The 144,179-nt window shown below is 36.9% G+C and overlaps 12 protein-coding genes across 13 annotated transcripts in view; 6 read left to right on the top strand and 6 right to left on the bottom strand.

Moving 5' to 3' along the window:
- Window positions 1–6,252, bottom strand: part of LOC135690841 (uncharacterized) — a 7,902-nt gene extending 1,650 nt beyond the window's left edge. Inside the window, exons 1-2 of the mRNA XM_065208519.2 lie at window positions 6,124–6,252; window positions 1–52 (exon numbers count right to left, since the gene is read on the bottom strand). The exon at window positions 1–52 is cut by the window's left edge and continues 1,650 nt beyond it. Of these exons, the coding sequence (XP_065064591.2) occupies window positions 1–44 (44 nt within the window). The 5' untranslated portion in view covers window positions 45–52; window positions 6,124–6,252. The remainder of the gene's footprint in view (window positions 53–6,123) is intronic.
- Window positions 6,253–27,630: 21,378 nt separating this feature from the next.
- LOC135690648 (transmembrane protein 170A) lies at window positions 27,631–39,819 on the top strand. The gene is made up of 3 exons (XM_065208256.2): window positions 27,631–27,777; window positions 34,339–34,509; window positions 39,678–39,819. The coding sequence occupies exons 1-3, from the start codon at window positions 27,723–27,725 to the stop codon at window positions 39,806–39,808; spliced, it is 357 nt and encodes a 118-aa protein (XP_065064328.1). The 5' UTR covers window positions 27,631–27,722; the 3' UTR covers window positions 39,809–39,819.
- Window positions 39,820–39,837: 18 nt separating this feature from the next.
- Window positions 39,838–43,448, top strand: LOC135690647 (uncharacterized). Its single transcript, XM_065208254.2, has 3 exons — window positions 39,838–41,054; window positions 42,814–42,853; window positions 43,108–43,448. Exons 1-3 carry the CDS (start codon window positions 40,130–40,132, stop codon window positions 43,394–43,396), a joined length of 1,254 nt encoding a protein of 417 aa, XP_065064326.2. The 5' UTR covers window positions 39,838–40,129; the 3' UTR covers window positions 43,397–43,448.
- A 163-nt stretch (window positions 43,449–43,611) lies between these two features.
- LOC135690646 (NEDD8-activating enzyme E1 catalytic subunit) lies at window positions 43,612–55,616 on the bottom strand. The gene is made up of 18 exons (XM_065208251.2): window positions 55,525–55,616; window positions 53,584–53,704; window positions 51,962–52,042; window positions 51,271–51,353; window positions 50,704–50,784; window positions 50,269–50,312; window positions 49,751–49,815; window positions 49,557–49,632; window positions 49,194–49,273; window positions 48,430–48,532; window positions 47,910–48,020; window positions 47,690–47,743; window positions 47,222–47,258; window positions 46,945–47,026; window positions 45,992–46,092; window positions 45,666–45,729; window positions 45,482–45,536; window positions 43,612–45,121 (listed from the first exon to the last, which is right to left on the bottom strand). The coding sequence occupies exons 1-18, from the start codon at window positions 55,536–55,538 to the stop codon at window positions 45,033–45,035; spliced, it is 1,341 nt and encodes a 446-aa protein (XP_065064323.2). The 5' UTR covers window positions 55,539–55,616; the 3' UTR covers window positions 43,612–45,032.
- Window positions 55,617–63,795: 8,179 nt separating this feature from the next.
- On the bottom strand, window positions 63,796–67,567 carry LOC148960462 (uncharacterized). Its single transcript, XM_089114770.1, has 2 exons — window positions 67,455–67,567; window positions 63,796–66,591 (listed from the first exon to the last, which is right to left on the bottom strand). Exons 1-2 carry the CDS (start codon window positions 67,472–67,474, stop codon window positions 64,758–64,760), a joined length of 1,854 nt encoding a protein of 617 aa, XP_088970896.1. The 5' UTR covers window positions 67,475–67,567; the 3' UTR covers window positions 63,796–64,757.
- A 1,442-nt stretch (window positions 67,568–69,009) lies between these two features.
- On the bottom strand, window positions 69,010–84,614 carry LOC135690838 (short transient receptor potential channel 4-associated protein). 2 transcript variants are annotated; one of them, XM_089114757.1, is made up of 25 exons: window positions 84,108–84,614; window positions 81,548–81,682; window positions 80,952–81,077; window positions 79,095–79,176; window positions 76,813–76,874; window positions 76,447–76,532; window positions 76,264–76,331; window positions 75,409–75,519; window positions 75,114–75,179; window positions 74,792–74,854; window positions 74,441–74,557; window positions 74,251–74,330; window positions 73,928–73,993; window positions 73,682–73,761; window positions 73,471–73,525; window positions 73,300–73,358; window positions 72,772–72,827; window positions 72,169–72,214; window positions 71,827–71,907; window positions 71,381–71,471; window positions 71,071–71,211; window positions 70,507–70,722; window positions 70,251–70,331; window positions 69,701–69,759; window positions 69,010–69,384 (listed from the first exon to the last, which is right to left on the bottom strand). In XM_089114757.1, exons 1-25 carry the CDS (start codon window positions 84,228–84,230, stop codon window positions 69,162–69,164), a joined length of 2,373 nt encoding a protein of 790 aa, XP_088970883.1. In that variant the 5' UTR covers window positions 84,231–84,614; the 3' UTR covers window positions 69,010–69,161. The 2 variants fall into 2 exon arrangements, with proteins under 2 accessions (XP_088970883.1, XP_088970885.1); XM_089114759.1 differs by having other exon boundaries at window positions 74,441–74,554.
- Window positions 84,615–96,824: 12,210 nt separating this feature from the next.
- LOC148960461 (uncharacterized) lies at window positions 96,825–97,976 on the top strand. Its single transcript, XM_089115940.1, has one exon. The coding sequence runs from the start codon at window positions 96,825–96,827 to the stop codon at window positions 97,974–97,976; it is 1,152 nt and encodes a 383-aa protein (XP_088972066.1).
- A 4,594-nt stretch (window positions 97,977–102,570) lies between these two features.
- LOC148960460 (uncharacterized) lies at window positions 102,571–103,722 on the top strand. Its single transcript, XM_089115939.1, has one exon. It carries the CDS (start codon window positions 102,571–102,573, stop codon window positions 103,720–103,722), a length of 1,152 nt encoding a protein of 383 aa, XP_088972065.1.
- A 4,594-nt stretch (window positions 103,723–108,316) lies between these two features.
- LOC148960459 (uncharacterized) lies at window positions 108,317–109,468 on the top strand. The gene has a single exon (XM_089115938.1). The coding sequence runs from the start codon at window positions 108,317–108,319 to the stop codon at window positions 109,466–109,468; it is 1,152 nt and encodes a 383-aa protein (XP_088972064.1).
- A 4,594-nt stretch (window positions 109,469–114,062) lies between these two features.
- Window positions 114,063–115,214, top strand: LOC148960458 (uncharacterized). Its single transcript, XM_089115937.1, has one exon. The coding sequence runs from the start codon at window positions 114,063–114,065 to the stop codon at window positions 115,212–115,214; it is 1,152 nt and encodes a 383-aa protein (XP_088972063.1).
- A 4,205-nt stretch (window positions 115,215–119,419) lies between these two features.
- LOC148960457 (uncharacterized) lies at window positions 119,420–121,016 on the bottom strand. The gene has a single exon (XM_089114673.1). It carries the CDS (start codon window positions 120,879–120,881, stop codon window positions 119,802–119,804), a length of 1,080 nt encoding a protein of 359 aa, XP_088970799.1. The 5' UTR covers window positions 120,882–121,016; the 3' UTR covers window positions 119,420–119,801.
- A 17,377-nt stretch (window positions 121,017–138,393) lies between these two features.
- Window positions 138,394–142,570, bottom strand: LOC148960456 (uncharacterized). The gene is made up of 2 exons (XM_089114047.1): window positions 142,348–142,570; window positions 138,394–139,634 (listed from the first exon to the last, which is right to left on the bottom strand). Exons 1-2 carry the CDS (start codon window positions 142,534–142,536, stop codon window positions 139,203–139,205), a joined length of 621 nt encoding a protein of 206 aa, XP_088970173.1. The 5' UTR covers window positions 142,537–142,570; the 3' UTR covers window positions 138,394–139,202.
- Between the last annotated feature and the right edge of the window lie 1,609 nt (window positions 142,571–144,179).

Here is a 144,179-nt window from a genome sequence, read left to right as displayed (position 1 = left end):
GTTTTGTTGTTGTTGTTGTTGCTGCTGATACTGTTATTGAACATGTCGTTACCTGTTGAAATAAAAATAAATAAAATGTTATGACAAATGTTTGGCATAAAAACCCTGTCTAACAGAGTAAAGGGGTTATGTTCTGGAATTACACTGCTTGTGTCAATCGTCGTTCACTGAAGTATGAAAAAACGGTGCTTTCAGAAAAATTGGTCACAATTTGCTCATTCCCTAAAACTGGTGGTATTTTTTGAATTTCGGTCTTGTAAAGAACGGTACTGATCAACGACCAATACGTTTTGTTAGGGGTTCCTTAGCTCACGCTGTTGCTTAAGAAGGTGCTTCTGTTTTGCACCCTCGATCATTCTTGAACCTTCCTGATATCATATTTTCTACCCCCTCGACCTTGTCGTCTGGTTGCCCATTCTTATAATTGCCCATTCTTATAATTGCCCATTCTTATAATTGCCCATTCTTATAATTGCCCATTCTTATAATTGCCCATTCTTATAAAAACTTTTATAAGCATGACTCTTTTTCCTTAGAAATTTTTCAGCGGTTGGCGTTATCAGCGGTTGGTGCTTGAGAAGCAGGGGCAGATTTAAGCAACAATGATTAGGGGGTGTAGGGGTGCTAGACACCAATTTTGATGCCACACTCTTAAGGTCACTAGAAAATGATGGAAACGTCCGTTTTTAAAATTGGGCTTTAAACTTTACAGTAAAGACGATAAGAAACAGTGACCTAGCCAGGGTTGGAAGATGGGTTGGGCAAAGAGGAGAAAATTTTTCCTGACAGGACCCCTAAGAATTTGGGAAAACACTCATTTTATATGCGTTAGGAAAAGCTATGGTATTTTTACGTTGCAATTTCCCTTTATACAACGTCATATGTAGCGTTTTGTGGCTGACCCTATTCTACAATTGTCAAGTTCCTTCACAATTCCTCTAACCTTTATATCCTGAATTCTGTAAGGCGAGGAAGCACTACTTGTAAAAAGTGGTTTTCCAAAGTTGTAATCAAATATCTAAAAATAATAAATAGTATTCAAAAGTTTTAAACCGAGTCCATTCTCCTTGGAGCAAAACCCACGACAAGCATTTCAGATTCCAGCTTTCTTTAAAGATTGGACTGCTGTAGAATTTTGGATTCTATTTAATCAGGAATGTCTCAAGAACGTGAACCAAAAAACGTTTGCAAACCAAAAAACCAGGGAAGTTCTTGAACAGACATATAGAGGAGGGTCTTCTGCGAGCGAAGCAAGCGAAAAATTTTGCGACGATGCCCTTGAGATTAGCTTAAAATACATTTCAGATAAATTTCTCCCCCTACACCACTACGCTACTGATAAGAAGATAAATACTGATAAGAAAATAAATAAAGTAAAGTCTTGGCGTTACTTTGTTACTGCTGACTATCAACAAATGAATTTTACCGAATGAGACAAAATTTACCGAAGGACACGGAAATATTGGGGGTGTCACACCCCCTACCCCCCTACCCCGCCGCTACTAGATCCGTTCCTGTTGACAAGGTTAAATATCAAGCAAGCAATAGGCACATGAGACACAGTGGCTGAGGGGGCTGCAGCCTTTCAAACCAAATAGCTCTGCATAGATTTGTGGTGGCTTGCATTTTTGGTAAGAAATTGCGTTGGCGCTGCCGCTATCAAGAGACATTGTGGGCTACGAACCTATATACATCCCCATAAACATTTAAACACAAATAGATAAATCAATAACATAAATCCGGCGAAGGTTAAGACCATTTAGAATATTATCCCTGCTTAGGTTCAATATCAGGCCTAGGTGGGGAAATTCTTTTGGTATTTCCACCTAGGGTAGCAGAGTTAGATTAGGTACGAAAAATTGTTATAAGAGGACTGTATATAAATATCGAATAAGGAACAAATGAGTATATAAATATGTATATATATGACAAAAATGTAATACGATAAATGTTACTTGTCTGTCTGTTCACTTTGTCTTTGTCTTTGGTAGAATAGAGAGTTTCAACGTTCAAGAGTGATCTTCTGCAATTTCGTGAGAGTTCCTTCGGTTTTACGTACTTCGTATTCTTGCATACATTCGAGCAATACTGAGAGTTCAAACTCATAAAATCATAAAAAATATAAAGCTATACAAACGGGTTTGACCCCAGCCTTAAGCCCCAGGACATGTCTCGAGAGCAGCAAAGCGCCACCGCAATTTCTTACATTTTTTTATTGTGTCTCACAACTGAATAAATACGGAATCTCTGCATCATTTAACACTGTTCCTGTTTATTGCTTAATGATGATTTCAATGAAGCTTTGATCTGCTCTGTTCTTTAAAAAGTCCTTTATACTTTTAGATTCTCTACTCAAAATTTTTTCTGATTCTCTAACACCTCCCTGATATGAGGTGTTTGGAGTATGTGCCAAGCAAATCTTGCCAAAGAGCAATTTAGTCCTACTAAAATGTTATTTTGCTTTAGTTATCAACAAATTGATTCCTTTTGTTTGTGATATACGAAATAATGTGAAATATATGAAGGAAATTTGGGAACATCTACCTACATGTTGACTTTTGAAATGTTTTAATGAAACACATGTCATATGTCTGTCAGCACTCTTGTTGTGTCATATGGTACAATCAATATGTCCTTTAATAATTAGTAAAAAAAAGTGTTTTGTTTCAAACAGAAAGTAGTTTATTGTTTACGAATGACAATAATCGGTTTTAAGCATTTAAATTTATCAGTTACACAATAAAAACTTTTAATCTGTAAACAAAAACACAAAAATAAGAAAGCATTTTTCAGAGCAGAATCTTTTGAAAACACATCTTTTCTGTGTAGTTTCTGTCTTCAATACAATTCAATTCAATACAATGAAAACTTGCTGATTTGAACATTTGTTGTGAATAAGGTTAAAAAAAATTTCTGAGTTTGGGTCAGCTGATATCTGGATTCTTATGATAATTTGTTCTCAACTTTACCAGCCTTGCATTGGTGCTGTATTTGTTACTATATCTCTAGAAATGAACTGACATATTTGCTACCCAACAAAGTGATTCTAAATTTTATTTAGGTTTCTATAGTCATATAATCTCTTAAGAGAGGGCTTAGTTCTTTCCTTTTTCACAGCCACAACTGTATAAGCTAATTTGTGTAAGAATATATACTGATAATGTCTGGGTTCAAAGGTTCATGACTTAAAAACCAGGAGCCTGGTGCTGGCATAATTTAACTTGTGCCAGCAATGGCTCCAGGTAAAGGAAATCAATAAATGAATTGCCATCTAAAAATGAATAAATATGCTGTCTGAAGGTGCTCTCCTAATAAATAATTTCAGACTTTAAATTTCTTTTTGCATCCATTAACGGGCATTTCCTAAGAAATAGCTCAAGCAAATAAGCCAGGGCACTCATAATGAACAGATCAAAAGCTGTTTGCAAAATCTGTGCAAATCTTGTTGGAACTGCTATGACATAATTGAACAAAATTTTGGTTCAAAACTGTCATTAAATTAAGAATTGTGTTTGTTCTGCAGAAAATTACATGGGAATAGGGGTCTCTAAGCAAAATGATGTTTTTGGTAAAATCAAAATCGCTATAGAATATTGTCAAGCTTGATATAAATCATATCTTCTCAACTTTGATAACATGTATAAACTTGAAGTTGCTAAATTCATGTTTGATATTTATCATGAAAACGGTAATGACCTATTCAACAACCTGTTCATTAAAACAAATATACGTCATCAGCATGAAACAAGACAGTCTTCAAATGACAACTTCTCTTTCCCTTTTGTCTTGACAAATTACAAACAAAAGTCAATTGTATATGAAGGAGTCAAAATTTGGAATTCCCTGCCATTGCAAATTAAAAAGTTACCGAATAAGTCATCCTTCATCAAAAACCTGAAAAGTTATTTCTTAAAGTCGAATTGATATACTTATTTGAACCCAATTATGAACATTATCATTAAACATATATTACCACCATGCATCTCACTATTGTGTTTTTAGTATAACCAATTAACATATCTCATTATACTAACCCTATATTATCTTGATATTCCTCCTTTTTATTTTTCATTCACATTCTTCTTTTGAAATCGATCACCTACACCTATAAACGTCCAATCGGGCATATGACCTAGATAGCTCCTTGTGAGTTCTTTTCATATGTCCGACAGCAAACATACCAAACTTTGAACTATCTACTGTTTGTAGTTTTTCTTTTTTGTAAAAAATAATTGTTATTTGTGGTTCAAGTATTAAATAGAAATGTAGTAGTTAATTATTGCTGTGAATGAAATGTTTTGAATGTTTTGAGTTTTGATATCATCCAGGTATCAATGCAGTAGGATAGTCTTGAGGTTAAACGAAAGATTACATCAACATTGTGGTCTGCATGACGTAAATTTCTCTTGTTGAGCCATGATAGAAGAATGGGTGAACAGCAGTAAGGTATTATTTTTTCATTTCTAATACTATGAGGGCCACTGTCAGTGGAAGGGACGGTGGACAGAACCCCAGCTCTATTCTAAGGCCTCAGCTTATAGAAAAAATATTTCTGGAAATTAACTTTATGAATTTACAAAATGTAGCTGTACTTTTGCTAGCAATGCCTTTGGATGGGTAATTTGATTGACAAAATTTAGACACTGAATATAAAGAGCAACAGTCATGAAATGATTTGTTCAAGCTAAATTGATTCTATATGACCGTAGAGTCACAGGCAACATTCTCACATTATTTCTCCCGGTTTCTCAAATCAAATGATACATCTTACATTTTTGTGCTGCATTACTCTAAAGTAAATCGCTCGCTTTATCATATTAGAATCTCATTCACGGGCCAAAAGCCTCATGGTATTAGAATTAATGGGCTATACCTTGGGGCTCCATAACTGGGCAGCAAACCGCTGTATCAAAACATGATTTCGCTCGAGTAATCTGCCCCAGCCATAATTCATTTGTATTTCATAGGACCGATCCTTCACCCAAAACTAGTAGGATGAACTACATTACCACAGGGTCATCAGTGTCTGGGGGAGACAACGGGGGCCAGTGCCTTCAAATAATTTTGTAAGATATGGTATTGCCAAAAGCTATTTTAAACCATCATTTCGAAAAGGTAATTTTGCCCACCTTCTTAAATAAAAACATATAAGCTCCACCCCTGTTAAATAGTTTCAGGACCTTGCGGGTGGACCTTCTTATGTCTTAATTTCTGAGGCTAATACCAATACTTTTCTAATCCCAGCCGCCCCTGATTCTCGTCTTTCTATTATTAAGACTAACCCACTTACCACTATGGGGACTTACCACTACTTACCACTACTAACCTCTCTTAAGAGATTGTATGACTATAGAAACCTGAATAAAATTTAGAATCACTTTGTTGGGTAACAAATATGTCAGTTCATTTCTAGAGATATAGTTACAAATTCAGCACCAATGCAAGGCTGGTAAAGTTGAGAACAACTTATCATAAGAATCCAGATATTAGCTGACCTCACAAATATTCCTTAAAACGATTAGATTAGATTAGAATATTAAGCAAGGATTTTCCCAGTTTTCATCCCTATGTCCAAAAGAATGTCGCTCACACTGGTCCAACTGATGTTTGAGGGTTCAAAAATATCAAGTTTAGCTGAGTTTCCTAGCATGGCTGGTGATAATTACAATGGACAAATAACATATGGTCACCTCATGGGGACAATCCGTTGTAGCCATACCAAACCAGATTGCTTTTATGAACACTTGAAACCAATCCCTTACCTGACTGTGCAAATCAAAATTCTCCCTGAAAACATTTTTTGGGAGAAAAAGACAGCTTTGCCGTTCAGTGTAGAGCATTCCTAACAGAAAACGTGTTTAATCGGGCTTCCTCGAATTAATATGCTGCTATGAATGTAATCCCGTTAAAGGTTTTAGCGGACCTGCCCTTCTATGCAATTCGGACAAAAGATTCCTGTGCGCTACGCTTAGGCCGTAAACTTAAAGTCAGTGTGGATTAGTTGGAACGTTTTGTAAATGATGAGTTTCCTATCAATTTGAAGATCGCGATGATGAATAGTAATAGAGTATTCTCTGATGTAAAACACGAAGAGCTGATGAAATTGACAATATAGAAACTTGCCTTTCTTGCGAGGGTGAACGAAGATCAACTGTCAAACAGTGTAAACAGTGTTTTGTTTCAAACTCTATAGGACGTTGTTAGCTACGTTAGTATGTCCGAAACATGTTTTTGTTATGCAGGTGTAGAAACGTATTCAATTCAACTCTTTCGCCTGCAACAAACAACCATAGTTTGGTGTATGCTGTGTTGAGAGTAGAATATTCGTTCAGCAGAAGTCAACAGAAGGGCCGTCCTTAAATTAATTTCAAATTTAAAGAACTTCAGTTAATTTGTAAGAAAGTTTAAAACTTGCTTTGTTATTACGCAAGTGGTTTGTTTTAAATTCCGGCCTCCCAACCCGTCCTTAATTCCTAAAATTTAGCCATTTTTGTCGAAAACCTACAAATATACTTAAAATTTGACAAAGAATCCTAAATTTTCCAAAATTTATCAATAATTGGAGTTACCATTGGCAGTTTTAAATTTTTTATCATTGCGTTATCATTGGCTATTTCCACAGTACTGTGGAAATAGACAAGAAAGATGTCATTTTTCAAAATCTTATCGAGATCAATGATACAAAACATCCTACGGTCTTCAATTTCCTTCTTTCATCCTCTAATTGTCCTATTCTCTAATCAAGGTCGCTCTTCCTTTTCAAACCTATCCGTGAAGCTGTTCAATGCCTACCTGTTTCTAGAATATTTGAATTCTATTTCTCTTTCTATCTTTTCAAGATTTCTTTTCTTTCCTCCGTCTCCAGCTTCCTTCGTGGTTTCCTTCAGCCGTGTCTGTTCTGCAAGCTTTGCTACTCTCTTTGCATCCAAATCGTCAAAATATTTGATATGTGAGTTCTTGGCTGAATGCTTTTATGCGTTTCTATATTTCAAAATTCAATCCTCAATGCCATACTTTAAAAATTAAACTGCCACAGACATGTTAATACTTAACAGTTTTTGCAAAATTGTTGCGAACAAAATTCTTCTTTTTCCCCACAAAAGTTCTTTATGTGATGATGGATAAAAGGTTGGTGGGTACAGCCCCCCCTAGGAACTTTATAGCTGAAACATTGTATATTTGTGTTCTTTTCGTTCCACGCTTTTCAGAGTTTCTGCTATGCAATGTTTCCAGCTATTTCGTGATGTCTTCAAATTTTAACGTACCAAAAAGTTTTTTGGTTAAATAAGAAATCCTAAATAGTCCTGGATATTTATTGCTGAGTCCTAGAAAATCCTAAAATTTGGCTTTGAAAAGTCCTAAATTGCTAAAAAAATCACAAACAGATGCTGGGAGGCCTGTAAACTAAAACAAACTTCAACCTTGTATAATCAAGGCTATTTATCGCCCCGAAAAGAAATACTTTAACAACTGTGTATGCATTGTTTTAAAAACTTTATTTTATTTAACTATATTTTATAATTGTTTTTAAAACATGCCAACATATCTTTCCAAAGGATTTTTACCACAATATGATGAAAGCAAGAATGAAATCATAATGTAGCCCCTGGTGGAACGTGCTATTTGGTCAGGGGAAGCATCGTTAAGCTTTTGCAAATGATTTGTTAGCATGATAAGTTGGCATGTTGGATTTTTTAAAACAGTGACAGCCGAAAATTGTTTTGAGGGTGAGCAACGGGTTAGATGCAAAATTGGCTCAAACTGGGATTGGATGTTTGCAACAAAACAATAATTAAAGAAGTTGATGCACAACAGATGCCGCTTGCAAAGTATTGCAAATGCGATCCATGTTGAGTAGAGTTAAAACTTAGGAAGACAGAAGAATTCATTTTGAAAAGCCTCAAATGTCATTTCTAAAGGTTTCGAAAAATTAAAGAAAACATTTTCTATAAGTTTCGATCAACTACTTAGTTTTTCTTTCTGTAATACCTAAATATCACATAGTATTGAAATTTATTTTTCTTGTTTTGTAGAAAATTTTTACTTAATTGTGACTGCCGTTTTTATGGATGGATCTATTCAGCTACGATTATTTCTTAGCAGAAAAACACATCAAGCATGTTCAAATAGTTTGAATTTAGAAAAGTTTTGGTCAGATCTGGAGTGATTTGAAATTGATCAGGAGTTAAATGTTTTGTTCGTAGACTTTTAAAAAGCTTTCGATCCGGTCAACTGGTAAAAACTCATGAAAATTCTCAAAAGTGTTGGTGCGGATTGGAGAGCATTAGAAAACTGATCAATGAAGAATTATACATGCAACAATTAGCAACAATAAGGACAAAAGATGGAGAATCCGAACCTGCAGTGATTGGTAGAAGGGGTGCATCAAGGTTGCCTGATGTCACCCTCTCTTTTCAATATATTTGCGGAAGCAATGATAAAAACCTCATTAGATAATTGTGAAGAGAGAGTGAAGGTCGGCGGTCAACTGGTAAATGCAGTGATATTTGCGGATGACCAGGCCATGGTAGCAGATTCAGAGAAGGGGTTACAGGAAATAATGAACAATCTGAATGCAGTTGTTGAAGAGTTTGGAATGAAAATAACATAAAGAAAACGAAAGTGACGAGGATTAACAAAAGCGGCAAAGATGATGTAACAATCAAGCTAAACGGTAAAGATCTGGATCAGGTTGAAAGCTTCAGTTACCTTGGAAGCATTTTGACAAGCAACGGCTATAGCAGATCAGAGATAAGATCACAGATTGCTCTAGCATAGGTTGCCTTTAATTCGAGAAGAGAACTGTTAACGAAGAAGCTCAATGCATGGTTGAAAAAGAGAATGGTTAAGACTTGTGGAGTGTGTTATTGTACGGGTCAGAGTCATGGACACTGAAAAAGGAGGATATCAGGAGGTTGGAAAGTGCAGAGATGTGGTTTTTGAGGAGAATGCTAAAGATCAGTTGGACAGAAAGAGTGAAAAATGAGGAAGTATTGCAAAGGATTGGAGAGAGCAGAACATTAACATCAACCATATAAAACCAGCAAAAGAAGTGGATGGGTCACATTATGAGACACCAGGGACTGATATAAGGGATTTCATCGAAGGGAAGATAAACGGCAAAAGAAGCAGAGGAAGGAGGAGATGAATGACATTGTTCGATCATTGGCGTAAGAAAGAAAATGGCAGAAATGAAACATATGGAGAAATCAAGCGTAGAGCTGAAAATCGTGATGGTTGGCGCGTGTGACGCTGAACCTGCCTCGTGGCAGACAACCAAGAAGACGAAGAAGAACCTTTGGTTTAACACTGTTAATGAAAAATAACATTCGGATGCAAGTTGATAACATAAGAGGTTTTTACTATTTTGACCCACATTGACGTTATTTTTGCCTATATGGGCTGATTTGGCCTGGCCCGGATAAAGCAAATTCTTTTAAATTGGCCTGGCCCAGGTAGAGCAAAAACTTTTAAATTGCTTGTTTTTTATGTTTGAGTTATCAACATATACAATAAAGTTGGTATATGGCAGTTTATTGCCTCTCATGTTGATTCATGTAAGAATAGACTGGTTACGGGGCTGTTGCTGAACCCTTATGTTGCAGAATCACATTTTGAGGTCCCTACAAACCAAACATGCATTTTTTCAAAAACTTTTCTCGTAAATGTCTACATACATCAAATGGAATAGATTAAAGATGATGCAAACTGTTTCAAAAGAAACATCCTAGCTACTGCGGCCCCTAATGAATAATAAACAATTACGACAGAATTTTGAAAAAAGCAGTCGCGAGGTGTCATAAAAGCAGTTTTGACGAAGATTTTGAAGAGAGCATTTTCTGATCCTTCATATTTTGCTGGAGATAAGCCTTTTACTATGAATCAACCCACCAGTTTAGTAAATAACAACAGAAGTTTCAGTCCTTATGAAAGAAGATCATAGCAAGGTCTACATTAGCTCACTTTTGCCAAGGTGACATCACGGAAGTTTGGAATCCCCCTCCCCTCACCCTTTCATAGAACCACCCTCCATCACCAAACTGGGTGGGATCAGCTTTTTTCAGCAAATCTCGTATATTTTTCTTGCTTTCTATATCTGTATTTAACAGTTCTAGTACATAGAAAATTCTTTTTGGCAGACTCGATAATATTTTGTGAAATCTTTACAGAATCTTTTTTTGAAACATTGTCTGGGCCGAATTGAACATGATCTTGAAGATCAAACTTGCATGCGTTCAAGCCTATCCTCTCCCCATCAAGACATGTGATAGATAGTTATCGGTAACCAATCTGTCTCAGGCAATATAAAAATGGTTAATTGATTCTTGCCATCTCACGGCTTAGTGTAGCAGGAAGCTAAAACAATTTATCTTTGGGACTGTCCAATTATAGCTGTTTAGACCGCAGAAAGTATTGAAACGTATTTGCTCTCCAACAAAAGCCAACATACAGTATCCATGGCGCTAGTGACCTAGCTTCTCTTACGCAACTAGGACCTAGTGAGCAAAATTAAGACCATTTTGAGCACAAATATGCTGGCATTCTGGTGCTCACTAAATGTTAGTGGTAATTTGTTCTCAGGGTTTGGCATCAACAGGACCTCTCAAATCTCGAGAAGCTTCATTGGAATCCTGGCAGAATGCACTTAGGGCATTTCACTGAGTAAATTAGCGTACAAGATTTTGGGATTTTAAAATCCCTGAAATTTTTATGGGGATTTTTGGATTTTTTTACCAGAATTGGCAGAGATTTCCGGATTTTGGGGGATTTTCTAAAAATTTTCATAAATTTTGAACATGCTCAAATACCAATAAACATTTGCAAGTGTTTTGTAAACTTCTCCCTTTATATTTTTAATTAGATAACATCGATGCTGTGATGGCGCATTACTAAATTACAACATAACAACAACTTTCGCAAAGGGCCTTTTGCACCGTGCTACTGTAAAAAAATGATCGAAAGTTTACAATTTAATCGAGGATAAATACAGCTCAAAAATAGTAAGCATGCTTAACATTTAAGATTACGACAAATCAAATGCAAATGGAAGGACATTTTCTTACAGAGCAGTTGGGATTGCAAATGAAAAATCGATGTTGAAAACTAAGATTGTGTCATTTAAACTGCATGCATAATTTTCCATAGAATAATGTCCACGAGTGAATACCAAGTCAAGTGGCTTAAATGTTACCGTGTCTTCGCTTTCCTTATATTGTGTTCCTTCATATTCATCATAAAAGCATTTCTATCAGGTAAACCATCCATGATTGGCAAGCAAAATCCAATAAAACGATCAGTACCTCGGTCATATTCAATACGCTGCAAAATTCTTGTGTCATCTAGCGGAATATGAACACCTGGTGGTGCACCAAAACGAAATTCTCCTTCGATCTTTTTCTGTGCTCCAATGTTCCTATTAATAGTGAAGATGCAAATTTCCGAACAGTATCATCATATCTGAAGCCCAGGGGTGGATCCCGAGCAAATTTGAAGGAGGGGCAGTTGGTAATGGGGGCGCTGGAAAATTTTCAAAGATTGGTTGCGAGAGTACGCTGTATACAACAATTTCAGATACCTTTTCAGAATAAACAACATTTGTAGACTTTTATATTTCCAAGTGGTAATATATAATGACACCATTAAACGAGACTTGACCTCTTGTAATCACAAGAATGTACTCACCAGACACGGTAATTGACTTTCCTGGCTTTCGGTCATTAAAGCTGGTTTCTTAAAGTACATGTCAAGACACATTGGTTTCTGCATTTGTTACAGCATGGGTTGCTGGATAGCTTTCTCTTTGGAAAGGCCAGAGTGTCTCTGCAAAGGGTTTGAGAGTTGGGGAGTTGATTAGGGTAGTCATTTACAGCTTATTCACAGGCTGCACACCAGTTTTTGGACAAAATCCCCTATATCTCGGAAAAGCCCCCTCTCCCGCCCGATCAACATCCAGATTTGAATTCTACACCAAAAACTGAGCTAGAAAAAGTTAATCTGGTAAAGTCCCTCGTCGGGTGGTAATGGACCCCCTTGTCCCTCTGGACTAGCAGGACCTTGACTTTTGGAGCCGTATGTTTCGGTATAATTTGTTGATTTTCCGTGTCATGCGTGGTCACAAAGAATATTCACTCAGGCCATAGTCAGGTTTTCCTTAGGACTAATAACTATTTTGATATCATGGATCAAACAAACTGTAACAAAGACATCATCATTCTGCTGCTGAAGAAGTTTTTGTTGCTAGAAGCTTCGGGCAGGAAAGGCCTACACGAGTGGTACGTATGGAAATCAAATTGTTTAGAGTCGTTCTGTTTATCCTGCTTACTGTACAAGTAAGAAATATCATAGACATCGCGAGAAACCTGACATTCATTTCATGGATCCTTCTTAAGTAATGCAAAACAATTCTGCTCAGTTAATGGACAACAGTCGGGGGCTAGATTGGTAACATGTGGTATGCCTCAAGGATCATGCTTGGGACCACTCTCCTCTTTATCATCTACCTAAATGACTTTGAAAAGTGCTTAGAATGATACATTAACATGTTACATTAACATCTAGTAACATTGAGGATCTATTAACAAATGCCCACAAAGAAATAAGAAACATCTCTGAATGGATGCGGATAAACAAACTAAGCGCAAACCCGAAAAAACTGAAAACATGATCATTGGCCATCCACGGAGAACAAATAAAGTTGAAATCTCAAAACCACTGCACCTTAATAATTTAGAAATAAAGCGAGTTGTGAAGACCAAATCATTAGGGGTTATGGTGGACGAAGGGCTAAACTGGGATGACCAATTCAGCAAAGTGAAAGGAAAGATTAATGGCGGTCTGAAGTCGCTAAAAAAACTGAAAAATCTTATTTCACAATCCCAGCTCGACCATGTGTACCATCTGAGATACGCTAATGTTATTTGGGGAAGTCTTCCTAAATCAAAATTGAATACACTCCGACGTCTGCAGGACAGAGCACGCTCGATTATCGATAAGGCCAGACTAAAAGACAACTGGTCTCATAACTGGCTGACCGTTGAGCAACTAACAAAGTTCGATCGATCAGTTATGACATACAAAATAATCAGCAGACAATGTCCCGAAAGCCTTTGGGATAAATATCATCATAGTACCCAGCAAATTCCAAAAAAAATTATCGTTCGATCTCTTTGCTTCCAACATTTGGGAAAATGGTCGTGAAGTTAATATTCAACGCTCTTTAAGTCCACCTGACAGCAAATAATATACCTGACAGCCTGACAGCAAATAATATACCTGACAGCCTGACAGCAAATAATATACCTGACAGCCTGACAGCAAATAATATACCTGACAGCCTGACAGCAAATAATATACCTGACAGCCTGACAGCAAATAATATACTAAATCCTCACAAATCGGGTTTCCGTCCTGGTTACTATAAACCAGTTACTATCGATAACGCATATAATAACTAAAGCATTTGACTGTAACCCTCCCCCTGATGTATTTAGATATATTAAAAGCATTTGATCGAATTTGGTACGATGGCCTTCTTTTCAAGCTTTGCTGTTATGAGATATCGGGGAAACTGCTTCTGTTGATCAAGAGTTTACTTAGTAATCGCAAACGTACAGTTTTAATTTGCACAATATCCGAAAGAGAAAAGGTTACTGCGGGTGTTCCATAAGGTTCAGTTCTAGAACCCCTGTTTTTCTTGGGATACATAAACGACCTCACCAAAGATATGAGGTGCAATGTGAAGGTTTTCACAGACGATACGTCACTTTTCATAGTTGTTCAAGACCCCCACAAAACTGATCTTGATATGCACCATGATCTAGATATTATTAAACGCTGGGCGCACGACTAGCAGATGACGTTTAATCCCGACCCAACAAAACAGGCAGTTGAAATTACCTTCTCGAGAAAAAGATACTAAATAGACCACCCATTTATCTTGGTTAATGATACACCAGTAATATTGTTCGGGAGATGAATCATGCCCCTCTTCCAGTCATGCACTAGCACCCGTTTCAGGTTCATTGCACATGCGCATCATCAATTGAAGCCCTGGCGGGAAGTTGTGTGGTCCCAGACATAACAGCTTGCGAATACTGTTATTAATGCGCATGTGCCATGACCGTGCAACACTGATTGGTTTAAGACAGTATTGTTTCGAAACAAAGGTCTGGAGGTTTCCTCTCCCGAACAAAATATAAGTGAGTGAACATAAACATCTGGGGATGGTTCTTTACTCCAGGTTATCCTTTTCGAGTCGCATCCAGGCAGTTATTGCCAAACCAGATAGGCAATAGTGATGTTAAGTTTTCTATCCAAATACCTACCTAGGCAGACACTAATTGAGCTTTATAAATAACATGTTCGACCACATCTCGATTACGATATGTTATTTATCACATTCCGCATAAAATCAGCGAATTCAATCGAGACATAAGATTAAACCATCTTATGGAACAGTGGAGTCTGTTCAATATTCAGCTGATTTAGCATAACTGAGGCATGGAGAAATCTTTACTGAGGCATGGAGAAATCATCGCGTGAAAAGCTTTACAAGGAACTGGGATGGGAAGCGTTATACCTCCGGAGATGGAGCAGGCGACTTGTTCTCTTCTATAAAATTGTTAACAGCCTGACTCCTGATTACACAAGAGAGCCAGTTCCATTATTGTATATCAATATATTCCCTTCGCATCAATAATTTGTCCTATCCCCTTCGTGAATCATTATAAGCTGTTTGTAATTTTGGAATCCATAAATTTTATGTGTGTCTGAAGTCTGTCTCAAAATCGAAACAGGTGATGCATAACAGTAAGAGCGGATCTGGAGGGTGCTATGGGAGCTTGAGCAACCTTCAAATTCTTCAGGATGTGATAATTTAAAATTTCAGGATAAGCGAACACTAAATTAGAGGCTTGAATTTGCATTCCTCCGAGAAAATTATTTTTCCTCCCGTCTGAGCACTTCTAGCCCGTTCTTTGTATTTTTAAAGCGAGTTAATTTACTGACCAGATTGTGCAGCTTTTCGTTATAAAATTCCCACCAATCAATGAATGAGCTTCAGCAGCCAATCGGCTTCTGATATCACAGGTGCTCCCTTTTGGCGGGAGCTCCGCCTGAGCGTAGCTCAAATTTTCCTTTAGGCAGGCGAAAGAAGGGTGTTGTAGTCGTTTTGTTGTGAAGAAATGGCGATCGGCACTCACAACAGATTGAAACGATTCTTTTGAAATTTCAACAGAACTAAAGCGTTTGTAATGGTGTCAAGCCTTTGGTTTACTCTGTATTTGATGTATTAAATTAGATGCAAGAGATCAAATGATAAACCTCTGCATTTGTAATGGAAGCGCAGTCTATAGAGCATGGCAACTTTCGACAAGATCTCGTTTTTTCGAGAGCAAAAAAGATGTGTATAAGTTTGTAGGAAAATGTGCAATCTTTTGTGTGCACATGTCACACTGTGCAGACTCAATGACAGCAAGGTATACTTTGATTCAGGTGCTGCATATTTAGATTTGCCATTTTAATGTTTGGGTATTTGAGAGGACATCAGAATGTTTAATTGAAAGGTGATTTTAGATGTACAAAATCTATTAACAATTGAACTTAGGATTTTTTGACAAAATCCAAGTTTTCTAGTATGTTCTGGCCTACACCTTACATTATCTTGATTTTTAATTATATAACTTTAATATTTGGTATTATTTTGAATTCCTGAATAAATGTTTCCAAAGTTGATGGTAGCAGTAAAAAGTGGGAATTCGGGACTGGTAGAACCAATAAAAGAAAGTTTGGAAACATGTATCTTGTGATCGTTCTGTTTATTTTACCTTTTTTGATGCCAGGCATGGTAAATGATATCAATCTTAGATGCATTAGAACAATTTTTATATTAAAAAATGGTTTTAGAACTCTCCATAGCAACTTTATCTCAAATGCCACAGAGAATGTCCCTTGACCTCTCCAATGCATATCCCAACTTTGTTTCCATAAATGATTTGGAATACACTTCTGATTGGTATAAACCACAAAATTTCTTAGTCTTTATGAATCTTCTATGTTTCTTAACTAAGTAGCCAAGAACTCAGCCTTAGAATACTGCTATTTTCCTAAAATCATAAACCATATTTTAGCACATGAACTGACAAAAACACTAATGATATTTGTTTCATCTATTGGAAGAGCCTGTATTTTATAAAGGTTGATACAGTTGTCAGAATGATGAAAGAAGAAATAAAAATCAACCTTTCATTAACACCAATCATACCGAAAGTAGAAAATGATCCGTTTTTCGCCATTATGTCTTTAACAATTCGTCTCCAGTTCCCTCTGTTTGCTGTTATCTCTTGCAGGACTTTTTGTCACGCCCTCGAGGGTAGTCGTGACTCTTTTTTAGCGAGCAGATAACAGGGGCGTTGCGACCGGGGGGTGTGGGCGGGTGTCACACCCCCCCCCCAAAATCTCGATAGGAAATTTCAGGTAAAATCCGCCCAGTGGAAGAAACGCTTTAGGTATTTCAGCGACCTTCATGTATTAACATCAATAAAGGATCAAGCAAAGATAGTTGCTTCTTTGGCTAAATACGATACTTCTTGATATGAAGGAAGATAAAAAAACTAATGACTTGAAGATTTGAAGATTTCTTGTTGGCACAAAAGCTAAAAATCCAGGCACTCTTTAGGTAAAATCGTGTCTTGTGTCCATTTCCCCTAAAAAGGCATGCTAAAATGAAAAGAGGGATCTAAATTGGCAACCAGTGCTGCTTGTTACCTAGCTTTAGAAGTAACTGACAACATGGAATTTTTCAAGACCACGGCGAAATTGTATCAGTTGTTTTTATCTGCTGTTCAATTTGTTTGCAAAAATAAAAGAATTTTCGGTAGGATTAGAAGGATTGCTTTAGTAAAATTTACTTAAAAGAGTTTATTTTCCAGAGAACTGGAATCATCAAAATTCGAAAATTTTCTCCTCCTTCCGCGGCAACCATGGTGCCGCCTCAGGTAGTTGCCCGTCACGGTATACAGATTTGGCAAAACCATTAGGAAAATTCATTATTATCATTTTAAACTGAATGTTGTGAATTATATGCCACACAGTTAGATTGGCAAAATGTATTGCAGAGGTTTGTGACAGCAACTTAAGAATTTCAGGTAGTTATTTTTTAGTCAGGTAAATTTGTAGTCCACCCCCAACAAGGCTTGCCTCGCGACGGCCCTGGCAGATAACCACAGTAAGCACTATAAACTGAGTGTCGCGTCTTGACTAATTCTTCTTTGGATACAGGTTTCGTATACAAAACTATACAGCGACAAAGGATAATGCTAACATACGGTATGAATGGTGAAAACGGTGTTTGCAAACGAGTAAAGCTATAGTAAAGTAGTATAGTTCAATATGTGTCCGATTTTAAAATAATTCATTAATTACTTACAAAATCCGTGCACATAATAACTGCAATTGTTCGCAAACAAAACGAAGTAAATAGTTAGGAAGATCTAGGCTAGTGTATTTCAATGCGTATTTCCATAACCGCAGTTGACATTTCTGATGTCTCAAATTTCAACAGCACGAAAGGGGTTCGTCACACTTTTAATGTTTCTTTTTCGGCAGGATTTGACTCAATGTTGAGTTGTATGTTGATCAGTGATAAGTCTTTTTTTAACAAATTTATCCACGTAGTTGGCAGTCCTCCGACTTTCTTTTTTGTTTTTCCAGGCTTTCATCAAAAGCTATCTTTGCTGGAGTATCATTTTTAGGAGCATAAGGTGGCCTAGCCAATTGAACCGTCTTCTCCAGATTGTTGTACTCCATGGCTTTGATTTTGTTTTTTTCGTATAGTTCATCATTTCGGATTTTTTTTGGCCATCTGATATTTATTACCTGTCTTAATAGTCACCTTTGGAAAGAGTTAGTTTGAACTTCTAGAGTTTTTGTGATTGTCCATAACTCGGAATTTTATAGGAAATTCGACGCGCAAAATGCTTTGAATGTTCGAAGCTTCAATTGAATTGATATCTTTTTGGATTTGAATATCGAGTTATACATGGCTAGGCTGGTGATGGTCCATTCCTTATTTTCTACTTTTGATGGTTTATATTTTGTAACCCGAACAAGTTCTGACCAGCATATGGTGTCTTCCTATAGTTTCTTTAGTGTTTCTGCAGTTGGTAGGGGCATCTCAGGTCTTGGTATTTCATATCGCTCCGTTTTTGATGTATTCATTTCTAGATTATATTTTCTTAATTGAACTGGTATTTTAGCATCAATTTCAACAATTTGTACTTTTGATGTGCCTATAAAAGTCAAATCATCAGCATATTTGGGCTTGATACACAAACCTTTCATTTTCGTTTTGGTAGGCAGTCGTAAACTTTGTGCTTAGAATAGTATGAAGAGCACTGCACTCAGGCAATCCTCTTGCATAATTCCAGTGTTTGTTGTGAAAGTTTCCCCAACTTTGTTGCGTACCTTTACTTTTAGTTCTGGTTGGTTTGTAATTTTGCTCAAGAGTTCATCATCATCTAAGATGTCTTCCGATTCTTCAAAAAGTTTTTTACGATCAACAACGTCGAAGGCTTTGGAAATGTCTAATAGTAGAAGATATAACTTATAATCGTTTGATACAATGGCTTTTTCTGCTAAAGTTTTCATGGCAAACACTTGTTCGGTGGAGCTCCTTCCGGGTTGGTATGCAGATTGTTCTAGTGGGTATGTTTTTCTAACCTGTTCCATGTTCTTATGATGAAGCATGTTGTATGGACTTTTTGTAAGATAGACAGTAAATTGATGGGTCGGGTTAACAACAGGACCTCTTTGCTTTCTAGGTTTCTGTAATGGTTTTAAGAATCCCAATGTAAGTTCAGTGATATTTCCCCCTGTTTCAGCCACTTTGATAAAGATTTTAGCTATCTCTCTATGCATGTATATCGTCTGGTCCAGCGCTTTTCCCATCCTTTAGCGAGGCTGCAGCTTGTGTTACCTCTGTTTCAGTAAATGGTTCGCTCATCTTTTGTGGTGCATATTCTTTGAAATTCCCTTCTTGACTTTTAGGTGCTAGCATTTTGATGAAATAATCTGATATCATCTTAATTTGTTCTTCTTCTGAGCTTGCTATTTCTCCTTTATGGTTTTTTATGATAAGCGGTTTTTGTTTCTTGTTGTTATTCTTTTGTTTTGTTGCCTCAAAACACCTGGCAGAGTCATTTTTCATATCCTCTTTTCTTTGGAGCCTATTTTCTAGTTGCTGTTCTACTATCTGCTTAATTTTCCTCTTGATACTATTTTGTAAATCTTCATACATGATATTATTAGACTAAGAAAAAGGTAATTTCAATTTTATCTCATTATTGCAGCTATTTTATGGATTGGTTCCATTTCAAATGGCACATTTCCAAAAGTTGAAAAAAATCAATTGTTTTGATGCAAATCAATTATTCAAAATTGGGTATTTCATTAATTTCTGAACGTCCAAAAGAAGTAGTCACCATAAATTGTAAAGGACGTGGCACTAGCCCCACCCAAAAATGAGCACCCCTTAAACTTGATTCGCCCTGTAACAAACAAGACCGAATCTGGATCCGTCCCTGTAATATACATGACCGAGATCAACTGTTTATTTGGGGAGGGGTGGCCAGTCCTGATAAATAAGTGTAAAAACGGCCATATTTGACAAAATAAAAGTATTTTCTCGCTATACAAGTTAAATTTTTTGGGGGCAAAGCTAAGTTTTTTCGGTGGGACAGTTAATGGCTACAGAATTGTGATGCACTTCCATGCTCCCTGTGGTATCGTTGTGTGTATATTGTTGTATATTGTGTTCATTGTCAATTGTTATACGTATAAATAAAACCGCCGACTGTTTGAAGTGTCTATATGCATAAAAAAGCCGACTGACACCTCACACACCCGACTGTTTGAGGGGTCAATGGTTTTCTTTTCTTCACCCTTAAACTGGAACTCTGTGGGATGGCATATAGTCCGCCAAAATATCAGCACTGCTTTGCGGTGCGGTTCTTGGTGAAATTGTCTAAAGAGACTGTCGAGTCGCTAAAAGTCATGCGTACTTCTTTTCCTTATAAAAAAGGGCAGACGATAATCAAAAACCAACTCATCAGCCAGAAACCTACGAGAGACATTTAGGGGTTTTAATTCTGTAGCTTAAATGCTTTGATGCAGAATTCAATGCAAAATGCTGTAGCTAAATTCTCCGGCATTTCGCAACCAATTTTTACTTTTATGCTCTTTTATACATATACAAAGAAAGGAATCAGACAGAAATTTCTAAATTTTGAGAAATAAATATGATCACAAAGAAAAAATAGGAAAATCTCGGTTTTGAAAAGTGATAGACTGTACAATATCTGCAAACAAATTTGGGAAGACCAGGCAGGTTCACGGTTGATAATGCAAAATGTCTTGAAGATTTTAACACTGTTGTAATTTGCGAAGCTAGCGATAACTGTGAACTCTACGCGACGCGCAATAAGCAAATCTATTTCAGCGATCGTTATAACTTTCTAGAAGCTTCTAAACGATCCTTAATTAGCTAAAAATAGAACAGCAAGCAATCCACTCGAACCATGCTTCCTAAAACTGGCTACAATTACGAAGGTTATTAGCTTACCTACATAATCAGCAATTACGAAACTGTTGAGTTCATTTCAGTTCATTTCATTTGTAAAATCCATACATACAAATCTTTTGAATTACAGTAACAGATTACAAAAGATGAAATAAATTACATACAATGAGAGAAATAGAGAACAAGAAAAAAATAAAGATGATTTTAAAAAAACTAAGGAGATTTGCATGCAGGAATTTCTTAAAGGAGAAGCTCTCCCCCTGTGGTAACAATCTATTAATTTAGTATTAACGCCACAGGCTGTCCAGGAGGGAGCTATAGGACCAACGAGAACAACTGCCACATAACCTCCGCTCCCTCCGAAAAGAAAATAGCAAAGACTGCCCGACAGCTATCCCCATCATCCCACACCCCCACACAGAGCAGCCTTTAGTGACATCTTCATAGTCCTGAGAAGAAGTTAAAAAAGATTCTATTGTGCAAATTCCCAACAATTACAAAACTTTGCGATTTACTGAAACCTTCTAGATATAGGCCTATTGACAGCAAAGCTTTTAATTTCAAAACCAGCAGTTTTGATGGCCTTCAACTAAGTGATGAGCAGGCCAGAAAAAAGCAGGACTGACGAGAGGGTGCAAGGGGGCAAATTGGTCTAGGGGGAAAGCTCGGAAACATCTCGGCCGCTCTGGGAAAGAGTCCTATTATTAGATTCTCAATTGTGCAAACTGTACTTTCTGCAATTTTCAAATTTTCCTTGTAATTCTGTGGCTAAATGGATTAGAATTTGAGCGCAAGTTAAAGTGTCTATGCAGCGAAATTTTATGTCCTGCTTTCTTCTGAAAGTTATATTTTCCTATTTTTTCCGATAAGTTTGACACCAAAATTGTTATAATTTGACCAGCAAAAGTGTGTTTAATCAGAGTTTGAAATTAAGTAGTGCTTGCGAAAATCAAGTCCAGTTTGTGACGTCACAGTGATGAGTCTGGTCGACAGCAATCAGGAAACTGCGGTTGTACAGAATAGGTTCTAGTGAGGGAGATATGAAGAAGAATTGTGCAAATTGTGATACAAGTGCCAAAATTTCAGAAAACAGGTATCAAAAGTTTGATACGCTGAGAAAGATGTGATATAGACCCAAATCATATCTTGCCCATAAGATCTATTTTTAGATTGGGGTACTCCGGTCAAGACCCCTAATTCTACCATTGGCCATAAACGGAGAATGGAAATTCTCAATATTAAGGCAGTTTGATACGCTGAGAAAGATGTGATATAGTTCCTATTCATATCTTGCACTCTAAAAATAGAACAAGGGGAGCAATTTTCAGGGGGGGTCCATATCCTATTTTTTAAGCGTATCAAACTGCCCCTCATTGCAAAGTTTCATGCTATTCTACTAAAGTGAGACTGAGATACGATAATACCGTCAATAAAGGTCTAGGACAAAGTACCCCAGTCTAAAAATAGAACAATGGGGCATTTTTCAGTCGGGTCCATATCTTATCTTTCTAAGCGCATTAAACTGTCCATTATTGCAAAGTTTAATGCTAGTATCACAATTTGCACAATTCGACCTAATGAGTGATTTATCAGGCCTGACTAAATGGTTTCGCCTCGACTCATCACTGTGACGTCACAGCGGGAAATAAAATTTCGCAACGCAACTGCAAAATCTGCATACTTTGACACTCAATGAAAAAAAGAACCATTTAACTTATCGGAATTCTGTTTTTTTGTATAAGAACAAGGGCAAAGGATTCTAAAGATTTCTTTTAAAATATTGGAATGGTAAATTCCGCTGCATAGGCACTTAAAGTGCATATGACACGAAAATTGTTATTCGCCCCCAAGACGTAATCGAGTATGCTGATCACGAAAATGACCATAAAATTTTCGAAAAACAAACACTTTCGTTATTACAGCTGTTTCAAGGTCGACTTTTTGCTTCAAATTTTGTCACAAGGGATTGGGTCGAGTTTGTGACGTAAAGTGGTTGTGTTAGTGAAAATTTAGATTGCTAACTAACAAGAAATTATACGGCGGAGTTTTATTTGCGAGTTTCTGTACATGTCTCACGGCAAATATTCAAGCTCGAGGGCGTCAGCTTTTGATGAAAGTGAAGGGGAATAGTTTTTAGGTGCTGCTGACGGGCTATTTTTGCCTTTAAAGAACGAACCAGTCTTTTTTCTGCGGATAATTCAGACGCGGAACCAGGCGAAGCTGGTATGGCTCGAAGCTTTCATGACGGGGCGAGGACGAAGATGGAATACAACAATACTTTGAGTCAATGGTGAGTGAAGTAAATTGTCATTATGTTTTTTAGTGTTATAAATTCAGTATTCCCTGTACATCTCTGCTGTTTTTAGGCCACCATTCCCTGATCATAGCGGCCTAACCTATTGCGTTGTATGGGCGAATGAAGAAGAAGTTAATCTGTCTAGAAATGCAAATTCTGTTTGGCACCTTCAATTCTTGGAATTAGTAAATTTAATATTTTATTTTCATTAAAAATGGCAAAAAAGAGTATACCAAATACATATAATATATATATGCAATGTTATGATCCTGCCGATTCTGAAGAATCTAAGAGAAACTCAAGTCAATCATTATATTAAATCATACAATGTTTTTGTTCAATAGGTATCTCTGTGCAATGGCATACAGTCTTGGTGTCTGTCAGAGACAAACGTAGATACTTCAATTCCAAAACTTCTGAGAGATTCAAAACCTTGTTGATGCCAAAGCAACTCTATCTGTGCAGAGCTTCCGTTTACGCTGCTTGCCTGTGAAGAACGAGGAACACAAATTTCAATATTTACATTTAACAACAAACATGATCCAAGATTAACTTTTTGGTCTTTGACCAAGGCTGACCAGGTCAAAGACCACTATTTCTGTTATACAGAAACAGATTTTTTAAAAGTTTGAGTCCGTGATTTAATTGATCACTTTATTTCCACCGAATATCATTTCCCTGCTTGTTAATATTTCTTGAGTTTCCAACCCCCTGCTTTTTGAGTTTCTAAAACCTTTTGCGCTTTTGTATAAAATATTGAAGTAGTTTACATTTGTTTAAATGGTTTAAAAAAATAACTGCAAAATTGAATATTTGGGATATTTTTATGTATTAAAAACGGTGACATGGACCCCACACAGAGGGACAAGGGCAGGGGCGTAACTTGGCCAATAGTTTTGGGGGGGGGGTGAAAAGGGTTTCTGCCCTGCAAAACTGAGTGGTGCCCTGCAGACCTAGTAGCAACGGTTTGTCTATAGGTTACTAGTGAAAGCTTTTACCAGTGTACACTGGTCTTTACCAAGGACAAACTTCTAAGCAATAAAAACAAACTTGAAACTTCATTGCCTATGAAATTTCTTTTTCTCTACGTGAGCGTAAATTGTTTTTTTATATTCACTTTATTTAATGTTGGTTTGCAAAATTGAGCTAATAAACAGCTTATTGGGGGGGGTACATGATGTAGACAGCGCAACGAAATTTAGCCTAGTGGGGCTAAGAATCAAGTTTAGTGAGGTAGGAGGACCCACCATGGTTGGGTCCGACGTGAAGAAAATTTTTGAAATTATACCTTGTAAAAGGGCTAAAAAGCATCTTTCAGACAAAAATTTAGCAAAATACTATTGTGCTAAAAGAACTGATTGTTTATTGAAAATATTATTGTTTATTGGGAAAAATAGGGAGGGGGATGTCATGCTAGAACTCTACTATTAGACGTTGGGGAAGGAAAGAAACGACAACCTTTCGTTTCAGATTGCACGTAGTTGTGAATGACAGAGGAAGATGCTGTTTTGATTGGGGGAATTTTATTTCCTGAACAGAAATGTGCAGTTTCTTGCATCGAGAAGGCCATGTTTACACATCCAAAATTAAAACATTGCAATGATACAGAAAGTGATTTACTGAATTAATGCAAATAAAAGAAAAATAATAAAAATATACGTGAAAAAGTTAGCAATTAGATGAAACAAAATCGGTATCTTAACGATTTATTATGTTTTTTAGTTCATGCACTGTTAAAAAGTAATAGAAAAAATGATAAAAAAATTCTTATCTTGACCAAAGTGAGGGCCTTCAGCCTCTTATTCACCTCCAGTGACGCCGTGCTTGTCATGAAAATAATTTACAACTTAAATTAACTTGTATGGACTCAACCTTGCTCACATAAACATATGCATCAATCATTGCATCCATTGGCTATGACTTTCGGTAAGAAATGCTTTCGCTTTGCAAATAACGGAGCTTTTTCTTACATACCTGTTCCGTTCTCTAAAATGCAATGTCAGGAAGGGAGGTTCATAACAAATACGATATTTCCATTTCAAAATTCCTAAAAGGCCCTTTACGAACTTCAGAAGTGGCATTTCTGCGTGGCAATAAAGCTCTTCTTGGCGCCCTGCGAAATCTTCGATTGCCCTGCGAAATCGACTATTTTTTGGATTGGGGGTGTTACACCCCCCACACCCCCCCGGTAGTTTCGCCCCTGGACAAGGGGTCCCATTTTCCATAAAGCGAGTGCCCCCGGTGTTGTCGAGTCATTACCATATCTCAGCTGTTACAAAATAGAACGTTGTTAGGCAGTTATAAAAAATAATAGGAATCATATTACTCACCATGCTTTTTTCATTCTTGCTTAGTTCTTTGTCTTGTTTTGGTTTGCGAACTGAAGGTAGAGCATCACGTCGAAAAAATGTTTTGGTGTTTTCGGTGTGAAAAAACAGTCGGAAAAGGTGCTCTTGAATAAGATGATGGCTCGATATCTTTACGCTGCATTTTTAATAAGTAATACCAAGCGGCGAACTTCTGTTGGGGCAGGTTTTCCAGGATGGCAGTCAAGCAAAACGGTATCTTCCTCAAGGGGGTATTCGTTCCCTAAAGTCATGCACAATGGTTTATTACCGTAATGCACTTACCTGTTTTATAGTAAAAGTTTTCTAATTTTGTTCTTGAACATCATGTTTATTTTTGAATAAGCTTTTCTTAACTAACTTGGGTTGGCCATATGATAACATTGTGAGTTGCGAAATTATGACCATAGCCGGCTCACTTTATTTCAATTTTTATCAATTTTATAATGAACCAAAAAAATTTTCTAATTACTTTCCGGCCTTTGATGGCATTGCTTAAGTTATCTAAATAAAACTTATTACAATATGGAGGAAAAAAATCTTTAGGGGGACAACAGTAGTGCCCGCACATAGTGAAACCATACAGAAGCCTTGCTCTATTCAACGGATACACAACCACTTTACGTCACAGGGCTCACGTGACCACAGGTTCGACCGCGTTTTTGTTGTGACACATTTTAGCTCGAGTGGGTGTTGGAAACAGGGGCGAAACTTCATTAGGGGGGTATGAAGCTTAGATGTCCGACAAAAGGGCGTGGCATGCTTGATGAAAGGGCGTGTCATACATGAACTTCATCTTAAGAGCACATCGCTTCAAGGGCTGAAATCGTCGGGAAGCCCGAGAGAGAGTCTCACTCAAACTAGACTCAGGCTGTTTGTTTTAAGTCAAAAAATATGCCTCTAGTTTTTCTGGTGTTGGCTATAAACATTTGTTTCCGAAAAGCAAGCATTTGTAAGGCCTGTCTTTTCTATAAAAAAAAAGTCTTCACTTTCTATATCACCTAGCTATTAAGAGAGCAATTCAAAAAAGAGATGGAAGTAGGGTCTCAATTTTATCAAAGTGGAACACCAAAACACAGCTTGGAAATTTCGGAATTTAGAAACAGCTACGCAGATTACAATGTTCCAACAAAAAAGAGCTTCAGTTGCATTTTCTGAGTTTCATTTTCAATTTTCGGTTGCTCCGAAAGCAATTTCATAATTTTTAGACACCCAAGCACAAAGTACGTATCTCTAAATTCACTATAACAAAATCCCTCAAGCAAAGAAAAGTTTTTATTGGAGGTGTTTTACAGGTACGCCTATCATGAAAGCTCAATTTTCGTGTTTTCGCAATCATGGATATTGTTCAGAAATAGAATAAACTCGAAAGTTTTTTGCAACTCATATCTTAACTACAATTTCTTGATAAATTTTATATTATTTCCCGCTTGAACTGATTAAAACTTTCTGTTACTTGTTACGGTTATTCGAATTTTTTTAGCTTAAAAACTTTGGCGTCTGTATGACCATTTTCTAGCGAAGGGTGCAATACTTTTGAACCGTAAATGTAAAACCTTAAGAGAATTTTGGGGCATAACTCCTTATGAATGGATGATGAAAGTTTCATACATTTGAAAAAGAAGTATTGATTGATTTTTCTTAACAACGTATGCCGAGATGGAATATCCTTCATGCTTTGATTTATGATGCTTCTAAAACTGTCAGTGTTCCATGGGCTCCGAGGTAGGATGGAAAGTTGGGGGGGGGGGGTCTTGTCAGGGGTAAATTTAGAGATCGCAACAATAGAATTTGAAAAAAGCTCGCTTCTTTTGCAAAAAGTAGGGGGGATGGGTTTGCACAGTGTTCATTTCCTTCTCACATCAAACACACTTTTTTTCCGTCTATACTTTCGCTGTCGATCAATACTTCAGACTTCATCTCGAAGCGAAGATAAACATGTGCGCGTCGAGCTCGAGACGAAAGCGCTGATCGGTGGACGAAAGACAGAAATGTATATGTGTTGCTGTTCCTTGCTTCGTTTCTGTTTTGTTTTCCCAACTGGGAGGAGATTGAAAAAAAGATGGGGAAAAGACAATGAATTAAAAAACCAAGCTAGGGCAAAAAGTAGCAATAAAAGTGCGATCTAAAGAAAATTTCCAGATTTGCCCGACAGATACACTGGCAGCCATAAATTTGCCCGATAAAATCTGCCTTTTTGCAGATTGTGGGGGTGCAGCACCCCCCCCCCCAGTAGTTTTGCCCCTGGTTGGAAAACCCCGTTTTTTGGAAAAAGTAAGTCGCAAATGAAAAAACTAAGTTCACCATCGTTTTCAGCGATGTTTCTTTGATGATTTAAGCGAATAAAGCTTTTCGTGTCATATGCACTTTAAAGGCGTCAACATCAAACTATTCAGTTCAATTTTGCCCGAGCAATTTTCAACATTATTTTGACCTATGTTTACTATAAGATCGATTGTCGGAATTGCAGTGCCAAAACAGGCTGCATTGTAAGCGTTGTGCAGAGATGAGCTCAAAATTGAAGCTTCAAGACCCACTTGGTGTTCTTGTATCGTTCAAAGGTATTTATGTATTTAAGCTTTATCTATGTCAGTTTCAAGACATCTTTTCTTTCATAATCACCCCATCACGACCCATTGCAATATGAATTTTAGGCCTTATCATACGAAGAAACTTTCAAATTCAGATTTATATAATTCATCAACATGTTTACAATTTATCGAATGCAAGTTAACCAAAGATATATCAATGAAAGAAACAAAAGTTAAAGATCGACGGATACAGTATGCTCTATCTGATACCATTCGTAGTAAGTTGCCAAGAGCTTAGATAAAACTAATGCCATTATTGCTTCAAAAATAATTTGTACGGAACTTTATTATGTTTGTAAATTTCGCAATTTTTTAAGGGAACTGCAGGTTTTGTGACTATTTGTGTTGCTTCTGGTGGCTTTTCAAATAAGTAATTGCTTCAACAAAGTAGGTAGTATGACCTTGGTTGGGGCTATTCATCCAGCAGAGCATTTAGTATTTGTGCACAAACAAAGGTAGAAGGCCAAAACATCAACTGTTTGAGTAACTCAAGCTTTTGTTTCATTTAAATACTCCACGAAACTCCTTCAATGAAACAATCTAACAGTAAACTATGATCTAACATTTAGGTTGTTCGGAATGATTTTAATATGGCCCATTTGTGAGAATTTCCCAGACTACCAAGAAGTGTACATGGAGCAAGCTCCACCATAAACTTAATTGGCAGCCCAACACAATTGTTGTGACCACCCCCCTTTTTGGCAAAAAAGTTCATAGCTATTGGGTTTATTAATCAACTAGGGGTGCTTTGTCGGCAAGTAAAGGATGGTTCAACAACTTTGTCGGCAAATTGGACTGGCAATATTAATATACACATATCGTATTATTAAGGGTCAATGGCTGAGTCCCTAGCATGACTAAGCATGGAGTGTGACCAGTTCTCTGCATTTCCAAGTGTAAGAATCACAAGGTGTGGTCATACCAGGACACTACTAGATAGGCTCAGCTTCTCAGTGCCCTAGAAACTACCTTTCGATGCTAAATAGAAACAAATACAAATGCAAATCAAATACAAATACAAATACAGACATGTAGGCTTGTTCTCTACACTTCAACTCAACCCCTAAAAATAGTAAAATCACATTAGTTATGCATTCAAATTGTTATTAAAATACCAAGATGATGTATGTGAATGTTTATGTAAGTTTACATTGAAAATAATTTGTATCAGATCAAAAACTTTATATTTGTCAAAAATCTGCATCCTCTGGCCCATTTCAACCTCAATTGCAATTTGCAAATCACATGTTCTTTTGTTTGAAATTACCATGCGATATAGTGGAATTGCACGTGAACATCTAATATGCAACTTTGACCTTTTTGTAATGTTTCTGAATGTGTGATTGTCTGAATGTCAAGGAAAGTTATGGATAAAGACTAGCCAATCAAAACACACTTATTATTGTATCATTTCACCTGGATTCTAAGGCCACTCTTTATCTTTTTGTTGGTGCTAGTAGGGACCAGCAAAAATGCCAAGGTTAAATTGACTTCTGATGTGTAGAAAATGTTGCTTAAGAATTGTTTATTGATTCATTCAATCAAAGTTGTTTGGGATACTAGCAGTGTTAGTTATAAGAGCAGAAATACAAAGGTGTCATAACGGATACAAATAGCAATGACCCAAGCTGCATTTCAAGGATTCGATTTACATGCTCTCCTTGTCAGGGCTCATCAATAATATTTTGTACCTGCGAGCGCAAAGCCAAGTAAAAATGTGCCTGTAAGGTTACAATTTAAAGTCATAATATTGATAAATCAAGAACCTCCATATTACGCTCAGAACTGCTACACCAACTTACTTTTGTCAAAAGCAGATACCAAATTAATATCATCATGAACTACATGTAACTACATGTAAATCTGAACAAATGCTACTAGCATTACATTTTGTACATGAAAAAAGGGAATGATCCAGTTTTTATCAAAGGCTCGTCTTGGGTTTTCAATAAGCACTGTCGCTAGTACCAATTTCATCACATAACGACATCCTCAGTAATGACGCTTTCCGATATCTAAAACGCTCTACTTTAAATGGAGCAGTTTTGTTTACAACGTCTTCTTTCAAAGTTTCTGAATTTTAGGATTTTGCGTACAGTTGCAAGAATTTCAACATTACACTGGGTGTTTCTCATTTCAAAGATATGTAAAATAGCCATGAAAGATTCTTTTTCCAGTTACTTTCATTGAAATGTCTTATGATAAAAAGTATCTTATAAGGATGCTATTTATAATAGGACGTTTATAATGCTTACAAGATTTTGATTATTTTAATATGAAAACACTATCACTCCAAAAATTGTTGAAACAGAGGCTTTTTTGTGTTGTCACAAATTGTCAAAAATTTTGAAATTATGAAAATGGAAGACGCCTTTAGAGTAAGGACCTTCTGTCATTTTGCTAATGAAGACTTTCTACTACTACCTTTTATATTTTATTTGACTGTTCAATTTGAATACCAAGAAAGCTGTTTAAAGAAAGCATGACCATCACACAATAAAAGGTAAATAAAAATTGATTCAGAAATGTGCCTGCAGAAAGTCCTGAAGATGAAGTTCTGTGTCTGTGAGTGCTGCTCACGCACTCGCACAGATAAATGAGGTCTGCCCCTCGTTGCCTTTTTTTCTTCAAAGGCTAAGCTGAAAATATTTTCTACATTTCATCTTTCTTCTGTGCTACCTCCTTCATATTTGACAGCAACAATCATCTTCTTCTGCCAAAAACTACAATCTTGTTCTGAAATTGTTCGATAGATGGTGCCAATTTATGCACTATTTTGCCCCATAAAAAAATGAATTTCATTAGCTGATCTAACAATAGCAATTTGTGAAATAGCTTTGAGTGCAGAGGCAGATCCAGAGTGAGTTCCTTGGTGCACATACTGCTAAAAATAGTGTTGCCTGAAACAAGTAATATTTAAATTAAAAAATTGAAACCTAAAAATTCTAAGTTTTATCACAGTCTCTTCAAAATTATAAAATTGCCAGTTTCTTCTCTGGCGTGATTTGGAAACGATTTTCCAGACACTGGAGGACAACAGCAGTCAATCCTAGAACTTAGAAATAAACGTTTTGTGCCTCCGAAGTAAATGAATTGAAACAATAAACTTTTTGTTTGGAACACGGATGGAACTCAGTCAAAACAGCATCTGGAACTCGGAAATGATACCATATTTGTAAGAGAGCTGTACAATGGCCGGTAGTTGATTGGCTACCTATTGTTTCTGTTCTATTGTGGAACTGCAAAACATTAATTCGAAATGGCAACTGCAGACGTCTTATACTCACAACCATCGCAGCATTCTAGCAGATTATTAAGCGTTTGAGATAAAACCAGGAGATATCGTTAATTTTCCAGGAGTGTTAACTACCTTTGCTTTGAATTGCAGTCTTTGGCACTGGAACGGAAAACCTTACCCTGGGTACCAGACTCTATTTTATTTTATATATAGTGAGTCTGGTACCCAGTGTAGGAAAAACCTTTTGCTCAGACGGGACACCATATTTTGATGAATAGGCTGGTGTCTACGGAGGCAAAACAGCAAATTGTGAGCAAAACAAAAAAGAAAAACTTTGCTGTGGCATCCAAAACAAACAAAGGGTATTGAGAAAGGGAGGGGGTTGAAACATTTTTCACAGAGGCACTTTTTTTTGTCGGAAAGAAATTTAGAATCTAGATTTAGTGAGTAGATAGTACCTACCCCTACCCCCCACCCCTCAATGGTACCAAAATGCATAAATATGAATAATAATGTTGTCTTATGTACAATGATCAATGCATTATCTGAAAGTCCCTAGCCTTGGCCTGGAACTCAGTCAAGTTTTTTGCTGGATCCGCCCCTGGAGTGTGTATTGAATTCACATGCTTTAACAAATCACAGATGGCATGCAAATTGCGAATGAAGTGAATGACTACATATTGTAAAGATGTAGACATCTTTTAGAGAAAAAGCAAGATTGGCCACTATAATACAAGATATCAAGACACCATTTCAATATTTCCTTTTTGGATAGGGGTTGATTTATGGAGGGGAGCTTAACTAAGGGTGGAGTTATGAAATTGATCAGAAAGTCACCATAGATCCCACCATGAAAGTGAAACTATTTAACAAGTCCAAGTAGTGACTCTGCTTAGGTCTGTTTGAATTATTTGCTCCTTCTCATTCATTACATAATATTCTCACATCACAGCACAGGCATCATTTATGTCACTCTTAACTTCATTTCACTAATCACCTTAACTCACATTTAGGATCATTTTTTCCCCATAATTTGTGTTAATTTTAGATATACATTTTTTCTCTGTAAGTATGTTAATTTGTATACCATATTTCCCCTAATGAACGCCGCCCTCTGATAAACGCCGCCCTCTACTAAACGCCGCATCTTCAGCCAACCACTTGGAAAAAGGCATTCTTTAGAGGAAATAGGGTAATTAGTTTGGTTCAGATTAGAGTTTTTCAGGGAATGTACCACATCTCTCTCTCTCTCTCTCTCTCTCTCTCTCTCTCTCTCTCTCTCTCTCTCTCTCTCTCTCTCTCTCTCTCTCTCTCTCTCTCTCTCTCTAACACCATGATTATGATTTCTGCATATAAAATAAGATTAACAATGCCAAAGAGAAGGATAGTCCATAGAAGCTGAAAAAGGTAGCTAATTAAAATGGTACATAATTATACATTTATTGTTATGTATTGTAAATAGAGGATGCATATGTTTGCCAAATGAGCACTACATTCTTTTGATCTGATCAAAAGTATCTTGAATGCAAACTTGCAAAAACATTGGCAAAAATCATCTTTGTACATTTTAGTGTAATTTTTCTTTTTTTGGGTTTTCAGTTGTATTTTAGAGGCATGCCAAGCTTATGCCAAATTTATGTGGTATGCCTTTGTATGCCAAATGTACATCATTACTACGCCAACAGGTAGGCCAACACTATGCCAAGAAGAATGCCAACGGCATAGGCCACGTTTTGTTGGAACCCAATGATGTTAATGGTGTTAGTTTTTCATATGCAACCAACAACTGCAACAAATGTACCACCAAGTATGAACAGTAGTGGTACAATGTTTCCAAGTCTACCTTAAAATATTGATTTTGTTTACACCATACAAGAAAAAGTTCTTAAGTGTGCTGAAAATAGTATCTCTCTTGTGAACAGTTAAGAGTAAGAAAGGAAGCACTCCAGGAAGTGTGACAAGTTTTTTATTGCATGTGTGCATAAGGCAAGATGTATGGGTGCAAAATTTCCACATAATGAGAATTTCTAGTGAGTGGAAGATGGATGTGAAAAAATTGGAGAATTGTATGTATTTGGTGCAGTGTAGCACTTAATTAAAGCCATGGATTAATGTAAGGCTGAAAAAGGCCTCTCAGCTTGAGGCAAGTGATCACAAGCCTGCCCCTCATCCATTTGCATTTTGTAAAGATTCCTTTTCAATCAGAATCTTTGTAGTTTTTCTCCAGAAATAATTTTTAAGTTACAGCATTCACCATTTAGAGAATTACGTGATGCCATTTGCATATTCAAAAGTGGAAAACTGTAAAAAAATCACTGGCTGGTGTGCCTGTGGAGTCTAATGAAAAAACATCATCATCATGGTCATCCGATGATGCTGAAAAGAATTTGTTCGACAATTGATTCATTAGATGTTCAAGCAAAACTGTATGCCAAAAATTCAATTTTAGAAGATTATTCTTCCCAATAGCATTGTTGTTTTGAAATTATATTGGGATCAAAATAATAGAAGATTATTTTGTGGGTTCTATGACACTTTGTTGTCTAATCCTTTTGTATCAAAAATAGAGCAAAACAAGTAAGGACCAATGCCTGGCATGTCGGCTTTCATTCAGAGGTCCGGAAAATATCTGATAAAGAGGGTGGTTTTTTACCCAAATCTAGGACAGTTAAACCTAGAAAAAGGAGTACCTTTTGGAATTGGAAAGAATTTAGTGTATTTAAGAGTGTATCAATCGAGGCCAAGATTCCTCTTTGCTGACAACTATGCTGACAGCATCTGATACATAAAACCAGAAGTCTGTATGTAATTTGCCCATTAACATAATTATGATACCCAAAGAGCATCACCTCAATGTGACTCAATATAACATTTAGAAGAAAATGGCACTCTGGTAAGTGAAGTAAATTGCAACTAAAAATAGAAATGCTGGCAGTTTTGTTTCACACTGTGTTTCTTTTTTTGTTTACTACCATTCTTTGACCACCACCCCTCCCTAATAAGCTAAACCATGTTTGACATTTTCCATCTTTGTCAGAATATTATGAGGCTCAAGTCTAGAACCCTGAACATATAGCTATCACAGCAGTCGAATGAAGTAAGTCCGGTATGGTTACCATTGCCGCTGACCATTGTTAATGTAGAAATGGTACAAGGAATTTATAAGTAAAATTTGTTTTCGTTTTATAATCATGTTTATTGTTGACATGGCATATAGCGACTAATGTTTTTTATCTTTGTCTATGAGATATATAAGCAAATGTTTGCAGAAACATACTGCTTGTGCTTTTCAGATATGTGGTATCAAATATTTCTCTACTGCCTTGCAACAACTGTATTGATGCACGGACTTGCATCTTTGATCGCACTAAGAGCTCTTCGGAAACATAAACTCGGAAGATACATTCCAATAGTCATAGCAGTAGCTGGATTTTTGTATCCACTCACCGGAGGAATCATCACCAGTAAGACATTTCTACTTTTAAAACTTACCTTGATAGATTTATCCTTAATTGTTTATTCATTTTACCTTTGGTATTTGAGGTGTTTGCTCAAGCGTAGCGAGGTAATGCCTTGAGAGGGGGGGGGCGTTGGCAATTCTGCAATGAAGTGAGGAACTCCGGGGAGTGGTATTTCAATACCAAAATTGGAATTGAAAAATAATGAAATTAAGACGATGTTAGGCATACAGTTTTGAATACGCAATCTCCACTGCCAACTATCGCTTACATTCGCTACCGCAAACTTACTTCCTTTACGCTCCCCCTGTTTTAAAACATAGGTCCATCTAGAAAAGTCATTTGCTGTTTCGAACCCCTTTTTATTCAACCCATTACACACAACTTAATGTTATTAATTTTTAAGACCCCTCCATACCCTAATTACAGGGAAGTAGAAGCTCCAAAAGGAAATTTTCCCAAACCAGCGCAAATGCCAACGTCACTACCCTTGAAAGATCTCTTTTGTTCCTATCAGTACCTCCATGGGTTTATTGACTGCTTTCTTGCACTGAGTGGCAGATCGGAGTGTGTTTGAGATCCAAACTCCTAGATCTTTCTCTGTTTCAATACTTCTAACATAGATCTGTTGTCTCCTTCCCCTATAAAGTAGCTTACTTCTACATTCTACCTTCCATTAACTTTCTTTAAATTTTTATAACCATCTTCTTAACCACTTTTCCAAGGAGTCTAGATTTTATTGTAGTTTGTCGGAATTAATCTTCTGTCTTTAACACTCTCCAAAATTTGCGACGTCTGCAAAAAGCTTTCAATACTGCTGACCATCTCTGGTATATCATTGACGTACACAAGAAACATGATTGGTCCTAATACTGAGCCCTTAGGGACACCACTAGTGACCTCTGACCATTCTGAAACCCTCTCACATGCTATTGGCCTCTTTCTTCTATTGATAATGTAGTTCTTTATCCAGTAACACTGTTAGCGTTAGAAGCAAAACTCTCCACAAAAGAGAACAGCCTCCTCGGTCTTTCCAATCAAAACCGACAGCCAAAACATGCGATTCCGCTATCGGGCAGCATTTACGAGAAAATCAAGTTGTGAAAAAAAACGTCAATGGCGACATTTACCGGATTATTGGCAGAGACCAATCGTCGTTCCATCGAGCAGTTTTGGAGTCTATCTACATAAGCAAAAAAAACCACTACTGCCTATGCAAAAGGAGTTCGTTTTTACCTAAGGACTCCATTGGTAACATTTTCAGTAGGCAAGTGGCACTGATTGGTCAACCTCAAAAGTCATGTGCACGCGTTTCTGATTGGCCTATTTAGATCCAAAACTGGTTATATATATTTCTTAGCGAAGTATTTCGATTTATATTCCGACGTTTTAAAGAGTAAGACGAAAAGCTTAATAGTCAGGGCTGTTAGTCAAACAATTGTGCAAATTGTGATACCAGCATGAAATTTCACAAAAAGGGGCAGTTCGGTACGCTAAAAAAGAAAGGATATAGACCCCAACTGAAATTTGCCCCCTTCGGCTTTTTTAGACTGCGGTACTTTGACCCAAGCCCTTAACAGCGTCATTACAATATATCTTCTGTAAGTAGCTACAATAGCACGAAACTTTGCAACAGGGGACAGTTTGATACGGTCGAAAGATGGGATAATTACCCCCTTTTTTCTATTTTTAGACTGGGGTAGTTTGCACCAGACCTGTTTAGACGGTATTATCGTATCTCAGTCGTATTTTGGTACAACAGCATGAAACTTTGCAAAGAAAGACAGTTTGATGCGCTAAAGAATATAGGATATGGACCCCAACTTAAAATTGCCCCCTTCGGCTATTTCTTAGACTGGGTTACTTTGCCCAAAGACTCCTGAAGCGACGTTGTTTCGATATCTCTGCTGAAAGTAGGTACAATACCAGGAAACTTTGCAATAAGTAGCAATCTGATACGCAGAAAACGATAGGATATAGACCCTAACTTTAAAGAGGCCCCTTGTTCTATTTTAGACTGGGATACTTTGCCCCAGACCTTAATATACAGTAATATCGTATTTCAATCGTACTTTGGTACAACAGTGTGAAATTTCGAGACAAAAAACAGTTTTGTATGGAATCTTGTTGTGCTATATTTAGAGACAAGTTTTGCAATGCTACAAAGTAAACAGAATGAATGTTTTTTTGGTATTAACACACATATATCATCATACCAAAACTAGACATCAAAACACTGGCAAATTTGCCATTCAACCACTGGAGCATTGGCAAATTTCAGTACACTGCAGAATAACTGCTTGCATTTGAACCTTCTCTTGTTATTTTTCCTACAGTTGCGATTAACTAACTTCTTAAAAGCTTTCAGTGGTTCAGGTAAGGTTATCCACGATGGATACAAAGCTCTGTTATCTTGAACCCGTTCGAGTTCATTTATACCGAGTATATTCTGCCATGCCACTAGCATCTGTCCCCGTATCATTCTACAGAGCAGAGCGTGAAAATTCAACAGATCACAAAGAAAACTAACCATACCCTATAAGATGCAAGCTGGAAGGCATGTCCTGTCGTTTGACTGTGACGTTGACATTAGCAGGCCGCTTTGACGCAATTTCATGAACAGGAATCCAACGTTAATTGTTTCTTGCTCCAAGCTCTATCCACAACTTTCGAACATTTAACCTTTGAAACAAAGATACTTTATTTTAAGTCATTGCACAGTTCATCAATGTCTTTTGCAGAGCATGTTATGCTAGTGTCGTCTACATACATATTTGTTGAGTTTTTTTCTAAGCATCGCTCAAAATCATTTACGTATAGGATGAAAAGGAGGGGCCCAAGGCACGAACCCTGGGGAATACCGCACTGAACCTTCTTTTGTTGTGAACTGGATCCATATGGGCGGAAGAAGGCCATTGTTTCTTCTTGTTAACCCTCTCAAAAACGATGAAAAAATACTTTTTTAGCTCCTCATTGCTGCTATTTGATAAGCTTTTTTACATACCAACCAATTTCTGTTTAGACTCTTAATTTTTGAGTTAAACTTTCAGAGACCTCGGTTTGGCTGCATCTGTTGGTCGAGGCTCAATCCAGACTGATTTCACAACTCTGAACCCTGGTAGTTCTGTCAAACCCTAACTTTATACAAATTCCCTACACTGAATTTGAATCATGCTTCTTTCGTATTATTACATCACCCATTGAGATTTCCATGAACTTAAATATAATAACGTTCTTCTTTCTTATTTCCCTTTCATTTATTTTTTGCTATTATTTTCACATTGAATATGATGTCATGTATGACGCAGCTTCATTGTAATCTTTAACCAGTAATGAACATGATCCACTTTCTAGATCTTCCTCTTTACTTCAGCCATTCTTGATACTAAGCCTATACTGATCTGTTCATGGGCCTATGTCAGCTTTCTCAACTGTTCTTTTTTTTAAGCCTTTGCCTCTATTTCTACTGGCCATATTTCCGTTGCTCTTTTGCTTGATTCTGATAAGAAACTGCCCCTTAACGAGATTTCAAAAGGTCTTAAAACGGAATTTCTATAAAAAATTCTTGAAATTACAAAGAATGTGCCTCACTCAGTCACTTCAATCCTTGCCCTTGTGTTTTTATAGCCCAGTCTCAATACGATTTTACTATTTTGTTTGCTCTTGAAATTTAAACGTATTTTACAAGAAACGTGCCGTTCGGGTACAGGCTTGCTAGTTTCTTAATTCTTCGGTCATTTCAGCCTTAAGCAGTGGCGTAACCACGGGAAAGAAGGGGGGACTATCCCCCCACTTTTTTAGAAAATTGGTTATTGAGATTCTTGCAAATCCGATGAGAAAACGTCGGGGGGGGGGGGTGTACGTTATCCAGATCAGAAGCTCATTTTGGTGTAAAGCCATGGACTGAGGCAAAAGATCAAACTTTATTTGTCTACAATGCTAGAAAGTCCTCTTTTAATAAGCAGCAAGAAAGATTTTTCCAACAGAATTGACTTATCAACCCTTCGAAAACAATTTCCAATCAAATCTTATTGGGATTGTGTTTATCGATTAGAACTTAGTATCCCCGCAAGAATTTTGTGAACTTGAAGAGCTCGTTGTATTATATTTCATGAAAGTGTAGCTTATGAAAATTTTTACTCTTAGCACTTTATTCTAGGTCTTTTCGTGATTTTTACACATGTAAGATTTCTAATTTCAAAACTCTGAAATTAAGTTTAGGCAAAAACGTTCATTGCCAAAGGTAAATTGAATGACATCTCTTGGGAGGCAAGGGGTATTTTCTCCGAGAGAAAATGTTTCCCACGGGAAAAGGGGCTTGGTTCAAAAGGGGCGAGGTCCAAGGGGGCGTGTCCCAAAAGGGGCGTGGTGCTGCTTTCCTTTTGTCCCCCCTCCACCCCCACCCTTCACTTATCCCAGGCTGGAGCCGCCACTGGCCTCAAGTGTTCCTGAACTTTCCAAGTTATTTTTATTAAAAAAATAAAGCTGACACAAACAATGGTGAGGATAGATTTTTCTGTCAATTCGCAGCTTGATAATGTTTCTTTAAATTTTGTCACTTTTGCTGCCATTTCTAGGATGTTGAATTGTATCCGAGGTAAAATGTTCTTCGGATAGTTAAAAATGGTAGATCTCCGACAGCAGCAACCCCCTTTCTCAAATGAATATTCAAGCAGAAAAAACATTTATTATATTTTAGATTGGTGCCGTTGCTAGCCAAAGTTATCACGGCCAGTTTTAGGAGCAGGGCCATGCTTTAAGGAAGTATTGGTTTTTGACATCAACGGAATTCAAGCTACGTAAGGGATTGCAATGCCCCTTTTTCTACGTAAGGGACCGTAATGCCCCTTTTTTCTACCTAAGGGATCGCAATGCCCCTTTTTTTACGTAAGGGATCACAATGCCCCTTTGCTATTTACCGTAGCTAACATGAATCGAATAATGGGAAAGAATTTAGCAAAAAAGAGCGTTCCCCCGCATTTGCGATTGTTTGAAGGGCGTGGTCCCCAAAAAAATTTCTGGGGCCTGTGCCTTAGGAACCACCCCCCACTGCTGCAGCCCTGGGTACGCCACTGATCCAGATTAATCATCATTGATGACATTTCTATTTATACTTCTGGATTTAGGCCTTTAATCCTGAAAATATTCTAAACTTTTGTTTTTTGCCCCTCCAGGTGCCTTGATCTCTTGGATATACCATGCAGCCAAAATAGGGATGCCGAACTATTTCGCGTTCCTTTGGGGTGGTGGACAAGCACTTCTTTTGCTGATCGTTTCGTTTACTCGCATTATTGCAACGTTGTAGTCTCTGTTAGTGTTTATTTTCGCCATTCCGCCCCGTGCCACAGAATAGATTCTGTGCCAGTGCGCAAGGACGAGCACAGGGGGTCGGAGTAACTGGTTTTGATTTGTTGTGGTTACAATTCGTGGAGGCTGCCATCATGAAGCCAAACGGAAAACCGAGAAGGACAAATTTCACTGGTTAAGTTTCTTAATATCCTGGAGAATTTTCCCATGACTACAATTTAGGACGCTTACAAAACTACAAAAAATTTACAGTCTTGCAGGGACTTGGAAGTTTCACTAACTCAATAGAGACTAGCTGGATTTAAACGAAGGAGGGGTAATGGCAAGGAAAGGTAAAATTCACGGAGTTGCGTCCGGAGGATGTGATATATTCATTTATTTACCGTTAACTAAGGAAACGTTTAAGTTGCCTGACGTTCAGCTAAGCACAAAAGTATTTGACTTGAAGAAAAGTCTAGAACTTATGATGGGAATTCCTGTAAATTTGCAACGCCTGTTCTACTTAGATAAGGAAGATCTGGAAGATTCCTGCGACCTCAGGAGCAGTGATATTGTAACTTCAGCTACACTGAGCATGCATATTTGGAGAAGCTGGGAAAAGGTAGTCTTCAATGTATTTATTGGGAATGAGCTCGAACTTGCTAAACTAAAACACAGCGAAGCCTCTTGTATTTCAAATGATCAGTGGAAGGACCGTTACCAGCATCAAATCAATGTTGCACTTTATGTTGCTGCCAATAAAGGAAAGAAAGAGCTATTAGATTATTTACTAACAGAGGGGGCTGATGTAAATTGGCAGACTGGCCTTGGACGTACCCCACTGCATGCAGCAGCAGCACGAGGGAGACTAGAATGTATCAAATTGCTACTGGAAAGAGGGGCAATTGCAGATCAACTTGATAAATTGGGAAAGACTGCTTCAAGAGTAGCCAGTGAGCATTGCTTTAAAGAAAGTGAAAAACAGCTATTTTTATTTCAATGGCAGGAGAGAGCAAAAACAATTAAGCTAAAGGAGCCTTGCTCTAGTTTAATGATGCATCAACAGTTTGATTCAGGATATTCAACTTGGTTACATGGAAAATGTCAACAGATTTACATGTGCAGTACTTTACCCTCGAATGGGCAAACAAACATAAAGTCAGATGGCTCAGTGTCTATAACTGCAGCAAAGCATGATGTCCAAGAGGAGCTTGATGAGAAAGAACGAATTCAGCAGGAAGTTTTAGAAAATGAATCATCTTCTGGTAAGACAACCCCTTTCTTATATTTTAGCAGGAAAAGATTTTTGGTCTGTTTCTGCTTGTCCTATGAGGTATTGTAAGTAAAAAGACGCTTGAATTTTAAATCTTGACTTGAATGAATATCATATATCACAATCTGTGATTCTTTTACCTTGTTCGTATATGTAGAGCTGAGGATATTTATTATAAATGCAATATTGCCAGGTGCAAATTATGGCTAGAGAGCAAGGGGGCTAGAAGCACATGTGCCATTTATTTTTCAGGGATACATGGCCCTTTTTAAATAAGAAGAGCACCACTCAAGTTTAACTGTCTAGGGGTTAGAAACCTGAAATATGTCTCCAATATGTAGCATTTTTAATCAAGCATAAAATATTACCTTTTCTAGCATATAATTTTCTAATTCTTTTTCACAAGCTTCATCAAGCTTCATCAAGCCTTTTTTGTATCTAATGTATCAAGACTGTACTTTCCCAAAGGAATCCTATTACCAATGTAGGTCAAAAGCACCAAAAAATCAATGAACCAACAAAATTTTATTATGTGAAATTTCTATTATGTGGTTTGAGTAGAGGTTTGAATAGTCAAAGAAGTGACAGGCACATGACTGGAAAGCTGTTTAATTGTACTTATTGTTCTATTTCATATAAACGAATTTAAACAAGTTTAAAATTTAGAAATTAATGTCTGATTACAATACTTGGCCTTGTGAAAAAACATATTACAATATAAATTTATTTAAACTGAATAAATAATTACAATCTTTTTGAAAGAGAAAAGTAAAAAAAGCAAAGATAAGACAGCTTTGGCATTAGAGATTTCTAGCTGCCCTGTTCTGCAATTTTGTAATTTATTCAACCTAGTGGTCCCACAGAAGCCCCATACCAAGCAACAAAGGTTCTACAACACCCTTTTATTTTAGTGGTACATAGAATATATCATTTGACGTATTACAGCAGGCCAAGAGCCTGCAAAATTTTAGTCTGGATGTTATTGATTTGGCTTTTCATTTCCCATAAGTTTTTTTGTTTTATTCACAAGTATTTGGTGTTAAACAGAAATTTTATTTTGTAAAGTAGCATTGGGCTTTTTTAGTGCAAACTTCTGAGCATTGATAAATAATAAAAATGGAGTGATCCAAGACACAAGCCCTAAGGTCCTTCAATTTCTATGGCCTGTTTTGAGAGAGGCGCCATTGACATTTAAAAACTGCTTACAATTATAAGAGCAGAACCAATGGTTTTCAATGCCATTTATGCGGTAATGATGAATTTTGGCTTGTTTGTTTCAGAGTGTTTCACGATAAACAGTTTCAAACGCTTTTTAAGATCAATTAATATAACAGGGTTGAAATTACTATTATCAATGCAAACATACTAATCATTGTGTGAATAAAGAAAAGGTCACAATAAAAGGCTGCTCGACTAACTCTGAAGGAATTATTGTGGCGAAAAATCGATAAAAATGTAGAAACATGGCAATGTGCTATGAAGGAACAAGAACAAATACACGTAAATCAGTGAAGGCTAATATTTCACCTCTGCATACAGGGCTTCGTCAGAGTGAAGTGGATTTTAATCATTAGTGGATTTGAGCAAGCATGTCACAACTTAGTACAGAACTCGGAAACTTGACTCATCCATGTATAGATGTTTGTTTTTTTCAAGGTGATTAAAAAGCTAATTGTGTTGCATTTGTCAAGGCCTTGTGACAAGCAGTTGCTTAAAAGATTAAATTGCAAATTAGTTCTATTTCTTTTCAGATCTTTCATTTTTGCCAAAAATTGAAGATTCTCCTGCAAGGTATGTTTATCATCATCTTCAAATATTGTTATCATTAAAAGTAAAGTGTAGCTGGGTACTAGAATATTCATGGTAATTTGTATCACTTTTGGTAGTAAACATACCCAAATTTGCCAATGATCTTAAAGCATTTCATCTTCTGAAAACAAAAAGATTCACTAAATAATGTCTCCTTACTTGTATTCATTTTGCATGTGCATGTAAACTATTTGTAAAATCTCCTTGTCAGCAATAACTCCAAATAATTTTTTCAGCCACATCCATTCAAAAAATAAAGTTTTGAAGGAAGCAAAGGCATTTGATAACTGGCTAATGCAGAAAAACCTGATGGCAGCAAAGAACACTGGGAATAATTTACCAACAGCAAGACAAACAAATGTAAATGACATAACCAGCAAGGTTAAGAGGAAAAAAGAACAAGGAAAGTCAACTGTGAGGCATTTGGTCAGTGAAGAAAAACCAAGAAGAAGAATAGATATTTATGACACTCAAGAACACAATGGGAGATTTGAAAAGGAGTTTCTTAATATTTTAAGTCATTAGGCATTTTTTTATAGCATTCAGACAATTTTACAAATTATCTGCTGAAAATTGACACACTGCCTAATCTCATAATATACAGATTCTGAACATTTTTAAATTGAACTCAGAAACCTAATACAGTGTCAAATTGATTTGATTAACATACTTCATCCTATGCAATAAAAAGGACCAAACAACAAAATCCTAGAAAAAAGGTAGAATGCCAAAAAGCGCCATCAGCCATGAGTTTTTTAAAATGGGAATATTTTCCTTATATTTATAATTATATGCAAAATAGAAATACATTGAAATAACTTTAGTAAAATTACATAAAACAATGATATACAGCAGTTGTTTATGTCACTAAATGTTGATATTAACTAGGAAACACAAGTGTAAATAAGGTAACAGCAATTTTTGAGATAAATGCTGAGCAAGTACCATGCTGTATCCTAATGAGTTGCACAACTACCTCTACCTTACTATAATATTTATTCACTCAGTGTTGACGTTATAGAAAACTTCTTTGGCTCAAAAATTATCACCAGATTTTGCTTTATAGCAGATTTTGCTTCAGATTTTGCAAAGGTGATTTATGTGTCAATAAGAATAAGACTTCAAAAAGATTTTATTTAATTTGATAAAAGGATAAGATTTCTCAATTGGATCAACCAAAAACCACTGGATCATTTTTAACCCTTTTTGTTGTTACCTGAGCTAGTTGAAATGCTGCCTAACTCAGCTTAAAAATATGTTTTCCCATTCATTTTAATTTGAGCGAAAAATTTCAATAAGACCACATGAACTTATGTATGGTACTTTGAGGAGCCAAAGTATTAAACTAAGCAACATCAGCAAGATGACCTAGTAGCTTGATAGTTCTTGGAATGCACCTCATTCTGTGTGATCGGCTGCTTGTGAAAATGCAAGTACTTGTGACCACAAAAAGTACAACAGATTTATGCCAAACAACAAATTTTTGACTAGAAGGTTAAATTCAACAAGATTGGTAGTAAAAAATATATGCAATCTTAGCTAAAGTGGAAAGTTGGCTTACATTTACGCTGTTTGTATCACTCTAGACTTTCCTGTCCGTTGCAGGACAGACGTTTAGATTAGACATGAAATGTTTTACCTCTGTTTTTCAAGAGGTCTCTGCCACTTGAACTGCATGAAAACTGCTGAAAACGTATTGCCTTAGAAGTATTGATAAAATATTTGAAATACTTGCAGGTGCATTTTTTCCAACTCAAGAAAACTTTTGGATATCAATTGAATCAAGAGCGAATGTGTTCTTTTTAATTTATTTTTGCATTCACAGAATTATCTGAATATCACATACTATATCTTACAAAAAGGCTGCATGCTGATGGCTGATTTGTATATTTACAGCTAGTGAAATAATAACTGAACAGCTAGAACAACGATATTGAGCCATAATTCTTAAAAGTGCCGAAATGCCTTTCTTGTCTTTTGTCTGATACTCGTTCAACCTCAGCCAGTTCATGCTAAGGACACAATCTATCTCTGAATGACATTGGTTCCTAGGTCGGTGACACTACCGCGTTATTGCAACACACAGATGCTGTCGAATCTCTTTGCTCTTTTCCAAAACAATCATGACTATGGTGTAGAGTGGCTGTCACATTAAAGTATCCTAACCAGTTAAATCTAATCTACAAATGGTAGGCTTCGGCGAGGTCACGTCTGACACAACCAGTTCTTGTCCACATTGTAAACCGAGTTCTGAAAACAAAGGACAGAAGTAGAATAAAGCATTAAAACTAAACAAAGGAACTGTCTAGCGCTTTATAGATTAAAAACTCTGCAGGTTATCATTATTATTATTATCAACAAACTGACGCAACACTCCCAAATCACCAAGGCATCACTATTATAAATAACTTTTAATCGCAAAACATTTTTGTACAGACCACGTTGAGATGGTCATTGGAGTTCCTTACAGAAAACGAAATAAATCATTTCGGTCTGAGAAATTCTCGCGCGCTTTGTTCTTTTAATTCTTACCAGTTGACATTGTAACTGATTGTACATGGTTCATACAAATAAAGGAAAGAAAGGGTGTTAAATTGATATATAAATTACCTTTAAGCGATTTTTGAAGATTTGCTCGAGTTGCTTGCTCTATTGACGGGATATTCTATAGTCAAAAGGAGACGCTGGTCAGCACTCGTAGAAATAAAAACACTGATAAAAGAGCAACAACAAAACATATATGGCAGCCTCGTGCACACGCTGAGTTGTTCTAAGGGATAAATATGGCAAATACCTGCAGGTACAGGGTCTTGTTTTTTCCATTTAACATCGTAGTGATTCCAGGTGCTTTCATTTGCCTGTCAAAGGGAACAGCGGATTACAGCAGAGTCCTTTCTCTTTTATTGTTTTTGAAGAGACCCCTTTCTATCCAAAAAGCATCACAAAATCCCTATTAACATTTAGAATACATGGTATGATTTCCAATGTAACTTTGTGACGAAAATAAAAGCCGTCGTAGCCGAGTGCTTTTGCCAGTATGGGCCAAACAAAGTGAGAAGAGGCAACGCTCAACTGATACAAATTCAAACACGCCTCATTGCATGAAAATAACATACTTACGTCCTTTCGTCATTTGACAGGTAATCTACAAGTTCTTGGAGCAATGCACTCTCTTTCATTCTTATAAACAACGGTGCTTGGCTGCAAGCAGCGCAATCTTCCTGAAAGCAACCATTAGTACAATTTGTATCAACTTTTTCATCTCACGAAAAACACTATTCAGGCATGTAATTTATTGCTCCCAACTAAATGCAGAATTTCACCCTGACCGGCCCTGAGTCCGTTTCTGTTTCGTTACTATAGAGGAAATAGCTCTATCTTTCCTTACCTTTATATTTATTATCAACAAACGAGAAAATGCTCTATTCAAATTGAAACTTTATCTAACAGGAGACATTTCCAAACCAAGTCTTTGTACATAAGTCTAAGTCGAGATGGGCACCTGATAGGGTTAAAGACCCTTTTCTGGTTTGATACTCGCCACGCATTTAATGATGACACATTTAATGATGACACATTTAATGATGACGCATTTAATGATGACGCATTTAATGATAACGCATTTAATGATGACACATTTAATGATGACACATTTAATGATAACGCATTTAATGATGACACATTTAATGATAACGCATTTAATGATGACACATTTAATGATAACGCATTTAATGATGACACATTTAATGATAACGCATTTAATGATGACACATTTAATGATGACACATTTAATGATGACACATTTAATGATGACGCATTTAATGATGACGCATTTAATGATGACGCATTTAATGATAACGCATTTAATGATGACACATTTAATGATGACACATTTAATGATGACACATTTAATGATAACGCTTTTTTGCAAATTGAAGTAAAATTTGAAATGATTGCTATCAGTAACTATTATATTTTGCCAATCAAAAGGACCATCAAATAAACAAAATTTGCAAAGGTTATGTTCAAAGGTTTTGTTCAAATTATAGAAATCTGAGATGTAAAATACAGACCTTACGCTCTGTCTCAAAAGTGTAGCTATAGATGCCTTGAGTGTCGTTGAAAATCATGTAGTTTTTCATCAGAGAATAGCAGCTGAAAGAGACAAGACATTAGCCTACCCAAATAAACCGTCAAAATTTTGAATGCAGTTTGATACTCTTGAATGATCTATTTGAGTAAAAATTATTTCCTTTAATCTAGACTACCAAAAATCAAGAAATCAGTCATAGTCAAGAAATCAAAGATTCAGTCATAAAGAAAATTTAGTAAATGAAGAAATTTGCATACCTCGTAGCTAGTTTGAATACCTCATTTGCACATACAGCTAGACAGCAACGAGAACAAATAGACAAAGTTAGAGAAAGAAAACAATTTACCGTTCTTTGAAATTGAAAATGAATGAACGATGTGGGGATAAGTATCACACATGCCGATGAAAGAATGAAAACAAACTGTGCAAGGATAAGTGAAAAGTAAAAGAGGTAAGAACGACTAAATACGTCGAGCGGCGGAGCTAAGAAAACTTGGAGGAAGCAATTTATTGAACTTCACTAGTAGGTTAAAAGCTTTGAAAAGAGTTGAACGGAAATGATGCAAAAATGAAACTTTTTGCGATATATGCATATTAATATGGCGCAGAGACCTCAAGCAGAGACTTGAATAAATGGCACAGGCTGGCGTTGGATCGGTGCAGCCAGATAAACTAACTTCATATTCTATACCTTAATGATCAAAAGTCTTTTAAATAAAAAATACCTGCGATAACTGCATTTGTTGATGCCACGGCTGGAATTATATTTTTAATGACCCCTACGACAGAAATACACAGCTCAGGGGAATACACAACCAACTCTGAGCAAAGAAAACTGAGTGACATAGAAATAACGTACTAAGAAAAGATTGCCATTCACAAAACCCCAGATGAATTGAACACCACACAATCCCGAATACTCTTATGAGAGACTGAGAACTGTACCTTGCGTAAGACGGTATGTTACACCATTGATGTTATACTGTCTTGCTCGTTCAAGAGCCTGGTTGTAGATCCATTCAACGTGGACTGGATCATCACCATCAATGGCAACATCTAAATAAAATGGTCAAATCACATTCAGTCATTTGCATCAATGGTCAAATCACGTGTAAACATTCAACCCTCAAACAAAATCAACATTCAAACAGAAAAAAAATGGTGTTTATTTGATTGATACACAGGAAGATATGAATTTTGGCCCTTTTTACGAACCCGAAGCTAATAAAGACAAGTCACCAAGTATGCATGTCAGCCTTCCGTACTCTAAGAAAGTGGGTAAGAGAGGCCACGAAACGCCAGATCTGTTTAGCTTTCCAAGCTATTTAAAAACCTAGTCAGAAAGATAATCTTCCTATTTAAAGTAAATGTAAGCAAATCACGCCAGTAGGTAATGCAATTCAAACCAGTGATGATTAAGTCGGTTCCCGTATTATAGATGCCAATATGTGAAATGAGACGATACCTCCAAAAGGATGCTCCTGCGGCCATAAAATGACCTTCACGTATTCAATACAATGTGCAGGCAGCCTTGGTGTGTGCGCTATCGTACACATTGGAAATGTTACCTGAAAATTGGTTACATAACACCATAAAAATAAATCACACATATAGATTCACAAAAAGAGGCTTAATCACAGCTTTAAATCACTGAAGAGTTTCGAAACGAGCTTTAAAAGGCTCGACAACATCACTCCACATCAATAAGTGAAATCTTCGCTGATGTTTAATGGGGCTAAAGGATATGCAGCCGCGGCAAAAGTTATCAACCTGAAACAAGAAATAAAGTTCATTTCTAGAATAAAGGGCGCTTTCTTGAATAAAAAGGCACTTTCTAGAATAAAAGGACTTTTTCTAGAATAAAAGGACGCCTTCTAGAATAAAAGGACGCTTTTTTGAATGAAAGATTAGAAGGACGTCTGTAAATTTGAGGATTTTATCAAGATTTCTGTCAGAATTTCTCTAAACTTCTAAGGAGTGATTCAGCCCTGTCACAGATAAAAACACTAAATTTACGATTTGGTTGAAAACTTTCAGAGTCGCAGGAAAGTCGTTGAAAAAGCTTCAACTCGTTGTGAAAGAGCTTTCGATCTGTTGCTATCACATAAAAGGAACATTAAAAATCTCTAGTAATGGAGTTTTCCATTTAAAGTCCTTAAAGTGCCCACGGAAACAGCATGCAGATAATCATAAACAGCTTGTCACAAGAGCCAAAACAATGGATTTTACCTGCGGTGGAAATAGGTCCAAATTGCATTCAATGCAGGCAGTCATTCCGGGGATTATTACTCTTGCATTGCCCTTGAAACCTTCAGACAAATGAAAACAAATTACAATTTGACTGGATTTGCTGTTTTAACATTTTGTCAGTTGCATACACGAAGATTGCAAATATTGTTAAACGTTTGTATTTTAAACATATAACAGGATATTTTTCAACTTGAGCACACATGGAGTTTCTGCAAGGTAGCACACATGGAGCTGTTGCAGGGTAGCATTTGATACCCTGAAGAATCCTTTCTAACCAGCTTACGTTAAAACGTTGTTGAATAGAATACGCTTGAGCTTTAAGCTGATAAATGAGCTGTTTACCTTCGGTTCCACCATCGATTAGGGGAATTACCCCACCAACGATATTTCCATCCTCGTCATATTGCAGCAAGCTGTGCTAAAAAGCATACATCAAACCAGTTAGCAACTCGGATTAAGCAGTAGCAATTCCTCTAGTCATCCAATGTCATGTTTTAAATCTTTTAAAAAATATAATGGTCGGTGGGTAGACCTACCAACATCCCGTTTATCCATCTTCTGGCAACAATTGAATCTAAGCCACAGACAACGATGTTGAAGCCTTTTTAAAAAAGAAAAAACACAGTGAGCTTTGCTTAGATTGTTATACTTATCAAGCAGATTTCCACAAATTTAAGCTGCAGTATTTCAGCGAGCCTCTGTTTTCAAGATAAATAGTTTTTCTAAATTTGTTCAACTAAAACCTACTTATTCATTTTGCTTTCCAGAAGAGAAATAAACATCTCAATCAAGCGTCTACTTACGGAACAAAAGATTCTTAAAGTATAAAGTATAGTATGTTGAATCATAAGTTACCAGTGATTATGAACTAACAATTCTTCAGCAATATCATCATGAAAAGTCGTTGTATATCACTGTTAAAAAACAATGATACCTAAATGTAGTAAAAGTGTGCCCAAAACAAAAATATCGTAATATTCCATTAATCGCGATTTGCGGTCGTTTCGTAAGCTTAAAGATACTCCGAAAAAATTAACTCTAAAATATCACTTACTTGAATAGAAATGCTCATCTTTATCTTGTATCTTGCAAACATGCCTGAAAATCTGTCAGGAAGAGCAGCATAGTGCATATTGGGAAGATTGACGTAGAGTCTTAAACTGAGTTATAAAATGTCTCTGTCTTGACTTTCAAATCACATTTAAACACAAAACAAAAAAAGTTTTGGCATTGTCAAAGGGCAAGCTGACTGTTTTGTCGGATTTCTCAAAGAGCATATTGACAGTGCTACATCGGTTGGTCATTGACATACTCCCTGTTCTTGTCTCAAACAGAACAGTATTAGAGCCTCTATTAAACATAAACGTTTTTCAACCAGACAGCTGAAACCATGTCAGCTGCTGGCAAATAAATCAAAGGAGAATTTTCTGTAAACTGTTACATACAAAAAATTTATTAGAATTCATTTGTAGATGAGAGAGAAGGATACGGCACAACCATGCACCCGTGAACGCGTTTATTGACAAACTCAGCAGCAACGACCGCTTTCGGTCTGGTGACGTCTTTAGGCCTAAGAAAGATTCGTGACAGGAAATTACTTTATAATGACCGTCAAAAAATTGACTTGGAATGTAAAGTTGTTTTTGACATTATGCAAAAAACATTCGTAGGATCTTTGATACAAGCTTTTGGACGAGTACTGTGATCTGTTTTTTTTTACATTCGGGGTCAAGCTCTTTTCTCTTTCACAATTCGTTCATTTTATATCTAAATTACTGTACGAAAGAATTTGAAGCTGAACTCGTCCTTTAGAAAAACCCTAGTACGAGAAAAGAAGATTCCGTCGTTGTTGGCACTTCGCACCCTGGAAAGTCTCGTCATTTGACGTAAACGGCCTCTTACGCTACAAAGCTTTTTGTGAAAGTCTGCCGACGAGCTCCAATCATTCGTAGTTGACCGATCAAGACACTTGTAACATAATATTGATAAAATAAGATAACATAATATAACATAACATAATATAAGATAAAATAATATTGCTATAGACTCATCTTACCTGAACAGAAACTGTCTATTCAAATTAGAGAGATCAATGGTATCCATATCGATAACCTCGATGTGGATAAAGCCCATCAAGGCCTGAAAACGAGACAAAATAAAGTCATTCAGCTAGAAATATAAAACCTTAAAGGCACCATGTCCCGTCAGACAACTGTTCGGAGTTAACAATAGGCCTTGCAGGGCGTTTATGATCGAATAAAAATTGTGAATTAGCCTTACATTGCCGATTGGTTATGTAGCAATAGCTCTATTGTGTGGTCAAACCGATGGAAAATTTAAATGGCCAGCGAAATGCGTCAGAGTGCCTCATGAAGCGAGAGCGAGGGGCAATCAGTTTTTTGTAGGTAATACTGTAGGTATCTAAAATGAAGTTTAGAATCTACTGTCACATGTCAATTTCTTACTCTGAGCCATCAAAGGCAAATGTCTGGGACTCAAGTATCAGGCTAATCAAGTATACGTTCAGCAATACTGTAGCTTTATGAAAACAAACTTTGGTTTGACCGTCACATAAGAGGGGGACTTCCTTGAATTAGCATATGATGGACATGAACCAGTGCCAGAAAAGGAAGATCATTGACATCTAGAGTAAATAATAGACAAGTTGCTGCACATAGTGATGTAAAAAAGGATAAACGCAGATACAGGTGTTATGTGGACAGTGACTAAAATATGAATATAATTACCAAATCTTTTAGCAGCTCGCAACCTAAGCCACCAGCTCCGATTACCAGCACCTTTGCGTTCTCTCTAAAAAACTGAAAATTCTAGGAAAAATGGACGAATTTATTACATATAAATAATAATTCAAGAAACGGGAAAAACAAATTAGTCATGACATTTACTTATTGGTGTTAAAAGATGATGCCGAAGCGTTTTTTTCTTTCTTTAAAGTTGTTACAATCTATAATCTCTAGCTAACCTCAAGCTAAAAAAAACAACTAATTCAAATTACTGATCCTATTTATATGGGCATTCATTTAAGGAAAATATATCATCCATAAAAGATGGGTTCAAACCGTTAAATATTTATAAATTTCTATCGCAAGATATTATAAATTTTTCTTATGAGAAGTAATTGCTTTATATTTTATTACAAATTGTTCAAAATTTGATTCATAATCATCATGAGCTATTCTCATTGCTCTTTCATAAATCCGGTTTATCCTGTTGTAAAACATCCAAATAAGAGGAAAATAATTGAAAAATGATAATATAAACCTTTTACATTTCAAGAATTCGCTTAGATTCGTCCATATACTGAGCAATCCTGGCTAGAGAATTTACCTTTTTCCCGGCTTCTGTACAAAAACTTAAATATGTTCTTCTAATCTAAGTTGATGGTCCAGTGTTACTCCCAAAAGTTTAATATTCTTACTTTCTATTATAGTAGAACCATTTATTTGAATTTTAGATTCCTCGAAATTGGATCCGCTTGGATTAAAAGTTATAGGCTTGCTTCTGTTGCCATTGAGAACCAAAAAAGTTTCATAAAACCATTTATTAAGAATAGCTGCTTCCGATTCTAAGTCGTCAGTTAGCTCATTCATATCAGTACTTGACAGCCGAACTATATTGTCATCTGCATAATTGCATCAGTTGATTTTGTTCAAATGAAGAAAACTATTGTTTATGTAGATATTGAAAAGCAACAGGCCTAAGAGTGATCCTTGAGGAACCCCTTGCTTTGCATCCATCACTAAAATTTGAGTTTGTTTTTATTTGTTGTACCTTCTATCTAGATAACTGTACATAAATTCCATTGTGTTGTCGCTGAAGCCATAAGATTCCAATTTGTATAGGGTAAACAATCAAATGCCTTTGATATATCCATAAGCACTGCACCAGCCACAGCATTTTTCTAGGCACTTTTTCAGGCTTTCAATAAGTCATAATAAAGCATGTTGTGTGCTATCGCCTTTTATGCATCCACAAAGCAAAGAGTTTCACACTGATGTAATTGTAGATTTGATTAAACAGTATTCTTTCAAATATCTTTGAAGCTGAGCACACTTATTCGTCTATATTTTTCTCCATAGTTAAATCTCTTTTTTTGAAAATAGGGCACACATAAGCCATTTTCATAAACATTTTATCAAAAGAATTCAAGTAAGGCAAGAATTCATAATAAGGATAAAATGATATACCATAGCTTGCCTAACATATGATCAGGGAGCAATGAAAGTTAAAATAAATGGCCTTATGGATATTACATTCTTAATTTACCTTTGAAGGAAAAACTCAGGTAAAACTTTCTGAAAGGAAATCTCAACTCTGCTTCATAATTTCTTAATAAGATTAGACATACATTATCATTGGCTTCAAAATCAGAATCTGCCATTGGACCACTCCGCTCTGCAATCCTTTTCACATACTTCCATCTTTTGTTCAAACCATCACCACAAGAGAATTGCTCATCAATTTCCATACTATATCAGCATCAAAAATTCATTCAATAAATATTTGCTAAATTTAAAGCTTCTATCTAAACAAATATTCAGGCAACCAAAAGGGGCCTTTACAAAGACTTAAGCCTTTTAATGTTTAATTTTTATCAAAATTAACTGCTCAATTCACTGAAATAGTTTTTATTTACTTTTATTGGGAAGTATTTACAGTAATGAATTTTCTAAGCTCGCCTCATCCCTTTGTAGTTTATTGCAAATTTAGACCTTGTGAATTTAGCCTGTGCTCTGGAGGAACCCACAATTTTTTTATCAATGTTTGAAAAAAAATTAGCAAAATAAACTAGGCATTCACAAAATATTGTGCAAAGAATGATGCCTTAGAAAATGTTTACAGGAAATGTTTGGAGCCAACCTAATTGTTTGTTTGCATAATAAAGAGTCCAACCAAAGAAAAAACATTTAATAGAATGCAACAGAGACTTTTCTTTTTTTCTGCAACAATGTCAAGACAAACAACTGTTACAACAAGTTTACAGTAAAAAAAATAAGCGCTTTACACATTTTTAGAAAGCTTTACATGTAAAGTGCTTTTGATAATTTTAGATAGAAGAGGAATACAGTTTTTAGCAAATAAACATTTGTTTGTAATGTGATATTTCAATTGCAATATCATCAAATATCAATAAATTTTAATATAGAATATGAACATAGTTAAAATCATAACAGAGCTATCAAGCTAAAACCCCCCACAGTTTACAGAGATTTACATTCAACTTGAATTAGATTGAAAAAAAGCTTTAAGAAAACAAATCTAGGTAACAACTAGACGAAACACAAGAAAATAAATTAAAGGGTTGAAAAAGTAAAGAAAAAAAGAAGAACAAAACAAAAATTAAAGAAAATAGAAAAGAAATATATCTGCCCAAACTCAAACTCGAATTCTTTCATTCAGCAACAAACATACAAGATTTAAAGGTATACAATTTCTAAGATTACAATAGATATACAACAAATTAGATAACAATGCTAGGATAGCCAATTAAACATTGCCAAGAACACTGAGGTAAACCCGAAAAGTTTTTGTGCCCAGCACCCTTCCTGGGTTGATTACAATTACAAAGTAACTTGGTTTATAAAATGTAATACACTTGTACATGAACAATATTAACATTTAAATTTTTACGTGATTTGAATTTTTAAGTATAAGAAACAGTAACAGAGCAAATAAGAAAAGGGGGTAAAAATAGAAATGAAAAAGAAAAAAAAATGGAAACTAACACTCTCTCACGCAATGTACCACTTCAATCAAGCAAGTGATATGCCCAACTGCATAACAAGGTCATAAATCTTATCAAATTGTGAGTTAATTTAAGACTGGGTCTTTAACATGCTTAAAAGCAATGAGCCATGATGAAATGAGAGGAAATTCCCAAATATGCTAAGTCATCTTTTTTGCACAACAGTATTTTCAATAGAGCTGAGACTCGTCATGATCAAATGATTTTACTCAATAGCCACCGAAGATCTGACCTCTGAAAACGTTGCCTTTTAAAATAACTTAGGTTTTTAATGAATTTATAGCTGCTCTAAAAATAGAGCCAAACAAAGCATGAAGAATACAAAATACTGCCACCGAACGGATTCCTGGATAGGGATAGGGACAATGTGTAAATATCTCAGCAGCTGAAAATCTCGCTAAACCAGAGCAATTCTTTCATTTAAAATCTAAACCATTGACACAAAAGCACGTATTTTAAAACAAGTTAAAATTGCTGTTGAAGCAAACAAACATAAAGTCATGAGTTTGACATTTACTGCATTGACTTTCAAAACTTAATTACCTGCAATCCGCCATCTTCTATGAATCGAGGTCCGGGGCCCTGTAACCTCGGTTCGGTGGCGCTTCTATATCATTGGTATTTTTTTACATAATATATATCAAGCTTTTACATTTAATCAACATAGAGCAAAAATGTTTGCAGCCGCTGTGCAAAGAGCTTTTGCGCCTGCAAGCTGCGGCCAAATGGCGACGCGCAAAATTTTTCCCGCCAACCGACCATGTGACACTTTGATTCCGATCCAGGCCTCCTGGGAGGTGCAATGTTATAGGGTTTTGTGTCACCACAACCACAAAAGACCTGAGCATGGCGGAGTGAACTTAAAGCCTGATCGGCTCATTTTATATACAAAATTTTACCATGTGAGTATGCCTCAAATATTGTCAGTTCCACGGAGAAAAAGTTCAAAATTCAAATTTATTTTATCTCAAAAACGGCACCATGCCGCACGCTGATTTTTTTATTGATTCATCTTCATGCCCCGAAAAATAAGATTATATTGGTTGGCATATTTGGAAAATTGGGTCACGTTCATAATTTCACCGCAAAGATACCTAACTTTAGGATTGTCAATTTATGGGTGCGATTGAATGATGATTTAAAACCGCCATACTTTTTGGGATATGCGGTATATTCATGGAAGTTTTTCATTAAAATAGATTGGTCACAAATGTAAGTAGCTGTTTTTAACGCGATTTTGAAATCGCTTCGGTATTTTTCTATAAGAGTAGGAAACCAAACAAAAGCGAAATTTTGAAAGGTCAACATGGGAAGTTTTGTTCGATATTTGAATTAACGATCGTGAAAAATTTCCACCATGCCGCATCCTGAATTTTTGTATACTTGTAGTCAAAAGTTCAATTTTTTTGTATATTGTCTCCTTCAGAGGCGGAAAATTGGGTAACGCTTGAAAATTTACTTTTTAAATTGTTCATATTTCCCTTCTTGCCTAATAGTAGGCCTAGGCATATGATACTTTAGTTTGGCAGTAAAGCATAGGCCACGAAGAGATTAATAAGGTTTTAAAGCCATAATGTATCTTAAGTAGATAATTTATCTATTTGACTCCATAAAAATAAAGCAGAGGTAAGGTTAAAATTCAAAGTTTGTTTTCTCATATATTTTTATATCAATCGCATCCGGGACAGAACGACACAATTTTCGCGGGCAGGTAAATCACGTCAGCATGCGCGCGCATAAAAAACATTTTTGCACTATGTTCATTTAATCAGCTTCTTGATTCATCAGCTTGAAATAGGTAAAAGTTCAGGGGCGTACTGGCCGGTCGGGCTACTGGGCGATCACCCGGTGGGCCCTCCCAAAATTATTACAATTTCTTCTTAATTTTGCTATTAAATGGAAACTCGTAATGTTTGGTAGAAGCCCTCTCCTGCTGTCATAACACCGAGACTCTCTCAAGATGAGTGGATACAGAATGGATAAAAAGACCACTTTGCGGTATTCAAGTACTGAAAAAGCATTTTCCAAAATTTGGGGCCCCAAGTAAGCAAGGAGAATCATGGGCCAGGGCTCACTGTCCCTAATGCAATGATACGATACTTAACTTGAAGTTGTAAAATCTGTTAAAGTTTCTCTCCAGGCCCTCACTTTAAATGTTTTCTTTTAATCATAGGTTAAGGTGGTAAAGACATGAAAATTTTTGTGACTAAAATTCTAGGAAGATACATTATTTTAATGGTAACCAAATAGATTTGAGAGCATAGATCTAAACAGCAGAAGGGCTCAACACCCTCAGCTCTGACAAAATTTTTGCTCCAGTACATCCATAACTTGCTCCAGTATAAAACATGAATGATCCACCAAAGATATGTTCATGTTTATAGAGGTACTTACGTCAAATTTTGGTGTATTTCTTCAGCAAAATTTTGGCATAATTCCATTTGCGTGGTCTGATTGTGCTAGTTTTTAATTCGAAAATTTACTGACGTGGCAAAAACCATGCGAGATTTTCCCTGACGAACTTTGCAAAATAACAGGCCCGTAAGACAGGTATAGAAAAAGCTATATTTCTATCCATGCCCCAAAATCCAGTTTAGCAGTCTACGCGCAAAAATGAATAAGTTCAAATGTCTCCCATTGTAAACTAAGCAACAAAAAGAAACGAGATACAGCTGGAAGACTGAGATGCATTTCAAGGTTTATGCTCATAGAAATGTAGACATGAATTGACATCTAACCATAGAAAGAAAGACTCGTTACTCTTGAAGTTACTAACTGAGAACATTTATTTACTGTCTTCAATAGACAAGACAGGATTTTTTATAATTGCATTTAGAAATTTGTTCAAAGTTATGTGTGTCAGAAATGCTTGGCTTGTCGCTAAAAGTTGAGAATAAGATCTTGGCTTTTTGGTAATTGGAAACTATTTGGGGATGAGGAATTATTGTAAATGAAAGTTTACATGTATTCCCCAGTATCGTCCTTTCGACAAACTTGATGTGGCAAATATTCTAGATGCATTTCTGGTCATTTCGATAATGTCGTATTTCGAAAACTTTTTTTGAATTCGGTCAGAATTCCTAACCATGGTGGTGGCCTTTATTTAACCTCTGAACAATCTAAACATATCACCCCTTCCCCCACTTTATTAACGTTTTGCCAGCCCTGCCTATGTTACTGATATTACCATCTTAGTTGCGGCGCAAATAATCAATTAACCTGGCTGCTCAACCAATTATCGGAAAAACATCAACCTCTATTCTGTTTTGACTGAAAAACTACATATCAAGATTTGTTTGAATAATTTAGATATTTCATGAATAACTTAGATTTTTCATTAAGTTCTACCTGGGGTATCAGAGCCTCTGTGATTGAAAAAGGTGGCCCCTCTAAATACCATTCCCCGCTTTTGATCATTGAGGCCCCCTTTAAAAGTCCTTCAGCTAGAGAACAATAATTTTCCCCCACAATATCATGATTTTCTCTCATCTCTTATCCTACGTCAAATTTAAATTTCCAGTGATAGTGATACTGACCTGGACTAAGAATTGTAGATCTTTTACACCTACGTCTACATCCCTGGTGCTTACTGATTAGAATTAATAGCAATATTCCAATAACGTTTTAAGCCAGTATAAAAAAAGTGATGCAACAAAAAACTTTGGGGATACGCGTAAACTTTATTTTTTATTTTCGGTGCCCTTTCCCGACGAATTGACCCAGGCCCTAAATTTGGAGCCAGTCCGCCCCTGCTTAAACTCCATGATTTTGATTTTGAAATAATTTTTAGCGCTTCTTGTATATGCAATATATAGTTCCTTGTAAACAGGACAGACTTTAGAACAATGTAGCCAGTAACATTACATAACATAACCTAACATAACATAACATAACATAACATAGCATAACATAACATAACATAACATAACATAACATAACATAACATAACATAACATAACATAACATAACATAACATAACATAACATAACATAACATAACATAACATAACATAACATAACATAACATAACATAACATAACATAACATAACATAACATAACATATACTACAGTATTGGCCCTCAAAATTGTTAATCACATAATTTGTGATTTTGAAATGCCCCCAGAGCGTTTTAACACCCCATACAGCAATGTTTAGTCGCAATGTTGATACTTGGATTTTGTGCGCCAAAGAAAGAAATAGGCTTCAACGTGTCAAGAGCTCAGACAAGACCAAGAGGTTGGGAGAAGTTAAATTTTATATATCGTAATGGCAAAACATGACGAATCCTTGGGAACAGTTGACAGTGAAAGCGAATCGGATGAGATATCAATTCAAAGAAAGTTGCAAGACCAAAATCCTGACCTTAGGATATCATCAGGCAGCTACTGTTCAACATCACTAAACATCACTAAGCATCACTGTACAAATGTCGAGCGATGTTCAGTGCAATGTTCGAGCTCAACAACCGTGTTGCAGGCAAACGCTTGCAGGCAAGATCATTATGCCATATAAGGTATTAGCGGAAACACGAGACGGCCACTACCTGGCGTAGGCCAGTGGACTGGTTGAGAGTAAAACACGCGGATGTGTCAAATAATAAGCAACAGGTTAGTCGAGATAAAAGCCTGAAGTAGATAGCGTAAATTTATAAATGTATAACATCATCACAGGTGTCTTCATTATCTTTACCCTGAGAATCGAGAGAGAAAAACAACTTTTGACAATCCAATGAAAACGGCAAAAAGACCCATCAAATAAATCCAGGGACAAAATTCTTGCGGTGGCAAACTGCTGGCATTGCCACCCAATGCCACCCCTTGGCTATGTGGCCAACAGGACGGTCCTAAGTTGCTAATCCAAGTTTCACGCTTATTGTGATCATCAAGTATGATCACATGTATGATATGTATCTGTAAGGACATGACATTTTAACCTCTTGTATAAACAATAAACGATGTTTAATGCCTATTGTGCACAAAGTAAATAAACAGTCGTTGACAAGTTGTTGACATACGTAGTCAAGTTTCGTTGTTAAGATAACACACGTTCGTTCAAGTTTTATGTTTCAAGTGAAGTAAAGATGAGTTTTGCACATTTCGAGGGTTTTCTATGATTGTGTACTGAACCTGCGCATGGGGATATGATACCCATAGATACCAAGAGTTACATATAAACCTTGAATAAAAGTTGTTGCCATTATTTGTTCGGAATTTTGCAGTGCCAGAAGATTCGTGCACAGTGAGTGATTGAATTGCTTTGTGTAGGAGTAGAACCATCCCAGCCATAACAGCCTTGTTGGGTAAAATGGCGGTGCAAAATGAAGAAGCTCATAGTTATCTACATTCTAACTTCTATGCAGTGGTTTGTAGCTTCTGCAGCTGTCCTTTCTCAAAATGTCTGTTGGTTTTGGAAAGATAACATGTGGCAGTAAGGAAGACAGAAGCCTTGATTTTTATTTGCGCTCTGTTTTTGTCAGAACAACAACGCTAAGCAAACTGCATTCAGAGGCGGCGCCATGAGGTGGATTGGGGACATGTCCACCCCACTTTTTTAAGATCAACTTTCTAATCTTTCCAAAACTGGATCAAAAACATAAGGGGGGATGTTAATTTTCTTTTGTGAGATCGGAACTTGTTTCTTTTAATGGTCAATAACGGGTTTTTTCAGATCTTAGCTTACATAGAATATCGTGTGTTGGATCACCAGTTCCGTAAAGCCTGGTTTCCATATAGCCGTAAGGCTGCCTGCGACTGCCTGCGACTGCTTTCTGCCATCTTCCATCTTCCACCCTTACAGCAGCGCCGGCAAATGGAAACGTTCTGTTTTCAATTGCCTGAGGTATCGGTAACTATGCCGGTAACTAGGTAAAATTTGAGCGGGAAAAACTGGCGGGCAAAATTCAACAACAAAGCCCTGTTTCAATTGGTTCTTGCACATCACATGATCCGTTTGAACAAAAGAATGCCGCAGACAGCCGCAGGCAAGGCGTTTCCATTTGTAATTTGTCTGCCGGCGGTACCGGGAGGCTGCCGTAAGAGCCGGGAAAAGTTGAACTCGTTCAACTTTCTCCCGGCTCTCCCGGCAGTCTTACGGCACTTCAAACAGCTGCCTGCGGTACCGTTAGAAAGCGTTTCCATAAAGAATTGTCTGCCGGCGATACCGTAGGGATGGAAGATGGAAGATGGCAGAAAGCAGTCGCAGGCAGGCGCAGGCAGCCTTACGGCTATATGGAAACCAGGCTTAAATAGTGAGAAACTGCAAAGGAAACGATCTATAAAACATAGCTTTATCGTGCTAACCAGTTGTTCCGTAGAGTGTAGTCATTGCCTTCCTTCCTTGTTAAAGGATTTTTGGCAACAATTTACTTTAAAACTTGCACCCAAACTTTTTAAGCTGTAAGGATAGTATAGTTGCAGCCTTGCCTGTTACAGCTGCATCACCATCACCATCACCACCAATGAGGAGAGTGGTCTGTGCAACGGAGGCCAATTTCGTGTTCTGCGATTTTTCCAAGATCTTAGGAAAATTAGCATATTGCATAAATTAATTCGCATAATTATAATTCAGCGTGTTATTTTGCTAATGGCGGCCTTGTCTGCTGCGATCGGCAGTTGTCTTTCGTCGCCCAGCAACATTAATTTTGAATGGATTTATGCTCTTTGCTTCAAAGAGTTGCAAGAGCAAGATGACAGAAATCTCATTGAAGGAAAAAGTTCATTTAATGTTGTTGACGAACTGAATGATTTGCCGTTTAAAGTGGTCTTAAATTATAAGTACATTTGCAAGCGTTGTTTAAATGCTCTGAAGAAAAGAAAAGGTTACAAGACAAAGCTTGCTGAGACAGATAAACAGTTGTTTATTGATTATATGAACAAATGCAACAGCGAATTGAAGGTACATCGGTCTACCGGTGAAGATGACGACGGACAGCCACCGTTCAAGAAAAGTAGCGGAAACCAGATGGTTGGAAACAAAGAGTTGGCATATCAAAAAGTTTTGAAGTCCATCGGTGTCCAAACAACTAAATGTTTCCAACGGGATACGCCTCTTGAAAGGCCAGTTCATGGGGCACAAGAGTTCTTGTCAGAGCAGAATGGAAATCTGTGACGCAGGCTACTGTCAAAAGAAAGGTTGGAAAACCTAGTTCAAATTACCATCGATCGAGATATGGCAGATAAAATAGACGAAGGAAGCCTTGTTAACAAGTTTAAAACCGTTGCTAGCTAGAAAATACCACTCTGGAATTAGCTTTTTTTTATTAGCTTTTAGGTGTTAAACCTTTGCCTTTAAAATTCAACTCTTCTATTGAGGGTTTCAACATATGTCAAACTTGGTTATCAATGACGAGCGCGGTTTCTCGTACAGTGTTGCACCGGTTTCTCACCCAGAACCCTTTATCAGCTCCATCCCTTCATTGTCCACCCCCACTGTTCTGGGGCTGGCACCGTCCCTGACTGCATTTATAGGTTTTGTGCATTCGAAGACGATCAAATGACGAGGCGACCCTGCCGCTAGCCCGGTCATTTTTGAAAATTTCGTCTGAAAAACTGGAGGACCTCAAATGTATTCTGACCTGTTTCCTAATGAAGTTTTGTTGATGTTTTTGACTATGATAACTTGCTATTCCTTTTCCGGGACTGTTTCTTGTCGTTTCTTGCAGAAAGGTATTGCGCCGCTAGCAACTTATCTCAGCCGTTTTACATACCGAGCTTCACACTGGCGTGCAAATTCGTAAGCAGCTTGGCAACTGTTGTTGACAGGAGGCAATATCTTTGAATAGATAAAAATGAGCCCTTATTGTTTTAGAAAACACGAGGCTTCAAGGCATAAGAAAAATCACCTTCATAATGTTTTATTTGATTTTGATGAAACAAATACACCTTACCTTAATTCTTTTGGCTTTATGTAACGTATAATTCAATGTTAAAAATAGATGTTTACCGATCTGTACTATAGTGCTATTTGCCGTATAGGTAGAGCTTTGCGGGTTTATTTGAAACAGAATAGGGATATGATAAAAAAAAATTATAAAATGGTTCCAAATGCTTTTTCAATCCTTTCATGTGGCCTATTGATCAGAGGTACAAAGAAAAACTAACACAATAGTAGCCTCTTCTTCAGAACAAAAATGCTTCTAAAGATTTTCATAATGATTAAGATTAAGTCATATAATTAGATCTAATATGGTTTTTTCACTTCGTTAGGTCCAAATCACTAGTATGAGTTCATTAAGTTGAAAACTTTCCAGTCCTTAAAGTTATTCCGTCACCCCTTAAAAATCAGTTTCTCGCATCTTGCAGACTGACTAGACAAAGATGTTTTATCTTGATGATCTTCGCTCACAGTTAAGCTACCAGCTTTCACCTGCCTCCTTCTTCGTCTCTTGATCCTCTGCTCTGTCAATTCGTTTTTGAGACTTCCCTTGTGTTGCATTTTAAACAAGTCCCTCTTTGAGATTTGATTAGCTGGGACTCTTTTTTGGACCACGTTGTTGACACACCTGTATAAGCTTCTTTCAATGACCAATTTCCCACAAACCTCATTTTTGACTCTGTCGAAAAGGCAGTCCATAAAACAGAACTTCGCTTTAATGTAATACAATCCGCTTCCGCACATTTGGTAGAATCCAGTTAAGTAGGTGGTACAGTTAAAGCAGAAGTGCGAGTATCTGTCGTACAACTTATTGCAACAAATTGCAAGCCTACCTTGCTTATCATACACTTTTCCAGAGAAACAAAACTGTTCTTTCAGGCTATAGATTGTCATATTACATATAGCAAAGTGACTGGAATTATATATTGTATTATTCCAACAGAATTGACTTGAGACGTTGAAAATGGATTGCCTGCAAGTAAAGGTGCGATTCTAATATTATTATGTACAAAGGATTTCATAACGATTTCAACTAAGCCAGCGCAGATAAAGCTGCGAAGCTTAAAGCCCTATACCAGCTTAATATGGTTAAGCAATAATCAATTTTTAAGCAGCAAGAACATGCAGAATCTTATTTCTTTCTCCCGGCATTTTCATTGTTTTGAGCTTTATGATATGCAACAGATTGAGCAAGTTCATTGAATCATTTTATACATAGAATTATCATAATCTAGCTCTCTAATTTTAGCTTGAGAAGCAATGCACTGATTTTTTAAAGAAGCAAATCATTTCGAGCAATTTGGCTTCCGATCATTAACAGTACTGGAATTAATAAAGCAATGCTGGAAAAAACTGCCTGTTTGATGACTAACGATTATTTTAAATTTCATGGAATTTGCTTACTATAGCAAGTTAAATGCCTTGCAACAAGAAAATCTATCAGTTAAAGCAGAAGTGCGAGTATCTGTCGTACAACTGATTGCAACAAATTGCAAGCCTACCTTGCTTATTGTGCACTTTTCCAGAGAAACAAAACTGTTTTTTCAGGTTATAGACTGTCATATTACTTAAAGCAAAGTGACTGGAATTATATATTGTATTATTCCAACAGAATGGATACAATTGAGACGTTTCACACTAGAGAATTTTAAGATACAGTTAAAAACAAAACGATTCCATACCCGCAACATTCTCCTGCCTCTCGTCTCCGAAACAAATTCCCATTACAGCAATGATCATTTATTTTGTGGAAGTACGATTTATTGCCACCTGAAAGATATCAATATCAATATCAGTCAATACCAGTGTCAGTCATATGGGAATCGTGTTAGTTGCAATCAAAGCCAAACTTTGTATAAGATATATATGTACAATAAATAAATAGTAGATTAACAGTGAGTTTCTAATTACATTCTAAAGGTAAATCGTAGTTTGACTCACATTTGGACAACGATCCATGTTCAGGATTCATCAATCTCATCATTTTTACTGCAGCTCCAAGATGTCTTAGCCAAACGGAATATTGACCTTGTGCTTTTAGTTTGCTTCCACGCCACAAACTTGTTGTGCATAGATATTTCAGGACCTCTCGATTCAATTCAGTTATGATGTTTTTAATCTTCTTTTTGCAAATACACCGAAGGACCCTGTTTTTATTCTTAATCTTGTTTTCATTTGACGTTGGGACGCCTTTATGCGAAACCTTTCCACAAAGTAAGTATCTTAGCATTAAAAGACTTTTAATGATATTGCGCTTACACCGAAGAACATTTAATTCACATAGTTGATTACCATATCTTCTTTGATGGAAATTTTTTGCTATCGAGCCCCTGTTTTTACTTAAACAATTCAGGTGCTTTAAATGACCCTTGATTTTGTAATTGTAATACAATTTTGTTGACTGTCCTTTCCTCTTTAATGTTTTTTCGCTTTTGCCTTTCTTTCTTGATAAAGGTACCCTAGTCCCTAATCTTCTGTGCTTTCTTGCAAGAAACTGTCTTCTTTTTGAACTCTTGTTTCTGCTTAATCCAGGAGGTCGCTTAGAAGAAAACTGAGCTTTGTTTTTGTAATATGCTGCTGTTGACTGTCCTTTTCTCTTAAGGCTTTTGCTTTTTCTTCTAGATACATATACCTTAGTCCCTAATCTTCTGTGTTTTTTTGCAAGAAACTGTCTTCTCTTTGAACTCTTGTTTCTATTGAATCCAGGAGGTCGCTTAGAAAAATACTGAGCTTTGTTTTTGTAATATGCTACTGTTGACTGTCCTTTTCTCTTAAGGCTTTTGCTTTTTCTTCTAGATACATCTACCTTAGTCCCTAATCTTCTGTGCTTTCTTGCAAGAAACTGTCTTCTCTTTGAACTCTTGTTTCTTTTTGATCCAGAAGGACGTGTGGAAGAATACTGAGCTTTGTTTTTGTAATATGCTGCTGTTGACTGTCCTTTTCTCTTAAGGCTTTTGCTTTTTCTTCTAGATACATATGCCTTAGTCCCTAATCTTCTGTATTTTCTTGCAAGAAACTGTCTTCTTTTTGAACTATTGTTTCTGCTCAATCCAGGAGGTCGCTTAGAAGAAAACTGAGCTTTGTTTTTGTAATATGCTGCTGTTGACTGTCCTTTTCTCTTAAGGCTTTTGCTTTTTCTTCTAGATACATATACCTTACTCCCTAATCTTCTGTGCTTTCTTGCAAGAAACTGTCTTCTCTTTGAACTCTTGTTTCTATTCAATCCAGGAGGTCGTTTGAAAGAATACTGAGCTTTGTTTTTGTAATGTTTCATTGCGAGGTACCCTTTTCCCGTCCGATGTTTTTCTGTCGATTTTGAAAGCCCTGTCTTGGTCTTTCTTTTGGTCATATTTCTTAGGTAAAACCCTTTCATATTTCGTTGTGCTACATTCTGGAAACCGTTAATAATCTCTGTCTTCGCTCTCCCACGATTTCTGTTGCGTTTTCCTTGAGTGTCTATGCCTTTCCCTTTACTTTGGGCTTGTTTTGTTTGGCATTTCTTATTTCCATACCTGCAAATGCCTATGCTATCTCTCTGAAAGTTATTATCTGCGTCATCTGATCCTAAATATTCGTTGCCACTGTCATTGCCTATGGTATCAAGACCCAACGACGCATCATTGTGTAGACGGATGTCATTATCCAGCTTTTCGATGTCAGAGAGGGCGTTTGTTGGGCTACATCTGAGGCCAATCTGGAAACATGCAGCAGCAGCTATCCATACTGGTAAAAGCATCCTCGTCGAAAAGAAGATTAAGTGTTAATCTATTATAATTTATAATTCATAAACAAAAGAAATATAAATTTACCGGAAAGTGTTCGTTTTCAAGACTTTTGATAGATCTGTACTCTTAAAAGTCACTCTTTTCTGTATTTGACGTTTGCGTCGCACAGAGCTAGCTTCGTAAACATAGCTAAGGTTAGTCAGTCTCAACTGAAGATCATTGAAAAACATGCTTTAGTCAAAAAGTTGTTTTCTAAGAGCAAATTCAACATTCGGTTCAAATTGTGCGGGAAAGTAATGCTTTGGTATTTCGGACAAGCAGGAAAATGAAAATGCATTCATCTACGGAAATTACCTCTTTTGTGTAGAAAAAAGTTTTCTAGCTGTCTGAAAAAGATTCAAAAGGATCCCTGATCAAAGAAAATGTAAGAAATTGAAATGTTTAACACAGCAAAGTAATTTTTTGTAAATGATGCATATTTCATTTTCTGCCCTTTTCATCGTTGACGAATTGCGTCAGTTTTTATACGGCTGAAGCAGTGGACGTGAGCTTCTCATCGATCTTCAAGCCTTCAAAATGTGTATATAAAGTACCTGAGCGCAGAAGAAATTGTACCATTATAGTTCTCTTAAAAGAGAAAGATGGGCTACATTTTCTCCCAGTGGAATTTAGCGATTTTTTCCGTCAGTAACACAAGCATCAATGCCGACCAGAAAAGCTTTAACGCAAGAAAAGAGTATCACATGGATGCAAAAAGCTAAACTTTTGGCAACATTAAAGACACTTAATAGCTGTGAAATCATGTGAAAAGCAGTTAACAGTAGAAAAAAGCAGAAAAATTACTCAAAACCATTTCATAAAAGAAGTTTACTCACTTGACTGCCGGCAGTATCATGCAGTGATGTCACTGCAAAGATCATACCATCCAACCTGCCCTCTGTTTAAAATCTTTCCTTTTTATAAGCAGCGAATGTGAAAATAAACGACCTATTCACACCTTCTCAGTTTCAATATAAGTAACAAGTTAGCGCAATAGATAATCAATTAATGATGCAATTAAAAACAGGTATTATGGCAATTTTGACAATCTAAGGCAATACATCAAAAATATCTAGGCAAATTGACTCCTCATTCATGCACAATGTGAAGGTTTAGTGTTGGACCAGTTGCTAAACTATACAGCAACAACTAAAAGTGGACAAGAAACAACAAATATAAATACACAGTGAAGTGTTAATTTACCTATCTTAAAAATTAATTAAAGCAAAACCAGCTGCTCTGCTAATGGAAGCAAGTCTATTGTTTCTAATCAGGACGTGGATACTATTTACCTTTTTGTCAAGTTATTTCAAAAACTGGCATTGCCTCTTGATGCATCAAGCAAGGTTTCCTGCACTTTGTCTATAACTTAACTTACATATACGTGAAAAAAGACGAAATATTTACACTAAATCCTCCAAAACATATCAGTTTTAATATCAAGATTTCATACATTTATTAATTTTTCTTGCAGCTTTCATAATATAGACGCTATACCATAAAAGTTTATCATTAACAATCTGCGATATTTCTTGCTAGAATGCTAAAAAAGTAAAAGACCTAGAGGCTGGATAGAACTGATAGAACTGCTTGGTGCAGTTTTGAAAGCTGCGTGGATCGTAGAAAGATCATTGTTTAACGAAACAAAAGCGACTTTTTCTCAGCATCTGACATACTAAATCGCAACCATGACAAAACAGAAAAAGCTTTAAAGGCAATAGGCCCAGAGACTAGGTTCTTGCTCTGGAATAGAAGTAACTCATGATCAAACAACTCTCGATTACATCCTAGGAGGGGGGGGGGGGGGTATGTCTCGGTATGAGACTTAGTCAGAGCGGATCTAAATATATGGTTTAAGATTATGAATCAAAATATAAGCTTTTAAATTCATTTTGTACAACAGTACTTACTGATGCACTGACAGAAAGTGTTACTGTGAAATGAAGCTATCTAACGACATAAACACAGTTCAAGAATCCTACAGGCAATACCCAAGCAAATTAGTCTTCAACACTTGACACAAAATCTAACTAAACCAAAATACGAGTACATTAACATAACACAAGGAAAGCTGTCCCCATGTAAAAAAAGCTTTCAGCGTATGCTTTGAAATAAGAAATCATATTAGATGCCACTTAAATATTTGCTTTAAAATTGCAATACCCTACTGCTTTAGTGCAAAATATAACATTTTAGATCTACTTCTTTAGAATCTGCCCACTGGTATTAACATGACCTTCAAATCATCAAAAAAAATTTTAACGCCAGAGCCAAATTTAAAAGCATATAACAGCTATGATACTTGATACAGCTGTTCAGTTCAAATTCATAGACAATGCATAACATTGAGTAATGTGCAAAGGAGGTTTCACGGAACCTTTTTATTTCACAAAGTCATACTTCAAAAAAATAAACTATGTTGATTATTAAAAGCCCATTTGATTTTGTTTGTAAACATTCAGTTAATTTCAGAATTGTGAAGCTTCTTTACCGATCTTTGCAGCATCAACGATGGAAGATGACAGATAATGCATCAACGGCCGCTAAGCATCCCTTTGCAATAAACTACTCCTAATTCGGGAGGGAGTCTGTTGTTGCCATGGCAGCAGATAGTGTACGATTGCTGTGAGTCGTGCAGCGTCCTTGTGAAGCAAAATATCAACGAGGCCTTGCCAGTGATCGAACTCGATACAAGAGCTCTGTTCGAGCTGTATTCGATCTTTGCCACGTTGCAAGTAGTGCATTCGCCAGAACTCTAGTAGGTCCCTTGAAAAGAGAGCAAATGCTGATCTACTTACGTCACAAAAAATTACAGCAAACGGATAAAGATATAAACCAGTCCTACCAGAACTTAGACATCAAAAAAGCGCAACCATAACTGCTGATAACCATTTCAACGACTTCAAAAATGTACAAAATATTAAGAAATCATATTTTCTAAAAAAAATATTGGGTTTATTTCTTGATTGAAGTGATCACAGTATGGTAGGAAATTATACTGAAATGTGAGGGTTAGCCTGGTACTGTCAGGGAGATTTTAAATAATTTTTCCTCTGACGGTTTATGTAGCTATTAAGCTTACCTTAAGTTTAGAAGAATGAGTCCAGGGTGGTGTTGAGCTTGCTCTTCAGAAAAAAAGGCCTTGAAAATAAAATCACATACCGATATAAGAAGAAATGTATCGCAAGACGACGAAAGAGCTTTCACAAAACAAATGGTCATCCGAGAAAGGAGTTTAAAATGGCATAACAATAACGAGAAGACCATTGTGATACTCTCAGGTTTGCAATAGGTAGGGTGGCTGGAAGAATTCCTTAGAGGAAAAGCAAGTGTGGTTGGAAGAATTCTTTATGAAAATCAATAGAATTTGGTTGTTTTTGGTTCAAATTTATAACGAGAGAGGACTTCTCCAAATCTGAGATTCTCCTCCTTGTGAGGATTTATTTTGCATGACAGTATTAGGACTAGAAACAAAAAAGAGCTAAAGAACAAGTTTAAAAACAATGAAACTACGAAAAAGTAAAAAATGTTTAAAAATAAAAGAAACAAGGAGTTTTTATCAATTTATTTTTGACTCACAAATAACATAAAATAAAATTTGGGTATTTTTAGGCAACAGGAGGCTAACATACCTGCAAATATTGTCCCAGCTGGCCATGATTATGAGCAAACATCAAGAATATCAAAGTGGTGTTTAAGCAACTGACATTTTCCTACAAAAGAAGACATCTGTACTTAATAAGAATGGTTAAAGATAGATATGATAAGCAAGAAATATGACTGAAAACATTGAAGGAGTTGAGACACATTTTGAATGGAGGAAAAAGCATAAATTTATTTGCGTGGCCATTTTTCTTTGAAAAATGTAAAGAAGCATGAAATAATCACCTGTGTTAAATTATCCACTGAAATCGAAGTGATTAACTTGTACATAAGATACATTTTGTGCTCCCATTTTTTGATGAGATCACTCAGCCTACAGGAATTTTGGCGAAGAAAGGCGCAACTTGACGAAGAGAACCGTTCCAGTGAGAGAACAATGCATCGAATGAACATATTAGAGTCGATTACATTTGACGTCATCGTTGAAATAAAGCGGTCGAACTAGAAGATAAACATAATTACTTTCATTTATCAATTCAATTGTCTACGTCAAACATCGTTGTAAATACATCAAGATGAAATAACGCAAGGAGGAAACATTTTTGACGAATCAGCAAAGTTCGTAATAATATGTCAGTAAAATTTCACCTTACCATATACCATGAGCGGTTCAAAATACCAAAAGGTCCGAAAGCGAGAGAAATAACAATTAAGAAACTTTCCAAGTAATAAATAAAACTAAAATTCCGGCAGCAAGTGATTTCGTCATGAACATTTTTTTCAAAAACTTGCAAGGCCTAACAGCTTTAGGATTTTATCATAAGGTCTACAGTTGCAAAAACACAGTACCTGAGCATCTGCATTGAAGTAGGTATTAAACCTTTTGAAGGCTTCTTCGTTAAATTTCATTAATTCACCCAGAAGATCGAAACTGCTCTGGAGAATTTCTTTAGATTTGGTTTCTGGGTTGTTAATGTGCTCTAGCAAATGCTAAGAAAAAAAAACAATATTCTTCAGCGTAGAATTATAGATATTTATGCAATTTTCAACATTTAGCAGAAGGAAAACACCATTACAAAATGCTGGAAATGAGAACTTGCCAATTGATAAAGTATAACAATCAAATTGGAATTGTGCAGTAAAGAGGATAAATTGAGACCTCAATGACATCACGATTGATGAGGAAATGCTGATCGGGTGGCGAGACACGACCTCTTAAGAACCCTTCGATTGCCCGTGACAACCAGAACCTATTTGAAAAAAAACGATTTTTAAAATCACGAAAATGACCATCAGCATCTTTTCATTCTTGACGTTTTGGCTACAAAAATTAAATATAAACAAAACACTACAGGTTTGATGAAGAAAAAGCAAAGACATTAGCAATAATGTTACAATGTTAGCTTCATCTTTAAAATTGGATCATCATGTCTTAGGGCAAACATATGCGAACAATTTTTTTGCGGTACAGAATTTGAAAATGGCTTTGAAAAAAGCAAACATTTTACAACATACTAACATAGTATGTTGTAAAATGTTTGCTTTTTTCAAAGCCATTTGCAAACATATGCAAAAAAGGTGAGATGAAACTATAATTTGTTCTACCTTAAAGCGTTGTTGGGAGTTGTCCGTTTCAATACATCTAAGATTTTTGTGAGCAATCCTTTTTCCCCACGACATCTCAGTCTAAGTGAGGCAATCAAATTTTAGCTCAAAGCTTAATATGATCAATTTTCTACAAAAATATACACTTTTTCAATGAATCACGGTTACCGTGAAATTTATCCAATCTAAACCCGACAGTAATGTTTGAAAAGATTTCTAATTTATGAGTCTGTAGACTGAATGTATCCAATGCACAAATTTCTTGCTCCAAAACTAAAAAGCTTATTAAATTAAATAGAACCAAGGAATAAGCCACTGCTCGCCTATTCAAGTTGACAATACCTTTTAGATTTATCCAGCCCTTCTGGTACATCAAGCTGGTGATGCTCTAGAATACAAGAGACATACAAATTCTAAATTCTCAATTAACAAATGAAAAAAATTAATCAAAATCGTTATGCCTACCTGCTCTTTTCATTTTCATTTCACAGACACTGTTAACAAGTACGATTGAATTGCAAGCAAATAAAGTTTAGATTTAAAAACACAGCTGTTGAACTTTGAAGCAATGGCTAAGTTTTAAACCAATTTTTCCCTTACGCTAATTCTCAATTGCACTAAACAGTTTCAATGGAAACAGTACCTCTTTAGGTAACAAGGTCTTTGTATTTGTATTTTGATCTACCTAGCACCCGAAGGTAGTTTTTTAGGACACTGAGAAGCTTATGCTTATTGAGCAGTATCCGGGTCCTTCCTCTTGATGTGACCAAACCTAGTGATTCCTTTCCTTGGAATTACAGAGAGCTGGCGAGTCTCCTCACTCTGGGTGAAAGTTTGGTCATGCCAGGGACTCGAACCACGGACCCTTGGGTCTGTAGTCAGCGCCTCTAACAACTGAGCTATCCTCGCATCCTGAAAGGTCTTGATACAATAAAATAAACTTACTGCATATTTTGTACATTTCCTCCACTTCACGTGTTGATAACAGCAGATGCTTCTTCCTACAGAAATATTATATAGCAAAACTTAACAGATGAACATATTAGAAACGTTTATTTCAAAGAAATCATTCGAACTTTCATTTTATTGTTTGAAATTGAATTAAAGAAGAAAGTGTCCCAGCTGATCAGTGTTTAGCGATCAGTTTTTTAACACGATCAGTCTTTAAACAAGCGGTCAGTTTTTTAACACGATCAGTCTTTAAACAAGCGGTCAGTTTTTTAACACGATCAGTCTTTAAACAAGCGGTCAGTTTTTTAACACGATCAGTCTTTAAACAAGCGGTCAGTTTTTTTAGCATCAGTGTTTTCGTGACTTGTATGCCACACTCTTTGATTGGTTTGATAACTTAAAAACTGACTGCAGCTAACAAAAGAAGGAAAATTTTGAAATCAGGAATTGAAGAGAGAAAGTCCAAAAATTAGCTCCAAGAATAAAGCGGTAAAAATCACAAAGACAGAAACAAAAACTTACTCGCTGTGATCGCAAAAACTATGCACAAATCGCAGAAACTGTATTTTCAATGCACTTTCCTGCAAATAAAATAAACAAAACAACACGTCAAAATAAAAATACGCAAGAAAATTTGACTTATCGAAAGAAAATTTGAGAAATACTTTACGGAAGAACCAAGAAAAAGCTTACTGGAGTACAATCACAGTCCTCAGCCTCGGAATGATTGTGAGTGGGGAATCTTTCACTAAAATAAATTCAAAATTTTTCTGAGTTGTGTCTGAAAAATTTGTAGAAATGTGACAAAAATGTGATATGCTGACCTTTAACATAGCAATAGATGATAAGCAGGCTTCAATAACTGGAGACCAAAATGAATTGACTGTTTATCCGATTTACGAACCTTGAATAATTCCAGCCAAGTCGATCAAAAATGTCACTCAGAATTGGAATTAACTTCAAATCACCAAGCTTCGACTGAACCTGAAACGCAAAATCAAATTTTAAAAGAAAAGCAACACACAAGGAAATCGCGAAAGAGGTATGGAAAGAAGAAAAATGGCCAATAAAAAAACGATAAGAAATCAAGGGCACATAGCAAAAGATGGACATAAAAAACTTTATTAATCCAATAACAAGACGGAGTTACCTCGACCTTGCCCTTGCCATTTAAAAATAAGGTGAGAATATATAGAATTTCGACTTTGTACATGACCTGCGAAAGAATGTTTTGCCATTAACAGTGAATTTTTCGTTGCAAAAAAATAAAAACAATGAAAATACTGTCCTATCCTTCCTTAGGAAACGGACTCGACATCAGCTAACGTAAAAGTCGTAGTTCCCGTTGATTTAATTCGAAAATTTAATGAAACTAGTAAGTTTCCTTTTAGAAACAGTCTTAAAATAATTCTACATTGAAAGAAATTGATGTTAGGATCACATGGAAGGATAGTGATTCGTATGTGGAATTACCTCGTGCACGTATCTGAGTCTCCGAGGAATTACAGACGCCAAATCATCGTCAGCAAGGAGATCGTCGCTAGTTTGAGCACCTTGAATGAACAAAAAATGTCAGTTGTCATGTCAGTATGTCAGTATATGCAAACTGGAATCATGCTTTGTGAAGACATATCATTGTGAAATTTTAATGGAAACTGCCTACCTTGGTTAAAATTCAATGTCGCAAGCTCATCGAGAAACGTTGCCACGTTGGCCGATGTGCCATGTATAATCACATTTTCGAGTCTTCGTCCAGCCGATTCGGAGACTGGTGTGCCTGCTACAAAAACGTTTGCTCTTTTAAACTTAAAATACGAAGAGGTATCTGCTGCTAATGGAGGGTTTTGGATAAAGGCCCACCTCTACTCACCTGTCGCGTACAATGCAGGCATTGCTGGGCTTATCCAACCTTGCGCCTTTGATAGATAGCACATGTTTTTTCCTTTTTTGGTTGTGCAGCTTCTCGTATATAAACCAGATAAAAAATAGAAATGGCAACAAAAATAGCACTTACGAAGATTTTTTCCTGCAACTTTCACCATCCGAACCAAAAATTCTGGAAATGACAGCAGCATGGCTACAAAAAACAGTTTTTGTAGAGCAACCAAAATTCTACAGGCAGTCGTCGCTTGAAGCTCGCTAATGCTTAGCAGCAATTAATCTTATTCGATTGAAAGAAATCAGATTTTTTACACTTGTATTCTGTTCTTTTTAAATTACTAGTGTTGTGCTAGTTCCTAAAAGTGATAAAAAGCAAAGATGGTGATGAATTTAATCCTAGAATGTTATTTAAAAATAGCTTGTCTTTGGATAATTTCAGGTGAAAAAGCTCGCACCTTGGTTGGCATCTGCCACTGACTTCTCTACTGCACGGCGCTTCTCCTCCTCATCTTGCGCTAAAACTAAAAACATTGCTCCTTAGGCAAGAGTTGCGCGGTCTGGGTGACATGCAGCCTATCTAACATTTGACATATCAAAAATATTTTTAGGCTTTTCCTAGTGTCAATCATTCTAAATAGTAACGAAATTGCATTTTCAAGAGAGTAAAAGCAGAAGGCAAAGTCACAGTTTACATAGAGATCCCCTCAGAAAACTGCAAAGAAACGAATTCTGTCAAAAGTGATTACATACGCGTGTTGCGATCCTCTGAAAAGTCAATGTCAGCGATAACAATAGAAAGAATTCTGCAAAAACTAGCGAAATTGTCGTCCCTCAATGAAATGATCAGATTGTGAACATTTGCTAAAAGAAAAATTTCACGGACATGCAGACAAAATGTAGACAAAATCAATACAAAATCAAATTAGTACACTCCATTTAAAAGGGAAACAACTGCTTTCCATGCAACAAAAACTTATGATGCAATGACCTTGGTGCTAAACTCTAATCATTCAAAACCTCTAAGAAAGATACTACAAGATGTAGTACAAAGCCCCATTGGACATTACATCATTAAACAATCGTATCATGTAATCACAGAAAGCCAACAACGATAATCGTACGTGAGAGTCAGAAATTTTTGCAAAGTCGCGAATTTATTTGAAAATGGACTGTAAGAAAGTAGTTAATGGAAATGGAAATTTAATCTTGGTTTTCTTGAAAGATGTGATTCAAACATTTGGCAACGAAAACAACATGCCCTATAGCAGATCAGGTATTTGAAAATAGCACGACAGTGGATGCATACAACACTCGTAAGATATGTTTGTGCATTTCAATGCCATTTTTAAATATTGAGGTGCCAAATTATACAAGTGCTGAGCAATACTCAGGTCTCAGATAAACTGAACGAGTCCATAGACAAGCTTATTAAGAACTTCGACTAATGTGCAACAAACATAGATCATCAAAGTTTCAAATGTTGTTTTACAAATGTAATACTTATGAGACATTTTCAAACTGATTCTTTTCCGGAATTAAAAGGACACTTATATTCAAAAATAATTCCGATTTCCTTTGTATATTCAGATGCAAACAATTACATACCAATTTTGGAAAGTTTCACGATCTTTCGATTCGAAGCTAAAAGGTCTTCTAGTACTACGGAGGCACAGCTGTTGAAAGAAAATCTTTACCATAAAACTGCACAACAGCAAGAAAAATTTTCGACAAGGAAAATTAAAAATAAAAATGAGTTTGTAATGAAATAAAATTCAAAATTGCACTCACGAGAAGGTTTTTCTTTCTTCCATCATTATAAAAAGATATTCTATCAGCTCGTCTTTCTTGCTCGCCTCACTAGTCGCACCATCAACCTAAAAAACCATAAAACAGAAAGCTTGCAATTCTATTGAATTTTCTTCTCATTCAGAATGGCACAAAAAAAGAAGTAAATGTCGGAAAATAGTCAAGATATGGTTAGACAAAGAAAATAGTACAAGCAGTTTTAATGCCCTGAATAACAGTCATATAATGTGTCATTAACAGAAGTACAGATTACTGCTGCACAGTAAACCGAATCAATCTTTACTGAGATGAATACGTAGAAAAAAGATTCATTTACAAATATAATAGATATCAACGCTTGATACATACATTGAGAAAAATGTCGTGCAAGATATCTAAGCACATTGATCTTATCTCCAATTGCAAGGCAGCTGGAAAGAAAACTATTAGTTGTGAATAGCAGTGTGTAGATAATTAATCAACATTGAGCAAAATAGTTACCTACAAAACAGCCTCGCGTGGAAAACTATATAATTCCTGGTCTTCAGCTAATGTGTGTGGACCTTATTATGATTTCTTACTTTTGGGTTTGTTAATAGGCTATTATGGAATATTACTCTATTGAAGATGGGAATGAATTTCAATGCTGAAGAGCGAATGTTGCAGAAGGACGAAGGTCAGTCCACTATGGCTTCATTAGGTCAGTCAATACCGCAACTCTTGATGGGCAAAACTATTTTTTAGAGAACCGGCAATAGCGTTTGCAAATATAATGCCGCCATAAATTGTAATTAAAAATGGCTATATGTAAAAACAAGGTGAACTCGTCAATCAGTAGAAACATGAACAATTAGGTGTTTTATTGCTGGAATATTTCATTTTTTATCACTTGTGTTTTGTTTTAGGCCAAAATGGACATTGGTTAAGGCACACCTTGGTGAAAGCATAACTTGGTGAAGGCACATTTTGGCAAAGGCAATATTATCTGGATGTAATTTACAAGAATATTGTAAGCCTACAGCATTGTATATCATAAACTCGTGACAGCTATTAAGTCTCTGAGCAGGAGCATAGAATTCTCTTTGTGACATCAAATGATAACTTCCCCAATAACAGCAATTAATAAAACAGACCAAATTTGGCATACATAACAATTAATACTAGGAAGTAAACTTTTAGAGTACACGAGGCGATTAAATCAAAGCATAAAGGATACATTCTATCGGTATATATAGAGCCCACTGACAGAGAAATTTCAATGAAACAAAGTTTGGTCCATAAATTGCCCAGTTTATCTAAAACTTACTACCATGGCTCAGTAACAATTCCTTGAGATTTGGAATTCAGTTAAACAGACCTTTACAAATGTTTCTTTGCTGTCAAACTTCCTTTTTTTACAGAGCATGGAGAGTCCTTCCGGAGGCACCGGAAACTAGATGATGCTGCGGGGAAAGGAATTGCAGAAAGGGCATCTTGGGGGTGTCAAAGTTCAGGAATCGTCGTTTAGCCAATGATGAAGCCTGGTTGCAGGTGAAGGCCCTGTCTAGGAAGAGAAGGTCTGAGGTCTGGTGGCGTAGCCTCTAGGGAAGATTCGCGTTTCTACGCCCTAAAGACTTTCGAAAATGAGAGAACGTCCATACAAAAACATTTGAATCAAGACTACAGTCAAAGATCATTCTCGTAAATTCTTTCAATTCAATATCAACCATCAAGGGAGACTAAAGCCTGAATACAATGATATAGATATCATTATCTGTTTCTAGATGAGTGTGTAGTTACGCCGAGAGGTTTCGGAAGCCTTGCGGCAGAATCGAAAGAGAAAGCCTTTTGCGAGCGTAGCAAGTAGAAAATTTTTGGCAACCATGCCCTATAGATTACCTAAAAAATTATTTCAGAATGTTTTTTGCAGTCACCTTCTTACAATGGTTTAAAAAGTTGTACAATTTTTTAAAGCAGATCGAATAGAAACATTTTAGATTATGGCCTTAAAATGTCACCCCTTTGCTCACTTTGTATTGCATCTAAGCAATTCAAGGGCACTTTTTGGCTATGCAGTTGGCAAAAAGAGCAGCTCGGTTAGCTGCAAAGGGGCAGGTAGACTGAATTTTTGGAGTACATGCCCACTGTGCCCCTTGGTTCCTATGCCTTTGCTTGACTTTAACATATCATTGATGCCTTGACTGATATATCGGACATGGGAGCAAACGTAGGTAGCAATCTGAAATTTGTTCAGCATGATCAGCTCCTCTTTAGAGAACTACCTCTTTGGTTTTCGATTTTGGATCTAAAACATCAACCAAAACTTGTGATTCTACCATAGGGAACATTTTCTAGAAAACCAAGATTTAGCAAAAAACTAAAATGGCTACATGTTTTGGATAATTGGCATCATTTCTGATCAACGCTCTGGCATTATACACTCTGAAAAGTGTCAGAAAAAAGCTTTAATATGTCAAAATGTTTGCTTTTTCAATTTTCAAAAAGTCATTTTCAATTCTGTACAACCAAACAATTGTTTCAAAGTCACCAATTAAATACCTCTTGCATATAAAGAGAATAACTTTGAACTTTTTGTGGTTAATTTTTCAAAAGAATCATATAGTTAATTTCAAACACAATGTTTGCAAGAAGGTAATGATATGTTAACATACATGAGTGTCTGGGTGTTGCAAACATGTTATTCAGATCTCTTGATGGCCTCACATGTGGATCAAATAAAATTCCTATGATGATCTACAAACAAAAGAAGAGAGGATAAAATCAGGTAGTAAATTGCAAGAGCATAAATTATGCTACTATGATACAAAATGTTACAAAGCTACATTAAATAAGAATGAAAGATCCTACCCCCTCCCCAAAAAACCGAAAAGTTCCCTCGGAGAGCAAGCAGGGCCATTCAACTGTTCTTGACACAATGAGCAAACTTGGACATCTCTTTGATAGTTCAATTTAGCTTAGCTTAAAAGAAACTTGAGCTTTAACTGATATTTTTAGTGAAAATATTTGCTCATACTTCAGAAAATAACAGACTTCTATTTAAGCACAAGAAAGCTTGCCATTAAATTATAGAGGGCTTTTAGTCATTAAACTCAATTCTGAAAATCTAGTTTACCTATACATACACTACCAGTACAAAAGTATTGCAACACCTGCGAAGGCGATTAATGGCGGATCACACAATAATTTTCGTTGTTGTCTAGTTAAGCTATTGTTTAATCAGCCAATGGCGTGCAAATGAAATTGCAAATTCATTGAAGCATTAATTCGAATATTCCATTTTCATTTTTCAAAATTTTAAATCAGCAATTCAAGTAACTTTTAATTAAACAGACATTTTGTGGAGGTGCTTCTGGCTCTGATAAGTACGGAAAATTGCTTTGGAATTGATGCACAAATTTGTTGATGAAATGCACTGGGATCCTGTTTCATTTTCAATAAACTCTCTAAGTCAGTTTTTGTTTGGGCCTTAGAGAATCTTGTGGATTTCAAATCAGATCATTTTTATTGGCAAGAAGAAATATTCGCTTATTTTAGGTTAGGTCTTTGTGATGGCCGAGGAAGGACATAGAGTTTGCAGATTTTCAGGTAAATTTGAGTAAAAATGGCCTTGTAAGGGGGATGTATTGCTTTTTATGATAAAAACTGCCTTCCTCATTTTTCTAGCATTGATTTGATTCCACCAAAGAAACTGTTTTGCATTATTTTGACATGTTTCACTGCATTAACTCGCACGTCACTAGTTCATGATTTACTAATTTATATGGGCCTAACTGTACCCAAAAAATTACCCAAGTTAAGTTGAAAAATTTCGGGGCTAAGGAAGTAGCGAATATTGACTTGATTTGTTGTTTCCTGATCTTTGACTATTTTGCTTTCATTTTCTGTAAAAAAGTTTCGAAATCATTAGAAGTAAAAGACCAGTTACACGAAGTTTATCACAACTACTAACTCCTTATGCTCTCAATATTTTGATTTTACCACTGCAGATATTTTTTCTTATAACTGTAAGATTTCTTAGGTTAATATTGTAATTCTGAGTATTTCGAAATCCTTGATAAATTTCAAAGAATTTGACTACTGGTTTAGCCTGATTTTTTTCTCTTTTAAGGGGAATATTTCAGCGTAAAGATATTAGTTTACAAAACTTCAATTTTTTTGGATGCCATTTTCGCTTGGGTGTTGCAATACTTTTGTCCTAGTAGTGTATACATGTAGATACAGTTGCTATGTGAATGCATAAAGCAGGGAACTCAGAGCAGCAACTTTCCTATTCTATGCACCTAACAAATTCGTTTGTGTGTTGTGAATACTTGAATACTTTCAAAAATACTGATTTGTAAGTGCATAAAAATACCAATTTGTTTAGAAAAAAGAATGTCAATTGAATGAATATCAATGGAAAGTTTTACAAAATTGAATTACATTTGCAAAACTCTAACAAAAAAGGTAAACAAAACTAGAATAGAGATTATTAGAGCAAATTTGCTCTGATCAAACAAGAAACAAACCCCAATGCCACCAAACAAATCAATCAACTGTGATGATCTGCTAAACCCAGGAATATAATTACTGCCATCATCTTTCTGCCTTCTTCTAAACAACATATTGTCTGAAGATTGAATACCATGCAGTTTCTAGAAAACAAGGACAATTTAAAAATTTTCTTAACTTGCATATGGAATACTTTAGTCATAAATGTGAACAATTTTAGATATTTTCAAATAATGCAATGTAAAATTTCCTCATGGGACATCGATGTAGATCAGAAGTATCACAAACAACTGGGGTCTCTTTGGCTCATCTTTTATGGTCAAAAGTTTGAATGAGATTACAACAATTTAGATCTCTTACTCTATACCTGCCTTTATTAATGGCTTGAGACATTAAGCAATTAGACATGTGTAAAGCTATCACTATCCATTTTGATGAACAATGCTGGGGAAAAAGCTGAATATTCATTTTTAACTGAACAATACAAAAAGTAAAATAAATTCATAGATAATGTTTAAAAAGAAACACAAGACAAACATTTACAGTTGGACCATATTAATGTACTATGGTTTTTTCCATGTCAATTATATTGAAATAGCAAAGACATTGATACCTTGAGTAAATCAACAGTTGAGTGACAAGATGCTTCATCTCCATTAATAAAACATGATGAGAGCTGTCTCAGAATAGTTGGGATGCCCCTGGTGGTAAACTTTGATTCTAAACTCTTCAGATATTGAGTTGAAATCTAACAAAACAAAGAAATCAGCATTCAATCAATCAATTAGTCCATAGCCTGTTAGCCAGTTGGTGCACCTACTGCTTGATGTTTGACCATCATGACAGCTCCCTGTTCTGCATGTGATCCCAGGGTACATTTCATGACAACTGTACACTGAAGCTCCACTGCAGCATTTGTTTAGGTATGCCAAAAATATGAGCAGTTAGTCAAACTTATTGTAGGCCAAAAAACTGATTAATAGAAAAAAATGTGGTCAATGAGTCTTTATTATTATTTTTTATGTCAAAAATGTACACAGCTTCCTGTTTTTGACAAGTTTTATGCACAAGTTTTATGTAGAAATTTTTCATTGGTTTGCACCCCGAATGCTGAAAAAACCTGATTGTATACCAAATATCTTAGGGCCTAAGTACATGAGATGCACCCTGGATGATATGGTGACATTCCTGCTCACCGAATCAGCATTAACAATTGCTTAATCAGGCCTGGCCGTTTGTATTTTTATAGGTGAGCTGTGAATCGCTCCCCTCATTTGCTGAGGCGAGCTAAATCAGTAACACATAGAATGTACTTTAAAGACAATCAACAGATGACTTAATAAGCCCCTTTAGTATCTATCAGTTGCCTTTAAACAGTCTTGAAGTCAAGGAGTATGCTGTTTTACTTCTTTCAATTTGTATTTGCTTTAACCGTGACTTTGGCACCCCTTTTACTTGAAGTATTTAAAAGAGCAGGCTCTTTCAGTTTTATGTAAAACTGGCACAACACAAATTAAAATGGCTTTAAAAAACAAATTTTGAAACAAACTTAATTATACATCTAGCACTCTTCAGAGAATAAAACATCAGAACATAGATGGAAAACTCTACGCTAAAATACCCAGTTTTGGATCGAAATAGGCCATCAGAAAACGCGAGGACATGACTGTTGAGGTTTTCCAATAAGTGCCGCTTTCCTATTTGAAATGTTACCAACGGAGTCCTAAGGTGAAAACGAACTTACTTATGTCTACTCAAAAGCAGTCGGCCATGTTTATATAGTAGATAGATTCACAAACTGCTAGATGGAATGATGATCAGGCTTTGCCAATAATGCGAAACATGTCGCCGTTATAGTTTTTCACCCAATCTGGGTTTTTCAGTAAATGCTGCTGGATAGTGGAATTCCATGTTTTGGTTGTCGTTTTTGATTCGCAAAACAGAGTACCTTGTTCTCTTTGAGGGATAGTTTTGTTTCTATTCCTAGAAGGGACCTGCTGTCTTATTATATCCCCAATCTACAATTCCTACCAATTTCTTCGACATTCCTTCCAAAAATATTCCTGTTTTCTTAAGATTGAAAGGTTCTAATCACTACAAACGTACCTTTCGGTTAAATATCCTTTTCCAAATAGATCGAAGTTTATGCCTATCATAACAAAAACCGCCCAACAAGCAAAAAGTTAATTGCAAAAAAATGCAATGACGGGAGAAATCGCTGTTACAAAAATAAACCAATTAACCCTTGTACGTTTTCAGGGTTCTCTGCATAGAAAAAAGGCAAATGAATGGAAATTTTAGGGGAGCGATTCTCCCTTCATGTTCTGTTTAGGAGAGCAATTCATAGCTCGCCTCAGGTTGCGAGGGGAGCGTGGAGGCGAGCGCGAGCTATCGCTCGCCTCAAATGGCCAGGCCTGCTAAATTGCTAAAAAAAATTGCTAAATATAAAGGATCACATCCTAAAATGAAAACTTCAGAAAACACTTTTCTAATGGTGTTTTTATTCGGTTCAAACCACTAAAGTTTCAATCAAGCAACCTTTCAAAAATGTTCGCATCAGGTCCAGACTCTGTGGGATAGAGTAAATTTCAATAGATATAAGCCAGGGAGGAGCCCCCCCCCAAAAAATTCATTGAGCCAATTGACCCCCGTTGGCACTTCAATTTTTGAAAAATTTTCAGCAATGTCGGCACTTTCATAACTTCCACTTCATGATTTTTTTTTCTCATTGTTTGATTTTTTTTCAATTTTTTTCCCATATTTTGAACTAGAATTACCACAGCAGAAATGGTGTTATATTACATCTTTGTGGGTGGTTCACTCACTGTCGGCACTCTGACATTACAGACCCTCCAGCATTTTATTTCTGGCGCCATCCCTGATATAGGCAGATCACCATCTATAAAGTTTTCCCCAGAAGCTTAAAGCTTTACTCTTTTTAAAAATACTACCAATACTGCTATAAATAATTTCTTCTTCGTTTTTATCAATTTGTATCTAATGAACAAAATAGTAATGAACATAAGTAATAAGTAAGCAACTAGTTTGAAAAGATTGGAAAAGGAAAACATAACTTTTTCGCCACCAGAAGCTAGAGCATTATACTAGGGTATATAAACAATCAGGCATAAGTAAGTTTGTCATAGATAATTTCAAGGAAAAATTGAACATACAGACGAGCTATGGATCTTTGAACCTCTACCAGTTATCTGTGACCCAAAGATCTGGAAGTAAATATTTTGGCTTTTCTTTTCCTGGATACTCATTTGTCTTAGCTGCTTCCCCAATTCCGTCATGATGACATTCTATTTTACGTCATTCAGTTTGTATTTCTCGAGATAAATAAGCTTTAATTGTAAAAAAGCTGATCCCTGGAAGCAAACTTTTCGCAGCTTTATCTTGTGAGCGTCCAATAACTATACATCAGCATCCATTTTTGAAAGGACTGAAGCTCAAAAGAGTCATTCAAAAAGCGACACAGCGACGGTCTCTTCCGCGACATGGAATCTTCACAAACTGTGGTCACAATAAATGACTAATGAAATTTTAGCAACAACATTGTAAATATATTTATTGTCAAGCTATTTATTGTCTTTTGTTAGCTGTGTTCACCTAAATCGTCTTCTTGTTTACGGTACAACATCCAAGTTCTGCAATATTTATTAGTTACTGAATTTCGTTTTTGGTGCCTCGTCTCTACAATGAGGCTACGAGGTCCTCTAGGAGCATTTTGACCTTTACGGATTTACGGACAGAAGATCTTTCCGTAGGTTTTTTTAGGAGATTAATAGACCAGGCGAGGAAGGGGGGGGGGTATCGTCACCCATCGAGGGAATTTGCAAGACCAACTCTATTTGGTCAATTTCGATACGCTGATTACGAAAATCGATGTTATACGGGTAAATTCGGTACCTGGAAGCCTCTTTTTGACGTTCAAACCTCGTTTTCGTCCAAATTTGAACGTTGAACGAAAGTTTGTAAATGAATCGATTTTTATCAAGTTTGATGTGCTGATTTCAAAAAGTTATTTTATAAATGTAAATTCAGTACCAGGAAGCCTCTATTTCATGTTCAAACCTCATTTTCATCAAAATTTGAACGTTGAAAAAAGTTTGTAAATTTTTTATTCTCATCAATTTCGATATACTGATTCCGAAGGTTGATCTCATACGGCGGAATTCTGTATGCACTGGTCCCTTTTTCATGCTGAAATCGTTTATTTATCGTTTTCAATATTTCTAGAGTAAAGTCTGCTGCGCACATAAATTTGCTTTAAAAGCTTAAAAAAGATTATGTCAAAAGACAATATAATACTGCTAATAAACATTTAAAGTTGTAAACAATCTTTTGGTGGTACAAAACTTGAAAAAGGCTTTGAAAAAAGAAAACAATTAGTAAACTAAAGCTTTTCGTCTGTTACTCTTCAGAGTTTAAAATGTCAGAACATAGGTCGAAAAATCTACGCTAGGAAATATATATACCCAGTTGTGGATCGAAATAGGCCAATCAGAAACAGGAGCACATGACTGTATAGGTTGACCAATCAGTGCCGCTTGCCTATTGAGAATGTTACCAATTGAGTCTTAGGTGAAAACGAACTCCTTTTGTCTACACAGAAGCGGTTTTTTCGAGCTTATGTAGATAGATTCCAAAACTGCTAGGTAGAACGACGATCGGGCTTTACCAATAATCCGAAACATGTCGCCATTATAGTTTTTTGCACAATCTGGGTTTCCAGTAAATGCTGACCGATAGCAGAATCGCAGGTTTTAGTTGTAATTCTAGATTTGCAAGACCGAGGTGGCTGTTCTCTTTGGTGATGGGTTTTGTTTCTAATATTAGACGGAACATGTTGTTTTGTTCTATCCTCCAATCTTTGGGTAGTGCGTCCTACGTAGCCAGAATCACACTGGCACGTAAATTCATATACAACGGAACTTTTTTGTGTGGCAGGAACGCAGTCATTTTGAATGGACGGAAGGGCCTTTTTCGTACTATAAACAACACGTGGGTTGACTGCAAAGAAACAATTTGCAATGGCCTGTTTTATTTGGCTTGCAAAACGTAGGGAACTGTCACCGATCCAGGGTAGTTCTAGATAGACCGGGCACTTTTGAGGACCAAACTTTACGTCATCCGAGAAATTTCCTCCTTAATGTAAACTGAAATAACATCCTCTGGATAGCCGTTCTCCAGAAAGATCTTAGTTAGTTTTTCCACTGCGCTACTTAAATTGTCATACATAAAATTTATTCAGTGGTCTTGCTTCATGCTGTCTATCATATCGACATTGTCTTCAATTAAAAGGCGAGCAATAGTTGGTCTTCACGCATTCTCCGACATCGATTATGTGTCCATTTCCAAAAAAAGCGAAAAAGTCATTCTGAAAAGCAATGTTAAAGCGCAACGAATTCGTGAGCACTTTTGCAAGGCTTGGAACTGATGTCCAGCCCATCCAAATGCTATCGAGGTCCTGGAGAAGTTTACATGCTTTCTTTACGGTTTTTCAACAACTGTCACCAAGGCCAATGGTGCCCGCTCAAAGAGTTTCTGGAAGATTTTTGAAACTTAAGGGAAAGTTTTTGAACTTAGTTTAATGCCACCGTGTGTTACCAATCTCATTTGCACAAAGCTACATTAGCTTATGTTGCAAACATTTACAGAAATGCAGATCAGTTGCAGTTAAGCATTGGCAGTCCAGTCGATCATGGTTGGGATGCAGCCCGTAACGCATCGTGGAGTAATGACATATACCCAGATAATATTGCGGAGCTGCTTCTAAATATCAATCAAGATGCTGAAGAAGACAATATTGACCCAATGAATGACAATTGCTTTGAGGATGAGTATAGCAATGACTCTGATGACAACGGATACTAGAATGTTTATTCAAAACAATTTTAAATGTTTATTAGCCGTATTATATTGCCTTTGACATAATCTTTTTTAAGCTTTTATAGCAAATTTATGCGAGCAGCAGATTTTACTCTAGAAATATTGAAAACGATAAATAAACGATTTCAGCATGAAAAAGGGACCAGTGCATAAAGAATTCCGCCGTATGAGATCAACCTTCGAAATCAGTATATCGAAATTGATGAGAATAAAAAATTTACTAACTTTTTTTCAACATTCAAATTTTGATGAAAACGAGGTTTGGACATGAAATAGATGCTTCCTGGTACTGAGTTTACATTTATAAAATAATTTTTTGAAATCAGCACATCGAAATTGATAAAAATCGATTCATTTACAAACTTTCGTTCAACGTTCAAGTTTGGACGAAAACGAAGTTTGAACGTGAAATAGAGGCTTCCTGGTACCGAATTTCTTCGTATAACATCGATTTTCGTAATCAGCGTATCGAAATTGATCAAATAGAGTTGGTCTTGCAAATTCCCTCGATGGGTAACGATACCCCCCCCCCCCTCCTTCCTCGCCTGGTCTATAAGAGATATCCTTTGTATCTGCACGCAGGCTATTGTATAGAGGTCTCTATAGATATGTAATGATGATTCAAGAATGTAACCCCATAATTTAAGATATATACGTTATTAAAATCTCTCTATTTCAAACTTTCTGTAATTTTACCTCTTTTTCGATCCTCTGAGAAGAATTTATGAAAAATTTCGCAAAAATTGAGCAATAAACAAACGATATAAGTGTTTTGTTTAATAAATTTTCTCGAAATTTGTTAATTGATAAAGAAAAATTAGCTATTTTTCTTGTATAACTGTCAATATTGCATAAATAGTCATCTGCACTGGTTTTTCAGTATGATCATCCGAAAAGATCAATCTTGGATGCCACAAAGGCATCAGAAAAATTGGGGATCCCAAAGCTATCTATTATGGCACAGAAGGTGCCTGTACTTCTTAGCTTGCCTCTGCTGAAGATTGTAGATAAAAGAGTTGATATCCGGCAAAAACTCGCCATAATTTATGAAAAGAACGTAACATGCATAGAGAGACATTTCAAATGGTCGGGATCTGTACCCTGTGCTATTTTTAAAATATTATGTAAATTGGACCGAAACCAATAAAAAAGAGAGCCTTCAATTGAATATGCTCTTTCTGCATCAGAATAAGAAGAGTGGCGGACGTCCAGAGCAAATCTCTCAAATTTTAACATATAAACAGTTATCTTTATGGACGTTGGTTATTTACAGGTTCTTTGGTTGTATTATTAATTGCATTTGACTTGATTTGAAAGTGTGACAAGCTTAGATTTCATTGAAAGCAAAATCTACTGCTCGAGGCCTGCTGCCGCATAGGCCCATCAAGGCCCAAGGCGCATGGCAGAAGAAATTGGCATTGTAGGTAGGGATAGAGTGGACCTTGGTGTCGAGATCATGAAAGCAATCAATAAAATAAGGGAAAATAAAAAAGGATCAAGTGAGGATACTTTTATAGCTCTCTTCGAAAAGAAAAGTTTCAAAGTCCACCACAAAGGTGTGGCCAGCACCATGATGTGACTGGAGGAGGCCAAGCTGATAGAAAATCGAACGAAAAATGGAGAAGATTCGTACTTTGTTCTTGACTCCGGAAAAATTGACAAGGGAACCAATTTGAGGTTAATTTGCTGCAATGGCGCCGGTGAATTTACGCCGTATACTGAATTCCTCCAGCTGCAGAAGACTGTCGAATCTCTCTAAATTGCTGTGGAAAAGTAGACTGCGTCGCAGTTATAGGGTACACCGACGGATATTAATACAGAAATGATTTTGAGAGAAGAAATTATCCAGCTAAAGAATGAAAACGAAGCCTTGAGGAAAGAACTGAAGAAAAAATAGCCAAATCATGCCATAGGCGTACCGGGTGAGTTCAGGAAGGGGAGGCTGAAATTTTTTTGCCCGAAAAGTAATAACGCCCAAAATTTTAAGGAGTATACTTTAACACGTGTGAGCTTCTAATATTAGTCAAGAAATGATTTAAATGCAACGTAAATAGTGTTAATTAAACTTGGTATTTTTAAAATAATGTTAACTAATAAGCATTTTTAAAACTTAACACATTCTCATTAAAATAAGCAAATCTCTTTCACGGCAGTGACCAAATATATCGATTATTTTATCGATATCTTTTTGTGAAAATTATTTGCATCATTTTCAGCCATTCATACACTGTTTTGCTTTCCTGCCTGTTCTTGTGATTATTGAACAGTTTGCGTTCCACTTCAAGGATGTCAGAAACTCAGGATCTACTTGTAGAAGGAGCAAGCTTAATGAATGGGTTAGCATTCACACTTGCATTCCATAATTACGGGCCAGTGGCGTAACACAGTTTAGGGCACCTTGATTCAGCGTTTTTCAATCTTTTCCATCCACGGCACCTTATTTACGGATAGTTATTAATTTTTTCCAATTTTATAGACCAATTAAGTGAAATTAGAGAATTTTCCACGGCACTCTAGGCAATACCTCAAGGCACGCTAGTGTGTCGTGAAACAGTGGTTTAAAACACCTAAGGGACCCCGACCAAAGGGAGCCCAGGGTGCTTTTACGTCACGATCTTTAAAGCTTTGCTCCAGTTCAAATAACGTTTGAAAATTTTGAAAGTTCCTCAACTGAAGCTCTAAAGCTCAGTTCTCCCTAACTAACGAGAAAATAATTCTCATTTTTATCTTTTTCTATTGTGTTTGACATACTCTACTCCATTTAATGTAATCTTCTTGCTTTCCGTGAATAGAAGTCTTGTAGCAGTTTTTTGCTTAGGGCCCCAGATGCCTCAGTTACGCCAACGCACATAAAATTCGATAGTCGCTATCACTAAATCGAGCATAGGTTATTTCCAAATTACTACAGATTTTCATTGTAGAGACAATGGAACAGAGCTTTGCTTTATAGATGCGTTTCGGGGTCTTTATCCTTGCAAAGAAAATAAGTGTTCTGCCTACTGCCTCTGGCAAGCCTAGTGCGTTGCGCTTTGTCCCTATTAGCTATATGACGTTTCATGTAAAACTTTTCTCTTGAAAATACATGTTTTTTTGGTGGTGGTCTCAATGAAATTGTACAGACCTTGAACAACACCAAGTCTATTTCTTTTTGACTCACTTTCTGCAAGATTCCACGAATGGCAAACGCAGTGGACATAGATGCTCAGCGGAGAATAGTACTCCATTCGCTTTGCCCAGCCCTCATCTTTCCAGCTCGTTTTAAACCGTCGAAGCATTTGCCAACGAGTTTCTACACACGCTTTAAAGCCAAATTTGTACAATTGCTGAAGACCGAGTTTTGTAAAATTTAGCAAAAACTTCCTTTCGGACACCATTCAGTGTAAAATTGACACAAACTGATATTTGTTCGTGCTGATGAAAGTCAGATGTATCATCAATTATGACAGTATTACAGCCTCTTTCTTTTACTTCTTCGACAATCTTTTCAAGCACTTATTGGGCTGTTGCTGTTCTTGTCGCTTTTTTATGTTTTTAGGCCCTATAGATTTTTACCATATTCCATTACTTCCGAAAGTGCTTACGATTACGACCACTTGATTTTTTTCATCTCAGGGCTTTTTAAACATGTTCAAAATGAAGTTTTTCTTATACTTTTTGTTTTTGGAGAAGACTCCTGCCCAAATTTTGCCCGAAAAAACCAGCTGCCCGAACCTAGGAAGGGCTGAAGCCCTCCAGGCCACCCTCCCCCCGTCCCGTACTCCTATGAATCTTGCAGAGTGTTTAAATGTTGAGACTTCGAAGCCAAAATTGCTGCAGTCGATTTGGGGCGATGACGTTTAGTTGAAGATCTTGTCCCCTCCCCCCAACATCCCCCCAACATCCCCCAACATCCCAACAGACTCAAAATAGGTTACATTTAGATACCCTCCACGAAATCATACTGGTAAGACAAAAATGTGGCAACAGTTACTTCAAATGATTTTGGTTTTATCCACATGAATCGGTTTGGTGCGATCAAGGGTAAAGAATTGGACTTCCCTGCGTTGTCTGTGGGAGATACGGTCAGCTCCAACGGGGCGCCATTCAGTATTTCAAAACAACCTGAGGGGCGGCCTGTTAATATCAGGGAAAACAAACTGTGACAAGGAAAGTGCAGCAAGGGAATAATGGAAACTTTTCATTTTCAATTCAATTAAAACTACAATTACAAATTTCACTATTACAAAGGTAATTTGCAATTGGCTAGCCTGGGTTTACAAATAAAAAGACTATCACAAGCACAATAAATTAACAAAAAAAAAGGAAAAAGTGTGTTCGTCATTGTTTGGTTTGGAAGTCGTCAGTAGCAGAGATCGTTAGAATTGAAGAAGTTCAGGATTACTCCAAGATTTATTTCTGCGGCAGAAAATGTAATAGGTAGTACGGATAGTTAAGTTGGTAAGTTTGGAGATCATGAAGCGGAGATGATTCTCGCTGATATCTAGAGCGTTGCACGTGTCGATGAAAGAGGAGCAGGAGAGACCAAAGATACCCAGGGAACTGATAGAAAGATTAACAAACATGATAGAAGAATAGGCTGAGCTTAGGCTGTGAATGAGATTCGAGTATTTCTCTCTTTTGCGGTTAGCATTAACATCCAAGTTAGTTTCGTATCCTACTGTAAGCTCGAGTATGAATAGCCGATGGTCAGAAGTGACTAGAAGTAGATCAGGACGGAAAGAGTCTCCTGTTATGATAGAGGGTGAGAGATAACCTGAAAGGTCTGAGTAAAGAAAGCAATTAGGTATAGCTTTTAAAGACTGTGCTAGGAAGTTCAATGCAGAGTTATGGCGCCATGTGTAGCGGCCTTCTTCGAGGTATGTTTTGCAGCCTGCAACAATGTGAAGTAACGTTTCATAAGGCATATGGCAAAAAGAGCAATCGGACGAGTAATGTCCCATTTAGATAGGTTTTTTCGAGTGGCAAGGGAGTTGCTAAGATATTTGATAATAAAACTATAAATGTTCTTGGGTATGTCGCTTTGAACCGTGGTCCATATTTTAGAGGCTATAGGAAGAGAGTGGTCAAAGATGAAGGAAAGAACGGTACCTTGAGATACAAGATGGTTTTGAAGGAGCTCTTTATGTTCTGATCTAACAGCCTTCAATACTTCTCTAGTATTCCTGTAAACATCATATTGGATGTTCATGCTCTGGCTGGTATTTTTCCACAAAGATTGGATGTTTTTGTTGGGAGAGGATTTCAGTGCATTACGACAAACAGTTTGACACTGCATGAATTTAACAGAAGGAAGAATCAAGTTAAGACCGAACTGGTTTTTTGACAGAATAATGCCACTTAAAGTAGCACTTATGGGTAAATCGAGCCAACGGTGGATAAATGCAGAAACTTGATTATCAAGGTTTTCGACGATCCAGGTATTTGATAGATCGGCTACTGTGAGGTGCCACGAAACTTGTGAGAGAAGATAGCTGTTAAAAAAAAGCAGCTTATGCTTTGGATGGAGAGGATATAATAATAATTTTTTTTTAAACATCTCATTTTCATTGAATACATTTTAAATTTACAATTATACGACTCGCTTTTACAGGTATCATATAATTGGCTTATCTGCATTACAATATTTAAAAGTCAATTAGTTCGGGCCTTAGCCATGGTTTGTTTCGACGACAGAAGATATAGTAGGTGCAGCGGATAGAAATGTTCATGAGTTTCATCAAGATGGATTTAGTTTGATTTGAGTCAAAATTAAGTTGGTGTAGCATGTCAGAGAGAGAGGTAGATGAGGTTCCCAGAATGCCAAGGGCACTCATAGAAAGGTTAACAAAGGTAACACGTTTATAGGCAGGGCTCAGTTCCTTGATAAGATCGCTATATTTCCTAGCTTTTCGAGTACTGTTTTCGTCGATGTTGCTTTCGAACCCAACAGTAAGCTCTAGCATTTAAAGGATTCGATCTTCAGTTACGAAGACAAGATCTGGTCGATAGGAGTCGCCTGTGATTAAAGAAGGTGATAGAAATGAAGGCAGGTCGGCGTAAAGTGAGCTGTTTCTAGGTGTTGAAAGGATTTTAGCCAAATATAGAAGTACAGAATCATGTCTCCAGGTATACCTACCATGTTCAAGATAATTCTTGCAGCTAGAGACTATGTGCTGTAATGATTCTGATTGGAGACAGAAAGAGCAGGCAGATGACTGAGTAATTGACCATTTGCAGAGGTTTTTTCTAGTGGCAAGAGTGTTGTTTAGGTATTTGATGGTAAAGTTGTAAATGTTTTTTGGTAACTTTTGCTGGACACTAGACCAAAGTTGATTAGTTCCCTTAGAAGCAGATTTTAAGATGCACGAGATAATAAATCCTTGAGATGTAAGAACGTTTTCAATGCGGTTTTCGTGTTCACTTTGGATGGATTTGAGAACTTGTTTTGTGTTGCGATAAACGTCATATTGTATGTTTGTACCAGTGCTAGAGTCTTTCCATAAAGAGCGAATCTCTTGGTTTGGGGACAGTCTTAAAGAGTTGCGGATAACTGTTTGGCATTGTAAGAACTTGGTAGATGGAAGAATGAGATTGATGCCAAACTTCGATTTTGGAATGACGAGGCTACTTAGTGAAGCACTTATTGGCAGCTCGAGCCATTGTCTAACAAAGCTTGAAACAACATTGTCTAGATTCTCTGTCACCCATGTCTTGCTTAAATCAGCGATGGTCAGGTTCCAGGAAATTTTGGATAGCACATATCGGTGGTATAACAGAATTTTGTTCTTTGGATGACACGACAATTTGTCGATACTGGACATTAACGAGTTGACAGTTTCCAATAGTTCTGACATATGATCACTATTATCCATAGGAAAGTTGAAGTATCTACCAAGATATTTAAAAGATTTGTCTTTTTCAACAGTGGGAACTATGTTTTTATTGACAATAAGTTTGAGTAGAAACTGAACAGATGAAGTAGATGATTTTTTAATTCCAAATGTTGAGCACTTGTCAACCCGAATATGCATGTTTGCCCAAGAGCACCATCTAGAGAAGTGGTTTAAGAGAATTTGATTTTCGTTTTCTTGACCAGTAACCACTGCCGCATCGTCAGCGAACTGAAACCAATGGACAGGGTTTAAGGAGTTTGTATAGAAGCCGAACTGGTTGAATTTATTATCTGAGATGTAATGAATGAAAGTATTAAAGCAAAGGTTGAAGGTTAATGGGCTAAGGCAATCACCCTGAAGGACACCGCGGCCTACCGGTATAAAAGGGGTACGAAATGTATCGGTTATGATAGATGTTTTAAAATCAGCATAAAGGCTGCAGATAATGTTTTGAATGTGCTCAGGGATGTGGTGATAGCGAAGAACTGCTGGGATCAGATTGTGATGGACTTCACCGAAAGCATTCTTTAGGTCTAGTAATGTGATGACGACAGCTCGCTGTTTGATTCGAGCTTTATTAATGATAGAAGCCATGTGTGCAGTATGTTCGAATGTTCCAGACAGTCTTGGAAGAAACCCTTTTTGAATTCTGTGTTCAATGTACATGTTTGCGGAGAGAAATGCAAACATCGAATCGCGTAGGCAAGATGTGAATATTTTCAGTGGAATGGTTTCAAGGGTGATAGGGCGGAAGTTTTCAGGATTAGATGCATCGCCCCGTTTATGGATTAGCACTGTGCAGGCCAGTTTCCACTCCTCAGGTATATCACCCGAACTCCAAATTATTCGAATTAGCTCAGTCATGTATGTACGGAGATATGGACATCTTTTAAAAGGTATTATTGATAGCTTGTCAAGCGGACAAGGCGAACCAGACGACTTCATTCGACGAACAACTTTCGTGGTTTGATGGTAAGAAGGAGGATCTAGATTGTATGGAACTGAAGGGAGAGATAGAGATGGGATCCAGTCTGGAACTTTGAAAGAGTTTGTGGGATTGAGTTTACAAAAAAAAGTGCGGAAGAAGTCGGTACACACAGATACGTTGAAGGAAGGTAAACTCGATTTGTCCTTTTTAAGAGTTTTCTTAAGATATCCCCAAAAGTTCTTCTGGATTTCAGCATCATGATTGCAGTTGTTTGTATCGCTGTTTGGTACCACTTTGGAACGCAAAAGCCGAGATACATAGCGAATTTCACAGAGGGGAGCTTGTGATTCTTTGAGACATTTCAGGCAAGACTTGAGTGAACTTTTTGTCTTTTGTGTGTGAACGTGTTTGTATTTTTCAATTAAATTTGTATTAATCACGTCGTCTGATACTCCATAATTGATTTGAAAATAATCATAGATGACTGAGTTCATTGTTTTTATGGAAACGTTGACGTTAGATGGGTTGATTTCTGTTAAAGGCAATGTTGCAGCGAAGTAGGTGTTGGCAGTTTTCCATTGTTCGTCGTTTTTTGGTAGCTTAATTCCGAGTTTGATTTCAGGCACATTCGAATAATCAAAGCGATTCAACTGTTCAGCTGCGTTCGATCCACCATCATAGCTATTATCAATTTCGCTTTGAACGGTTTCAAACGTTTCACCCTCAAGGCCTTTGATCGCTCTGCAGCTGCGCTGGTGCATTTTCAAACCTCGAAGACCGTTACAAACTTTTCCACAACAACACTGAACATGTGAGCAATTACTTGTTGTCGAATGGGTCTCGGAAACGGGTAGAAACACTTCACTTGTTGAATTTATGCTTTTCCTGTTTGAATCTCTTCCACTCAAACTAAGAAGGTACGAGCAAAGGACGCGACAATACCAAATTAATCGAATGTTTCAATATGACCAAAAGAAGGTATATCAACAACTACAGGGTAAAGACAAAAAAGAGAATACAACACCAGATGCAGATGAAAGTAGAAAATTTTGGTCGAACATATGGGACAACGAAACACAGCACAATAAAAAGGCTAAGTGGTTAGAGGAGTTAAAAAACAACAAACCTAATCTATCACAAAATGACATTGAAATAACAACTAGAATGGTAAATCAGCAAGCCAAGAAGATACCTAACTGGAAAGCTCCTGGCCCTGATGGAGTCCAGGGGTTTTGGATAAAGAAACTTACATCTCTACACGAAAGAATTGCTGCCCAACTCAATGATTTGATAAATGATGAAATAGAAATACCCTCGTGGATGACCACCGGCAGAACTGTGCTATGTCAAAAGGATCCAAAAAATGGCAATGCAGTGGATAACTATAGACCCATATCCTGCTTGCCATTAATGTGGAAGCTGTTGACAGGAATCATCTCTGGAAATGTCTACACGTTCTTGGATGAGAATGAGATGTTACCTGAAGAACAAAAAGGCTGTAAAAGAAATAGCAGGGGTACAAAGGATCAGCTTCTGGTGGATAAGACGATTCTTGCTGATTGTAAAAGGAGGCATAAAAACTTAGCCATGGCGTGGGTTGACTATAAGAAAGCCTACGACATGGTTCCCCACAGCTGGATAATAGAATGTCTAAGGCTCTATAGAGTATCAGACAATTTTGTTAACTTTATAGAAAGATCGATGACCAACTGGAAAGTACAACTGACATCGTGTGGTAAAACTCTAGGGCTTGTAAATATTCGCAGAGGAATATTCCAAGGAGACAGCCTATCACCACTTTTGTTCGTCATTTGCATGATACCCCTTACCGAAGTCCTCAGAAAAGTCAAAATGGGATATACATTGGATGGTGTTAAGATCAATCATCTGTTGTTCATGGACGACTTAAAGTTGTTCGCGAAAAACGAGAATGAAATTGACAGTCTAACATCTACTGTCAACCTTATTAGTCAAGATATAGGAATGGAATTTGGCATAAAAAAGTGTGGTGTTGTGACCTTAAGAAGGGGAACCTAACAGGAAGTGCAGGGATTGAACTTGTCAATGGGGAAAAGATCAAGGAGGTTGGTGAAGAAGGATATAAGTATCTGGGAATAACAGAGTTGGATAGAATAAAAGAAGAGGAGATGAAGAAAATATTTCAAAGATAATATTTCAGAAGGGTTAGACTTGTCATGCAGTCAAAACTCAATGGAAGGAATAAGATTAAAGCAACAAATACCTGGGCAATCTCCCTGATGCGCTATGGAGCAGGAATAATTAAATGGAGAAAAGACGAGCTAGAAAGTATGGACAGAAGAACCAGGAAATTAATGACAATGAGTAAAGAACTTCATCCTAGAAGCGATGTAGCAAGAATTTATGTTAGCAGGAAAAAGGGTGGTAGGGGGCTGATAAGTTGTGAGTATTGTATTGAAAATGAGACAAACAACCTAGCTTGGTATGTGAAGCATCCTAGAGGCAATATTATGTCAAAAATGAGAGACCTTGGGGCAATGAATACTGAGGAGGCAGTAGCACCGAATGAACATAAGAATGAGACAAAAAGGCGCTTGGAGAAACGATGGAAAGATAAGCCGATGTATGGGCAATTTACTAAGAATACTGACGGAATTGATTGGGAAAAAAGCTGGACATGGTTAAGGAACGGAGATCTGAAAGGGTGCACTGAAGCATTAGTGTGTAGTGCACAGGAGCAGGCGCTGCGCACTAATTATACCAAGCACTACATTGATAAAACAAGTGATACGCCTTTATGTAGAATGTGCGGTGACAAGGGAAAAACAGTTAGTCATCTGGTGAGCGAATGTGCTAAACTGGCACAGACAGAATATAAAAGACGACACGACAATGTGGCAAGGTATATTCATTGGTTGTTAGCGGAAAAGTGCGGATTTGAAAGAGCCACAAAATTGTATGAACAGAAACCTGAAGGAGTTTTAGAGAATCACAAGTTTAAGCTACTGTGGGATTTTATGATTCAATGTGATAGGGTTGTTGAAGCTAGAAGGCCAGACATTGTTGTCGTTGACAAGGAAAAAAAGGATGTGAAGATAATCGATATTGCCATTCCTGGTGATAATAGAGTAAAAGGTAAAGAACAAGAAAAAATTGAGAAATATCAACCATTAAAGGAGCAAATCGGAAATCTGTGGAATATGAAGAAGGTGACAGTCATCCCTGTTGTGATTGGGGCATTAGGGTGCATATCATATTGTTTTGAAAAGCACATGGAAAAGATCGGAATTGATGTAAAGTTACAGGTGATACAAAAGGCAGCACTGCTAGGAACAGCCAGGATTTTGAGACAGACATTGTCTATGTAAATTTGAGATGACAGAATGGGACCTTTGTCAGCTTGTTGCTGACTGCTCCCTCCTATATTATCCGGACCAATTAACACCTAGGTGTCTGTGAATCACTTAATTAACCATAATAATAATAATTTTTTTTTTAAACATCTCATTTTCATTGAATACATTTTAAATTTACAATTATACGACTCGCTTTTACAGGCATCATATAATTGGCTTATCTGCATTACAACATTTAAAAGTCAATTAGTTCGGGGCTTAGCCATGGTTTGTTTCGACGACAGAAGATATAGTAGGTGCAGCGGATAGAAATGTTCATGAGTTTCATCAAGATGGATTTAGTTTGATTTGAGTCAAAATTAAGTTGGTGTAGCATGTCAGAGAGAGAGGTAGATGAGGTTCCCAGAATGCCAAGGGCACTCATAGAAAGGTTAACAAAGGTAACACGTTTATAGGCAGGGCTCAGTTCCTTGATAAGGTCGCTATATTTCCTAGCTTTTCGAGTACTGTTTTCGTCGATGTTGCTTTCGAACCCAACAGTAAGCTCTAGCATGTAGAGGATTCGATCTTCAGTTACGAAGACAAGATCTGATCGATAGGAGTCGCCTGTGATTAAAGAAGGTGATAGAAATGAAGGCAGGTCGGCGTAAAGTGAGCTGTTTCTAGGTGTTGAAAGGATTTTAGCCAAATATAGAAGTACAGAATCATGTCTCCAGGTATACCTACCATGTTCAAGATAATTCTTGCAGCTAGAGACTATGTGCTGTAATGATTCTGATTGGAGACAGAAAGAGCAGGCAGATGACTGAGTAATTGACCATTTGCAGAGGTTTTTTCTAGTGGCAAGAGTGTTGTTTAGGTATTTGATGGTAAAGTTGTAAATGTTTTTTGGTAACTTTTGCTGGACACTAGACCAAAGTTGATTAGTTCCCTTAGAAGCAGATTTTAAGATGCACGAGATAATAAATCCTTGAGATGTAAGAACGTTTTCAATGCGGTTTTCGTGTTCACTTTGGATGGATTTGAGAACTTGTTTTGTGTTGCGATAAACGTCATATTGTATGTTTGTACCAGTGCTAGAGTCTTTCCATAAAGAGCGAATCTCTTGGTTTGGGGATAGTCTTAAAGAGTTGCGGATAACTGTTTGGCATTGTAAGAACTTGGTAGATGGAAGAATGAGATTGATGCCAAACTTCGATTTTGGAATGACGAGGCTACTTAGTGAAGCACTTATTGGCAGCTCGAGCCATTGTCTAACAAAGCTTGAAACAACATTGTCTAGATTCTCTGTCACCCATGTCTTGCTTAAATCAGCGATGGTCAGGTTCCAGGAAATTTTGGATAGCACATATCGGTGGTATAACAGAATTTTGTTCTTTGGATGACACGACAATTTGTCGATACTGGACATTAACGAGTTGACAGTTTCCAATAGTTCTGACATATGATCACTATTATCCATAGGAAAGTTGAAGTATCTACCAAGATATTTAAAAGATTTGTCTTTTTCAACAGTGGGAACTATGTTTTTATTGACAATAAGTTTGAGTAGAAACTGAACAGATGAAGTAGATGATTTTTTAATTCCAAATGTTGAGCACTTGTCAACCCGAATATGCATGTTTGCCCAAGAGCACCATCTAGAGAAGTGGTTTAAGAGAATTTGATTTTCGTTTTCTTGACCAGTAACCACTGCCGCATCGTCAGCGAACTGAAACCAATGGACAGGGTTTAAGGAGTTTGTATAGAAGCCGAACTGGTTGAATTTATTATCTGAGATGTAATGAATGAAAGTATTAAAGCAAAGGTTGAAGGTTAATGGGCTAAGGCAATCACCCTGAAGGACACCGCGGCCTACCGGTATAAAAGGGGTACGAAATGTATCGGTTATGATAGATGTTTTAAAATCAGCATAAAGGCTGCAGATAATGTTTTGAATGTGCTCAGGGATGTGGTGATAGCGAAGAACTGCTGGGATCAGATTGTGATGGACTTCACCGAAAGCATTCTTTAGGTCTAGTAATGTGATGACGACAGCTCGCTGTTTGATTCGAGCTTTATTAATGATAGAAGCCATGTGTGCAGTATGTTCGAATGTTCCAGACAGTCTTGGAAGAAACCCTTTTTGAATTCTGTGTTCAATGTACATGTTTGCGGAGAGAAATGCAAACATCGAATCGCGTAGGCAAGATGTGAATATTTTCAGTGGAATGGTTTCAAGGGTGATAGGGCGGAAGTTTTCAGGATTAGATGCATCGCCCCGTTTATGGATTAGCACTGTGCAGGCCAGTTTCCACTCCTCAGGTATATCACCCGAACTCCAAATTATTCGAATTAGCTCAGTCATGTATGTACGGAGATATGGACATCTTTTAAAAGGTATTATTGATAGCTTGTCAAGCGGACAAGGCGAACCAGACGACTTCATTCGACGAACAACTTTCGTGGTTTGATGGTAAGAAGGAGGATCTAGATTGTATGGAACTGAAGGGAGAGATAGAGATGGGATCCAGTCTGGAACTTTGAAAGAGTTTGTGGGATTGAGTTTACAAAAAAAAGTGCGGAAGAAGTCGGTACACACAGATACGTTGAAGGAAGGTAAACTCGATTTGTCCTTTTTAAGAGTTTTCTTAAGATATCCCCAAAAGTTCTTCTGGATTTCAGCATCATGATTGCAGTTGTTTGTATCGCTGTTTGGTACCACTTTGGAACGCAAAAGCCGAGATACATAGCGAATTTCACAGAGGGGAGCTTGTGATTCTTTGAGACATTTCAGGCAAGACTTGAGTGAACTTTTTGTCTTTTGTGTGTGAACGTGTTTGTATTTTTCAATTAAATTTGTATTAATCACGTCGTCTGATACTCCATAATTGATTTGAAAATAATCATAGATGACTGAGTTCATTGTTTTTATGGAAACGTTGACGTTAGATGGGTTGATTTCTGTTAAAGGCAATGTTGCAGCGAAGTAGGTGTTGGCAGTTTTCCATTGTTCGTCGTTTTTTGGTAGCTTAATTCCGAGTTTGATTTCAGGCACATTCGAATAATCAAAGCGATTCAACTGTTCAGCTGCGTTCGATCCACCATCATAGCTATTATCAATTTCGCTTTGAACGGTTTCAAACGTTTCACCCTCAAGGCCTTTGATCGCTCTGCAGCTGCGCTGGTGCATTTTCAAACCTCGAAGACCGTTACAAACTTTTCCACAACAACACTGAACATGTGAGCAATTACTTGTTGTCGAATGGGTCTCGGAAACGGGTAGAAACACTTCACTTGTTGAATTTATGCTTTTCCTGTTTGAATCTCTTCCACTCAAACTAAGAAGGTACGAGCAAAGGACGCGACAATACCAAATTAATCGAATGTTTCAATATGACCAAAAGAAGGTATATCAACAACTACAGGGTAAAGACAAAAAAGAGAATACAACACCAGATGCAGATGAAAGTAGAAAATTTTGGTCGAACATATGGGACAACGAAACACAGCACAATAAAAAGGCTAAGTGGTTAGAGGAGTTAAAAAACAACAAACCTAATCTATCACAAAATGACATTGAAATAACAACTAGAATGGTAAATCAGCAAGCCAAGAAGATACCTAACTGGAAAGCTCCTGGCCCTGATGGAGTCCAGGGGTTTTGGATAAAGAAACTTACATCTCTACACGAAAGAATTGCTGCCCAACTCAATGATTTGATAAATGATGAAATAGAAATACCCTCGTGGATGACCACCGGCAGAACTGTGCTATGTCAAAAGGATCCAAAAAATGGCAATGCAGTGGATAACTATAGACCCATATCCTGCTTGCCATTAATGTGGAAGCTGTTGACAGGAATCATCTCTGGAAATGTCTACACGTTCTTGGATGAGAATGAGATGTTACCTGAAGAACAAAAAGGCTGTAAAAGAAATAGCAGGGGTACAAAGGATCAGCTTCTGGTGGATAAGACGATTCTTGCTGATTGTAAAAGGAGGCATAAAAACTTAGCCATGGCGTGGGTTGACTATAAGAAAGCCTACGACATGGTTCCCCACAGCTGGATAATAGAATGTCTAAGGCTCTATAGAGTATCAGACAATTTTGTTAACTTTATAGAAAGATCGATGACCAACTGGAAAGTACAACTGACATCGTGTGGTAAAACTCTAGGGCTTGTAAATATTCGCAGAGGAATATTCCAAGGAGACAGCCTATCACCACTTTTGTTCGTCATTTGCATGATACCCCTTACCGAAGTCCTCAGAAAAGTCAAAATGGGATATACATTGGATGGTGTTAAGATCAATCATCTGTTGTTCATGGACGACTTAAAGTTGTTCGCGAAAAACGAGAATGAAATTGACAGTCTAACATCTACTGTCAACCTTATTAGTCAAGATATAGGAATGGAATTTGGCATAAAAAAGTGTGGTGTTGTGACCTTAAGAAGGGGAACCTAACAGGAAGTGCAGGGATTGAACTTGTCAATGGGGAAAAGATCAAGGAGGTTGGTGAAGAAGGATATAAGTATCTGGGAATAACAGAGTTGGATAGAATAAAAGAAGAGGAGATGAAGAAAATATTTCAAAGATAATATTTCAGAAGGGTTAGACTTGTCATGCAGTCAAAACTCAATGGAAGGAATAAGATTAAAGCAACAAATACCTGGGCAATCTCCCTGATGCGCTATGGAGCAGGAATAATTAAATGGAGAAAAGACGAGCTAGAAAGTATGGACAGAAGAACCAGGAAATTAATGACAATGAGTAAAGAACTTCATCCTAGAAGCGATGTAGCAAGAATTTATGTTAGCAGGAAAAAGGGTGGTAGGGGGCTGATAAGTTGTGAGTATTGTATTGAAAATGAGACAAACAACCTAGCTTGGTATGTGAAGCATCCTAGAGGCAATATTATGTCAAAAATGAGAGACCTTGGGGCAATGAATACTGAGGAGGCAGTAGCACCGAATGAACATAAGAATGAGACAAAAAGGCGCTTGGAGAAACGATGGAAAGATAAGCCGATGTATGGGCAATTTACTAAGAATACTGACGGAATTGATTGGGAAAAAAGCTGGACATGGTTAAGGAACGGAGATCTGAAAGGGTGCACTGAAGCATTAGTGTGTAGTGCACAGGAGCAGGCGCTGCGCACTAATTATACCAAGCACTACATTGATAAAACAAGTGATACGCCTTTATGTAGAATGTGCGGTGACAAGGGAAAAACAGTTAGTCATCTGGTGAGCGAATGTGCTAAACTGGCACAGACAGAATATAAAAGACGACACGACAATGTGGCAAGGTATATTCATTGGTTGTTAGCGGAAAAGTGCGGATTTGAAAGAGCCACAAAATTGTATGAACAGAAACCTGAAGGAGTTTTAGAGAATCACAAGTTTAAGCTACTGTGGGATTTTATGATTCAATGTGATAGGGTTGTTGAAGCTAGAAGGCCAGACATTGTTGTCGTTGACAAGGAAAAAAAGGATGTGAAGATAATCGATATTGCCATTCCTGGTGATAATAGAGTAAAAGGTAAAGAACAAGAAAAAATTGAGAAATATCAACCATTAAAGGAGCAAATCGGAAATCTGTGGAATATGAAGAAGGTGACAGTCATCCCTGTTGTGATTGGGGCATTAGGGTGCATATCATATTGTTTTGAAAAGCACATGGAAAAGATCGGAATTGATGTAAAGTTACAGGTGATACAAAAGGCAGCACTGCTAGGAACAGCCAGGATTTTGAGACAGACATTGTCTATGTAAATTTGAGATGACAGAATGGGACCTTTGTCAGCTTGTTGCTGACTGCTCCCTCCTATATTATCCGGACCAATTAACACCTAGGTGTCTGTGAATCACTTAATTAACCATAATAATAATAATTTTTTTTTTAAACATCTCATTTTCATTGAATACATTTTAAATTTACAATTATACGACTCGCTTTTACAGGCATCATATAATTGGCTTATCTGCATTACAACATTTAAAAGTCAATTAGTTCGGGGCTTAGCCATGGTTTGTTTCGACGACAGAAGATATAGTAGGTGCAGCGGATAGAAATGTTCATGAGTTTCATCAAGATGGATTTAGTTTGATTTGAGTCAAAATTAAGTTGGTGTAGCATGTCAGAGAGAGAGGTAGATGAGGTTCCCAGAATGCCAAGGGCACTCATAGAAAGGTTAACAAAGGTAACACGTTTATAGGCAGGGCTCAGTTCCTTGATAAGGTCGCTATATTTCCTAGCTTTTCGAGTACTGTTTTCGTCGATGTTGCTTTCGAACCCAACAGTAAGCTCTAGCATGTAGAGGATTCGATCTTCAGTTACGAAGACAAGATCTGATCGATAGGAGTCGCCTGTGATTAAAGAAGGTGATAGAAATGAAGGCAGGTCGGCGTAAAGTGAGCTGTTTCTAGGTGTTGAAAGGATTTTAGCCAAATATAGAAGTACAGAATCATGTCTCCAGGTATACCTACCATGTTCAAGATAATTCTTGCAGCTAGAGACTATGTGCTGTAATGATTCTGATTGGAGACAGAAAGAGCAGGCAGATGACTGAGTAATTGACCATTTGCAGAGGTTTTTCCTAGTGGCAAGAGTGTTGTTTAGGTATTTGATGGTAAAGTTGTAAATGTTTTTTGGTAACTTTTGCTGGACACTAGACCAAAGTTGATTAGTTCCCTTAGAAGCAGATTTTAAGATGCACGAGATAATAAATCCTTGAGATGTAAGAACGTTTTCAATGCGGTTTTCGTGTTCACTTTGGATGGATTTGAGAACTTGTTTTGTGTTGCGATAAACGTCATATTGTATGTTTGTACCAGTGCTAGAGTCTTTCCATAAAGAGCGAATCTCTTGGTTTGGGGACAGTCTTAAAGAGTTGCGGATAACTGTTTGGCATTGTAAGAACTTGGTAGATGGAAGAATGAGATTGATGCCAAACTTCGATTTTGGAATGACGAGGCTACTTAGTGAAGCACTTATTGGCAGCTCGAGCCATTGTCTAACAAAGCTTGAAACAACATTGTCTAGATTCTCTGTCACCCATGTCTTGCTTAAATCAGCGATGGTCAGGTTCCAGGAAATTTTGGATAGCACATATCGGTGGTATAACAGAATTTTGTTCTTTGGATGACACGACAATTTGTCGATACTGGACATTAACGAGTTGACAGTTTCCAATAGTTCTGACATATGATCACTATTATCCATAGGAAAGTTGAAGTATCTACCAAGATATTTAAAAGATTTGTCTTTTTCAACAGTGGGAACTATGTTTTTATTGACAATAAGTTTGGGTAGAAACTGAACAGAGGAAGTAGATGATTTTTTAATTCCAAATGTTGAGCACTTGTCAACCCGAATATGCATATTTGCCCAAGAGCACCATCTAGAGAAGTGGTTTAAGAGAATTTGATTTTCGTTTTCTTGACCAGTAACCACTGCCGCATCGTCAGCGAACTGAAACCAATGGACAGGGTTTAAGGAGTTTGTATAGAAGCCGAACTGGTTGAATTTATTATCTGAGATGTAATGAATGAAAGTATTAAAGCAAAGGTTGAAGGTTAATGGGCTAAGGCAATCACCCTGAAGGACACCGCGGCCTACCGGTATAAAAGGGGTACGAAATGTATCGGTTATGATAGATGTTTTAAAATCAGCATAAAGGCTGCAGATAATGTTTTGAATGTGCTCAGGGATGTGGTGATAGCGAAGAACTGCTGGGATCAGATTGTGATGGACTTCACCGAAAGCATTCTTTAGGTCTAGTAATGTGATGACGACAGCTCGCTGTTTGATTCGAGCTTTATTAATGATAGAAGCCATGTGTGCAGTATGTTCGAATGTTCCAGACAGTCTTGGAAGAAACCCTTTTTGAATTCTGTGTTCAATGTACATGTTTGCGGAGAGAAATGCAAACATCGAATCGCGTAGGCAAGATGTGAATATTTTCAGTGGAATGGTTTCAAGGGTGATAGGGCGGAAGTTTTCAGGATTAGATGCATCGCCCCGTTTATGGATTAGCACTGTGCAGGCCAGTTTCCACTCCTCAGGTATATCACCCGAACTCCAAATTATTCGAATTAGCTCAGTCATGTATGTACGGAGATATGGACATCTTTTAAAAGGTATTATTGATAGCTTGTCAAGCGGACAAGGCGAACCAGACGACTTCATTCGACGAACAACTTTCGTGGTTTGATGGTAAGAAGGAGGATCTAGATTGTATGGAACTGAAGGGAGAGATAGAGATGGGATCCAGTCTGGAACTTTGAAAGATTTTGTGGGATTGAGTTTACAAAAAAAAGTGCGGAAGAAGTCGGTACACACAGATACGTTGAAGGAAGGTAAACTCGATTTGTCCTTTTTAAGAGTTTTCTTAAGATATCCCCAAAAGTTCTTCTGGATTTCAGCATCATGATTGCAGTTGTTTGTATCGCTGTTTGGTACCACTTTGGAACGCAAAAGCCGAGATACATAGCGAATTTCACAGAGGGGAGCTTGTGATTCTTTGAGACATTTCAGGCAAGACTTGAGTGAACTTTTTGTCTTTTGTGTGTGAACGTGTTTGTATTTTTCAATTAAATTTGTATTAATCACGTCGTCTGATACTCCATAATTGATTTGAAAATAATCATAGATGACTGAGTTCATTGTTTTTATGGAAACGTTGACGTTAGATGGGTTGATTTCTGTTAAAGGCAATGTTGCAGCGAAGTAGGTGTTGGCAGTTTTCCATTGTTCGTCGTTTTTTGGTAGCTTAATTCCGAGTTTGATTTCAGGCACATTCGAATAATCAAAGCGATTCAACTGTTCAGCTGCGTTCGATCCACCATCATAGCTATTATCAATTTCGCTTTGAACGGTTTCAAACGTTTCACCCTCAAGGCCTTTGATCGCTCTGCAGCTGCGCTGGTGCATTTTCAAACCTCGAAGACCGTTACAAACTTTTCCACAACAACACTGAACATGTGAGCAATTACTTGTTGTCGAATGGGTCTCGGAAACGGGTAGAAACACTTCACTTGTTGAATTTATGCTTTTCCTGTTTGAATCTCTTCCACTCAAACTAAGAAGGTACGAGCAAAGGACGCGACAATACCAAATTAATCGAATGTTTCAATATGACCAAAAGAAGGTATATCAACAACTACAGGGTAAAGACAAAAAAGAGAATACAACACCAGATGCAGATGAAAGTAGAAAATTTTGGTCGAACATATGGGACAACGAAACACAGCACAATAAAAAGGCTAAGTGGTTAGAGGAGTTAAAAAACAACAAACCTAATCTATCACAAAATGACATTGAAATAACAACTAGAATGGTAAATCAGCAAGCCAAGAAGATACCTAACTGGAAAGCTCCTGGCCCTGATGGAGTCCAGGGGTTTTGGATAAAGAAACTTACATCTCTACACGAAAGAATTGCTGCCCAACTCAATGATTTGATAAATGATGAAATAGAAATACCCTCGTGGATGACCACCGGCAGAACTGTGCTATGTCAAAAGGATCCAAAAAATGGCAATGCAGTGGATAACTATAGACCCATATCCTGCTTGCCATTAATGTGGAAGCTGTTGACAGGAATCATCTCTGGAAATGTCTACACGTTCTTGGATGAGAATGAGATGTTACCTGAAGAACAAAAAGGCTGTAAAAGAAATAGCAGGGGTACAAAGGATCAGCTTCTGGTGGATAAGACGATTCTTGCTGATTGTAAAAGGAGGCATAAAAACTTAGCCATGGCGTGGGTTGACTATAAGAAAGCCTACGACATGGTTCCCCACAGCTGGATAATAGAATGTCTAAGGCTCTATAGAGTATCAGACAATTTTGTTAACTTTATAGAAAGATCGATGACCAACTGGAAAGTACAACTGACATCGTGTGGTAAAACTCTAGGGCTTGTAAATATTCGCAGAGGAATATTCCAAGGAGACAGCCTATCACCACTTTTGTTCGTCATTTGCATGATACCCCTTACCGAAGTCCTCAGAAAAGTCAAAATGGGATATACATTGGATGGTGTTAAGATCAATCATCTGTTGTTCATGGACGACTTAAAGTTGTTCGCGAAAAACGAGAATGAAATTGACAGTCTAACATCTACTGTCAACCTTATTAGTCAAGATATAGGAATGGAATTTGGCATAAAAAAGTGTGGTGTTGTGACCTTAAGAAGGGGAACCTAACAGGAAGTGCAGGGATTGAACTTGTCAATGGGGAAAAGATCAAGGAGGTTGGTGAAGAAGGATATAAGTATCTGGGAATAACAGAGTTGGATAGAATAAAAGAAGAGGAGATGAAGAAAATATTTCAAAGATAATATTTCAGAAGGGTTAGACTTGTCATGCAGTCAAAACTCAATGGAAGGAATAAGATTAAAGCAACAAATACCTGGGCAATCTCCCTGATGCGCTATGGAGCAGGAATAATTAAATGGAGAAAAGACGAGCTAGAAAGTATGGACAGAAGAACCAGGAAATTAATGACAATGAGTAAAGAACTTCATCCTAGAAGCGATGTAGCAAGAATTTATGTTAGCAGGAAAAAGGGTGGTAGGGGGCTGATAAGTTGTGAGTATTGTATTGAAAATGAGACAAACAACCTAGCTTGGTATGTGAAGCATCCTAGAGGCAATATTATGTCAAAAATGAGAGACCTTGGGGCAATGAATACTGAGGAGGCAGTAGCACCGAATGAACATAAGAATGAGACAAAAAGGCGCTTGGAGAAACGATGGAAAGATAAGCCGATGTATGGGCAATTTACTAAGAATACTGACGGAATTGATTGGGAAAAAAGCTGGACATGGTTAAGGAACGGAGATCTGAAAGGGTGCACTGAAGCATTAGTGTGTAGTGCACAGGAGCAGGCGCTGCGCACTAATTATACCAAGCACTACATTGATAAAACAAGTGATACGCCTTTATGTAGAATGTGCGGTGACAAGGGAAAAACAGTTAGTCATCTGGTGAGCGAATGTGCTAAACTGGCACAGACAGAATATAAAAGACGACACGACAATGTGGCAAGGTATATTCATTGGTTGTTAGCGGAAAAGTGCGGATTTGAAAGAGCCACAAAATTGTATGAACAGAAACCTGAAGGAGTTTTAGAGAATCACAAGTTTAAGCTACTGTGGGATTTTATGATTCAATGTGATAGGGTTGTTGAAGCTAGAAGGCCAGACATTGTTGTCGTTGACAAGGAAAAAAAGGATGTGAAGATAATCGATATTGCCATTCCTGGTGATAATAGAGTAAAAGGTAAAGAACAAGAAAAAATTGAGAAATATCAACCATTAAAGGAGCAAATCGGAAATCTGTGGAATATGAAGAAGGTGACAGTCATCCCTGTTGTGATTGGGGCATTAGGGTGCATATCATATTGTTTTGAAAAGCACATGGAAAAGATCGGAATTGATGTAAAGTTACAGGTGATACAAAAGGCAGCACTGCTAGGAACAGCCAGGATTTTGAGACAGACATTGTCTATGTAAATTTGAGATGACAGAATGGGACCTTTGTCAGCTTGTTGCTGACTGCTCCCTCCTATATTATCCGGACCAATTAACACCTAGGTGTCTGTGAATCACTTAATTAACCATAATAATAATAATTTTTTTTTTAAACATCTCATTTTCATTGAATACATTTTAAATTTACAATTATACGACTCGCTTTTACAGGCATCATATAATTGGCTTATCTGCATTACAACATTTAAAAGTCAATTAGTTCGGGGCTTAGCCATGGTTTGTTTCGACGACAGAAGATATAGTAGGTGCAGCGGATAGAAATGTTCATGAGTTTCATCAAGATGGATTTAGTTTGATTTGAGTCAAAATTAAGTTGGTGTAGCATGTCAGAGAGAGAGGTAGATGAGGTTCCCAGAATGCCAAGGGCACTCATAGAAAGGTTAACAAAGGTAACACGTTTATAGGCAGGGCTCAGTTCCTTGATAAGGTCGCTATATTTCCTAGCTTTTCGAGTACTGTTTTCGTCGATGTTGCTTTCGAACCCAACAGTAAGCTCTAGCATGTAGAGGATTCGATCTTCAGTTACGAAGACAAGATCTGATCGATAGGAGTCGCCTGTGATTAAAGAAGGTGATAGAAATGAAGGCAGGTCGGCGTAAAGTGAGCTGTTTCTAGGTGTTGAAAGGATTTTAGCCAAATATAGAAGTACAGAATCATGTCTCCAGGTATACCTACCATGTTCAAGATAATTCTTGCAGCTAGAGACTATGTGCTGTAATGATTCTGATTGGAGACAGAAAGAGCAGGCAGATGACTGAGTAATTGACCATTTGCAGAGGTTTTTTCTAGTGGCAAGAGTGTTGTTTAGGTATTTGATGGTAAAGTTGTAAATGTTTTTTGGTAACTTTTGCTGGACACTAGACCAAAGTTGATTAGTTCCCTTAGAAGCAGATTTTAAGATGCACGAGATAATAAATCCTTGAGATGTAAGAACGTTTTCAATGCGGTTTTCGTGTTCACTTTGGATGGATTTGAGAACTTGTTTTGTGTTGCGATAAACGTCATATTGTATGTTTGTACCAGTGCTAGAGTCTTTCCATAAAGAGCGAATCTCTTGGTTTGGGGACAGTCTTAAAGAGTTGCGGATAACTGTTTGGCATTGTAAGAACTTGGTAGATGGAAGAATGAGATTGATGCCAAACTTCGATTTTGGAATGACGAGGCTACTTAGTGAAGCACTTATTGGCAGCTCGAGCCATTGTCTAACAAAGCTTGAAACAACATTGTCTAGATTCTCTGTCACCCATGTCTTGCTTAAATCAGCGATGGTCAGGTTCCAGGAAATTTTGGATAGCACATATCGGTGGTATAACAGAATTTTGTTCTTTGGATGACACGACAATTTGTCGATACTGGACATTAACGAGTTGACAGTTTCCAATAGTTCTGACATATGATCACTATTATCCATAGGAAAGTTGAAGTATCTACCAAGATATTTAAAAGATTTGTCTTTTTCAACAGTGGGAACTATGTTTTTATTGACAATAAGTTTGGGTAGAAACTGAACAGAGGAAGTAGATGATTTTTTAATTCCAAATGTTGAGCACTTGTCAACCCGAATATGCATATTTGCCCAAGAGCACCATCTAGAGAAGTGGTTTAAGAGAATTTGATTTTCGTTTTCTTGACCAGTAACCACTGCCGCATCGTCAGCGAACTGAAACCAATGGACAGGGTTTAAGGAGTTTGTATAGAAGCCGAACTGGCTGAATTTATTATCTGAGATGTAATGAATGAAAGTATTAAAGCAAAGGTTGAAGGTTAATGGGCTAAGGCAATCACCCTGGAGGACACCGCGGCCTACCGGTATAAAAGGGGTACGAAATGTATCGGTTATGATAGATGTTTTAAAATCAGTATAAAGGCTGCAGATAATATTTTGAATGTGCTCAGGGATGTGGTGATAGCGAAGAACTGCTGGGATCAGATTGTGATGGACTTCACTGAAAGCATTCTTTAGGTCTAGTAATGTGATGACGACAGCTCGCTGTTTGATTCGAGCTTTGTTAATGATAGAAGCCATGTGTGCAGTATGTTCGAATGTTCCAGACAGTCTTGGAAGAAACCCTTTTTGAATTCTGTGCTCAATGTACATGTTTGCGGAGAGAAATGCAAACATCGAATCGCGTAGGCAAGATGTGAATATTTTCAGTGGGATGGTTTCAAGGGTGATAGGGCGGAAGTTTTCAGGATTAGATGCATCGCCCCGTTTATGGATTAGCACTGTGCAGGCCAGTTTCCACTCCTCAGGTATATCACCCGAACTCCAAATTATTCGAATTAGCTCAGTCATGTATGTACGGAGATATGGACATCTTTTAAAAGGTATTATTGATAGCTTGTCAAGCGGACAAGGCGAACCAGACGACTTCATTCGACGAACAACTTTCGTGGTTTGATGGTAAGAAGGAGGATCTAGATTGTATGGAACTGAAGGGAGAGATAGAGATGGGATCCAGTCTGGAACTTTGAAAGATTTTGTGGGATTGAGTTTACAAAAAAAAGTGCGGAAGAAGTCGGTACACACAGATACGTTGAAGGAAGGTAAACTCGATTTGTCCTTTTTAAGAGTTTTCTTAAGATATCCCCAAAAGTTCTTCTGGATTTCAGCATCATGATTGCAGTTGTTTGTATCGCTGTTTGGTACCACTTTGGAACGCAAAAGCCGAGATACATAGCGAATTTCACAGAGGGGAGCTTGTGATTCTTTGAGACATTTCAGGCAAGACTTGAGTGAACTTTTTGTCTTTTGTGTGTGAACGTGTTTGTATTTTTCAATTAAATTTGTATTAATCACGTCGTCTGATACTCCATAATTGATTTGAAAATAATCATAGATGACTGAGTTCATTGTTTTTATGGAAACGTTGACGTTAGATGGGTTGATTTCTGTTAAAGGCAATGTTGCAGCGAAGTAGGTGTTGGCAGTTTTCCATTGTTCGTCGTTTTTTGGTAGCTTAATTCCGAGTTTGATTTCAGGCACATTCGAATAATCAAAGCGATTCAACTGTTCAGCTGCGTTCGATCCACCATCATAGCTATTATCAATTTCGCTTTGAACGGTTTCAAACGTTTCACCCTCAAGGCCTTTGATCGCTCTGCAGCTGCGCTGGTGCATTTTCAAACCTCGAAGACCGTTACAAACTTTTCCACAACAACACTGAACATGTGAGCAATTACTTGTTGTCGAATGGGTCTCGGAAACGGGTAGAAACACTTCACTTGTTGAATTTATGCTTTTCCTGTTTGAATCTCTTCCACTCAAACTAAGAAGGTACGAGCAAAGGACGCGACAATACCAAATTAATCGAATGTTTCAATATGACCAAAAGAAGGTATATCAACAACTACAGGGTAAAGACAAAAAAGAGAATACAACACCAGATGCAGATGAAAGTAGAAAATTTTGGTCGAACATATGGGACAACGAAACACAGCACAATAAAAAGGCTAAGTGGTTAGAGGAGTTAAAAAACAACAAACCTAATCTATCACAAAATGACATTGAAATAACAACTAGAATGGTAAATCAGCAAGCCAAGAAGATACCTAACTGGAAAGCTCCTGGCCCTGATGGAGTCCAGGGGTTTTGGATAAAGAAACTTACATCTCTACACGAAAGAATTGCTGCCCAACTCAATGATTTGATAAATGATGAAATAGAAATACCCTCGTGGATGACCACCGGCAGAACTGTGCTATGTCAAAAGGATCCAAAAAATGGCAATGCAGTGGATAACTATAGACCCATATCCTGCTTGCCATTAATGTGGAAGCTGTTGACAGGAATCATCTCTGGAAATGTCTACACGTTCTTGGATGAGAATGAGATGTTACCTGAAGAACAAAAAGGCTGTAAAAGAAATAGCAGGGGTACAAAGGATCAGCTTCTGGTGGATAAGACGATTCTTGCTGATTGTAAAAGGAGGCATAAAAACTTAGCCATGGCGTGGGTTGACTATAAGAAAGCCTACGACATGGTTCCCCACAGCTGGATAATAGAATGTCTAAGGCTCTATAGAGTATCAGACAATTTTGTTAACTTTATAGAAAGATCGATGACCAACTGGAAAGTACAACTGACATCGTGTGGTAAAACTCTAGGGCTTGTAAATATTCGCAGAGGAATATTCCAAGGAGACAGCCTATCACCACTTTTGTTCGTCATTTGCATGATACCCCTTACCGAAGTCCTCAGAAAAGTCAAAATGGGATATACATTGGATGGTGTTAAGATCAATCATCTGTTGTTCATGGACGACTTAAAGTTGTTCGCGAAAAACGAGAATGAAATTGACAGTCTAACATCTACTGTCAACCTTATTAGTCAAGATATAGGAATGGAATTTGGCATAAAAAAGTGTGGTGTTGTGACCTTAAGAAGGGGAACCTAACAGGAAGTGCAGGGATTGAACTTGTCAATGGGGAAAAGATCAAGGAGGTTGGTGAAGAAGGATATAAGTATCTGGGAATAACAGAGTTGGATAGAATAAAAGAAGAGGAGATGAAGAAAATATTTCAAAGATAATATTTCAGAAGGGTTAGACTTGTCATGCAGTCAAAACTCAATGGAAGGAATAAGATTAAAGCAACAAATACCTGGGCAATCTCCCTGATGCGCTATGGAGCAGGAATAATTAAATGGAGAAAAGACGAGCTAGAAAGTATGGACAGAAGAACCAGGAAATTAATGACAATGAGTAAAGAACTTCATCCTAGAAGCGATGTAGCAAGAATTTATGTTAGCAGGAAAAAGGGTGGTAGGGGGCTGATAAGTTGTGAGTATTGTATTGAAAATGAGACAAACAACCTAGCTTGGTATGTGAAGCATCCTAGAGGCAATATTATGTCAAAAATGAGAGACCTTGGGGCAATGAATACTGAGGAGGCAGTAGCACCGAATGAACATAAGAATGAGACAAAAAGGCGCTTGGAGAAACGATGGAAAGATAAGCCGATGTATGGGCAATTTACTAAGAATACTGACGGAATTGATTGGGAAAAAAGCTGGACATGGTTAAGGAACGGAGATCTGAAAGGGTGCACTGAAGCATTAGTGTGTAGTGCACAGGAGCAGGCGCTGCGCACTAATTATACCAAGCACTACATTGATAAAACAAGTGATACGCCTTTATGTAGAATGTGCGGTGACAAGGGAAAAACAGTTAGTCATCTGGTGAGCGAATGTGCTAAACTGGCACAGACAGAATATAAAAGACGACACGACAATGTGGCAAGGTATATTCATTGGTTGTTAGCGGAAAAGTGCGGATTTGAAAGAGCCACAAAATTGTATGAACAGAAACCTGAAGGAGTTTTAGAGAATCACAAGTTTAAGCTACTGTGGGATTTTATGATTCAATGTGATAGGGTTGTTGAAGCTAGAAGGCCAGACATTGTTGTCGTTGACAAGGAAAAAAAGGATGTGAAGATAATCGATATTGCCATTCCTGGTGATAATAGAGTAAAAGGTAAAGAACAAGAAAAAATTGAGAAATATCAACCATTAAAGGAGCAAATCGGAAATCTGTGGAATATGAAGAAGGTGACAGTCATCCCTGTTGTGATTGGGGCATTAGGGTGCATATCATATTGTTTTGAAAAGCACATGGAAAAGATCGGAATTGATGTAAAGTTACAGGTGATACAAAAGGCAGCACTGCTAGGAACAGCCAGGATTTTGAGACAGACATTGTCTATGTAAATTTGAGATGACAGAATGGGACCTTTGTCAGCTTGTTGCTGACTGCTCCCTCCTATATTATCCGGACCAATTAACACCTAGGTGTCTGTGAATCACTTAATTAACCATAATAATAATAATTTTTTTTTTAAACATCTCATTTTCATTGAATACATTTTAAATTTACAATTATACGACTCGCTTTTACAGGCATCATATAATTGGCTTATCTGCATTACAACATTTAAAAGTCAATTAGTTCGGGGCTTAGCCATGGTTTGTTTCGACGACAGAAGATATAGTAGGTGCAGCGGATAGAAATGTTCATGAGTTTCATCAAGATGGATTTAGTTTGATTTGAGTCAAAATTAAGTTGGTGTAGCATGTCAGAGAGAGAGGTAGATGAGGTTCCCAGAATGCCAAGGGCACTCATAGAAAGGTTAACAAAGGTAACACGTTTATAGGCAGGGCTCAGTTCCTTGATAAGGTCGCTATATTTCCTAGCTTTTCGAGTACTGTTTTCGTCGATGTTGCTTTCGAACCCAACAGTAAGCTCTAGCATGTAGAGGATTCGATCTTCAGTTACGAAGACAAGATCTGATCGATAGGAGTCGCCTGTGATTAAAGAAGGTGATAGAAATGAAGGCAGGTCGGCGTAAAGTGAGCTGTTTCTAGGTGTTGAAAGGATTTTAGCCAAATATAGAAGTACAGAATCATGTCTCCAGGTATACCTACCATGTTCAAGATAATTCTTGCAGCTAGAGACTATGTGCTGTAATGATTCTGATTGGAGACAGAAAGAGCAGGCAGATGACTGAGTAATTGACCATTTGCAGAGGTTTTTTCTAGTGGCAAGAGTGTTGTTTAGGTATTTGATGGTAAAGTTGTAAATGTTTTTTGGTAACTTTTGCTGGACACTAGACCAAAGTTGATTAGTTCCCTTAGAAGCAGATTTTAAGATGCACGAGATAATAAATCCTTGAGATGTAAGAACGTTTTCAATGCGGTTTTCGTGTTCACTTTGGATGGATTTGAGAACTTGTTTTGTGTTGCGATAAACGTCATATTGTATGTTTGTACCAGTGCTAGAGTCTTTCCATAAAGAGCGAATCTCTTGGTTTGGGGACAGTCTTAAAGAGTTGCGGATAACTGTTTGGCATTGTAAGAACTTGGTAGATGGAAGAATGAGATTGATGCCAAACTTCGATTTTGGAATGACGAGGCTACTTAGTGAAGCACTTATTGGCAGCTCGAGCCATTGTCTAACAAAGCTTGAAACAACATTGTCTAGATTCTCTGTCACCCATGTCTTGCTTAAATCAGCGATGGTCAGGTTCCAGGAAATTTTGGATAGCACATATCGGTGGTATAACAGAATTTTGTTCTTTGGATGACACGACAATTTGTCGATACTGGACATTAACGAGTTGACAGTTTCCAATAGTTCTGACATATGATCACTATTATCCATAGGAAAGTTGAAGTATCTACCAAGATATTTAAAAGATTTGTCTTTTTCAACAGTGGGAACTATGTTTTTATTGACAATAAGTTTGGGTAGAAACTGAACAGAGGAAGTAGATGATTTTTTAATTCCAAATGTTGAGCACTTGTCAACCCGAATATGCATATTTGCCCAAGAGCACCATCTAGAGAAGTGGTTTAAGAGAATTTGATTTTCGTTTTCTTGACCAGTAACCACTGCCGCATCGTCAGCGAACTGAAACCAATGGACAGGGTTTAAGGAGTTTGTATAGAAGCCGAACTGGCTGAATTTATTATCTGAGATGTAATGAATGAAAGTATTAAAGCAAAGGTTGAAGGTTAATGGGCTAAGGCAATCACCCTGGAGGACACCGCGGCCTACCGGTATAAAAGGGGTACGAAATGTATCGGTTATGATAGATGTTTTAAAATCAGTATAAAGGCTGCAGATAATATTTTGAATGTGCTCAGGGATGTGGTGATAGCGAAGAACTGCTGGGATCAGATTGTGATGGACTTCACTGAAAGCATTCTTTAGGTCTAGTAATGTGATGACGACAGCTCGCTGTTTGATTCGAGCTTTGTTAATGATAGAAGCCATGTGTGCAGTATGTTCGAATGTTCCAGACAGTCTTGGAAGAAACCCTTTTTGAATTCTGTGCTCAATGTACATGTTTGCGGAGAGAAATGCAAACATCGAATCGCGTAGGCAAGATGTGAATAGAGAGCTTACGATTCACGACGACGATCAATAGGACGACCCAAAGTAGCCTGGATCTAGCGCGATCCTCCAAGGAAACCCCCATTTCTGGTCGTAGTGAAATCGAAGAGGCCGAGATTTTCCGGATTCATCGTCGTCTTAGTTCTGTGAGTATGCATTATATTTTTATAGGAATATTTTCGCTTAATCGTTTTGTTTCAATAATATATCAAAATGAGCTTCAACAAACTTTCATCAGAAACTTTTCATTTTTTAGAACTCGTTGTTTCTTTGCTTTATCAAACGCAAGATGAGCGCATCAAATGAGAAGAAAGCAAGCCGAATTCAAATGTTAGTTCTTATCAGTACGAATTGAAGAATCGATATAGAACATTGATTTCTTGCTTTTAATGTAAATGTGTGTTAGTTTATGTATTTCTAAACATTTTGCAGATTTTATAGCCCTCTTCCGTCGAAGGGAACTTTCCGTAAATTTCTTATCGAAGTAGTAGGCCTATCATGTGTCTATCCGAACGAGGAGAAGATATCTTAACGTTTATTTCTAAAAAATATCTATTTGTGACAGGTAGACTATCGAAACTGATGTAGTTCTTGTTTTGTGTAAATTATTATGCTAGTAATTCAATCTCAAAATTATCCTTTGAGCCTTCGATGTATAAGATTACGACATTTTAAATGAACAATGTACATTTAACTTTATTTTTGGATATTTTGAATCCTTTGGCATTAAAGTTTGTATAAAATTATAAATATTACTGGCAAAAAAATGTCTATGTTTCTTGCGCTTTTCTTATTTATTTTAAAGCTAAATTTCGCTTAGGCCCAAGATGAGTTGGACAACTGCACATGATGTTGCATTATGCCGTGAGATTCTTGTTCTGGAGCCATATAGATTTAAAGTGGGTAGTAGAGAAAGGGGCCAATGCTGGGATTCAATTGCAGAAAATTTGAGTTCTTTAAGTTACCCAAAGTTTTCTGTGGACCAGAGGGCAGTAAGAGATAGATTCTCAAAGTTGGAGAGATACTTTAGAAAAGGAATGGCTAGTGAGGAACGAGCAAGTGGGATATCCCCAGAAATTACAGAGCTTGATGAAGCCCTGGAAAATATTATTGAAATGATGGAGGAGGCAGTGAAAACTGGGAGAGGAATTGAAAAGAAGAGGGAGGAGAATGAGAAGCAAGTCGCAGAGAATGTTAGAAAGCGCTCAATGGAAACATTAGCAGAGACATTAGAGAGAGAGAGGGAAGGAACAGGAAAGAAGAAGAAGAGACACTATTATGGCTCAGACACAATTGAGTATTTGAAAGAAAAAAATGAAAGGGGGAAGCATTTTATGGAAAAGAAATTGGAGTTGAAAGAAAGAGAACTGGATGTCAAAGAGAAGGCCTTGAAAATAAAAGAAAAGGAAGTAGAGGGGAAACTACAATGTTGCCAAAGGGAGGAATGGCAAAATAATATGCTGCTGCAGCTTGAGGAGAAAGTCAATTTTTTGAATCAACAGCAGCAACAGCAGCATATTATTTTGCAGGAGACCAAAGAGCAAAATTCTAAGATAATGAATTTAATTAAACAAAGCTCTTCAGACTAGTAATTTTGAGGTATTTTTTTAAAAACATTTTATTGACCAAAATTTGAAAATTCAAATATTACCCACTCCAATTAAAGCTTAGAATTGGTTAAAAATTGGGTGTCTATGAAGTACCATTGGTGTCTCCATCTTCTTACCATATTTTCAGAAGTGCATGGCTTAAAGTTTGTTGCTCTCATGGATTTCTCTAAAAATGCAAATGCCTACAATTAACTTAAATACTAAGGGTTGAATCACTGTGGCTTCCATTTGAAAATTCCATTTATCTGCCAAAATTTCTCTTCTATTAATAAGCATGATTTTTATAATAAAATTTTGCTTTTTATTGAGAGCAGTAGCTACTTGAGAAAACATGTTAATTTACTTATATTCTGAACTTTTTCCACATTACAACTTTCAGCCTTTCAGCCTGTACTTTTTTCCAACAAGAAACATCAAAATTTTTTGAAAATCATTTGCAAATAGCAATGCTCAAACCTTAATAACATTGATTGCAGTATTTTTTTAAATTTAAGATAGTTTACAATCTATTGACCTTTGCTGTGTTGTTACTTGTGAAAATTACTGTGCACAAGGCTGTAATAAGAGTGCTTGGTACTATATCAACAGAGCTTTTTTTGTTTTTGCCTGAAACTAGGAGTTGCAACTTGGAGCTGTCCTCTTCCAAGCACTAAAGTATGTTATTATTTCGATGAAATGTAGTCATGAAAGTTGTCAAAACCGTGTGCATAACTGAGTTTGAAATAATTGGCCAAGTGGTAGTTTTTAAAAAAACTTTTTTGGTTTTAAATTTGCTGGTCTCCTTTGGCATATTTATATGAAATAATCTCCAAGTGCAGGAGGCTGGAGATTAAAATATTCTGAGGTACTTGATCCATACAAGCAGGTATTGGCATTACGAAGGAGAGCACTGACAATGTAGAACTGACCCACAGGACTCAACCCAATTTTCTGATTTTTCTTGAAGTCCATGAATTTAAAACTATTGATGATATCACCAAAAATCCATTCAACTGACACCCTAACTCTGCTCATGGACTGATTGAATGCATGCTCTTCTGGTGTCAGGTAAGGTCTTCTAGGAAATGGGCGTTGTAAATGAACCCTGTGGGGGTATGCCGGATCACCATACAGACATAGTGCTTGACCTTCTGGGGAGAAAGAATACTCTGCCAGTTGAGGTAAAAGCCCAGACATTGCAAGCAAAGCACTGTCATGACGCCTTCCCTCTACAGGACCAAACAGGTTGGCAATCAAACCATTTGGTGCAACTACCGATTGGAATTTGATTGCATGGACCCTTTTGTGACCGTTGTAAACAGCCCTTTGATTTTGTTTCGGCCTGCATATGGGTCTAACTGTCCCGTCAATAAATCCCCAGCAGTTATCTAAAGCAGCACCTGTCTGGTGAATTGCATCTGCATAAGCCTTCAAATTGGCTCTAGAAAGCCAAGGTTGTTCTAAGTTTCGGAGAAGATAACCAAATCGTGTGTGCAGCATGCCAACAAGCTTGTTGGAAATCATGCTCAACTGGGGAACTGGTCGTCCAAACCTTGGAATTAAATCGCCATATCTGCAAGGATATGAAAGGCGACGAAGGAGAATACAGAGAGCTTCAACGGAGTCAAAAACAACACCATTGTAGACTCTAATCTCTGGTGGCAGATGAAGTGCATCTAGCAGGGTGTAAACATCTTCTTTCCTAAATCGAAACTCTGCCTTGCATTCATCATCATCCATTTGCTCCAAATCAAACCTTGCGTAATGCCAATACGGAAAGTATGGATTCCTTCGGACATTTCTATCTGCCAGGAGAAGTAACTCCTCATCATCGATGAGACCAGCATCATTGTAGGCATAGAGAATTTCATTCACTCGATCTACGTTAGCCATGTTGACTTTGAGTCGTCGTAGTGAGATTTCGTAACAACAACAAAAACAAAATGGGACACTACTGGGACGATATGACCGCGCTAGTTTACAGGCCCCCTGTGAGTCGTCGTCTTGGAAAATCGTAAGCTCTCTAATATTTTCAGTGGAATGGTTTCAAGGGTGATAGGGCGGAAGTTTTCAGGATTAGATGCATCGCCCCGTTTATGGATTAGCACTGTGCAGGCCAGTTTCCACTCCTCAGGTATATCACCCGAACTCCAAATTATTCGAATTAGCTCAGTCATGTATGTACGGAGATATGGACATCTTTTAAAAGGTATTATTGATAGCTTGTCAAGCGGACAAGGCGAACCAGACGACTTCATTCGACGAACAACTTTCGTGATTTGATGGTAAGAAGGAGGATCTAGATTGTATGGAACTGAAGGAAGAGATAGAGATGGGATCCAGTCTGGAACTTTGAAAGATTTTGTGGGATTGAGTTTACAAAAAAAAGTGCGGAAGAAGTCGGTACACACAGATACGTTAAAGGAAGGTAAAATCGATTTGTCCTTTTAAGAGTTTTCTTAACATATCCCCAAAAGTTCTTCTGGATTTCAGCATCATGATTGCAGTTGTTTGTATCGCTGTTTGGTACCACCTTGGAACGCAAAAGCCGAGATACATAGCGAATTTCACAGAGGGGAGCTTGTGATTCTTTGAGACATTTCAGGCAAGACTTGAGTGAGCTTTTTGTCTTGTGATTGTATTTTTCAATTAAATTTGTATTAATCACGTCGTCTGATACTCCATAATTGATCTGAAAATAATCATAGATGACTGAGTTCATTGTTTTTATGGAAACGTTGACGTTAGATGGGTTGATTTCTGTTAAAGGCAATGTTGCAGCGAAGTAGGTGTTGGCAGTTTTCCATTGTTCATCATTTTTTGGTAGCTTAATTCCGGGTTTAATTTCAGGCACATTAGAATAATCAAAGCGATCCAACTGTTCAGCTGTGTTCGATCCACCATCATAGCTATTATCAATTTCGCTTTGAACGGTTTCAAACGTTTCACCCTCAAGGCCTTTGATCGCTCTGCAGCTGCGCTGGTGCATTTTCAAACCTCGAAGACCGTTACAAACTTTTCCACAACAACATTGAACATGTGAGCAGTTACTTGTTGTCGAATGGGTCTCAGAAACGGGTAGAAACACTTCGCGTGTTGAATTTATGCTTTTCCTGTTTGAATCTCTTCCACTAGCTGTTGATCCAACTTTTTCCTTGCAACGCCAGCTATGGCGGCCTAACGACTTGAAGTCCTTGTTGCAAAATGAACATACAACCAGAACCGCCAAAAACGCGACAAAAGCACAACGTAGCATTTCAGTAGATATTCCACTACTAGCAAAAAAAAGATTTTGTAGTATTTTACTTTCGTAATGCGAGATAAAATGAAGTTAAAAGTTAAACTATATGGTCATGCACAAACGCGTCTTGACGTTGCGATGCTCAACGACCAATGAATAATAATAATAATGGAAACATTTCATTTTCAATTCAACTTAAACTACAATTACAAATCTCACTATTACAAGGTAATTTGCAATTGGCTAGCCTGGTTTTACAAGAAAAAACTATAACAATCGTAAGGTAAAAGGAAAAACTGAGAAAAATAAAACAACCAAAATTAAAACGGATGTAATTCCGGATTTGTCCATGGTTTATTTTTGCAACAAAATATGTAGTACGTAGTACGAATGGCAATGTTGGAAAGTTTAGAGATGAGATACCGTTTTTGTTGTTGATCGATGGAGAGAGAGTCACACATTTTGAAGAAAGAGATGCAGGAATTGCCAAAGATGCCAAGAGAGCTCATAGAAAGATTCACAAAAGAGACACATTTGAACTTTCGCTGTAAGTCAGATAGGAGAGGAGCATACTTGCTGTGTTTTCTTGTTGCATTTGTGTCAAGATTGGATTCAAAACCAACAGTAAGCTCTAAGATGTATAGGTAATTGTTGTTAGTCTTCAAGAGAAGATCTGGGCGAAGGTTTTCTCCAGTTATGATTGATGGTGAAAGATAGCCAGGTATATCAGCGTAGATGGTAGATTCATTAACAGCTTTAAGAGACGTAGCTAGAAAGTTTAAGATAGAGTTATGACGCCAGGTGTATCGGCCTTGTTCCAAGTATGTTTTGCAGCCAGCAACAACGTGAAGGAGGGTTTCTGGCAGAAAACAGAAAGAACAATCAGAAGTCTGGCTCAAGTTCCACTTTTTCAAGTTTTTCTGTGTAGCAAGGGTATTGTTCAGGTACCTTATGGTGAAATTGAAAATATTCTGAGGCATGCTACTTTGCACCTTGGACCAAAGTTTGTTTATTTGTGGAAGATCCTGGTTAAAAAGATGTGACAATAAAGATCCTTGGGAAGTTAGAATGTTTTGCAGACGATCTTTATGTTCTTGCTGGACAGCCTTTAATGCTTCTTTCGTGTTCCTATTTATATCATATTGTATATTTGTGCTACTGCTGGTATTTTTCCATAAAGAGCGAATGTTATCGTTTGGTGAAGATTTCAATGCGTTGCGTAAAATAGTTTGACACTGTAGGAATTTGGCGGATGGTAAAGTTAGGCTGAGTCCAAACTGGTTTTTAGAAAGAATAATGCTACTCAAGGTAGCACTTATTGGGAGGTCGAGCCACTGGCGGATGTATTTGGATACAAGGTTGTCAAGATTCTCGACAACCCACGTCTTTGAAAGATCTGCTACAGTAAGGTTCCAAGAGATTTTAGAAAGAACAAAGTTGTGATAAAGAAGCAACTTATTTTTTGCATGTAGAGGCTGGGAATCAATTTGTTTGAGCATGTTGGACAGTGATGATAAAAGATCAGATTTATGTTCTTGGTTTGTCATTTCAAAGTCAAAATGACGACCGAGGTACTTAAAAGAATTTCCATTCGAGACAGGTGGGATAGATTCGTTGTTTATGAAAAGCTTAGGTTGATACTGAAGAGAACGTGTGGAAAATTTCTTTATTCCAAAAGTGATGCATTTATCGACACGTATGATCATGTTAGCCCATTGGCACCAGCGAGTGAAACAATTCAGTAGAAGTTGGTTTTCTTTCTCATTGCTGGTGATAACGGCAGCATCGTCTGCGAATTGAAACCAATGGACTGGTTGAAACATACGGTCGTTCTGATCATGTGGGGAGAAACCTAACTGTTTGTATTTTTCAGCTTTTATGTACTGTATGAATGTGTTGAAGCATAGATTAAATAGTAGAGGACTGAGGCAGTCGCCTTGAAGAACACCGCGACGGACTGGAATAGCAGGAGTATTATAGTGGCTTGTGATGATAGAGGTTTTAAAATCGGTGTAAAGGCTAGAGATAAGAAGTTGTATGTTGTCAGGGATATGATGGTAAGATAGTACAGTGGGTATCAAATTATGATGTACTTCTCCAAATGCATTTTTAAGATCGAGAAGAGTGACAACTAGTGAACGTTGCTTGATACGAGCTTTGTTTATGACCTGAGCCATCATGGCAGTATGCTCTAAGGTCCCTGAAATATTCGAGGTGAAGCCTTTTTGTATTTCGTGCTCAATGAGACCATTAACTTTAAGAAAATTAAATAGACTGTCACGCAGGCATGATGTGAAGATTTTCAAAGGCACTGGCTCAAGAGTGATTGGCCTGAAGTTTGCTGGATCGTCATTGCTACCCTTTTTGTGAATTAGGATAGTGCATGCCTTTTTCCACTCTAAAGGAACTTTTCCAGAGAGCCAGATATTATGAATGATATTTGTTATCAAAGAGCGTAAATATGGACATCGTTTAAAAACAATGATGGAAATTTTGTCACGGGGACATGGAGTGGCTGAAGATTTCATACGCCGAATTACTGATGTGATCTTTTCATAAGAAGGAGGCTCCAAAGGAAAAGGGTGGTCAGGCTCCCTAAGAGATGGAATCCATGAAGGAATAGAAAAGTTTTTGCATGGCAACAGAGAAGAAAACATTTTAAAGAAATACTGAGAGCATTGATCTTTGGAAAAGGATGGCAGCAGAGTCGAGCTTGTTTGGAGAACGCGTTTGACGTATCCCCAAAAACTCTTTGAAATGAAGTTATCGTGATTTGAGATGTTTTTAACTACGGTAGAAGCAGATGAGTTAAGTCGTTGTCGTAAGAGCCGTGAAACGTATTTAATTTCAATGACAGGTGCGCCGTTTCTTTTCAATAACTGTAGTTCTTTTTTCAATTTTTTGGTAGCATGGTCTTGATATTTTGCAGCAAGTTCTTCATTTACTTCTTCGACAAATCCGCAAGTATCTCTGAAATAATTATAAATTGCTTGATTCATTGACTGTATGGATTGATCAATTGAGGACAGGTCCATGGGGTTGATTGTAAAAAAGTATTTGAAGTATTCGTTAGCGACAGTCCATTCTTCGTTTGACCTTGGAAGACAAACGCCAGGTTTCAGTTCAAAATATTCATTCAAAGAGATATCGGCCAATACAATCTCATTGTCTAGGGTTTCCTCTGATACCTGTTCGAAAGTGTCGTCACTTTGGAAACCGCTAATGACTCGACATCTCCTTTGATGCATTTTCAATCCTTTCATCCCCTTGCATTCTTTACCACAGGAGCATTTGACAATTCTTTCGTTGATGACAGACGCGCTTTCATTTTCTATTTCAATAAATGGAATGTTAATTGATCCCGACGGGCCACTGTCATTGTTGTCCAACCGTCGCTTGCACCTCCAAGTATGGCGGCCTAAGGCCTGAAATTCTTTACCGCAGAACGAACAAATTGCGAAAAACAGCAATATCCAAAGCACGAACGAACGAAACATATTAAAAAAAAAGATACTTTGTTGACACAATAAAAAATAAGTAGTATTTGAATCCGTTGATGTAAGTATCCAGGCAGTTAAATAGCTATAAAACGAGAGCCGTGCACGATGGCATCTGTGCGCCAAAGCTCAACGACTATAATAATAATAATAATAATAATAATAATAGTAATATCATATTTATACTGGTTAACTTTGGTCAGCAACAACGTGCTATTATCAATAAAAGGACCTGTCTAAAATATACATGGATTACCGAAATAAATTTATATACACGATAAAAATGAATTTTAAAAGTCGAGGTTAAAATTTTTACAAAAAGTCTTAAATCTTAGAATTGAAGTTTCACACTTCGTTTCGTCTGTTAGTTTATTAAAAACCTTTGCTCCTTGAAAGTAAAAGACCTTCTTGCCTGCTTCTGACTGTACTTTGGGCAAAACAATTTTTTTGCATTGGCACGAGTACACTGTCTGTGTTTTACTCTAGTGAAGTAGTTTCGAAAGGCGTGTGGCGATACGCTATTCAAACTTTTGAAAATTTCAAGAGCACACATCTTGTTTCGTATACTACTGACTTTCTCCAACTTTACACTGTCCCTGTTGCCATTTATTACTTTTAGTGCCCGTCTCTGAATGGTCTCATAAACCGTCTTTTTTGATGGTGCCATGTGAAGGAACACATTGTTACAATAAAGCAGAATTGGTAAAATTGTTACCTTGTAAATTGTTTCTGCTGTGTAAGGGCGTATACGCGACAATAACTTTACTCTAGATGTGGCTTTTTTATTGTTTTTTCGAAGTGATCAGAAAACGTCAGGTTTTTGTCCATCTTTACTCCAAGATATTCGTATTGGATGTTCCATGACAGATGTCTGAATGCTAAAGTAAATAAAATCCACGAAAGAGCACTCAGAATTGTTTATAAAGACAGTCATGCTGACTACGAAGCATTGCTGACTTTGGATAATGCAGTATCAATTCACCAACGCAATCTACAGTACTTGATGATAGAAATATACAAAACCAAACATAACCTGAACCCTAGTTTCATGAGTGAGATTTTTGAAACAAGAAATGTACATTATGATTTGCGAACTAAAAATAATCTTTGCATTCCAAAAGCCAGGACAACTTCTTATGGTATAGAAACTGTGAGATATTTAGGTCAAAAACTGTGGCAAACACTACCTCACAGTATAAGAGAGTCCCAAACATTGGCAACATTTAAAAAAGAATTAAGAGCACACCCTATAGAATGCGACTGTAGATTGTGTAAAAAATTTATTGCTGGGTTAGGTTTTATTTAGAACATTATACCTTAAACCTTTTTAATATTGTATCATATATTTTTATTTCATACTAACTCTTTATAGATAGTTGGCCTTAATTAGCTTCTTTATAGCTATCAACCGTTCATTTAGTACGCCAACTTTAAACAAATTATTTATTATTATTATTATTATATTATTATATGTTAGATTCTGTGATCTTGATCTCCATAGGTTTGGATTTCGAAGTTCTCTGGTGTGTGCCATAAAGGACGCACTCGGTTTTGGTCTTTTTAAGATTAATAACGAGATTTACTTGCAGAAATCAGTTAGGAATCTGTTTTAGATCACTGTTCAACTTTCTTTCGATAACATCACATTTTTTACCAGCAACGTACAAAACAGAATCATCAGCATAGAGGGTCATTTCACACTTGCTTAAATTTTCATCGATATCGTTTATTAGTAAGGTAAAAAGCAATGGACCCAATATGGATCCCTGCGGTACTCCACAGGAAATAGCTTGATTTTCTGACAAGGCTCCATCGTATGTTACAATTTGCGTTCTACCAAACAGATAGCTCTCAAACCAGCAAAGCTCCTTGTTTTCAATATCATAATTAAGAAGTTTAGATAGAAGTCTCACATGGTCCACCGTGTCAAAAGCCTTTCGCACATCAATAAATACAGCTCCAGTCATAAGGCCCCTGTCCATATTGGTTCTGATGAAATCTGAGAAAAATGTAACTGCATGTTGAGTAGATGATCGCTTTCGACAACAAAACTGTCTCTCCGAAAGCATAGTATTAGCCTCAAGATAGTCATAGAGCTGATTGTGCACAACCCGCTCAAAGACTGTTGAAATAACAGGGAGTACAGAAATTTGTCTATAGTTAACCATGATCGTCTTTTCACCTGACTTGTAGACTGGTGTAATTTTAGAGCATTTTTCAGTACATGGGAAGATTGCCATTTCAAGACATGATTGATCAACTTTAAGAGAGGACCAGCTATCTCGTTTGCCCCATCAACAATCAACGATGTTGGTATATCATCACTACCAGCAGCCTTTTTTCTTTTTAGTTTCGTTAAAATGTCTCTGATGTCTTTGATGCTTGTCATTTTGAAATTAAAGGTTACCTTTTTGGGGTTCTTATTCCCAACTTTGATTCACTATTGCTGGTAAAGTATTTTGCAATTTTCTGCCAATCGTCGCGAAAAACATGCAGAATTCGTTTGATATAGTTTTCTATTCAGAAGTAATTTCTCCATTTATTTCAAAAACTTTGCTGCTTCGATCTTTTGAGGATTTTGCTGGATACCATTTTTTAATTTCCCCTCAAAACTGCTTGTGTCTGTTAATGTTTTCTTGAAAGACAGATCTTGTGTAAGCTGCCTTGCTGTATCTGATGATTCGAGTTGCTGCATTTCGTAAGCGACGATATGTGGGCCAATCATTTTCTTTTCCTATCTTTCTTGCTTTCTTCAACTAGTAATCCCTCTCATTCATTTTGGATCTAATTTTATTTGTTAGCCACGGATAGTCACGCCCTTATACTTTTTTATTTGTTAGGGGTGCATGCTTATCTATTACTGACTTCAAAAGCCTTTTGAAAATTGTCCATGCTTTGTCAACATTTTGTTCTTTGGAGATCTTTTTTGAAACTATTTTCCTCATACTTTGCAAAAGTTCTTTTGTATATTGTCCTTGGTGAAAACTTTTGACAATTTTTCTTTATAACTGCTCCGACCGGATCGTGATCACTGAGAGAATAGGGCGTGTCGTGTGCTTTCTCGCATTCTGTTCGTGGGTTGAAGAGGAAATATGAAGAGGAAAAATAAAGCCACGACTGCACGACAAGGAATGATGCAGACCCAAAAGATTTCATATAAATCATTAGAGACTCCATAATCAAGGATTTTTTTAGGGTTTAGAATGACAGAGGCAACTAATGGTTAATAAAAGAGAAAAGTTCAAAGCTACTCTAAAGTGACAATTGATCATATGAATAGCCACGCTATTACCACGATAAAACGAAGCCCGAAGACCTATTAGACCTTTCCCCTAATTACGTCATGGCGCAATGCATTCTGGTACTTGTAGTTAAACCCGCGAATATTTGTTTATGTTTTGTACGGCGATCAGACGAAGTTCTGTCATCATCCAACGCTCTTTGCTCGAATAATCAAACAAATCATGGAAAATATAGCAGAATATACCGAGCAGCACATTCCAAGGTTTTCACAAAGGTCTTGCCTGGAAATCAGCGCTGCAGAAAGTCGTTCCTACGGTAATTTGACAGCGAGCAACGATATGATAAGGCCTAGGCCCAACCAACGGAAAAGTGAAAGATATGGGACTAAGGGGATAATGCTTCTAGTATTATGTAGTTGTAATTTCGGAAAGAGCAATGAGGTGCCAGTTACGATTGTGACATTATGTGGCAAAAAGTGGACAAATGTTCAAAATTGGATGCACGAAAACTGTTTTCAAAAAGAATTTTGAACCAGCAGTTGTACTATAGCTTGTTTTAAAGCCATTTACAAGGGTTATCCACTGTTAGGATTGGTTTAAAATTTTAAAACCAATTTGCAAGACTATACTTCATCTGACTGTAAGGTCATACACTGCTTGATGACTAAGATCCTGTCAAATTTGATAAAGGCTTTGATCTTAAGAAAGATTTGTCAAATGGTGTTAGCTTAGATAAAACCCCTCCTTTTTTGGGTGGGGGGGGGCAAGAATTATCTATCAGCACAAGAAGAGCTCAAGACAAATTGCTGCAGTATAAACAAAGAAATTCATCATTCTTAGCAGGGTGCTGGATATATTCCTATCAGATTGGAAACAGATCTTCATTAATACTAGATGCTTTTAATTAAAGGACAAACCTTAGTCTTCACAAGAAATAACAGTTTCCTCCCCGGAATATTGGGCTTCACGAATACCGAAAGTAAATTTCCTTCTTTCCATAGTTTATATCCATGTTTTTTACTTCTGTCACTGTCAGGCCTAAGGTGCACTTAAGCTGTTAAGTATTGTTAAAGATTTATCGAGGAGTCTTCCATTGAGCTGTTCACTTCAGAAGTTTGGTATAACCCTAAAACACTTTGTCTAACTTTTCCTGTCAACTATATATCTTTCGAGGCCAATATCCTCTTCTTGTCCATCGAAATTGAACTGCTAGTCCTCCTTTTTGGCCTAATCGGAACACCAGAAAGACTCTCTGCGACATCATTTCCAAAGCAAGAGCTTTAAGAAAAACTAGGGATGTGCTGTTCGGTACATTCTGCCGTATTTTCCATTATTTGTTATTTGAGCAAAGAGCGTCGAATAATAACAGAATGCATTGCGGCATGACGTAGGTAGGGGAAAGGTTCATCATTATTCACTGTGGCACAAACGTTATCAGAAGTTCACAGTCTCTAGAGGAAATTGCAACTGGAATTCTGGATCTAGCAATTGATATGAAAACAAACAAGAATACAATATATGTTTCGAGCCTTGTACAGCGTGGTGATCATTGGAATAGGAAAGTCATTGATGTCCACCACCGATGACATCTTAAGGAGCATTGCAATAGAAACAACTTGCCATTCATCGATAACGATAATATTAAACCCTTTTCTCATTTAAAGAGAAGTGAACTTCACCTTAAACTAGAGGGGACAAGCATTTTAGCAAATAAGCTTTTGAAAGTTCTAGGATATTATTGACTAGGAAATGATGCACGGCGTAATTTTGTGAATTCCACCGACCCCCTGCAATACAAAAATATCGATACAAAAACAGCACTGAAATCAATATGCTCTTCTCTTGGACTTACTAACCTTATAAAAGAACCAACGAGCTACAAACCAAACTGCCATTCATCATCAATTGTTTTAATTTTAACGAATCGTAAAAATCATTTTAAAAATAGCATAGCAATTGAATCTAGTTTAAGTGATTTCCACAAATGGATTCTAACTATATTGAAATCGTCTCTGCCTAAACACCACCACCCTAAAATTCAACATTACCGAGATTCAAGTAAATTCACAGAGGAAGGTTTCTGCAAAGATTTGCTGGCAGCACCTTTTAATCTTTGTGAACATCTACAAGATGGTAATCAAGCATTTAATAGCTTTCAAGATATTTCTAGTAGCATTGTTAACAAACACGCCCCTCTTAAATCCAAAATAGTTCGAGCAAACAATAAGCCTCTTACCAAAATTCATCGAAAAGCAATAATGTTACGCACAAAACCTAAAAATGTTTATAATAAATATTGAACTAATGACAATTTTCAAAATTATAAAGAACAACGAAATCATTGTGCAAATCTTCGTCAACGTGTTAAGTCTATTTACTTTACAAAAATCTGTCAAGAAGGCATGCTAGATTCAAAAACATTTTGGAAAAAATTAAAACCATATTTTTTCACTAAAGGTCAAGGCGATTCAGAAATTACAATTTTTGAGAATTATTGTCTTATTGGTGACCCTCAGTCAGGTGCTGAGATTCTGAATACCCATTTCGTTAGCGTTGGTCAAACTACAAATTCAATCCATAAATAACTGAAATCATAAGATACTTTAAAGAGTATCCAAGCATAAAAAAATCAAAAAATTCCTTAAAAATAACTCAACCTTAAATTTCAAACCGATCACCAAAGAAGGCCTAAGACAAATAATTGTGAAGCTAAATCACAGAAAGGCACACGGGCACGACATGATAAATGCAAAATTCCTAAAGGTCTCAGTTGATATCATCCTACAACCCCTCTTGAACATCATAAATAAATGCATATTCAAGGAACTTTTCCAAACTTCTTAAACAAGGGTATAGTCTCACCTGTCTATAAGAAAAACGATTCTTCAATAAGGAAAATTATAGACCAATAAGTCTACTCACAACACTTTCTAAGGTATTTGAAAAAGCAATAGAGCTCCAACTTTCTCCATTTCTTGAAGAAAAATTTTCAAAATTTCTTTGCGCATATAGAAAACAGTTTTCTTCCCAGCAAGCTCTCTTTAGACTTATTGAAGACTGGAAAACAGAACTGAAAGGAACAAACATATTGGCGCTGTCCTTATGGATTTATCAAAAGCCTTTGACTGTCTACCAAAAAACCTACTTTTAGCAAAACTACATGCCAATGGTGTAGGTAGAAATTCTCTTTTACATATCCAAAACTACCTGTCTAATAGAAAGCAAAGAGTCAAAGTGAACGGTCATTACAGCTCCTGGGGTAAACTTGGGCAAGGAGTGCCACAGGGATCAATACTTGGACCTCTATCTTTCAATATTTTCCTAAATGATATTTTTTACAGCCTTACTGAAGAGTCTTTATGTAATTTTGCTGATGACGATATCTGTCACTGCAACAAATACTGATGAACTTTTACAACTTGTAAAAATTAACACCAAAAAATGTCTTGATTGGTTTAAATCTAATGAAATGATTGCAAATCAGGCCTTATTTTAAGGCTCAGTGATAACCAATTTGTGCAGTGATAAATCCAAAATTTGCCATAATAAATGGAAAATTGTGCAGTGATAAATTAGTTCAAAAAAAGAATTCATACGACAAAAAAGTAACAAAAAATAAACAAACAGAACAAAACGGTAATAGTATGAAAAGCGAAGCAAACAAATCAACTGTTTCTGGTGCATAATAGTTCACAGTTACTATGTTTAAAAACGTTTTCTCATATCCTTTTCTGCATCTTTTCTCCCTTTCTGCTCTCCCTTTCTTCGATCATTTTATTGCTCCAAAATACTTAATATGGACTTGATTGAGGCAGTATTCCCTTCATGCGGAGGGGAAAAAGAAGAGTCATGATGGTATTAAAAACATTCAATCAAATTTAGCGGCACGTGAGAGCACTTTGCTGAGTGTCATTTTCTGCTAGTGGGTTGGTTACTCAGGGATATTCTGCTATTCTGCTAGTGGGTTGGTTACTCAGGGATATTCTGCTATTCTGCTAGTAGGTTGGCTATATGTGTATTTCTTGTGCTTTCATATCATCGTACAGAAAGAGAATTTTCAGGATCTTAAGCCATTTTAAGGCCTCAGAGATGGCAAAATCTCATGAGCTGCCGGGGGCTCTGGTCCCTGGACCCCTGCCAGGGCTCTGCCCTGGACCCAGTGGGGGGGCTTCCAGCGCCCCCAGGAACCCGGTTATTGCATGCGTGCCTCTGACACGCACTTTGCACAGCCTACCTCTAGAGGTAATCTTTTTATAAAACTACCCTGATTGTGCAGTGAGCAAATTTCCTTAAAATAAGGCCTGTTGCAAATCACTCTAAATTTCAAGCTATCACAATCGGCAGCAAAGAGAAATGCATAAATGAGTTTGAAATTGACCAAAAATTTGCAATTAAAATAGAGAAAAACGTTACTTGGTGTTCAGATCGATAAGATCTGTGAAAAAGCAGCTAAACAGTTAAATTCTTTAAAAAGATTGGCAAGATTAACGAGAAGATTAACGAGAGGGCATTAAGACTAGCCTATTTGGATAATTCATCTTCGTACAAAGATTTACTTGCTAACTCGAAAGAAACTACCATACATGTCCAATCAGTTAGAATTTTAGCGCTCGTAGTTTATAAAACACTTAACAACCTTAATCCTGTTTTCATGAAAGACTATTTTGTACCCAAAACAACAGGTCATAACCTTCGACTCAAAAACCCCCTTGACATTCCAAAAGCCAGAACTACCAATAATGGTATCAGGTCATTAAGTTTTCAAGGGCCTAAAATCTGCAATACACTCCCGGAATCAATAAAGGCAGCACAAAATGCTAGACAATTTAAGAAATTGATCAAAACTTGGCTCCTTGAAAACAAGACTAGAACAAGAATCCAATCAAATGGTTCTCTGACAATTATATGAAGCTCAATGAAGACAAATGTCATCTATTAGCATTTGGAAATGTGAGTGATGACTCTGCGTCGGTCAAAACTGGCAGTTCTACTATTACCAATAGTACTGAGGAAAAATTGTTAGGAGTTACCTTAGATAGCAAACTTTCATTTGAGCAAAATGTAAGTAATTTATGTCAAAAGGTCAGCAACAAGCTATATTCTCTGTCACATATTGCACACTATATGGACCAAAATAAAGTCCTTTGGTATGGATGTTCCATAGTAGGAAACTAAGTCTAAAATCAACAAACTGCACAAGCGAGCCCTTAAGATGACGTATAGAGATCAGAAATCTAGCAGTGAAGATCTCCTAAGATATGATAACAGTGTATCTGTTCATCAGAAGAACTTACAGACATAAATGATAGAAATGTTCAAAACAAAGCATATAGACAGGAAATTTTTAACAACAATCGAGCAAAGTGCCTAACCTTAGTTTTTGCTCCTGATTTGGATACTTTCAGCCTTGCTGAATATTTTAAGCCTTGGATACATTTTTGTAACACATGATCGATGACGTCAAATTTTTAAAATTTTTAATTCTTTTTTTTGAAAAATCGCTCCAACCATCTTGTTTGGCATTGTAATAGGAGCAAAAAGTTCTAAAGAATAAACTCTATCAGACCTGCAGATAACGAGTTATTGCTATTTAAAGTTTGCATGACGTCATCAAAATGGCGGTTTTGTAGTTTTCAAGCACGTGGAATTCAGAGGCTCATGGTCATAATTTAGGTTGCTTTACCTCGATTTTGAAGTTTTTTGACCTTTCTGTTATTCGGCAACTCAAAAATGTCATTTGAGCTGATATATTTGCACGCCTGGGAAACGAAGTATTGAACAAAATGCATGCAAAAGGAAAATGTTCTAATAAAAATTTTTCTTTAAAAAAGCTATACTGAAGAGGAGCTTTCGTCAGCAATGAAAGACCGTCGATTCGTCAGCATTGTCGCTCGGCAATGAACTCCAACTTTTACAGCAGCTAGAGAGTGCAATATTAAATAGCACTTACATGCCAAGCATGACTTGATACCTCTTGCACTCAATCATCACAATTACAGGCGATGTTGCAGTTATCAGAATGTCTGTCGAAGTCATTTGAAGGAAACGATGCATCTAGCTTTCTCAGATCGGAAAGTTACGGGAATGAGTGCAAGTATTGCTCGCAAGCCATATTCCAAAATTTCAAAACGAATTGTTCAATAGACAGACAAATATTACATCAGGACCTTTTCGATACAGCTTCATACATGAAAGTTTATACATGCGTTAACAAGATTCATACTCATTGGGTGATCAGTGTAGTTCTTGGAAAGCAATTACATATAAAGGCAGCTTTGAAGTTAAACAAGTCAACGAAGAACGACAAGAAATTGTACCCAAGGCACGAATCGGCCCTCAAATCTAAGTTTCGCCCCGTTGACATCGATTCCTTTTCCTCTAGACAACTAAATTGCATCACAACTGGTAAGCAGAGGCGTGTTACAGAATATAATATCGGCTTCCATCAAGGCAACAACCTATTCCTATGTTTCTTCAACAGAGGCTAATTAAAAGTCCACATAGTTTCTTTCCACCAATTGATAAAGCCAGTTTGAGTAGAGAAAGACATGTCTTCTCTTTCATCTGTTGATAGAATTTTATTGTTTTAGAATTCACTTTTTTGTCACTGTATACAACCGTTCGAATGAACTCCCGTGCGCCATCTAAGGCTTTCTTAGCAAATTTCTAGGAAATAGCCAAGTTCTCAATATGCTGGTATTTTAAATCGTCGTTAATAAGTTTTCCAGCCCTGTAGAAGTAGGATGTGTTATCACACCCTGTGATAGCATGGAATGCTGGCAGGGAAGAACACAGTTATTTGTCGAGGCTTCTGCAAATGCTTCCAACTTTGACGAATCTCTCATGGTTATAATTGTTAAACCTGTGTGTTTATACGCCCAAATTAAAAGCACAAGAACATCAGTGTTTTTTAGATAAGGACTACATCTGATTCTTGCATTAATGCATGAAGCACAAGCCGAATGTCTACGTCTTTAAGAACACACGAATGCAAGAACAAAGATCTATTTCTTTAGACTCTGTATGTTTGTGTTCCTCTATGACAATGAAGAATACTTAAGGCATAATATCCTTTCCTTGCTTTGCACAACCCTTGCAATCCTCTTTACGGGCTACTTTAATTTTGCATAGTGATGACGAATGTAACTCTATCTTACATTTCATGGCATTTATGCAAGCCTTGCAGCATCAACTTTTTACTCGATGATGCACGGAACAGTCCGAACGTGTTGCAATAGAAAGCGGCACCGGTTTCTATATTCAAGCTCACTTCTTTATTAGAGTGAAAAAGCTTTTTGTACTTTTAATGAGCTAGACGATCGGAACTTTTTTTCTTTGTTGACTCGTTATCTTTCGAAGCTGTCTTGATATGTAATTTCTTTCCAAGAGCTACTTTGACCATGCAATGCGTATGAATCAAGTTAACGCATGTATAAACTTCCATGTATGAAGCTGTATCGAAAAGGTCCTGATGTAATATTTGTCTGTCTATTGAACAATTCGTTTTGAAATTTTGGAATATGGCTTGCGAGCAATACTTGCACTCATTCCCGTAACTTTCCGATCTGAGAAAGCTAGATGCATCGTTTCCTTCAAATGACTTCGACAGACATTCTGATAACTGCAACATCGCCTGTAATTATGATGATTGAGTGCAAGAGGTATCAAGTCATGCTTGGCATGTAAGTGCTATTTAATATTGCACTCTCTAGCTGCTGTAAAAGTTGGAGTTCATTGCCGAGCGACAATGCTGACGAATCGACGGTCTTTCATTGCTGACGAAAGCTCCTCTTCAGTATAGCTTTTTTAAAGAAAAATTTTTATTAGAACATTTTCCTTTTGCATGCATTTTTCCTTTTGCATTCGTTTCCCAGGCGTGCAAATATATCAGCTCAAATGACATTATTGAGTTGCCGAATAACACAAAGGTCAAAAAACTTCAAAATCGAGGTAAAGCAACCTAAATTATGACCATGAGCCTCTGAATTCCACGTGCTTGAAAACTACAAAACCGCCATTTTGATGACGTCATGCAAACTTTAAATAGCAATAACTCGTTATCTGCAGGTCTGATAGAGTTTATTCTTTAGAACTTTTTGCTCCTATTACAATGCCAAACAAGATGGTTGGAGCGATTTTTCAAAAAAAGAATTAAAAATTTTAATGACCGGGGAAAATGACGTCATCGATCACGTGATTTCTATTGTGTTACAAAAATGTATCCAAGGCTTAAAATATTCAGCAAGGCTGAAAGTACCCAAATCAAGAGCAAAAACTAAGGTTAGGCACTTTGCTCGATTGTTGTTAAAAATTCCCTGTTTAATAGCTTAAATCCTCCTTTTATGAAAGAAATATTCTGCCCACAAACCATATGCACAAACCAACCACTAAGACCTCAGAAATGATGGCGATTTTGACTTACCAAGAGTGGGATCAGTCATGTATGGCTCAGAAACTGTTCGATAAAGAGGTCCACAGTTATGGTGTACACTTCCAGTCTCAATTAGACACTCGATTAACTTGATTGAATTCAAGACCAAAATCAAAGCTTCGAAGGGAAATGAGTGCCAATACCAATGTAGGCACTGCCGACATTTTGTACCACATTTAGGTTTTATATGAATTCTCTATCCATTGTTTTTGTAATTTGAAGTAGTTGGCTTTAATTAGCTTTGCTTGTAAATGTTTTATCTTATACATGTAAAGCTATACCTTCTTTATGCATTCTAAATAAAGAGTTGATAATAATAATAACTATCCGTAATTCGGGGTACTGCCTACTACATTTCCCGCCGTAGAAATGAATTTTGAAATAATCCCAAATTAAACTCCCAAGGGCAAACAATCTTTTCCCCCTTTTTTCATAATTCTTTTTGTGCTTGCATTGGTTTTTTCCTTCGTAAACCCAGGCTAGCCAATTAAACTTACCTTTGCAATAGCGATATTTGTAATTTTAGTAGTTTAAATTGAATTGGAAAGTTTCCAAAAGGCTTCATTTTTTTATGTTTATCTGACAAGAAATAGAACATCGTTTAGCAAAAAAAACAAAAAGTAAAAGACTAAAAAGCTTGCAGCGCGGTTCAAGAAGCTGCTAAGATTTCGTTTTCAAACGAAAATTTATTAGCTGTTCGCAAAAGCTGCAGCCTTCCTTCTTTGCAATCTTTCCTTTGGCAAAGATTAAACATTTAGTTCATAACTACCTATAAGGTAAGATCTTAATTTCAACTTTTACTGACAAGCCTAAAATTGCTGTACGGGAATTAACTCAAAGAACTAAAACTGTTGGGCTTAGCAATGGCAGCTGCCCCTCCCTTACCGAGTTGAAGCAAGTCTGGCGCCCCTTTTCTGAAATTGTGAACCCTGTGTAAAGAATGATCGCTAAAGTTGATAAAAATTGAGATATAGAACTAGAAGAAAAATGAATCTCCCACTCAATTAAACATTTCACTAATTACTTGACAGTATACAATGTTACTGGGACATCAGCTAACATTTCCAATCAAATTTCTTACATTATCTATAGAAAACTATCGTATAAAATCAACAAAATTGATAACAGTTCAGTTGAAAAACATATACTGAGGGTTTGTTAGCAAAGTGATTTAACCAGGCCAATCATTGCTCAAATCCCAACCACAAGGTCAGAATATGTAACATGATGATTGTGTTGCAGACAGACAAACTGTGACAGGTTTTGGCTTTTACATCTCAAGACATTGACTCAGTCTTTTTGGCCTGTTTACCATCACACAGTTGCAACTTGCTTTAAACAATAGGTATCTATATTTTGTAGTGCAAAACATGCATTTGATTTCAGATTTGTGTGAGCAAAATTGCTTACATTTTGACACAATTTCCTGAAAGTCTGATCTTTCAAAGTTTAAGATTGCAAATAGAAATTTTAAAAAATAGCATTTAAATAAAATTTTTCTTTTAACTACTTGATTTTGTAAAAAATAGCTATAAAATTCATCCAAATCCTTCATAGTTAAATTACTAAAACATAAAAAAAATCAATCCTGTTAACATTTATCACAAAAAATCAACATCAAAATCAGTATTTGCAAATTTGACACAGGTAGTTAAATGGGAACACATCAAATTTTAGTAATTATGCTTAGAACACAATTAGCTGGTCAATTGTAAGCAAGCTCTTTATGTGGTAAATGTCCTCTATAACACCGATTTTTAGAGGTCATTGCCATACTGCTCATAAAAACTGGCTTTGTAACTGTTAGCAGCACGACTTCTTGCCACTGTCAGTTTCATCAAGTACTATATGAAACCCTTTACTTGACTCTGGCTGACTAACAGAAGACTTTTTAAGTACTTTTGCAACAGATTTGAACATTTCTTTGAAACCCTTTTCAGTTTTTGAAGAAATATGGAAACAGTTATCAGTTGGAATGCCATGCTTTTGACAAAACCCAATTATTGTTGACTCTTTTACTTCAACCTCATAATCTCCAACATCAGTCTTTGTCCCCACAAGAAAATAAGTGGCATCTTTTGAATATCTTCCTGCGTTTTCTTTCCAGCTAGGAAGTGTCCCAAGCGAGGTAACATCATTTACTGCATAGGTCAACAGAACACCATGAGCCCCCTTATAATGATTTGAGGTTAAAGTGCCAGCTTTTTCCATACCACCTGTGTCCCATAGAGATATCTGGTAAAAAATCAATGCATAAAAAATCAGATATAAATGTGCATTCCTTCAGAAAAAGATTGCAATTCAATCCAATTTTAGGTCTGGATCAAACATCGCATTTTATAGGTGTCAAAATCATTTAATTCAAACTATCTAAATGAGATTAATCTTAATTGTCTGCTGTTTGCAAAAATTTGTATTTTTTCTTAATGACAATGTGTCAAACGTTTTGCATCAAAACGGAAACGATGCATTTTCAAATATCATTGCTTTGTTAAATGATTTAACTCTAAAATTGTTTTTATACCTATGCATGGAAAATAATGTTTTCATTCAAAAATGTATTTGTGGCCTTAAATGGAACCGGATACAAAAACTAGTCATCAAAAGATTAGTGGTATAAACTCTTGTATAAATCTTGGAAAACCAAAATATTTCAGTCAATTTAGAAATTTGTTTAAGTTTTATCAACATTAATTGCAAACAATATTTTGCTGCGGGCAATATCTTTTTACATTTCAGGCACTCGTTAAATTGCTTTCCATGGATTTTTTTAGGTGTGCTTTAGGCGCTCACACTAGATCGAACGCCTTTTTGGCAGGCAAGGCCTGCTAGAAAAAATTTGTTCTCAAAACAGCAGTACCTTCAAAACAAAACAGAAGGGCAGAAGTACCTTCAAAATAACTCTCCTTGTTGCGACTACCATAAATTGTTCTAATAGCCTTTGAATTCTTCTCCTTTTATTTATCATTTTAAAAATTATGCCTTATTCACAGGAGCCATATAATCATCAATGGCTCAATTCATTTTAAATGACACATTAAATTCAATGTTTGATGTGTCTCCTTCTTTAGGCCACAAAGAAGTCCTATTTAATGGTATTGTATTTGACACATATAAAGTATGACTTGATCCAGCTCTTATTCAGGAAGATAATCAATGCAGTTTAGTGTGTTAAATATACAATTTCCACATTTTGAGCACAACACTTCATCAGAAGAAGAGTATTGCTTGAAAAGCTTCTTGATGACATAAACACTGCCCCCTGGCAGTTAATTGATGTTTTTAATGACACTGATGATAAGGTTCTCAGCTGGCATGTATCAAAACCTAGCTAAAAAGTTAGAAAAGAGTTGTATCCTTGGATTGATAGGTATGTTGTTGAAACTAATCGAAGGTTTTAAGCAGTTATGGAAGATTTTGAAGAGATTATTGCCTTCAAAAAGAAAAAAACACCAGAAAGCATACAGTTTGAAGGAACAACTGTAATAGATAAGGCAAATATTCCAAATTATTTCAATCTTTGTGTGGTAAGCAAAAACACATCACATTTTGCAACTCCACAAGTTGATAACAATGGTAAGCTTTCAAAGCATCATATCTTCCCTCCATCAGCCCAAACATGATTCACAAAACTACCTCAAAATTAAAGACACCCAATGTCTGTGGCCTTGCTGGCACAACAGTAAAGTCATCAAAGTTCTTTGTCAGTCAGATATCTTTGTTAACAGTATGACTTTTATCATCAAAGCATCATACATATCTGGTAATTGTCCAAGTAAATGGAAAGAAGCAAGAGTTGTCCTGATCTATAAGATGGGTAATCAAGAAAATGTAGACAACCTGTCAGTCTCACACTGTCTAATCAAGATCAATGAGAGATAAGTGTTTAGCACAATTTATGCTGAGAAAATTATCATCAAAGGAAATCTCCTACAAAATGCAACAGGGATTTAGACACCATCACTCAACGGCAACAGCTTCAATTCAGTTTATTGTTTATTGGGAGAATCTATAATGATTTAGATAATAATTACATACATTACTGGTGCACTTATTCTCTTAGATTCTCTTAGACAAGTTCAAGTGGTTTAATCCATCTAAGTCAATAGCTTCAGTCAAGGATGTCATCATATCTAGCTGAACAGAACCAAGATGTTGATTTTGATGGTACATGATTATCAATAAAAACAACATTAACAGCTGGAGTACCACGAGGCTCAATTCTAGGCCCAATCTTGCCCTTGATCTATGTTATTAACATACCATCAGCTATCAAAGCAAAAATTGCTGTTTCTATGGATGTGCAATATAATTGGTTACAGCTAGAGCTCAGGATGATTTCAGTACCCTTCAAAAATACTCATAGAAAAACTATCTAGTACTTCATCAAAATAAAACCAAAGTTGTCATTTTCCACAAAAGGGAGCATATTATCGATAATTAACCACTTTTCACTTTCACCCTTGGTTAAAATTTGGTGGCGTGGGTTGAATGAGAGCTTTTAAAATGGCCTTCATGTGAAAGAAGTCTGCAGAAAATGGACTGTTGAATCTAGATAATAAGGAGGGTTAAAATCTATTTGCTAAAAGAAAATCTAATTACTTTAGCACATAAAGTTTATACAAACATACATTACAGATATAAATTTCATATATAATTGTAGATAACAAAGAAGGCCTGATAAAGAGGCCTAATTGTATAAATTTTTCTCTTTTGTCAGGAAGTACCGAATGTTTTCTTTCCAGGAACTAAATTTTTAGGGACAGAGCGTATCGTCACGCAGCAGACAACAAGCACGTAGCCGTTTGTACATAAATGAATTCTATTGATTCTTACAATGATTGAAGTTTGCTGTTAAAAAACTTTGCCATGATTGAAAATCGACACAACACTAAGGTAGTGAACTTTCTACCTTTTGACAATGGACCTAATCCAATGAGGAACTTACAGATACTTTTTCCTTGCCTATATCTATCTGCTTTATTGCATGATCCATTCCCCTCGTTCCATCATAATTTTCGTGAAAGACGTTGTCTCTGAACCGCATAAAAATTGACGATTTGCCAGCATTCAATTCACCAACAAGGACGACTTTATAAACTGCTTCCTCACTCGTCCTTTTCTCGCGTCCGGCCATTGCTGAGAACTTGTCACAGAATTCTATGGAGCTTTTCGAGCTCCTTCTCATCTTCTGTGTCGCTGCGTAAGATTAGGTTTTCCGACCTCAATGGTTTTCCCATAGAGATCTGGGTTTTCCAGTGCTTTCTGGGGTTTCCGAAATTTTATTACCATGCATGGACGTAAGTAAGAGCCGGGGGACACAGGGTTCACGTTTCCCCCACTTTTCACAAATTCAGAGATAATGACACTTACCGGGCTGCATGTATATAACCAGGGGCGAAACTACTGGGGGGGTATGGGGGGTGCTGCACCCCCCCCCCCCCAATCTTCAAAAAAGCAGATTTTGTCGGGCAAATTTATGGCTGCCAGTGTATCTGTCGGGCAAATCTGGAGATTTTCTTTAGGTCGGACTTTTATTGCTACTTCTTGCCCTAGCTTGGTTTTTGAATTTGTGGTCTTTTCCCCATCTTTTTTTCAATCTCCTCCCAGTTGGGAAAACAAAACAGAAACGAGGCTAGGAACAGCAACATATATACATTTCTGCTTTCGTCCACCGATCAGCGCTTTCGTCTCTAGCTCGACACGCATATGTTTATCTTCGCCTCGAGATGAAGTCTGAAGTATTGATCGACAGCGAAAGTATAGACGGAAAGTAAAGTGTGTTTGATGCGAGAAGGAAATTAACACTGTGCATACCCCTCCCCCCTACTTTTTGCAAAACAAGAGAGCTTTTTTCAAAATCTTTTGCTGTGATTCCATTCTGCCTCGGAGCCCATGGAACACTGACAGTTTTAGAAGCATCATAAATCAAAGCATGAAGGATATACCATCTCGGAATACTTTGTTGAGAAAAGTCAATCAATACTTTCTTTCAAAATGTATGAAACATTCATCATACATTCATAAGGAGTTATGCCCCAAAATTCTCTTAAAGTTTTACACTTACAGTTCGAAAGTATTGCACCCTTCGCTAGAAAATGGTCATACAGACGCCAAAGTATTTTAACTAAAAAAATTCGAATAACCGTAACAAGTAACAGAAAGTTTTAATCAGTTCAAGCGGGAAATAATATAAAATTTATCAAGAAATTGTATGTAGTTAAGATATAAATTGCGAAAAACTTTCGAGTTTATTCTATTTCTGAACATTATCCATGATTACGAAAACACAAAAATTGAGCTTTAATGATAGGTGTACCTGTAAAATACCTCCAATAAAAAACTTTCCTTGCTTGAGGGATTTTGTTATGGTGAATTTAGAGAGATACGTACTTTGTACTTGGGCGTCTAATAATGTTGAAATTGCTTCCGGAGCAACCGAAAATTGAAAATGAAATTTAGAAAATGTAACTGAAGCTCTTTTTTGTTGAAACAATGTAATCTGCGTACCTGTTGCTAAATTCCGTGTTTTGTTTTGGTGTTCCACTTTGATAAAATTGAGACCCTACTTCAATACCCTTTTTTGAATTGCTCTTTTAATAGCTAGGTGATTTAGAAAGTGAAGACTATCTTATAGAAAAGACAGGCCTTACAAATGCTTGCTTTTCGGAAACAAATGTTTATAGCCAACACCAGAAAAATAGAGGCATATTTCTTGACTTTAAACAAACAGCCTGAGTCTAAAGACCCTCTCTTGGGCTTCCCGATGATTTCAGCCCT

The sequence above is a fragment of the Rhopilema esculentum genome, chromosome 4 (assembly GCF_057945365.1).
Source record: "Rhopilema esculentum isolate cy_ngs chromosome 4, ASM5794536v1, whole genome shotgun sequence".
Taxonomy (NCBI): Eukaryota; Metazoa; Cnidaria; class Scyphozoa; order Rhizostomeae; family Rhizostomatidae; genus Rhopilema; species Rhopilema esculentum.
Note: the sequence above shows the minus strand (reverse complement) of the source record. Positions and strands in the feature narration are given on the sequence as shown.

Bases quoted from the DNA above. Each gene is read 5' to 3' on its own strand.
- LOC135690646 (XM_065208251.2), bottom strand. The intron at 52,043-53,583 runs GTATGTCTAATC...CATTTTTCCTAG, and splicing joins ATTTTGAAGCCAATGATAAT to AATTTTCAGTTTTTTAGAGA. The intron at 46,093-46,944 runs GTCTGTATTTTA...GGTTGCTTTCAG, and splicing joins CTTTTGAGACAGAGCGTAAG to GAAGATTGCGCTGCTTGCAG.
- LOC148960461 (XM_089115940.1), top strand. From the start codon at position 96,825: ATGCAGTCAAAACTCAATGGAAGGAATAAGATTAAAGCAACAAATACC.
- LOC148960462 (XM_089114770.1), bottom strand. From the start codon at position 67,474: ATGATACTGCCGGCAGTCAA. The intron at 66,592-67,454 runs GTGAGTAAACTT...CTTTTCGACGAG, and splicing joins ATGATACTGCCGGCAGTCAA to GATGCTTTTACCAGTATGGA.
- LOC148960457 (XM_089114673.1), bottom strand. From the start codon at position 120,881: ATGGCTAACGTAGATCGAGTGAATGAAATTCTCTATGCCTACAATGAT.
- LOC148960456 (XM_089114047.1), bottom strand. From the start codon at position 142,536: ATGGCCGGACGCGAGAAAAGGACGAGTGAGGAAGCAGTTTATAAAGTC. The intron at 139,635-142,347 runs GTAAGTTCCTCA...ATTTTTTACCAG, and splicing joins TAGGCAAGGAAAAAGTATCT to ATATCTCTATGGGACACAGG.
- LOC135690647 (XM_065208254.2), top strand. From the start codon at position 40,130: ATGGCAAGGAAAGGTAAAATTCACGGAGTTGCGTCCGGAGGATGTGAT. The intron at 41,055-42,813 runs GTAAGACAACCC...ATTTCTTTTCAG, and splicing joins AGAAAATGAATCATCTTCTG to ATCTTTCATTTTTGCCAAAA. The intron at 42,854-43,107 runs GTATGTTTATCA...TAATTTTTTCAG, and splicing joins ATTGAAGATTCTCCTGCAAG to CCACATCCATTCAAAAAATA.
- LOC148960458 (XM_089115937.1), top strand. From the start codon at position 114,063: ATGCAGTCAAAACTCAATGGAAGGAATAAGATTAAAGCAACAAATACC.
- LOC148960459 (XM_089115938.1), top strand. From the start codon at position 108,317: ATGCAGTCAAAACTCAATGGAAGGAATAAGATTAAAGCAACAAATACC.
- LOC135690838 (XM_089114757.1), bottom strand. From the start codon at position 84,230: ATGACGGAATTGGGGAAGCAGCTAAGACAAATGAGTATCCAGGAAAAG. The intron at 76,875-79,094 runs GTATGTTAACAT...TTTTCTTTCCAG, and splicing joins TGCAACACCCAGACACTCAT to CTGCCTTGCAATTGGAGATA. The intron at 71,212-71,380 runs GTCTCAATTTAT...TTTTTTTCTTAG, and splicing joins TCAATCGTGATGTCATTGAG to CATTTGCTAGAGCACATTAA.
- LOC148960460 (XM_089115939.1), top strand. From the start codon at position 102,571: ATGCAGTCAAAACTCAATGGAAGGAATAAGATTAAAGCAACAAATACC.
- LOC135690648 (XM_065208256.2), top strand. From the start codon at position 27,723: ATGAGCTCAAAATTGAAGCTTCAAGACCCACTTGGTGTTCTTGTATCG. The intron at 27,778-34,338 runs GTATTTATGTAT...TGTGCTTTTCAG, and splicing joins TGTTCTTGTATCGTTCAAAG to ATATGTGGTATCAAATATTT. The intron at 34,510-39,677 runs GTAAGACATTTC...TTGCCCCTCCAG, and splicing joins CACCGGAGGAATCATCACCA to GTGCCTTGATCTCTTGGATA.